The sequence below is a fragment of the Pseudophryne corroboree genome, chromosome 4 (genome assembly GCF_028390025.1).
Source record: "Pseudophryne corroboree isolate aPseCor3 chromosome 4, aPseCor3.hap2, whole genome shotgun sequence".
Lineage (NCBI taxonomy): Eukaryota > Metazoa > Chordata > Amphibia > Anura > Myobatrachidae > Pseudophryne > Pseudophryne corroboree.
In genome coordinates, this window is record NC_086447.1 from 554,319,913 (window position 1) to 554,464,091 (window position 144,179).

Genomic DNA, 144,179 nt, shown 5'->3' on the forward strand with positions numbered 1-144,179 from the left:
GTCTTCACATCAACATATTGGAACTAAGGGCCATATACAACGCCCTACGTCAAGCGGAGACCTTTCTTCGCGACCAACCGGTTCTGATCCAGTCAGACAACGTCACCGCAGTAGCTCATGTAAACCGCCAAGGCGGCACAAGGAGCAGAGTGGCGATGGCGAAAGCCACCAGAATTCTTCGCTGGGCGGAGAATCATGTAAGAGCACTGTCAACAGTGTTCATTCCGGAAGTGAACAACTGGGAAGCAGACTTCCTCACCAGACATACGTCCTGGAGAGTGGAGACTTCATCAGGAAGTCTTCGCACAGATTGCAGTTCGGTGGGGACTGCCACAGATAGACAGGATGGCGTCCCGCCTCAACAAAAAGCTGCAAAGTTATTGCGCCTGGTCAAGAGACCCTCAGGCAGTAGCGGTAGACACCCTAGTGACACCGTGGGTGTACCAGTCAGTCTATGTATTTCCTTCTCTTCCTCTCATACCCAAGGGTTGAGAATAATAGGAAAAAGGAGGAGTGAGAACAATCCTCATTGTTCCAGATTGGCCACGAAGGATCTGGTATCCGGATCTCCAGGGAATGCTTACAGAAAATCCGTGGCCTCTTCCTCTAAGGCAGGGCCTGTTGCAACAGGGCCCATGTCTGTTCCAAGACTTACCGCGGCTGCGTTTGACGGCATGGCGGTTGAACGCCGGATCCTAGCGGAAAAAGGCATTCCGGATGAGGTCATTCCTACGCTGATAAAGGCTAGGAAGGACGTGACATCTTAACATTATCACCGTATATGACGAAAATATGTTTCTTGGTGTGAGGCCAGGAATGCTCCTACGGAAGAATTCCATCTGGGCCGTTTCCTTCACTTCCTACAAACTGGAGTGAATTTGGGCATAAAACTTAGGCTCCATTAAGGTTCAGATTTCGGCCCTATCCATTTTCTTTCAAAAAGAGTTGGCTTCTCTACGAGAAGTTCAGACGTTTGTAAAAGGAGTGCTGCGTATTCAGCCTCCTTTTGTGCCACCGGTGGCACCTTGGGATCTTAACGTGGTGTTAAGTTTCCTAAAGTCACACTGGTTTGAACCACTTAAAACGGCGGAGTTAAAATATCTCACGTGGAAGGTGGTCATGTTATTAGCCTTGGCTTCGGCTAGACGTGTGTCAGAATTAGCGGCTTTGTCACATAAAAGCCCCTATCTGGTTTTCCATAGGGATAGAGCAGAATTGCGGACCCGTTCGCAATTTCTGCCGAAAGTAGTATCATCTTTTTATATGAACCAACCTATTGTGGTGCCTGTGGCTACACGTGACTTGGAGGATTCCGAGTTACTTGATGTGGTCAGGGCTTTGAAAATTTACGTGTCTAGAACGGCTAGAGTCAGGAAAACTGAAGCGCTGTTTGTCCTGTATGCATCCAACAAGATTGGTGCCCCTGCTTCAAAGCAAACTATTGCTCGCTGGATTTGTAACACGATTCAGCAAGCGCATTCTACGGCTGGATTGCCGTTACCAAAATCGGTCAAGGGCCATTCCACTAGGAAGGTGGGCTCTTCTTGGGCGGCTGCCCGGGGGGTCTCGGCACTACAGCTGTGTCGAGCTGCTACTTGGTCGGGTTCAAACACTTTTGCAAAATTCTATAGGTTTGATACCCTGGTTGAGGAGGACCTCATATTTGCTCAATCGGTGCTGCAGAGTCATCCGCACTCTCCCGCCCGTTTGGGAGCTTTGGTATAATCCCCATGGTCCTTACGGAGTCCCCAGCATCCTCTAGGACGTTAGAGAAAATAAGATTTTACTTACCGGTAAATCTATTTCTCGTAGTCCGTAGAGGATGCTGGGCGCCCGTCCCAAGTGCGGACTTCTTCTGCAATACTTGTATATAGTTATTGCTTCAATAAGGGTTACGTTATAGTTGCATCGGTCTTGCACTGATGATACAGGTTGAGTATCCCATATCCAAATATTCCGAAATACGGAATATTCCGAAATACGGACTTTTTTGAGTGAGAGTGAAATAGTGAAACCTTTGTTTTTTGATGGCTCACTGTACACACACTTTGTTTAATGCACAAAGTTATTAAAGATATTGAATTAAATGACCTTCCGGCTGTGTGTATAAGGTGTATATGGAACATAAATGAATTGTGTGAATGTACACACACTTTGTTTAATGTACAAAGTTATAAAATATTGGCTAAAATGACCTTCAGGCTGTGTGTATAAGGTGTATATGTAACATAAATGTATTCTGTGCTTAGATTTAGGTCCCATCACCATGATATTTCATTATGGTATGCAATTATTCCAAAATACGGAAAAATCCGATATCCAAAATACCTCTGGTCCCAAGCATTTTGGATAAGGGATACTCAACCTGTATGTTGTTTTCATACTGTTAACTGGGTAGATATCACAAGTTATACGGTGTGATTGGTGTGGCTGGTATGAATCTTGCCCTTGGATTAACAAAATCCTTCCCTTGTACTGTCCATCTCCTCTGGGCACAGTTTCTCTAACTGAGGTCTGGAGGAGGGGCATAGAGGGAGGAGCCAGTGCACACCAGGAACTAAATTCTTTCTTAAAGTGCCCATGTCTCCTGCGGAGCCCGTCTATCCATGGTCCTTACAGAGTCCCCAGCATCCTCTACGGACTACGAGAAATAGATTTACCGGTAAGTAAAATCTTATTATACGCAGCATACAGTACGTATCCCCCCATATCACATTATACGTAGCATACAGTATGTAGCCCCCCACATCACATTATATGCAGCAGACAGTACATAGCCCCCCATATTACATTATACACAGCATACAGTATGTAGCCCCCACATCACATTATACACAATATACAGTACATAGCCCCCCACATCACATTATACGCAGCATACAGTATTTATCTCCCCACATCACATTATACGCAGCATACAGTACGTATCCCCCCATATCACATTATACGCAGCATACAGTACGTATCCCCCCACATCACATTATACGCAGCATACCATACGCAGCCCCCCACATCACAATATACGCAGCATATAGTACGTATCCCCCACATCACATTATACGCAGCATACAGTACATAGCCCCCCACATCACATTATATGCAGCATACAGTACATAGCCCCCCACATCACATTATACGCAGCATACAGTACGTATCCCTCCACATCACATTATACCCAGCATACAGTAAGTATCCCCCCACATCACATTATACGCAGCATACAGTACGTATCCCCCCACATCACATGATACGCAGCATACAGTACGTAGCCCCCCACATCACATTATACGCAGCATACCATACGTAGCCCCCCACATCACATTATATGCAGCATACCATACGTAGCCCCCCACATCACATTATATGCAGCATACAGTACGTATCCCCCCACATCACATTATACGCAGCATACAATACGTATCCCCCCACATCACATTATACGCAGCATACAATACGTATCCCCCCACATCACATTATACACAGCATACAGTACGTAGCCCCCACATCACATTATACACAGCATACAGTACATAGCCCCCCATATTACATTATACACAGCATACAGTACGTAGCCCCCCACATCACATTATACACAGCACACAGTATGTAGCCCCCACATCACATTATACACAGCATACAGTACATATCCCCACATATTACATTATACACAGCATACAGTATGTAGCCCCCACATCACATTATACACAGCATACAGTACATAGCCCCCCAAATCACATTATACACAGCATACAGTATGTAGCCCCCACATCACATTATACACAGCATACAGTACATAGCCCCCCATATTACATTATACACAGCATACAGTACATAGCCCCCCACATCACATTATACACAGCATACAGTATGTAGCGCCCACATCACATTATACACAGCATACAGTACATAGCCCCCCATTTCTCTTATGTCCTAGAGGATGCTGGGGACTCCATAAGGACCATGGGGTATAGACGGGCTCCGCAGGAGATAGGGCACCTAAAAAGAACTTTGACTATGGGTGTGCACTGGCTCCTCCCTCTATGCCCCTCCTCCAGACCTCAGTTAGATCTTGTGCCCAGAGGAGAATGGGTGCACTGCAGAGAGCTCTCCAGAGTTTTCTGTTGAAAAATAATTTTGTTAGGTTTTTTATTTTCAGGGAGTCCTGTTGGCAACAGGCTCCCTGCATTGTGGGACCGAGGAGAGAGAAGCAGAGCTGGCTTGTCAAGTTGGGCACTGCTTCTAAGGCTACTGGACACCATTAGCTCCAGAGGGAGTCGGAACACAGGTCTCACCTGGGGTTCGGCCCGGAGCCGCGCCGCCGTCCTCCTCACAGATGCCGAAGATAGAAGCCAGATGAGAAGGCAGAAGACATGTTAGGCGGCAGAAGACATCAGATCTTCATGAGGTAAGGCGCGCAGCGGTAAGAAGCGCCATTGCTCCCAGTCACACACACAGAGCAGCACTGAAGGGTGCAGGGCGCAGGGGGGGGGGGGGGGGGGCACCCTGTGCAGCAATATTCCTCACTTTTGGGCAAATTCAGATAGATTAGGCTGCGGGGGCAGTAAATCTAAGATCCCCCGCCATTTTAATAGAAAAGTCACTGGGACCGAAGCCCGCCGTCGGGTGGGCGGGGCTTGATCCTCAGCACTAACCAGCGCCATTTTCTCCACACAAGCTGCATGCATGTACGCTGGCTCCCTGGTCTCTCCCCTGCTGAACTTCACAGGCTGGAAAAAAGAGGAGGGGGACACATTAGCGACGCAGTGAGTGGGAATTGGTATATTATATATAAAAAAGCGCTATCTGGTCATATTTTTTCCAGTGTTTTTAAGCGCTGGTGTGTGCTGGCATACTCTCTCTCTGTCTCTCCTAAGGGCCTGGTTGGGGTTTTGTCCCCTTATAGGTTAATCCCTGTGTGTGGGGGGTGTTGGTACGTGTGTGTCGACATGTCGGAGGAGGAAGGCTTCTCCAAGGAGGAGGTGGAGCAAATGAGTGGTGTGTCCCCGTCGGTTGTGCCGACTCCGGATTGGATGGACATGTGGCATATGTTGAATGCAAGTGTGGCATCTTTACATAAAAGGCTTGATAAGGCTGAATTAGGGGGGACATCAGGGGGTCAATCCTCGGATTGGACCGACTCACAGGGCCCGTCGGGGTCTCAAAAGCGTCCCTTAACACAAGACACTACTACCGACACGGATTCTGACTCCAGTGTCGACTACGACGAAGTAAAATTGCACCCTAGGGTGACTAAAACCATTCAGTGTATGATTGTGGCAATAAGGGATGTGTTGCATATTGAGGATGAACCCTCGGTCCCCGACACAAGGGTACACATGTTTAAGGGAAAGAAACAGATTATTAATTTTCCCGCATCTCATGAATTAAATGATTTCTTTGGAAAAGCTTGGGAGACTCCGGAAAAGAGACCGCAGATCCCCAAAAGAATTTATATGGCATACCCCTTCCCTAAGCAGGACAGGGAGATTTGGGAATCATCCCCCACTGAGGACAAGGCCCTGACGCGCTTGTCCAAGAAAGTGGCGCTACCTTCTCCTGACACAGCGGCCCTTAAGGACCCTGCAGATCGCAGGCAAGAAACTACCTTTCTCTAACGTCCTAGTGGATGCTGGGGACTCCGAAAGGACCATGGGGAATAGCGGCTCCGCAGGAGACTGGGCACAAAAGTAAAAAGCTTTAGGACTACCTGGTGTGCACTGGCTCCTCCCCCTATGACCCTCCTCCAAGCCTCAGTTAGATTTTTGTGCCCGAACGAGACGGGTGCAGGCTAAGGGGCTCTCCTGAGCTGCTTAGTGTAAAAGTTTAAAGTAGGTTTTTTATTTTCAGTGAGACCTGCTGGCAACAGGCTCACTGCACCGAGGGACTAAGGGGAGAAGAAGCGAACTCACCTGCGTGCAGAGTGGATTGGGCTTCAAGTTCTTAGGCTACTGGACATTAGCTCCAGAGGGACGATCACAGGCCCAGCCATGGATGGGTCCCAGAGCCGCGCCGCCGGCCCCCTTACAGAGCCAGAAGACTGAAGAGGTCCGGAAAATCGGCGGCAGAAGACGTCTTGTCTTCAATAAGGTAGCGCACAGCACCGCAGCTGTGCGCCATTGCTCTCAGCACACTTCACACTCCGGTCACTGAGGGTGCAGGGCGCTGGGGGGGGCGCCCTGAGACGCAATAAAACACCTTTTTTTGGCAAAAAATACATCACATATAGCTCCTGGGCTATATGGATGCATTTAACCCCTGCCAATTTTTCCATAAAAAAGCGGGAGAAAGGCCGCCGAGAAGGGGGCGGAGCCTATCTCCTCAGCACACTGGCGCCATTTTTTCCTCACAGCTCCGTTGGAGGAAGGCTCCCTGACTCCCCCCTGCAGTCCTGCACTACAGAAACAGGGTAAAACAAGAGAGGGGGGGCACTAAATTGGCATATAAATATATACAGCAGCTATATTAGGGAAAAACACTTATATAAGGTTATCCCTGTATATATATATAGCGCTCTGGTGTGTGCTGGCAAACTCTCCCTCTGTCTCCCCAAAGGGCTAGTGGGGTCCTGTCCTCTATCAGAGCATTCCCTGTGTGTGTGCTGTGTGTCGGTACGTTGTGTCGACATGTATGAGGAGGAAAATGGTGTGGAGGCGGAGCAATTGCCTGTGTTAGTGATGTCACCCCCTAGGGAGTCGACACCTGACTGGATGGTCTAATGGAAAGAATTACGTGATAGTGTCGGCACTTTACAAAAGACTGTTGACGACATGAGACAGCCGGAAAATCAGTTAATACCTGTACAGGCGTCTCAAACACCGTCAGGGGCTATAAAACGCCCGTTACCTCAGGTCGATACAGACACTGACACGGACACTGACTCCAGTGTCGACGGTGAGGAAACAAACGTATTTTCCAGTAGGGCCACACGTTACATGATCACGGCAATGAAGGAGGTTTTGAACATTTCTGATACTACAAGTACCACAAAAAAGGGTATTATGTGGGGTGTGAAAAAACTACCCGTAGTTTTTCCTGAATCAGATGAATTAAATGAGGTGTGTGATGAAGCGTGGGTTTCCCCCGATAAAAAACTGCTAATTTCTAAAAAATTATTGGCATTATACCCTTTCCCGCCAGAGGTTAGGGCGCGTTGGGAAACACCCCCTAGAGTGGATAAGGCGCTCACACGCTTATCAAAACAAGTGGCGTTACCGTCTCCTGATACGGCCGCCCTCAAGGAACCAGCTGATAGGAAGCTGGAAAATATCCTAAAAAGTATATACACACATACTGGTATTATACTGCGACCGGCAATCGCCTCAGCCTGGATGTGCAGTGCTGGGGTGGCTTGGTCGGATTCCCTGACTGAAAATATTGATACCCTGGACAGGGACAATATATTATTGACTATAGAGCATTTAAAGGATGCATTTCTATATATGCGTGATGCACAGAGGGATATTTGCACTCTGGCATCAAGAGTAAGTGCGATGTCCATTTCTGCCAGAAGAGGGTTATGGACGCGACAGTGGTCAGGTGATGCGGATTCCAAACGGCATATGGAAGTATTGCCGTATAAAGGGGAGGAGTTATTTGGGGTCGGTCTATCGGACCTGGTGGCCACGGCAACGGCTGGAAAATCCACCTTTTTACCCCAAGTCACCTCGCAGCAGAAAAAGATACCGTCTTTTCAGGCTCAGTCCTTTCGTCCCCATAAGGGCAAGCGGGCAAAAGGCCACTCATATCTGCCCCGGGGCAGAGGAAGGGGAAAAAGACTGCAGCAGACAGCCTCTTCCCATGAACAGAAGCCCTCCCCCGCTTCTGCCAAGTCCTCAGCATGACGCTGGGGCCTTACAAGCGGACTCAGGCACGGTGGGGGCCCGTCTCAAGAATTTCAGCGCGCAGTGGGCTCACTCGCAAGTGGACCCCTGGATCCTGCAGGTAGTATCTCAGGGGTACAAATTGGAATTCGAGACGTCTCCCCCTCGCCGGTTCCTGAAGTCTGCTTTACCAACGTCTCCCCCCGACAGGGAGGCGGTATTGGAAGCCATTCACAAGCTGTATTCCCAGCAAGTGATAATCAAGGTACCCCTCCTACAACAGGGAAAGGGGTATTATTCCACGCTGTTTGTGGTACCGAAGCCGGACGGCTCGGTGAGACCCATTTTAAATCTGAAATCCTTGAACACTTACATAAAAAGGTTCAAGTTCAAGATGGAGTCACTCAGAGCAGTGATAGCGAACCTGGAAGAAGGGGACTATATGGTGTCTCTGGACATCAAGGATGCTTACCTCCATGTCCCAATTTGCCCTTCTCACCAAGGGTACCTCAGGTTTGTGGTACAGAACTGTCACTATCAGTTTCAGACGCTGCCGTTTGGATTGTCCACGGCACCCAGGGTCTTTACCAAGGTAATGGCCGAAATGATGATTCTTCTTCGAAGAAAAGGCGTCTTAATTATCCCTTACTTGGACGATCTCCTGATAAGGGCAAGGTCCAGAGAACAGTTAGAGGTCGGAGTAGCACTATCTCAAGTAGTACTACGACAGCACGGATGGATTCTAAATATTCCAAAATCGCAGCTGATTCCGACGACACGTCTGCTGTTCCTAGGAATGATTCTGGACACAGTACAGAAAAAGGTGTTTCTCCCGGAAGAGAAAGCCAGGGAACCTCCTAAGACCAGGCCAAGTGTCAGTACAATGCACAAGGGTCCTGGGAAAGATGGTGGCTTCTTACGAAGCGATTCCATTCGGCAGATTCCACGCAAGAACTTTTCAGTGGGATCTGCTGGACAAATGGTCCGGATCGCATCTTCAAATGCATCAGCGGATAACCCTGTCTCCAAGGACAAGGGTGTCTCTCCTGTGGTGGTTACAGAGTGCTCATCTCCTAGAGGGCCGCAGATTCGGCATTCAGGATTGGGTCCTGGTGACCACGGATGCCAGCCTGAGAGGCTGGGGAGCAGTCACACAGGGAAGAAATTTCCAGGGCTTGTGGTCAAGCATGGAAACGTCACTTCACATAAATATCCTGGAACTAAGGGCCATTTACAATGCCCTAAGTCAGGCAAGACCTCTGCTTCAGGGTCAGCCGGTGTTGATCCAGTCGGACAACATCACGGCAGTCGCCCACGTAAACAGACAGGGCGGCACAAGAAGCAGGAGGGCAATGACGGAAGTGGCAAGGATTCTTCGCTGGGCGGAAAATCATGTGATAGCACTGTCAGCAGTGTTCATTCCGGGAGTGGACAACTGGGAAGCAGACTTCCTCAGCAGACACGATCTTCACCCGGGGGAGTGGGGACTTCACCCAGAAGTCTTCCACATGATTGTGAACCGTTGGGAAAAACCAAAGGTGGACATGATGGCGTCCCGCCTCAACAAAAAACTGGACAGATATTGCGCCAGGTCAAGGACCCTCAGGCAATAGCTGTGGAGGCTCTGGTAACACCGTGGGTGTACCAGTCAGTGTATGTGTTCCCTCCTCTTCCTCTCATACCAAAAGTACTGAGAATCATAAGAAGGAGAGGAGTAAAGACTATACTCGTGGCTCCGGATTGGCCAAGAAGGACTTGGTACCCGGAAATTCAAGAGATGCTCACGGAAGACCCGTGGCCTCTACCTCTAAGAAAGGACCTGCTCCAGCAGGGACCATGTCTGTTCCAAGACTTACCGCGACTGCGTTTGACGGCATGGCGGTTGAACGCCGGATCCTGAAGGAAAAAGGCATTCCGGATGAAGTCATCCCTACCCTGATCAAAGCCAGGAAGGATGTAACCGTACAACATTATCACCGTATTTGGCGTAAATATGTTGCGTGGTGCGAGGCCAGGAAGGCCCCTACAGAGTAATTTCAACTGGGTCGATTCCTGCATTTCCTGCAAACAGGACTGTCTATGGGCCTCAAATTAGGATCCATTAAGGTTCAAATTTCGGCCCTGTCAATATTCTTCCAAAAAGAACTAGCTTCTGTTCCTGAAGTTCAGACGTTTGTCAAGGGAGTAGTGCATATACAGCCTCCTTTTGTGCCTCCAGTGGCACCTTGGGATCTCAATGTAGTTTTGGGATTCCTAAAATCTCATTGGTTTGAACCACTCACCACTGTGGACTTAAAATATCTCACATGGAAAGTGGTAATGCTGTTAGCCCTGGCTTCAGCCAGGCGCGTCTCAGAATTGGCGGCTTTATCCTATAAAAGCCCTTACCTAATTTTTCATACGGACAGGGCAGAATTGAGGACTCGTCCTCAATTTCTCCCTAAGGTGGTTTCAGCATTTCACTTAAACCAGCCTATTGTGGTGCCTGCGGCTACTAGGGACTTGGAGGATTCCAAGTTGCTGGACGTAGTCAGGGCCCTGAAAATATATGTTTCCAGGACGGCTGGAGTCAGAAAATCTGACTCGCTGTTTATCCTGTATGCACCCAACAAGCTGGGTGCTCCTGCTTCTAAGCAGACGATTGCTCGTTGGATTTGTAGTACAATTCAGCTTGCACATTCTGTGGCAGGCCTGCCACAGCCAAAATCTGTAAAAGCCCATTCCACACGGAAAGTGGGCTCATCTTGGGCGGCTGCCCGAGGGGTCTCGGCTTTACAACTTTGCCGAGCAGCTACTTGGTCAGGGGCAAACACGTTTGCTAAATTCTACAAATTTGATACCCTGGCTGAGGAGGACCTGGAGTTCTCTCATTCAGTGCTGCAGAGTCATCCGCACTCTCCCGCCCGTTTGGGAGCTTTGGTATAATCCCCATGGTCCTTTCGGAGTCCCCAGCATCCACTAGGATGTTAGAGAAAATAAGAATTTACTTACCGATAATTCTATTTCTCATAGTCCGTAGTGGATGCTGGGCGCCCATCCCAAGTGCGGATTGTCTGCATTACTTGTACATAGTTATTGTTACAAAAATCGGGTTATTGTTGTTGTGAGCCATCTTTTCAGAGGCTCCTTCTGTTATCATGCTGTTAACTGGGTTCAGATCACAAGTTGTACGGTGTGATTGGTGTGGCTGGTATGAGTCTTACCCGGGATTCAAAATCCTTCCTTATTGTGTACGCTCGTCCGGGCACAGTATCCTAACTGAGGCTTGGAGGAGGGTCATAGGGGGAGGAGCCAGTGCACACCAGGTAGTCCTAAAGCTTTTTACTTTTGTGCCCAGTCTCCTGCGGAGCCGCTATTCCCCATGGTCCTTTCGGAGTCCCCAGCATCCACTACGGACTATGAGAAATAGAATTATCGGTAAGTAAATTCTTATTTAAAGTGTATTTATTCTCATACGGGTGCTGTGCTAAGACCGACAATTGCGTCGGCATGGGTGTGTAGCGCAATTGCAGCTTGGACAGATGAGCTGACAGATCAATTTGATAATATGGATAAGGATACTATATTCTTAACTCTAGCCCATATAAAAGACGCAGTCTTATTTATGAGGGATGCTCAAAGGGACATTGGATTGCTAGCTTCTAGGGCCAATGCCATGTCTATCTCAGCGAGAAGATCCTTATGGACTCGCCAATGGACGGGTGATGCGGATTCCAAAAAACATATGGAAGTACTACCCTATAAGGGTGATGTATTGTTTGGGGATGGGCTGACGGACCTGGTTTCCACAGCTACAGCAGGTAAATCAAATTTTTTACCATATATTCCCCAACAGCAAAAGAAAGTAACACCCTATCAGATGCAGTCCTTTCGGTCGCACAAGTCCAGAAGAGGTCGGGGATCCTCTTTCCTCGCCAGAGGTAAGGGCAGAGGCAAAAGAGCACCTGCTTCGGCAGGTGCCCAGGAACAAAAGTCCTCCCCGGCTGCTCCAAAACCCACAGCATGATGCTGGGGCTCCCCTGAGGGAGTCCGCACCGGTGGGGGCACGTCTTCGACTTTTCAGTCAGGCCTGGGTCAGTTCAGACCTGAATCCCTGGGTGTTGGAAATAGTTTCCCAGGGTTACAAATTGGAATTCGAGGAGGTGCCCCCGCGCCGATTTTTCAAATCGGCCCTACCAGCTTCCACATCGGAAAGGGATATAGTGTTAGCTGCAATTCAAACGCTGTGTATACAGCAAGTGATAATCAAGGTGCCCCTGCTCCAGCAGGGAAGAGGTTACTACTCAACCCTATTTGTGGTCCCGAAACCGGACGGTTCGGTCAGACCTAATTTGAATCTGAAATCCCTAAACCTGTACATAAAAAGATTCAAATTCAAAATGGAATCACTCAGTGCGATAATAGCCAACATGGAGGAGGGGGAGTTTATGGTGTCTCTGGACATAAAGGATGCATACCTTCATGTCCCCATATATGGCCCCCATCAGGAATACCTGAGATTTGCTGTACAGGATTGTCATTACCAATTTCAGACGTTGCCGTTTGGACTTTCCACGGCCCCGAGGATTTTCACCAAGATAATGGCGGAAATGATGGTGGTCCTGCGCAAGCATGGAGTCACAATTATCCCATACTTGGACGATCTCCTGATAAAAGCAAGATCAAGGGAAAAATTGCTGAGCAGTGTGGCGCTCTCTCTGAGAGTGCTCCAGCAACACGGTTGGATTCTAAATCTACCGAAGTCACAGTTGATTCCGACAACTCGACTACCGTTCCTAGGTATGATACTGGATACGGAACAAATGAAGGTCTTCCTCCCAATAGAGAAAGCCCAGGACATCCAGAATATGGTCAGAGACCTGATAAAACTGAAAAGGGTGTCAGTTCACCAATGCACTCGAGTTCTGGGAAAAATGGTGGCGGCCTACGAGGCCATTCCCTTCGGAAGGTTCCATGCAAGGACTTTTCAATGGGACCTTCTGGACAAGTGGTCCGGGTCCCATCTGCACTTACACCGCAAAATAACTCTGTCCCCAGGGGCCAGAGTGTCTCTCCTGTGGTGGTTGCAAAGTGCTCACCTGCTGGAGGGTCGCAGGTTCGGAATTCAGGATTGGATCCTGGTTACCACGGACGGGAGCCTCCAAGGATGGGGAGCGGTCACACAGGGAAAAAAATTTCAGGGTCTTTGGTCAGACCAGGAGTCCTGTCTACACATCAATGTGTTGGAACTCAGGGCCATTTACAACGGCCTTCGAAACCTACCGGTTCTGATTCAATCAGACAATGTCTGTTAGGGTCTCCTGCCCTGTGCTGCCACGTCGTCATGGCAACCGGGAGACAAGTGCTAGTGGAGTAACCTGAGCGCAGCTGATACTCCGGTTCGGGTCTTTTGCTGTGCAGTGGTTATAGGCTCTGTGCACGGCAGGGGATCCGGTGCTGGTTTTTGTGCTCACAGTCTGTGAGGTCTGAGTGGGGCGTGGACAGCACCTGCTTTATAAGGCCTCTTTTCAGGGTAAGCAGATGCTGCTGAATCTTTGTTGGTTAGTCAGTTCATGAAAGTTAGCCAGTACTGTGTAGCTTTGTATTTGTTTGTTGCTTACTGCAAATAGGCCTGGGGATTTGGTATTACACTCTGCCAATCCAGACCTAGCAGTAAGACTGGAGTCAGTCGTTTAGCTTGCTGGGGTTCTGTTACTACTCTGTGAACTTAGCAAGTTTGCGGCTGTATTCTAAGACTTGCCTGTCTAATCCTGTCTCACTGTGCTAGGTGTCAGGGGTCAGTTTAGTGGCAGTAAGCTAAAACCTGTGCACTGCAAGTGAGAAATAGGATTGTGGAGACTCTCCTTGTGTCTATCATTCCATCTCTAACCAAGGAGTTTACTGCCACACCCGTTGGTAACCCTTTAGGGTTTTGCTGTTGCCCTTAGCAACAGCATTTCGGGTTCTCTATGTATTAAAACACAACATCTTGCTTTTTCCATCTGTGCAGTTCTAATACAAGGGAGATACCCAGTTCCTTAGCCTCTGGGCTTCTCTGTTCACTTTGTGTGTATTTTGTTACCCTATTACCTTCTGTGTACGTTATGTCATATTCCCCAGTTTGTCTGTGAGTCCATTTGTTTTGCATAACAGTTCAAACACCAGTACATTCCTGCAGACACTGGAGTGCATAACAGTTCTGACACCAGTACTTTCCTGCAGGCACTGGTGTGCATAACATATTCAGCAGCCTAATACTCCTGTTGAAATTTTGTGGGAATATGGAGCATACCCCTCAAAATACGTTGCAACAGGTGGTCGATCAGGTGCAGGTCCTGACTCGACAATTTAATGATTTGTGCATAACATATTCAGCAGCCTGACTGTCCGTCGCTTAAAAGTGTTGATGCTTTTTTTACGGCACTGGGCATGTTGTATGATGACCCTGACAAGACGGCCTCAGCCGAGGCTCAGATTTCGATCCTTAAGCAAGGGCGAAGGCCAGTTGAGGTTTACTGTACGGAGTTTCGGAGGTTGGCCCATGATACCCAGTGGAATGACCCAGCCCTGAGACACCAGTACCGAAGAGGTCTTTCTAACCAGATAAAGGACCAACTGGTACAATATCCCTTGCCTGATAGCTTGGATCAGCTCATGCAGTTATCCATCCGGGTGGATAGACGGCTGAGAGAGCGTAGGCTTGAAAGGGAGACTGAGATTTCCTTCCTTCCCAAGGGAACCTCAGACTCTGAGGAATTTTCTGAGGAGCCTATGCAGATTGGGGCTACCCGCCTCTCCTCGCGTGAGAAGACGCGGAGGAGACAGCAGGGGTTGTGTTTGTACTGTGGGAATAAAGGTCATGTGGTAGTATCATGCCCAGAAAAGCCGGAAAACTTCAGGGCCTGAGGGTGATGGGAAATATCCTGTCAGGCCAGAAGTCAGAATTTCCCAAGAAGACTTTTATCATTCCGGTGACCTTGAAGATCCTCGGTCAAACTGTCAAGACTGAGGCCTTTGTGGACAGTGGGGCCGACGGGGTTTTTATGGACCGCCAATTCGCCCTGAAACACTCTGTTCCCTTAGTACCCTTGGCATCGGAAATTGAGATTTGTGGGTTAAACGGGGAACCATTATCCCAAGGTAAAATTACCTCTTGCACTAGCCAGATTTCTTTGTTTATTGGAGCCACACACTCTGAAAAATTGTCCTTTTATGTGACTGTCTGTACTTTTGCCCCATTGGTGTTGGGGTTACCCTGGTTAAGGGCCCACAATCCTCAATTTGACTGGGTCTCTGGGGAGATTCTTAGTTGGGGTACTGATTGTTTCAGGAGTTGCTTGAGCCTTCCAGTCAGGCTCTCGCAGCTAAGTTTGCCAGGATTGCCAGGGTGTTATGCAGATTTTGCGGACGTGTTCTCCAAAAAAGTTGCAGAGGTACTACCTCCCCATCGCCCCTATGACTGTGCCATTGATTTGTTGCCAAATGCTAAGCTTCCCAAGAGCAGGTTGTACTCCCTGTCACGTCCTGAGACTCAGGCTATGGCAGAGTACATTCAGGAGAACTTGGCTAAGGGATTTATCAGACCTTCACAGTCTCCAGTTGGGTCGGGGTTCTTCTTCGTGGGTAAAAAGGACGGTTCGTTGCGACCCTGCATCGACTTCAGGGAATTGAACCGTATCACGATTAAAAACTCATACCCACTGCCTCTCATTTCGGTCTTGTTTGACCAGCTTCGTACTGCCACCATTTTTTCTAAGATTGACCTACGCGGTGCGTACAATCTAATCCGAATAAGAGAGGGGGATGAATGGAAGACTGCCTTTAATACCCACTCAGGGCATTATGAATATTTGGTGATGCCTTTTGGGCTCTGTAATGCCCCGGCAGTCTTCCAGGATTTCATGAATGATGTGCTCAGGGAATATTTGGATAGATTCTTAGTTGTATACTTAGATGACATCCTAATCTTCTCCCATTCCCTGGAGGAACATCGGAAGCATGTACGCTTAGTCCTCCAGAAACTCAGAGACCACCGGCTTGGGGCGAAGCTGGAGAAGTGCGAATTTGAAGTTCAGCAAATCGCATTTCTAGGATATATTATCTCCCCAGAAGGTTTCCAAATGGAGGGTTCCAAGGTACAGGCAGTCCTGGATTGGGTGCAGCCCACTAGTTTGAAGGCGCTTCAGCGTTTCCTGGGCTTTGCGAATTTTTATAGACGATTTATCGCTGGATTTTCGTCTATAGTGGCGCCCTTGGTGGCACTCACTAAGAAAGGGGCGGATGTTGCTCACTGGTCTTGTGAGGCTAAAGCGGCTTTTGCCCGTCTCAAAAGGGCATTTGTTTCGGCCAAGGTGCTGCGACACCCAGATCCAGAGCGTCCTTTTGTGGTGGAGGTGGATGCCTCTGAGATGGGTATTGGGGCAGTGCTTTCTCAGATGGGAGTGTCTGATAATCGCCTTCATCCCTGTGCTTACTTTTCCCGTAAATTTTCGCCTGCCGAGATGAATTATGACGTGGGTAACCGGGAATTGTTGGCTATTAAGGATGCACTCGAGGAGTGGAGACACTGGCTTGAGGGGGCTAAGTTTGTGGTCTCAATTCTCACTGACCATAAGAATCTGGCATATTTAGAGTCAGCGAAGCGTCTCAATGCCAGGCAGGCACGATGGGCTTTGTTTTTTGCTCGCTTTAATTTTTTGATAACATATCGCCCTGGGTCAAAAAACATCAAGGCTGATGCGCTCTCGCGGAGTTTTGCTCCAATCCAGGAGACCACCGAGGAGCCGTTGCCCATTGTTTCCCCATCATGTATTAAAGTGGGCATTACCCAGGACCTCTTATCATTAGTCCTTAGAGCACAGGAGCAGGCTCCTCCAGACCTTCCGGTAGGTCTTTTGTTTGTGCCTCCTAGGTTAAGACAGCGAGTGTTCCTGGAATTCCATGCCAAGAAGTCGGCAGGTCACCCGGGTATTGCCAGAACTCGGGAGTTGCTATCTAGGGCGGTGTGGTGGCCCTCGGTGGCTAAGGATGTGGATCAGTGGGTTCGGGCATGTGACATCTGTGCCCGAAATAAGACTCCTAGAGGGGTTCCTGTTGGCCCATTACATCCACTCTCTATCCCATCTAAGCCATGGACCCACATTTCAATGGATTTTGTGGTGGACTTGCCCAAATCCTCGGGGATGACAGCCATCTGGGTTGTCGTTGACAGGTTTTCGAAGATGGCGCACTTCGTTCCACTGGTTGGGCTGCCATCAGCCAGACGCCTGTCTGAATTATTTATGCTGCATGTTGTGCGTCTCCACGGGTTGCCACTTGATGTGGTCTCTGACCGCGGATCCCAGTTTGTGGCCAAATTCTGGAGGGCATTTTGTTCCGATCTCCAGATTTCTGTCAGCTTGTCGTCAGGCTACCATCCGCAGTCTAATGGGCAGACTGAAAGGGTGAACCAGTCCTTGGAGCAGTTCCTCAGGTGTTATGTCTCCAAGTGTCAGACTGACTGGGTTGCTCATCTGTCCATGGCGGAGTTTGCCTATAACAACGCGGCTCACTCTGCTACAGGGATCTCTCCCTTCCTTTGTGTGTATGGGCATCATCCTAAGGCCAATTCTTTTGACCCCCTGGACTCCACGCCTGGTGGTTCCTCTGTGGTTTCGGTCCTTAGAGGTATTTGGCGGAAAGTGAAGAAAGCCCTTGTGTCTGTGTCATTAGTGACCAAAAGGGTTTTTGATAAGCGGAAAAGACCCTGCAGCTTCAAATTAGGAGACTTCGTCTGGTTGTCTACCAAGAATTTGAAGTTGAGACAGCCATCTCATAAGTTAGGGCCCCGGTTCATCGGCCCTTATAAGATCACCAGGGTTATCAATCCGGTGGCATTTCAGTTAGATCTGCCCCGTTCTTTGGGTATCAATAAAACATTTCATTGTTCCCTTTTAAAACGGGCGATTAGTAATCCTTCTTCCAGTGGAAGACCTTCCCCTCTTCTGATACGTGGCCAGAGGGAGTTTGTTGTTGAAAGGATTCTTGACTCCAAGGTGGTTCGGGGTCGGCTGTCATTTTTGGTGCACTGGAAGGGGTATGGCCCGGAGGAGCGGTCGTGGGTGCGCAGTTGTGATCTTCATGCCCCCAGACTGATACGCTCTTTCTTCTCGCAGTTCCCCGATAAACCCGGTGGTAGGGGTTCTTTGACCCCTCGTCAGAGGGGGGGTACTGTTAGGGTCTCCTGCCCTGTGCTGCCACGTCGTCATGGCAACCGGGAGACAAGTGCTAGTGGAGTAACCTGAGCGCAGCTGATACTCCGGTTCGGGTCTTTTGCTGTGCAGTGGTTATAGGCTCTGTGCACGGCAGGGGATCCGGTGCTGGTTTTTGTGCTCACAGTCTGTGAGGTCTGAGTGGGGCGTGGACAGCACCTGCTTTATAAGGCCTCTTTTCAGGGTAAGCAGATGCTGCTGAATCTTTGTTGGTTAGTCAGTTCATGAAAGTTAGCCAGTACTGTGTAGCTTTGTATTTGTTTGTTGCTTACTGCAAATAGGCCTGGGGATTTGGTATTACACTCTGCCAATCCAGACCTAGCAGTAAGACTGGAGTCAGTCGTTTAGCTTGCTGGGGTTCTGTTACTACTCTGTGAACTTAGCAAGTTTGCGGCTGTATTCTAAGACTTGCCTGTCTAATCCTGTCTCACTGTGCTAGGTGTCAGGGGTCAGTTTAGTGGCAGTAAGCTAAAACCTGTGCACTGCAAGTGAGAAATAGGATTGTGGAGACTCTCCTTGTGTCTATCATTCCATCTCTAACCAAGGAGTTTACTGCCACACCCGTTGGTAACCCTTTAGGGTTTTGCTGTTGCCCTTAGCAACAGCATTTCGGGTTCTCTATGTATTAAAACACAACATCTTGCTTTTTCCATCTGTGCAGTTCTAATACAAGGGAGATACCCAGTTCCTTAGCCTCTGGGCTTCTCTGTTCACTTTGTGTGTATTTTGTTACCCTATTACCTTCTGTGTACGTTATGTCATATTCCCCAGTTTGTCTGTGAGTCCATTTGTTTTGCATAACAGTTCAAACACCAGTACATTCCTGCAGACACTGGAGTGCATAACAGTTCTGACACCAGTACTTTCCTGCAGGCACTGGTGTGCATAACATATTCAGCAGCCTAATACTCCTGTTGAAATTTTGTGGGAATATGGAGCATACCCCTCAAAATACGTTGCAACAGGTGGTCGATCAGGTGCAGGTCCTGACTCGACAATTTAATGATTTGTGCATAACATATTCAGCAGCCTGACTGTCCGTCGCTTAAAAGTGTTGATGCTTTTTTTACGGCACTGGGCATGTTGTATGATGACCCTGACAAGACGGCCTCAGCCGAGGCTCAGATTTCGATCCTTAAGCAAGGGCGAAGGCCAGTTGAGGTTTACTGTACGGAGTTTCGGAGGTTGGCCCATGATACCCAGTGGAATGACCCAGCCCTGAGACACCAGTACCGAAGAGGTCTTTCTAACCAGATAAAGGACCAACTGGTACAATATCCCTTGCCTGATAGCTTGGATCAGCTCATGCAGTTATCCATCCGGGTGGATAGACGGCTGAGAGAGCGTAGGCTTGAAAGGGAGACTGAGATTTCCTTCCTTCCCAAGGGAACCTCAGACTCTGAGGAATTTTCTGAGGAGCCTATGCAGATTGGGGCTACCCGCCTCTCCTCGCGTGAGAAGACGCGGAGGAGACAGCAGGGGTTGTGTTTGTACTGTGGGAATAAAGGTCATGTGGTAGTATCATGCCCAGAAAAGCCGGAAAACTTCAGGGCCTGAGGGTGATGGGAAATATCCTGTCAGGCCAGAAGTCAGAATTTCCCAAGAAGACTTTTATCATTCCGGTGACCTTGAAGATCCTCGGTCAAACTGTCAAGACTGAGGCCTTTGTGGACAGTGGGGCCGACGGGGTTTTTATGGACCGCCAATTCGCCCTGAAACACTCTGTTCCCTTAGTACCCTTGGCATCGGAAATTGAGATTTGTGGGTTAAACGGGGAACCATTATCCCAAGGTAAAATTACCTCTTGCACTAGCCAGATTTCTTTGTTTATTGGAGCCACACACTCTGAAAAATTGTCCTTTTATGTGACTGTCTGTACTTTTGCCCCATTGGTGTTGGGGTTACCCTGGTTAAGGGCCCACAATCCTCAATTTGACTGGGTCTCTGGGGAGATTCTTAGTTGGGGTACTGATTGTTTCAGGAGTTGCTTGAGCCTTCCAGTCAGGCTCTCGCAGCTAAGTTTGCCAGGATTGCCAGGGTGTTATGCAGATTTTGCGGACGTGTTCTCCCAAAAAGTTGCAGAGGTACTACCTCCCCATCGCCCCTATGACTGTGCCATTGATTTGTTGCCAAATGCTAAGCTTCCCAAGAGCAGGTTGTACTCCCTGTCACGTCCTGAGACTCAGGCTATGGCAGAGTACATTCAGGAGAACTTGGCTAAGGGATTTATCAGACCTTCACAGTCTCCAGTTGGGTCGGGGTTCTTCTTCGTGGGTAAAAAGGACGGTTCGTTGCGACCCTGCATCGACTTCAGGGAATTGAACCGTATCACGATTAAAAACTCATACCCACTGCCTCTCATTTCGGTCTTGTTTGACCAGCTTCGTACTGCCACCATTTTTTCTAAGATTGACCTACGCGGTGCGTACAATCTAATCCGAATAAGAGAGGGGGATGAATGGAAGACTGCCTTTAATACCCACTCAGGGCATTATGAATATTTGGTGATGCCTTTTGGGCTCTGTAATGCCCCGGCAGTCTTCCAGGATTTCATGAATGATGTGCTCAGGGAATATTTGGATAGATTCTTAGTTGTATACTTAGATGACATCCTAATCTTCTCCCATTCCCTGGAGGAACATCGGAAGCATGTACGCTTAGTCCTCCAGAAACTCAGAGACCACCGGCTTGGGGCGAAGCTGGAGAAGTGCGAATTTGAAGTTCAGCAAATCGCATTTCTAGGATATATTATCTCCCCAGAAGGTTTCCAAATGGAGGGTTCCAAGGTACAGGCAGTCCTGGATTGGGTGCAGCCCACTAGTTTGAAGGCGCTTCAGCGTTTCCTGGGCTTTGCGAATTTTTATAGACGATTTATCGCTGGATTTTCGTCTATAGTGGCGCCCTTGGTGGCACTCACTAAGAAAGGGGCGGATGTTGCTCACTGGTCTTGTGAGGCTAAAGCGGCTTTTGCCCGTCTCAAAAGGGCATTTGTTTCGGCCAAGGTGCTGCGACACCCAGATCCAGAGCGTCCTTTTGTGGTGGAGGTGGATGCCTCTGAGATGGGTATTGGGGCAGTGCTTTCTCAGATGGGAGTGTCTGATAATCGCCTTCATCCCTGTGCTTACTTTTCCCGTAAATTTTCGCCTGCCGAGATGAATTATGACGTGGGTAACCGGGAATTGTTGGCTATTAAGGATGCACTCGAGGAGTGGAGACACTGGCTTGAGGGGGCTAAGTTTGTGGTCTCAATTCTCACTGACCATAAGAATCTGGCATATTTAGAGTCAGCGAAGCGTCTCAATGCCAGGCAGGCACGATGGGCTTTGTTTTTTGCTCGCTTTAATTTTTTGATAACATATCGCCCTGGGTCAAAAAACATCAAGGCTGATGCGCTCTCGCGGAGTTTTGCTCCAATCCAGGAGACCACCGAGGAGCCGTTGCCCATTGTTTCCCCATCATGTATTAAAGTGGGCATTACCCAGGACCTCTTATCATTAGTCCTTAGAGCACAGGAGCAGGCTCCTCCAGACCTTCCGGTAGGTCTTTTGTTTGTGCCTCCTAGGTTAAGACAGCGAGTGTTCCTGGAATTCCATGCCAAGAAGTCGGCAGGTCACCCGGGTATTGCCAGAACTCGGGAGTTGCTATCTAGGGCGGTGTGGTGGCCCTCGGTGGCTAAGGATGTGGATCAGTGGGTTCGGGCATGTGACATCTGTGCCCGAAATAAGACTCCTAGAGGGGTTCCTGTTGGCCCATTACATCCACTCTCTATCCCATCTAAGCCATGGACCCACATTTCAATGGATTTTGTGGTGGACTTGCCCAAATCCTCGGGGATGACAGCCATCTGGGTTGTCGTTGACAGGTTTTCGAAGATGGCGCACTTCGTTCCACTGGTTGGGCTGCCATCAGCCAGACGCCTGTCTGAATTATTTATGCTGCATGTTGTGCGTCTCCACGGGTTGCCACTTGATGTGGTCTCTGACCGCGGATCCCAGTTTGTGGCCAAATTCTGGAGGGCATTTTGTTCCGATCTCCAGATTTCTGTCAGCTTGTCGTCAGGCTACCATCCGCAGTCTAATGGGCAGACTGAAAGGGTGAACCAGTCCTTGGAGCAGTTCCTCAGGTGTTATGTCTCCAAGTGTCAGACTGACTGGGTTGCTCATCTGTCCATGGCGGAGTTTGCCTATAACAACGCGGCTCACTCTGCTACAGGGATCTCTCCCTTCCTTTGTGTGTATGGGCATCATCCTAAGGCCAATTCTTTTGACCCCCTGGACTCCACGCCTGGTGGTTCCTCTGTGGTTTCGGTCCTTAGAGGTATTTGGCGGAAAGTGAAGAAAGCCCTTGTGTCTGTGTCATTAGTGACCAAAAGGGTTTTTGATAAGCGGAAAAGACCCTGCAGCTTCAAATTAGGAGACTTCGTCTGGTTGTCTACCAAGAATTTGAAGTTGAGACAGCCATCTCATAAGTTAGGGCCCCGGTTCATCGGCCCTTATAAGATCACCAGGGTTATCAATCCGGTGGCATTTCAGTTAGATCTGCCCCGTTCTTTGGGTATCAATAAAACATTTCATTGTTCCCTTTTAAAACGGGCGATTAGTAATCCTTCTTCCAGTGGAAGACCTTCCCCTCTTCTGATACGTGGCCAGAGGGAGTTTGTTGTTGAAAGGATTCTTGACTCCAAGGTGGTTCGGGGTCGGCTGTCATTTTTGGTGCACTGGAAGGGGTATGGCCCGGAGGAGCGGTCGTGGGTGCGCAGTTGTGATCTTCATGCCCCCAGACTGATACGCTCTTTCTTCTCGCAGTTCCCCGATAAACCCGGTGGTAGGGGTTCTTTGACCCCTCGTCAGAGGGGGGGTACTGTTAGGGTCTCCTGCCCTGTGCTGCCACGTCGTCATGGCAACCGGGAGACAAGTGCTAGTGGAGTAACCTGAGCGCAGCTGATACTCCGGTTCGGGTCTTTTGCTGTGCAGTGGTTATAGGCTCTGTGCACGGCAGGGGATCCGGTGCTGGTTTTTGTGCTCACAGTCTGTGAGGTCTGAGTGGGGCGTGGACAGCACCTGCTTTATAAGGCCTCTTTTCAGGGTAAGCAGATGCTGCTGAATCTTTGTTGGTTAGTCAGTTCATGAAAGTTAGCCAGTACTGTGTAGCTTTGTATTTGTTTGTTGCTTACTGCAAATAGGCCTGGGGATTTGGTATTACACTCTGCCAATCCAGACCTAGCAGTAAGACTGGAGTCAGTCGTTTAGCTTGCTGGGGTTCTGTTACTACTCTGTGAACTTAGCAAGTTTGCGGCTGTATTCTAAGACTTGCCTGTCTAATCCTGTCTCACTGTGCTAGGTGTCAGGGGTCAGTTTAGTGGCAGTAAGCTAAAACCTGTGCACTGCAAGTGAGAAATAGGATTGTGGAGACTCTCCTTGTGTCTATCATTCCATCTCTAACCAAGGAGTTTACTGCCACACCCGTTGGTAACCCTTTAGGGTTTTGCTGTTGCCCTTAGCAACAGCATTTCGGGTTCTCTATGTATTAAAACACAACATCTTGCTTTTTCCATCTGTGCAGTTCTAATACAAGGGAGATACCCAGTTCCTTAGCCTCTGGGCTTCTCTGTTCACTTTGTGTGTATTTTGTTACCCTATTACCTTCTGTGTACGTTATGTCATATTCCCCAGTTTGTCTGTGAGTCCATTTGTTTTGCATAACAGTTCAAACACCAGTACATTCCTGCAGACACTGGAGTGCATAACAGTTCTGACACCAGTACTTTCCTGCAGGCACTGGTGTGCATAACATATTCAGCAGCCTAATACTCCTGTTGAAATTTTGTGGGAATATGGAGCATACCCCTCAAAATACGTTGCAACAGGTGGTCGATCAGGTGCAGGTCCTGACTCGACAATTTAATGATTTGTGCATAACAATGTCACAGCAGTGGCTCATGTGAACTGCCAAGGCGGGACAAGAAGCAGAGTCACGATGGCGGAAGCCACAAGGATTCTTCGCTGGGCGGAAAATCATGTAAGCGCTCTGTCGGCTGTCTTCATTCCGGGAGTGGACAACTGGGAAGCAGACTTCCTCAGCAGACACGATCTCCATCCAGGAGAGTGGGGTCTTCATCAAGAAGTCTTTGCAGACATAACACGTCTTTGGGGAACTCCTCAAATAGACATGATGGCGTCACGCCTCAACAAAAAGCTTCGGAGGTACTGTGCCAGGTCTCGGGACCCTCAGGCAGTGGCAGTAGATGCTCTGATAACACCGTGGCTGTTCAAATCGGTCTACGTGTTTCCTCCTCTTCCTCTCATCACAAAGGTGTTTAGGATCATAAGGCAAAGAAACGTACAGACAATACTCGTTGTCCCAGACTGGCCTCGAAGGGCCTGGTACTCAGATCTACAAGAGATGCTCACAGGAGATCCCTGGCCTCTTCCTCTGAGGGAAGACCTGTTGCAACAGGGGCCCTGTGTATTTCAAGACTTACCGCGGTTACGTTTGACGGCATGGCGGTTGAACGCCGAATCCTAGCGAAAAAGGGGATTCCGGAAGAGGTCATCCCTACTTTAATAAAGGCTAGGAAGGAGGTGACGGTTAAGCATTATCACCGTATCTGGTGAAAGTATGTGTCTTGGTGTGAGACCAAGAATGCACCTACGGAAGATTTTCATCTGGGTCGTTTTCTCCACTTCCTACAGACAGGAGTGGATATGGGCCTGAAATTAGGCTCCATTAAGGTACAGATTTCGGCCCTCTCGATTTTCTTTCAGAAGGAATTGGCTTCTCTTCCAGAAGTCCAGACGTTTGTAAAGGGAGTGCTGCATATCCAGCCCCCTTTTGTGCCTCCAGTGGCACCATGGGACCTGAACGTGGTGTTGCAGTTCCTAAAATCACACTGGTTTGAACCGCTTAACAAGGTTGAGTTGAAATTTCTTACCTGGAAGGTGGTCATGCTGTTGGCCTTGGCGTCAGCAAGGCGAGTGTCTGAATTGGCGGCTTTGTCACACAAGAGCCCCTACTTGATTTTTCATGTGGATCGAGCTGAATTGAGGACACGTCCGCAATTTTTGCCTAAAGTGGTTTCTTCGTTCCATATGAATCAACCTATTGTGGTGCCTGTGGCTACAAGTGACCTGGAGGATTCCAGATCCCTGGATGTAGTCAGGGCCTTAAAGATTTATGTAGCCAGAACGGCTAAAATTAGGAAAACAGAGGCTCTGTTTGTCCTGTATGCTGCTAATAAGATTGGCGCACCTGCTTCGAAGCAGACTATTGCTCGCTGGATCTGTAATACGATTCAGCAGGCTCATTCTACGGCTGGATTGCCGGTACCAAATTCGGTTAAAGCCCATTCCACTAGGAAGGTGGGCTCTTCTTGGGCGGCTGCTCGAGGCGTCTCGGCATTACAGCTTTGCCGAGCGGCGACTTGGTCGGGGTCAAACACTTTTGCTAAATTCTACAAGTTTGATACCCTGGCTGATGAGGACCTAGCGTTTGCTCAGTCGGTGCTGCAGAGTCATACGCACTCTCCCGCCCGAATGGATGCTTTGGTATAAACCCCATGGTCCTTACGGAGTCCCCAGCATCCTCTAGGACGTAAGAGAAAATAAGATTTTAAACCTACCGGCAAATCTATTTCTCCTAGTCCGTAGAGGATGCTGGGCGCCCGTCCCAGTGCGGAAACTCTGCAAGACTTGTATATAGTTGTTTCTTACATAAGGGTTATGTTACAGTTGGAATAGGTCTTGGACCGTTACTGTTGTTTGTTCATACTGTTAACTGGTTATGTATGTTCCAGGTTACATGGTATGATTGGTGTGGGCTGGTATGAATCTTGCCCTTGGATTGATGAAACCTGCCTTGTATTGTCAATCTCCTCTGGGCACAGTTCTCTAACTGAGGTCTGGAGGAGGGGCATAGAGGGAGGAGCCAGTGCACACCCATAGTCAAAGTTCTTTTTAGGTGCCCTATCTCCTGCGGAGCCCGTCTATACCCCATGGTCCTTACGGAGTCCCCAGCATCCTCTACGGACTAAGAGAAATAGATTTACCGGTAGGTTTAAAATCTTATTATTACATTATACACAGCATACAGTATGTAGCCCCCACATCACATTATACACAGCATACAGTACATAGCCCCCCATATTACATTATACACAGCATACAGTACATAGCCCCCCACATCACATTATACACAGCATACAGTATGTAGCCCCCACATCACATTATACACAGCATACAGTACATAGCCCCCCCATATTACCTTATACACAGCATACAGTACATAGCCCCCCACATCACATTATACACAGCATACAGTATGTAGCCCCCACATCACATTATACACAGCATACAGTACATAGCCCCCTATATTACATTATACACAGTGTCGGACTGGGGCATGAAGGGCACACCAGGGAAATGCAATCACAGGGGCCCACTAAGGGGCGTTGCCACATGCTGGAAGGGGTGTGGCCACATGACCAGAGAGGAGTGGCCAGCCATTATAGGCGCCACCTAGCATTGTATATAAATAAAAAGAGCTCTACCTCGCTGCCAACTTCAGGCTTTTGTGTATGTGCCTGGGATACACCAGGTGAGAGCAGTAGTTTATGTGCCTGGGTTACACCAGGGGAGAACAGTAGTATATGTGCCTGGGTTACACCAGGAGAGAACAGTAGTATATGTGCCTGGGTTACACCAGGAGAGAACAGTAGTATCTGTGCCTGGGGCTCACCTGGAGGTAATTCTCTGGGGGCGGAGACTTTGCAGAAGGAGCTGGGTGTGCTGTGAGCAGGTTGTTTGGTGGTGATCTCCAGCTGCTGCTGCTGCAGGTGCAGTTTACAGGGGGTTTCCTTGCTGGCTTCCCCGGGCGGGATGGATCCCCCCGGGGGAGAAAGCTCCCTGTGTATGGACATTAATCAGAGCATTGAATTTGCTGCTATAGCTAACCCTGGAGCCACGGCAATATCGGCAGGTGACCAGCCAGAGGCGGAGGGGACCAGCTGCTCTAATGGTGCTCCAAGGCAATCGGAGCTGCAAGCAGACAACCCCAAACTGAATGAGGGTGCTCCCTCGAGTGAATCAACTCCAGGTAGAGCGGTGGCAGAAACTGCATGCCCGACAATCAGTGAAGCGGGGGTGTCCCGACCATTAGATGCTGGGGAAAATGATCCAGTATCCCCAGGAGGGACTGAGGATGATGAGGAGACAGAGGAGACATACCAGCATTACAGTATAAAAGTACTGCAAAGTGAAGCCCAGCGAATTAACCAAAGAATAGCCCAGAAAAAAAAGAAGCGAAACAAGTGTTTCAAATGGGAGAGGCCAGTTTCGAGAGAAGAGATCCTGTCACTGGCTTCCGCCCTGGAAAGGGTTAAAGCACGGCTAGTGGTACTGCGGATGGAGGAGAGGAACAAAGTTAAAGCTGAAAGTGAAAGCACTGCATCTGCTATATCCAGTGATCAGCTGCCGGAGGGGGCTGCAGTGATGGAAGCCCAGGAGCCTGAGGTCTGTCAGTCGGTCAGAGGTGATTCTGTTGCAGAGTTTGGGGTTGGGGAGGCGTATCCCCATTATCCGGCTGTGCTGCAGGCTGTGGAGGGTGTGCAGTGTGCTGCAGGGGCAATGGTGGCTGACACTGTACCTGTTGCACTGACAGCCAATCTGCATAAACATGTCCCGCATGTAGAAACAGATGTGAGATGTGAAGAAGACGAATTGTCAGATTTCCAATTGAGGATGCAAATAGTCAAAGCTGAACTCCTGCTGAAGGCCAAAGCACAGAACAAAGATAAAGGTACTGTTGCTGGGCCTTCTGCCAGTGCTGCAGGGGTTAATACAAGTTCTGCAGCAGGTGGGGGGAGGGGAGGAGGAGTGTGTGTTCTCTCCTGTGCAGCAGGAACTGAGACAGCAGTGTGTCTGCCCCAGCAAGATACTGTGCAGGGAATGTCGGTTTTGGATAAAAGCACATTATCGGTAGGCCAGCACGAAATGCTTAATATTGTGTATGGTCAGATGGGTGCTCCTAGCTGAGCAAAGGTGGCTGCTGAACTGCTAAATAAGGAAAGAGAAAGAAGGGAAAATGTGACTGTTTCTGGTGAAAGTAAAAATGTGCAACAATGTACAGAAAATGCTGCATCTGATGTGAACAGACAGCCCGTCCCAGGGGTTATGTCTTATGCCACTATGGTACATAGACCCAGTACAAGTTCCAGTATGCCCCAAATGAATGTAGGGTCAGGGCAAGTAGGGAAGAGAAGGAACTTGATTCAGTTTAAGTGGGTTGGTGTAGGCGAGACACCGACTAAAGAAAGTTTTTTACAGATGATTTTCGGTTTAGGTTTCCATGCCTCAGATCTGTACGCCTGCATTCTCCCAGTTAAAACGCCAGATTTTGATTTAAGCTTTATTTCCTATCAGGGACTTCAGGCTTTCTGGGTGAAGTGGCAGGCGTGCAGATCTTCTAAACCATATGATGCATTTAAAGTTGTCTTAGTAACCAAACAGGATAAAGTGAAGGTAACAATCCTTGTCAGAAACGAATCTATCCCACCACAAGATATTCTGTATTGGCTTTCTAGGTTTTGTGATGTGCAGTCTGACTTGATTAAAGTTGGTTTTACCATGGGAGTATGGGGCGGTGCATGGGCTGCCATGGTGAAACTTAGAAACACTGATAGAGGTTTCCTCCACATTCCTTCCGCTGCATACATAGGAAGGGATCGTGTGCAGTGTTTTTATCAAGGACAGCCAAGAACTTGTTTCAGGTGCGGTGATTTTAGACACCTAAGTAGTGATTGCAGTGTGATCAAATGTACCCTATGTGGGAAGGTGGGTCATATCTCCAAAGATTGTAATAAAGTTACCTGCAATTTATGTGGGGAAGAAGGTCACCCTTATAGTCGATGTCCATGGGCCAACCACAATTTGGGAGAACAAGATCCGAGAGATGAGCCTTCCAAAGGGAGAAAGGAAGTGCAGAAGGAAGGTGGCCAGGAGAAAGATAATCAGATAAAGGTTCAGAGGGTGGAAAGTCAGAAGGAAGCCTGTGAGGTGATGGTAACAGAAGGTTCAGTGGGTAGAGAAGTTCCTTTTCAGGAGGTAAGAAGAGGCAATAAAAACAAAAGGAAAGGAGAAGAAATAAAAGTAGTACTTAGCAATCGGTTTGATGCTTTTACTACAGATGAGGAGGAGGTTGGTGAAGTTGTAAGAAATGGTGGTGACCTCTCTTTTGTGCCCAGGGTCAACAGAAGAAAAACAAGAAAAGTGACAAAAAGTTTAATTGAAGTGGAAGTCCCAGGGAAAAAGAGTAAAGAAAAGATTAAAAGAAATTTGAGAGAAGAGGGGGATACAGAGGAGGACAGACAGGAAAGCCTAGAATGGGACCCAGTAGGGACAGATTTGGTAGAGGAGGAAGTGGAGGCCATAGTGGTGGAAGAAACCCAAAATTTGGAGGAGGAGGTTGTATCCTCAGGGTCGGTGGTTGGCCCAAGTAGCACATTAGAAAGTAGTAAAGTGGGTGACCAATGCCAGGTAATTAGATTTGCCCGTAAGCCACCTGATCCGGAGCCTCCTCTAGAGGATGGTTCTAGACAGGATGGGGAGGACGGTGATGGAATGACTTCAGTCATTGAGGAGGGTGATAATATCTCTGTGGAGGTAGTATATCAAGAGTGTGGATCCTCTATGGAGGTTTCAAAGTGTGTGTAAAAGTGAGCAAGGTTCTGCCTCTATAACCAAAGAAACATGGATCCCCAACCCATACGATGCGCCACTATTAATGTGGCTTCCGTAGTTTCCGAACGAGCTCGTTTTATGGCCTTTGATTTTTTCAATACGATTGAGATTGATTTTTTGTTTTTGCAAGAGACCAGAATTAGTAAGTTGGACACTCTACACAAGGCGAAGCGAGAGTGGAGGCGTGGGCCTTCTTACTGGTCTCTTGCGGCCGAGCCGTACGGTGGGGTGGCAGTGCTTTTTACTGGTATGGTAACTGTGCACAAGGTTATAGAATTACAGGCAGGTAGGTGTATGATTTTAGATATCAACCTGAGGGGACATGACCTGAGACTTATTAACATCTATGGATCACAGTCATCATGGGACAGGAAATGTCTCTTCAGGGAGATAAAACCGTTCCTTTTTTCGGCCCAGCAGATTGTCTTTGGAGGTGACTTTAACACCGTCATTAGGCCAAAAGACAGGGGAGGTTCAAGGACAACCCTGGGTCCTGATTCTAATTTTTTAGTTAGCATGGTTAGACAGGCAGGTCTGGTGGATGTGCATGTTCGCCATTTCCCAGACCTCACGGGTTACACCCAGGGGTTAAAGTGGGGGGGAACGAGGTGGAACTGAGTTCCACCACCTGTAATGGTAGGGGGAACTAGTTCCACCATCTCCATTGCCCTGCACAGTAATTCCAACAGAAAAGCCCACCACATCATCTGCGTTAATCGATGATACAGGCGGCACTAGTGTTACTGATGAGCTGCAGCCACCTACTCCTTCCTCAGGTACTGGTGCCTCCGTGGTCCTCCTCCATGAGTTCCACCACCTTACAAGGACCACTTTAAGCCCTGGTTACACCTATTTTAGTGGTAGTCGCAGGTCTAGGATAGATAGGTTTTTTGTTAAGGGAACCTCAAAAACTTTGCCTCCAGAGGTAAAGCTAGTAGAGTTCTCTGATCACGCTTTTCTCTTTGTCACTTTAAATGCATCAAAGACCACTCAGAAAGGACGGGGCCTATGGCGCTTGAACTCTGAGCTCCTAAAGGAAGAAAGTGTTAGACAATCTTTTAGGGAATTCTTTCAATCCCAGGAAACACTTTTGGAGGCAGGTTGGAGTAGATCTGAGTGGTGGGAAGAGGTCAAAAAAAGAATTCGGAGGTTCTTCCGTAGGCTTGTAGCTAAAAAGAACTTGATAAGACAGAATATCTACCAGAGTCTGAGAAGGAAATTAGATTTCTTGATCTCTGAGCGTGGAGATAGTGGGGAAATCTCCCGAGTGAAGGCTCAGATGAGGGAATATCAGTATAACCGACTGGATTCTTTGGTTCTGGAGAGGGATTTTGGAAAATACCACTCGCCTGATCCCTACCAGAGCTGTGGAAAATCAGTTGAGGTGAAGGAGGTGAGGGGTCTTTATGATAGACAGGGTGTCCTTTGTGAGGATAAGCAAGGCATCTTGAATGTTATTAGATCCTATTACTCAGATCTTTTGTCTGAGCAGCCACTTATCAGTGAAAGGATGGAAACATTTCTAAGTGAGACACCTGGACTTTGCAATCCAGATGCCTCTGTTGAAACCTTGGGTAGTGATGTGACAGCAGAGGAAGTTAAGAAGGTGATTGGTCAGTTAAATTTAAAGAAATCTCCAGGCCCAGATGGCTTAACATCTGAGTTTTATATAGTTTTGCAGATCTCTTGATTCCTCGCCTTGTAGAAGTTTTTAATGAGTGCCTGGGTGAGGGAACCCTCCCTCCTTCTATGAGGTTATCTGCTCTCATATTATTATCTAAGGGTAAGGATCCATCCCATATTGAGAACTGGCGCCCCATCACCCTTCTCAATACGGACAGGAAGATTTTGGCAAAAATTATTTTTAATAGGTTGTCAGAATTTTCTGAACAACTGCTTTCTCCGTCTCAGCACTGTACTGTGAAGGGCCGAAGCACCTTTAGTGCTGTCCTTGGCATCCGGGAGGCCATAGAGCGATGCCGTGCTGAGAAATGGGGAAAGTACTTGCTGGCATTGGATCAGTCTAAGGCTTTTGACAGAGTGAACCATAAGTACCTTTGGGCCTTGCTTGAAAGGTATGGATTTCCAGTTCGGGTGGTGAATTGGCTAAAAACAATATACAGTCAGGCCGAAAGCTTCCCGCTTGTCAATGGTTGGGTGGGTCCTACTTTTGAAGTGGGCTCTGGGGTCCGTCAGGGTTGCCCCCTGAGCCCCCTCCTGAATGTATTCGCGATTGATCCCTTCATCAGAAGGGTAGAGAACGGTGCAGTGCGAGGGGTGCAGCTGGGCTTGGAGCTGCCTTTAAAGGTACTGGCCTACGCAGATGATGTCACGGTGGTTTTGTCATCAGTGGCGGAGGCACGTGATATGAAAGATCTCATCTGTGAGCAGGGGCGGATTGGGAACAAAAAGCGGCCCTGGAAAAATTTGTACTAGTGGCCCCACATGGGCAGCACCAGAGGTGTAAGGTCTAGCCATGGGCCATGGCAGCAGCACCCTCCCCCCCAAGACTTTCCAGATAGTGGGCATGTCCAGCATCAAGGGGGAAGTTAAAAAGAAATAAAATTAAATACTATGAGCACATTATATGATACACCTTCACAATTTAATAAACTATATCATTCTTTAGAAATATATATTTTCTTGCTTATTACACCAACCGTATCCCAATCACTATTCACTCAATCTTATATGTCAGCCAAGCAGGCAGACAGAGCATACACTAGATCATCTGCAATCACAGGCTAAGTGGCAAAGTAATTTTCATATATGCAAATTATTTAGCATCTTATTCATTATGTCTATAAAAAGGACCACATGTCCTCAAACAAAACAGGCCCCACGGGTGCGTCGGCCCACCGGGGATCTTCCCTGTGAACCCTATGGCCAATCCGCCTCTGTCTGTGAGTATTCTGAGGCCTCGTGCTCTAGAATAAATCGTGAGAAGTGTGAAGCTTTCTGGATGGGGGAGGAAGGTGAGGAATTTTGCCTTCCGGATGGCCTCCCCCGGGCCAGTCCACAGATAAAGATTCTAGGCATTTGTTTCGATCATGGTGATTATGCCACTCTAAATTGGGAGAATGTTCTGGAAATTGCTGCCAAGAAAGTAGAGAGCTGGAAGAGATGGAAATTCTCTTTCAGGGAAAAGGTTGATTTGTGCAAAACTTACCTGATCCCAATTTTTTTATATGTCAGCTATGTGTGTTTTTTGCCTCAGTCTTTATGGACCAGACTGAATTCTCTGTTCTTCCTCTTATTTTGGGGAAACAGGATGAATTTAATCAAGAGAGGTATCACTTACAAATCGAGGAAAGATGGAGGGTTGGGTATGGTCAATCCTGTTGTCTTTTTTGTAACCATTTTTCTAAAATATAACCTTGGGAGTTTTTTGTTAGAGACTCCCCCTCGATGGGTAAATGGATTTAGTGTTTGGGTGTCTCCTTTCCTTAGACTTTGGTTAGAAGGAGGCCAAGTGAAGAGCCCTCAAATTCGGAGTGGGTATCTTCCGATCTACGTTATCCAGTGCTTGAAAGTGACAAAGCGTTGGGGACTGGAAGTGGGGGAAGTCAAAGACCTGTCCAGGAAGGAGTTGGGGGAGAGGATTTTGCGAACCCACTTTCACGTTTCGCTGTCACTAAAAGATTGCCCGAGCGATGTCACTTCGGCAGGGTTGGCTCTGATTAATTCGGAGAGAATACCGCTGAAGTTCAGAGATATTGCTTGGCTTTCTTTCCATGGGAAGCTTTATGTAAAGGGGAACATGATGTGGAGAAATGCCAATGATCGTGATTGTCCACGGGAGGAATGTCTAGGGGAGGTGGAGACAATGGACCATTTCCTGATCAAGTGCCCCTTTAACATAAAAGTTTATAAGAGGGTTTCAAGAGCTTTACGTATCCCGTGCCTTTCGGGGCTTAGTTACCCTGAGTGGGCTTATGGGGCATTTAAAGGATATGGTAGATTTAATTTGACCACCATTTTTTTAGTCAGTTTAGTAGTTAGATATCACACTTGGAGTGCACGGTGTCTAGTTTCCCTGAGAAAGAAAATCCTGTCCTGTGAAGAGGTGGTGGAGTCAATTCTGAACGAGGTTGGTAAGATGATGGTTCTAGATAAGCAGAGGATGGATGCTGTCGGGTGGTCTCGCTGGTGGGGTCACCTGAAACCCCCTTGAGTGGGTGGCAGAAATCCTTTTCAAGTCTAGCTGGAAACCTTTCTTTTCTTTTCACACCTTGTAGATTTTGGTAAAATGGTTTTTGTGGAATAGGTTTTGCATAGATCTAAAAAGCTTTGCTCAGTTTTACTTTACATAATATGTAAATATTGGGAAGATAGATAAGGATGATAGCTGTGTATATTTCTTTTCTGTTTGAGCTACAATATAGATTTAATTTCTTGTATGTTGCATATCATGCATAATTTATGTTTCGTATTCTCATGAAGATATTTATTTATGTATTATATTGTATATAATGTATATATTTGTTGCAAGTTTTAATAAACAAAACATTGCCTGGGTTACGAGAGCAGTAGTATATGCGCCTGGGTTCCACCAGGGGCAGACCTGTGCTACTGAGCTCCTAGGCCTCTGGAAGTTTTTGGAGCCTGCAGTGTTTCCTGGAAGGTCTCCCAGGGGAGGATGGATCCCCCTGGGGAGGATGATGAAGGCGATCCCCTGGCTTCAGTGTCTGGTGGAGGCCCTAGTGATCTGGGCCTGGCAAAGGCTGTGATGGCAACAGCCCAGTCTGATGTTGATGGGGACAGTGCATCTGTGCAAGGTGGTCTGATGACTTCGGGTCCTGTGAAGGAACAGGATCCCCAATTGGATCCCCCCAAACTGCAGGTTGCTGACTCTCTGAATGCAGTAACTCAGGTAAGAGAAATGACATCTACATTTGCCTGTAGTGAAGTGGGGAATTGTGTGGAAAACATGCAGGATGTTTGTAGCAGCCCAGATGAATCTGAAGAAATGTTTTCTCATTTAAATTTGGATGAGCTAAAGAAAGAAATAAGGAAAATACAAACTAAAATCAGTACTAAAAGGAGAAAAAGGAACTCCTGCCGCACCTGGGAGCGGCCCATTTTGAGAGAGGAGCTGGAGCAGTTAAATGAAATGTTGTTTCAAGCTAAAAGCAGGTGCACTACGCTGCAAGCAGAAGCATTTCTAAATTGCCTGTGCACAGTGGCGTAACTACTGCCCCCGCAGCCCTCGCGGTGGCTTGGGGGCGAGGGGCTGCGGGGGCGCCACTGATTTACAGCAGACTGACATGCGGAACGAGCGTCCACATGTCAGTCTGCAGTCTCCTTCCCTCCGCCGCTTTTTGGAGGGACACAGAGGGCACAGCGCGCCTCCCTGTGTCCCTCCTGCTGCATCATCTCCAGCGGCCGCGGGTCTAATAGGGGAAAGTGCCGTCCGTGAGCTCTAATTGGCTCACGATCCGGCACTTCCCCCTATTAGACCCGCGGCCGCCGGAGGAGGGACACAGGAGAGGTGAGCTGTGCCCTCCGTGTCCAGTGGCGTAACTACTGCCCTTGCAGTCCTCGCGGTGGCTTGGGGGCGAGGGGCTGCGAGGGCGCCACTGATTTACAGCAGACTGACATGCGGACGAGCGTCCGCATGTCAGTCTGCAGTCTCCTTCCCTCCGCCGCTTGTTGGAGGGACACGGAGGGCACACAGCGCGCCTCCCTGTGTCCCTCCTGCTGCATCATCTCCGGCGGCCGCGGGTCTAATAGGGGGAAGTGCCGCCCGTGAGCTCTAATTGGCTCACGAACCGGCACTTCCCCCTATTAGACCCGCGGCCGCCGGAGATGATGCAGCAGGAGGGACACAGGAGAGACGAGCTGTGCCCTCCGTGTCCCTCCAAAAAGCGACGGGGGGGGGGGGGGGGGGTAAATATCTGGCACTGGGGGCATATATGGCAGGGGGGGGGGATATCTGGCACTGGGGCATTTCTGGCACTGGGGGGAATATCTGGCACTGGGGGGGGGGGATATCTGGCACTGGGGCATATATGGCACTGGGGGGAATATCTGGCACTGGGGGCATATATGGCACTGGGGGGGGATATCTGGCACTGGGGGCATATATGGCACGGGGGGGCATATATGGCACTGGGGGGTGGGATATCTGGCACTGGGGCATATATGGCACTGGGGGGAATATCTGGCACTGGGGGGGATATCTGGCACTGGGGCATATATGGCACTGGGGGGAAATATCTGGCACTGGGGGCATATATGGCACTGGGGGGGAATATCTGGCACTGGGGGGGATATCTGGCACTGGGGGCATATATGGCACGGGGGGAATATCTGGCACTGGGGGGGAATATCTGGCACTGGGGGCATATATGGCACAGGGGGAATATCTGGCACTGGGGGGGAATATCTGGCACTGGGGGCATATATGGCACTGGGGGCATATCTGGCACTGGGGGCATATGTGGCACTGGGGGGGAATATCTGGCACTGGGGGCATATGTGGCACTGGGGGGGTATATGTGTACCTGGCACATGGGGGGGGACTATATTTGGCACTGGGGCATGTAAGTACCTGGCACCGTGGGGGAATATCTGGCACTGGGGACATATGTGGCACTGGGAGCACAGCCCTAGCAACAAGGACTACCTCCTAGCAACGAGCATGACACCCAGTGCATGAAACACCTGGCAACGAGCATGACACCCAGTGCATGAAACACCTGGCAACGAGCATGACACCCAGTGCATGAAACACCTGGCAACGAGCATGACACCCAGTGCATGAAACCCCTGGCAACGAGCATGACACCCTGAGCATGAAAACCCCTGGCACCGTGCATGGAACCAAGAGCATGAAACCCCTGGCAACGAGCATGACACCCAGTGCATGAAACCCCTGACAACGAGCAGGTAATTGAAAAGTAATTAGAAGCCTTACTGTAGGACTTAATGTGTAATGGGCATTACGGTGTGTGGCATAATGTATCACGGACATTGCGGTGTGTGTCATAATGTGTCACAGGCATTACGGTGTATGGTATACTATATCGCGGGCATTGTGATATGTGGTATAATGTCTCAGGGTCATTGCAGTGTGTGGCATAATGTATCACGGACATTGCGGTGTGTGTCATAATGTGTCAGGCATTACGGTGTGTGGTATACTATATCACGGGCATTGTGGTATGTGGTATAATGTCTCAGGGTCATTGCAGTGTGGCATAATACATAACGGGCATTGCGATGTGTGGCATAGGGTATAACGGGCAGGGCATTGCGGTATGTGTCACAGGCATTACGGTGTATGGTATACTATATCACGGGCATTGTGGTATAATGTCTCAAGGTCATTGGAGTGTGTGGCATAATGTGTCACAGGCATTGTATGTGCTATAATGTATCGGGCATTGCAGTGTGTGGCATAATGTATCACGGACATTGCGGTGTGTGTCATAATGTGTCACAGACATTGTATGTGCTATAATGTATCAGGGGCATTGCAGTGTGTAGCATAATGTATAACGGGCATTGCGATTCCTGTCATAATGTGTCACAGGCATTACGGTGTGTGGCATAATGTGTTTGGGGCATTACAGTGTGTGCATATTGTGTCGTGCATTATTGTGTGCGGCATAATGTCTAAGGGCCATTGCAGTATGTGGCATAATGTATACTGGGCATTACTATAAGGAGGAAAAATGACAAATAATGTAAGGGGCATGAATCAGGATTATTTTTTTTTCCTGTGGTGGCCAACGTATGGGCGTGCAGGTTGCAAAACTGGGGTATAAGGTAGTCTTTTCCTGCAATACCACGCCCCTTTTATGCGAAACCACGCCCACTCCAACAAAACCACACCCCTTTTTTGGCGCGCGCATATTTATCCCTTTCTTGCTCCCAATTATGGAGTGGAGCATGAAGGGGGGGCGCCGAAGAATTTTTTGGCTTGGGGGAGAAAAATTTCTAGTTACGCCACTGTCCGTGTCCCTCCAAAAAGCGGGGGGGGGGAGATATCTGGCACTGGGGGGAATATCTGGCACTGGGGCATATATGGCACTGGGGGGAATATCTGGCACTGGGGCATATATGGCACTGGGGGGGGGATATCTGGCACTGGGGCATATATGGCACTGGGGGGGAATATCTGGCACTGGGGGAATATCTGGCACTGGGGGGAATATCTGGCACTGGGGCATATATGGCACTGGGGGGAATATCTGGCACTGGGGCATATATGGCACTGGGGGGGAATATCTGGCACTGGGGGCATATATGGCACTGGGGGGGGGAATATCTGGCACTGGGGGGAATATCTGGCACTGGGGCATATATGGCACTGGGGGGAATATCTGGCACTGGGGCATATATGGCACTGGGGGGGAATATCTGGCACTGGGGCATATATGGCACTGGGGGGGAATATCTGGCACTGGGGGCATATATGGCACTGGGGGGGAACATCTGGCACTGGGGGGAATATCTGGCACTGGGGCATATATGGCACTGGGAGGAATATCTGGCACTGGGGCATATATGGCACTGGGGGGGAATATCTGGCACTGGGGGCATATATGGCACTGGGGGGGAATATCTGGCACTGGGGGCATATATGGCACGGGGGGAATATCTGGCACTGGGGGCATATATGGCACTGGGGGGGAATATCTGGCACTGGGGGCATATGTGGCACTGGGGGCATATTTGGCACTGGGGGGGAATATATGGCACTGTGGGCATATGTGGCACTGGGGGGGAATATCTGGCACTGGGGGCATATATGGCACTGGGGGGGAATATCTGGCACTGGGGGGGAATATCTGGCACTGGGGGGGAATATCTGGCACTGGGGGCATATATGGCACTGGGGGCATATATGGCACTGGGGGGGAATATCTGGCACTGGGGGCATATATGGCACTGGGGGGGAATATATGGCACTGGGGGCATATCTGGCACTGGGGGCATATGTGGCACTGGGGGGGGAATATCTGGCACTGGGGGCATATGTGGCACTGGGGGGGTATATGTGTACCTGGCACATGGGGGGGGGCTATATTTGGCACTGGGGCATGTGAGTACCTGGCACCGTGGGGGAATATCTGGCACTGGGGACATATGTGGCACTGGGAGCACAGCCCTAGCAACAAGGACTACCTCCTAGCAACGAGCATGACACCCAGTGCATGAAACACCTGGCAACGAGCATGACACCCAGTGCATGAAACACCTGGCAACGAGCATGACACCCAGTGCATGAAACCCCTGGCAACGAGCATGACACCCTGAGCATGAAAACCCCTGGCACCGTGCATGGAACCAAGAGCATGAAACCCCTGGCAACGAGCATGACACCCAGTGCATGAAACCCCTGACAACGAGCAGGTAATTGAAAAGTAATTAGAAGCCTTACTGTAGGACTTAATGTGTAATGGGCATTACGGTGTGTGGCATAACGTATCATGGACATTGCGGTGTGTGTCATAATGTGTCACAGGCATTACGGTGTATGGTATACTATATCGCGGGCATTGTGATATGTGGTATAATGTCTCAGGGTCATTGCAGTGTGTGGCATAATGTATCATGGACATTGCGGTGTGTGTCATAATGTGTCACAGGCATTACGTTGTGTGGCATAATGTGTCGGGGGCATTACAGTGTGTGCATATTGTGTCATGTGCATTATTGTGTGCGGCATAATGTCTAAGGGCCATTGCAGTATGTGGCATAATGTATACTGGGCATTACTATAAGAAGGAAAAATGACAAATAATGTAAGGGGCATGAATCAGGATTATTTTTCTTTCCTGTGGTGGCCAACGTATGGGCGTGCAGGTTGCAAAACTGGGGTATAAGGTAGTCTTTTCCTGCAATGCCACGCCCCTTTATGCGAAACCACGCCCATTCTAACGAAACCACGCCCCTTTTTGCCGCGCGCGCATATTTATCCCTTTCTTGCTCCCAATTATGGAGCATAAAGGGGGGGGGGGGGGATGGGGGGGCGCCGAAGAATTTTTTGGCTTGGGGGAGAAAAATTTCTAGTTACGCCACTGCCTGTGCAGGACGGTGACCATGTTCCTGGGGAGCCAATGATGGAAGTCAGTATACCAATGGAGACAGGCAACCTGGAAGAGGCAGCAAAAAGCGGTGAAAACCGGAATGCTGAGGAACCCAAAATGGCGGCAGATGCGGTTTGCGGTGCGTTCCACGGTGGAGGGGAGGCGTCTCTCCTGGGGGCAGTGCCGGGCAGTAGCGGGGTGGGGGGCGCAGCAATTGATATGGTAATGGCTAGCACCGGATCCATTTCAGTTGTACCTGCTTCCCAGGGTCTGTCTCCGCCAGTGCCTAACCCGAAGATTACTAGTGATGGTCCAGCGCGGGCTGGTAGTCTGCCTGGAAAGGTAGGCAGTGCTGAGGCTGGTCTCCTCCATATGCCTGTAGCGGCCAGCTCCGGCTTGGTCGTTGCGGAGGCGGTAAGGGGCGTGGCCAGAGACGCACAAGTGGTGATGTCATTGGGTAGCAGAGAGACTGTTAAGCAGCCGGGGTGTATGGAAGCTAAGGCACAAGGACTGCCTGCACTGGACAAACGTGTATTATTAACCCCTGAGAAGTCTGCTGTTACAGAGACTATTTATGGTGATATGATTGCCCCAGCCAGGGTAATGGCAGCTGTCAACCTTATCTGTGCCAATTAGGCTAGGTTATCAGAAGCCACTGCTAGTGCAGTAAATAAAGAAAGGGAGGGGGTCAATGTACAGACTTCTTTATCCCTTCCTCAATTTTCTTCTGGTCCAGTAAAACCCAACCCTGTGTCTTATGCTCGAGCGGTGTCTGAGGCTATAGGTGTTGCGCCTCAGGTGAGAGCAAGTGGGGGTCAGTCAATTAAAAGGAGGAATGTAATACAGTTTAGATGGGTTGGTGATGGGGTTCCCCCTTCTAAATCTGATTTTCTGGACTTAATTTTTTCTTTAGGGTTTGAAGCAGCTGATCTTTATGCCTGCATACACCCGGTGAAGTCCCCGGAATATGACTTAAGTTTTGTGTCATTAAATGGTCTCCAAGCTTTCTGTACAAAATGGGAGCAGAACAGGCTGGACGAGCCTTACATATTTTTTAAAACAAACACAGTCACTAGGCCAGATAAGGTTAAAATCACCATATTAGTGAGGAATGAATCATTACCTACTGCTGATATTGTCTTCTGGCTGTCTAGATATTGTTCTGTGTTGTCTCCACTGATCAAGTTTGACCATACCAAGGGTGTTTGGGGGGGTGCCTACTCTACATTTGTGCATCTTCATTCTAGTGGTGCGGAGACCCAGCATTTGCCCTCGGCTGCCTATATCGGTAGAGACTAGTGATGTGCACCGGAAATTTTTCGGGTTTTGGGTTCGGTTCCGCGGCCGTGTTTTGGGTTCGGACGCGTTTTGGCAAAACCTCACCGAATTTTTTTTGTCGGATTCGGTTGTGTTTTGGATTCGGGTGTTTTTAAAAAAAAAACCCTAAAAAACAGCTTAAATCATAGAATTTGGGGGTCATTTTGATCCCATAGTATTATTAACCTCAATAACCATAATTTACACTCATTTCCAGTCTATTCTGAACACCTCACACCTCACAATATTATTTTTAGTCCTAAAATTTGCACCGAGGTAGCTGTGTGACTAAGCTAAGCGACCCTAGTGGCCGACACAAACACCTGGCCCATCTAGGAGTGGCACTGCAGTGTCACGCAGGATGGCCCTTCAAAAAAATACTCCCCAAACAGCACATGACGCAAAGAAAAAAAGAGGCGCAATGAGATAGCTGTGTGACTAAGCTAAGCGACCCTAGTGGCCGACACAAACACCTGGCCCATCTAGGAGTGGCACTGCAGTGTCACGCAGGATGGCCCTTCAAAAAAATACTCCCCAAACAGCACATGACGCAAAGAAAAATGAAAGAAAAAAGAGGTGCAAGATGGAATTGTCCTTGGGCCCTCCCACCCACCCTTATGTTGTATAAACAGGACATGCACACTTTAACGAACCCATCATTTCAGCGACAGGGTCTGCCACACGACTGTGACTGAAATGACTGGTTGGTTTGGGCCCCCACCAAAAAAAAAAGCAATCAATCTCTCCTTGCACAAACTGGCTCTACAGAGGCAAGATGTCCACCTCATCATCATCGTCCGATTCATCACCCCTTTCACTGTGTACATCCCCCTCCTCACAGATTATTAATTCGTCCCCACTGGAATCCACCATCTCAGGTCCCCGTGTACTTTCTGGAGGCAATTGCTGCTGGTAAATGTCTCCATAGAGGAATTGATTATAATTCATTTTAATGAACATCATCTTCTCCACATTTTCTGGAAGTAACCTCGTACGCCGATAGCTGACAAGGTGAGCGGCGGCACTAAACACTCTTTCGGAGTACACACTGGAGGGAGGGCAACTTAGGTAGAATAAAGCCAGTTTGTGCAAGGGCCTCCAAATTGCCTCTTTTTCCTGCCAGTATACGTACGGACTGTCTGACGTGCCTACTTGGATGCGGTCACTCATATAATCCTCCACCATTCTTTCAATGGTGAGAGAATCATATGCAGTGACAGTAGACGACATGTCAGTAATCGTTGGCAGGTCCTTCAGTCCGGACCAGATGTCAGCATCAGCAGTCGCTCCAGACTGCCCTGCATCACCGCCAGCGGGTGGGCTCGGAATTCGTAGCCTTTTCCTCGCACCCCCAGTTGCGGGAGAATGTGAAGGAGGAGATGTTGACGGGTCGCGTTCCGCTTGACTTGACAATTTTCTCACCAGCAGGTCTTTGAACCTCTGCAGACTTGTGTCTGCCGGAAAGAGAGATCCAACGTAGGTTTTAAATCTAGGATCGAGCACGGTGGCCAAAATGTAGTGCTCTGATTTCAACAGATTGACCACACGTGAATCCTGGTTAAGCGAATGAAGGGCTCCATCCACAAGTCCCACATGCCTAGCGGAATCGCTCTGTTTTAGCTCCTCCTTCAATGCCTCCAGCTTCTTCTGCAAAAGCCTGATGAGGGGAATGACCTGACTCAGGCTGGCAGTGTCTGAACTGACTTCACGTGTGGCAAGTTCAAAAGGTTGCAGAACCTTGCACAACGTTGAAATCATTCTCCACTGCGCTTGAGACAGGTGCATTCCACCTCCTTTGCCTATATCGTGGTCAGATGTATAGGCTTGAATGGCCTTTTGCTGCTCCTCCATCCTCTGAAGCATATAGAGGGTTGAATTCCACCTCGTTACCACCTCTTGCTTCAGATGATGGCAGGGCAGGTTCAGGCGTTTTTGGTGGTGCTCTAGTCTTCTGTACGCGGTGCCTGTACGCCGAAAGTGGCCCGCAATTCTTCTGGCCACGGACAGCATCTCTTGCACGCCCCTGTCGTTTTTTAAATAATTCTGCACCACCAAATTCAAGGTATGTGCAAAACATGGGACGTGCTGGAATTTGCCCAGATGTAATGCACGCACAATATTGCTGGCGTTGTCCGATGCCACAAATCCCCAGGAGAGTCCAATTGGGGTAAGCCATTCTGCGATGATCTTCCTCAGTTGCCGTAAGAGGTTTTCAGCTGTGTGCGTATTCTGGAAAGCGGTGATACAAAGCGTAGCCTGCCTAGGAACGAGTTGGCGTTTGCGAGATGCTGCTACTGGTGCCGCCGCTGCTGTTCTTGCAGCGGGAGGCAATACATCTACCCAGTGGGCTGTCACAGTCATGTAGTCCTGAGTCTGCCCTGCTCCACTTGTCCACATGTCCGTGGTTAAGTGGACATTGGGTACAACTGCATTTTTTAGGACACTGGTGACTCTTTTTCTGACGTCCGTGTACATTCTCGGTATCGCCTGCCTAGAGAAGTGGAACCTAGATGGTATTTGGTAACGGGGGCACACTACCTCAAGCAATTGTCTATTTCCCTGTGAACTAACGGCGGATACCGGACGCACGTCTAACACCAACATAGTTGTCAAGGCCTCAGTTATCCGCTTTGCAACAGGATGACTGCTGTGATATTTCATCTTCCTCGCAAAGGACTGTTGGACAGTCAATTGCTTACTGGAAGTAGTACAAGTGGTCTTCCGACTTCCCCTCTGGGATGACGATCGACTCCCAGCAGCAACAACAGCAGCGCCAGCAGCAGTAGGCGTTACACTCAAGGATGCATCGGAGGAATCCCAGGCAGGAGAGGACTCGTCAGACTTGCCAATGACATCGCCTGCAGGACTATTGGCTTTCCTGGGTAAGGAGGAAATTGACACTGAGGGAGTTGGTGGTGTGGTTTGCGCGAGCTTGGTTACAAGAGGAAGGGATTTACTGGTCAGTGGACTGCTTCCGCTGTCGCCCAAAGTTTTTGAACTTGTCACTGACTTATTATGAATGCGCTGCAGGTGATGTATAAGGGAGGATGTTCCGAGGTGGTTAACGTCCTTACCCCTACTTATTACAGCTTGACAAAGGCAACACACGGCTTGACACCAGTTGTCCGCATTTCTCTTGAAATAATTCCACACTGAAGAGCTGACTTTTTGGGTATTTTGACCAGGCATGTCAATGGCCATATTCCTCCCACGGACAACAGGTGTCTCCCCGGGTGCCTGACTTAAACAAACCACCTCACCATCACAATCCTCCTTGTCAATTTCCTCCCCAGCGCCAGCAACACCCATATCCTCATCCTGGTGTACTTCAACACTGACATCTTCAATTTGACTATCAGGAACTGGACTGCGGGTGCTCCTTCCAGCACTTGCAGGGGGCGTACAAATGGTGGAAGGCGCAAGCTCTTTCCGTCCAGTGTTGGGTAGGTCAGGCATCGCAACCGACACAATTGGACTCTCCTTTGGGATTTCGAAGAACGCACAGTTCTTTGCTGTGCTTTTGAACATAGGCCAGGGCCTCAGCCGTTCCTTGCCACTCCGTGTCGTAAATGGCATATTGGCAAGTTTACGCTTCTCCTCAGACGCTTTTAATTTTGATTTTTGGGTCATTTTACTGATCTTTTGTGTTTTGGATTTTACATGCTCTGTACTATGACATTGGGCATCGGCCTTGGCAGACGACGTTGATGGCATTTCATCGTCTTGGCCATGACTAGTGGCAGCAGCTTCAGCACGAGGTGGAAGTGGATCTTGATATTTCCCTATTTTTTTAACCTCCACATTTTTGTTCTCCATATTTTAATGCGCACAACTAAAAGCCACCACAGGTATACAATGTAGATGGATGGATAGTATAGTATTATATTACTTATGGACGACGAGTGCACTGATGACACAGAGGTAGGTACAGCCGTGGCCTACCGTACTGCTTATATATATAATATACTGTATAACGGACCTGGTGGACACTGTCAGCAGACTGCTAAACTAGTATGAAGAAAAAAAACCCACCACAGGTATACAATGTAGATGGATGGATAGTATAGTATTATATTACTTATGGACGACGAGTGCACTGACGACACAGAGGTAGGTACAGCCGTGGCCTACCGTACTGCTTATATATATATAATAATAAGAATTTACTTACCGATAATTCTATTTCTCGTAGTCCGTAGTGGATGCTGGGAACTCCGTAAGGACCATGGGGAATAGCGGCTCCGCAGGAGACTGGGCACAAAAGTAAAGCTTTAGGACTACCTGGTGTGCACTGGCTCCTTCCCCTATGACCCTCCTCCAAGCCTCAGTTAGGATACTGTGCCCGGACGAGCGTACACAATAAGGAAGGATTTTGAATCCCGGGTAAGACTCATACCAGCCACACCAATCACACCGTACAACTTGTGATCTTAACCCAGTTAACAGCATGATAACAGAGGAGCCTCTGGAAAGATGGCTCACAACAACAATAACCCGATTTAGTTAACAATAACTATGTACAAGTATTGCAGACAATCCGCACTTGGGATGGGCGCCCAGCATCCACTACGGACTACGAGAAATAGAATTATCGGTAAGTAAATTCTTATTTTCTCTGACGTCCTAGTGGATGCTGGGAACTCCGTAAGGACCATGGGGATTATACCAAAGCTCCCAAACGGGCGGGAGAGTGCGGATGACTCTGCAGCACCGAATGAGAGAACTCCAGGTCCTCCTCAGCCAGGGTATCAAATTTGTAGAATTTAGCAAACGTGTTTGCCCCTGACCAAGTAGCTGCTCGGCAAAGTTGTAAAGCCGAGACCCCTCGGGCAGCCGCCCAAGATGAGCCCCCTTCCTTGTGGAATGGGCTTTTACAGATTTTGGCTGTGGCAGGCCTGCCACAGAATGTGCAAGCTGAATTGTACTTGAAACGCTGAAACCACCTTAGGGAGAAATTGTGGACGAGTCCTCAATTCTGCCCTGTCCGTATGAAAAATCAGGTAAGGGCTTTTATAAGATAAAGCTGCCAATTCTGACACGCGCCTGGCCGAAGCCAGGGCCAACAGCATGACCACTTTCCATGTGAGATATTTCAAATCCACAGATTTAAGCGGTTCAAACCAATGTGATTTTAGGAACCCCAAAACTACATTGAGATCCCAAGGTGCCACTGGAGGCACAAAAGGAGGCTGTATATGCAGCACCCCCTTGACAACGTCTGAACTTCAGGAACTGAAGCCAGTTCTTTCTGGAAGAAAATCGACAGGGCCGAAATCTGAACCTTAATGGATCCTAATTTTAGGCCCATAGACACTCCTGTTTGCAGGAAATGCAGGAATCGACCCAGTTGAAATTCCTCCATTGGGGCCTTCCTGGCCTCGCACCACGCAACATATTTCCGCCAAATGCTTTGCGGTCACATCCTTCCTGGCTTTGATCAGGGTAGGAATGACTCTTCCGGAATGCCTTTTTCCTTCAGGATCCGGCGTTCAACCGCCATGCCGTCAAACGCAGCCGCGGTAAGTCTTGGAACAGACAGGGTCCTTGCTGGAGCAGGTCCCTTCTTAGAGGTAGAGGCCACGGGTCCTCTGTGAGCATCTCTTGAAGTTCTGGGTACCAAGTCCTTCTTGGCCAATCCGGAGCCACGAGTATAGTTCTTACTCCTCTCCGTCTTATAATTCTCAGTACCTTGGGTATGAGAGGCAGAGGAGGGAAACACATACACTGACTGGTGTTACCAGAGCGTCCACAGCTATTGCCTGAGGGTCCCTTGACCTGGCGCAATACCTGTCCAATTTTTTGTTGAGGCGGGATGCCATCATGTCCACCTTTGGTTTTTTCCAACGGTTTACAATCATGTGGAAGACTTCTGGGTGAAGTCCCCACTCTCCCGGGTGGAGGTCGTGCCTGCTGAGGAAGTCTGCTTCCCAGTTGTCCACTCCCGGAATGAACACTGCTGACAGTGCTATCACATGATTTTCCGCCCAGCGAAGAATCCTTGCAGCTTCTGCCATTGCCCTCCTGCTTCTTGTGCCGCCCTGTCTGTTCACGTGGGCGACTGCCGTGATGTTGTCCGACTGGATCAGCACCGGCTGACCTTGAAGCAGAGGTCTTGCTTGGCTTAGGGCATTGTAAATGGCCCTCAGCTCCAGGATATTTATGTGAAGTGATGTCTCCAGGCTTGACCACAAGCCCTGGAAATTTCTTCCCTGTGTGACTGCTCCCCAGCCTCGCAGGCTGGCATCCGTGGTCACCAGGACCCAGTCCTGAATGCCGAATCTGCGGCCCTCTAGAAGATGAGCACTCTGCAACCACCACAGGAGAGACACCCTTGTCTTTGGTGACAGGGTTATCCGCTGATGCATCTGAAGATGCGATCCGGACCATTTGTCCAGCAGGTCCCACTGGAAAGTTCTTGCGTGGAATCTGCCGAAAGGGATTGCTTCGTAGGAAGCCACCATTTTTCCCAGGACCCTTGTGCATTGATGCACTGACACTTGGCCTGGTTTTAGGAGGTTTCTGACTAGTTCGGATAACTCCCTGGCTTTCTCCTCCAGGAGAAACACCTTTTTCTGGACTGTGTCCAGGATCATCCCTAGGAATAGAATACGTGTCGTCGGGATCAGCTGCGATTTTGGAATATTGAGAATCCAACCGTGCTGCCGCAACACTACTTGAGATAGTGCTACCCCGACTACCAATTGTTCCCTGGATCTTGCCCTTATCAGGAGATTGTCCAAGTACGGGATAACTAAAACTCCCTTCCTTCGAAGGAGTATCATCATTTCGGACATTACCTTGGTAAAGACCCGGGGTGCCGTGGACAAACCAAACGGCAGCGTCTGAAACTGATAGTGACAGTTCTGTACCACAAACCTGAAGTATCCTTGGTGAGAAGGGTAAATTGGGACATGGAGGTAAGCCTCCTTGATGTCCAAAGACACCATATAATCCCCTTCTTCCAAGTTCGCAATCACCGCTCTGAGTGACTCCATCTTGAATTTGAACCTGTGTATGTAAGTGTTCAAGGATTTCAGATTTAAAATAGGTCTCACCGAGCCGTCCGGCTTCGGTACCACAACAGCGTGGAATAATACCCCTGTCCCTGTTGCAGGAGGGGTATCTTGATTATCACCTGCTGGGAATACAGCTTGTGAATGGCTTCCAATACCGCCTCCCTGTCAGAGGGAGACGTCGGTAAAGCAGACTTTAGGGGAGTGCCTGAGTCCGCTTGTAAAGCCCCAGCGTCATGCTGAGGACTTGGCAGAAAACGGGAGAGGGCTTCTGTTCCTGGGAACTGGCTGTTTGCTGCAGCCTTTTTCCTCTCCCTCTGCCACGGGGCAGAAATGAGGAGCCTTTTGCCCGCTTGCCCTTATGGGGCCGAAAGGACTGCGCCTGATAATACGGCGTCTTCTTATGTTGAGAGGCTACCTGGGGTAAAAATGTGGATTTCCCAGCAGTTGCCGTGGCCACCAGGTCTGATAGACCCACCCCAAACAACGCCTCCCCTTTGTAAGGCAATACTTCCATATGCCTTTTGGAATCAGCAGCACCTGACCACTGCCTCGTCCATAACCCTCTTCTGGCAGAAATGGACAGCGCACTTACTCTTGATGCCAGTCGGCAAATATCCCTCTGTGCATCCCGCATATATAGAAATGCATCTTTCAAATGCTCTATAGTCAGTAATATACTGTCCCTATCCAGGGTATCAATATTGTCAGTCAGGGAATCCGACCAAGCCACCCCAGCACTGCACATCCAGGCTGTAGCGATTGCTGGTCGCAGTATAACACCCGTGTGAGTGTATATACATTTTAGGATATTCTCCTGCTTTCTGTCAGCAGGTTCCTTAAGGGCGGCCCTATCAGGAGACGGTAGTGCCACCTGTTTTGACAAACGTGTGAGCGCTTTATCCACCTTAGGGGGTGTTTCCCAACGTGCCCTATCCTCTGGCGGGAAGGGGTATGATGCTAATAACCTTTTAGGAATTATCAGTTTTTTATCGGGGGAAACCCACGCTTCATCACACACTTCATTTAATTTCTCAGATGCAGGAAAAACTACAGGCAGTTTTTTCTCACCAAACATAATACCCTTTTTAGTGGTACTTGTATTATCAGAAATATGTAAAACATTTTTCATAGCATCAATCATGTAACGTGTGGCCCTACTGGAAGTCACATTCGTCTCTTCATCGTCGACACTGGAGTCAGTATCCGTGTCGGCGTCTGTATCTGCCATCTGAGGTAACGGGCGTTTTAGAGCCCCTGATGGCTTTTGAGACGCCTAGACAGGCACGAGCTGAGTAGCCGGCTGTCTCATGTCATCAACCGTCTTTTGTAAAGAGCTGACACTGTCACGTAATTCCTTCCATAAGCTCAGCCACTCAGGTGTCGACTCCCTAGGGGGTGACATCTCCATTACAGGCAATTGCTCCGCCTCCACACCATTTTCCTCCTCATACATGTCGACACAATCGTACCGACACACAGCATACACACAGGGAATGCTCTGATAGAGGACAGGACCCCACTAGCCCTTTGGGGAGACAGAGGGAGAGTATGCCAGCACACACCAGAGCGCTATATATATACAGGGATAACCTTATAGAAGTGTTTTTCCCCTTATAGCTGCTGTTTTATTTATACTGCGCCTATTAGTGCCCCCCTCTCTTGTTTTACCCTTTTCTGTAGTGCAGGACTGCAGGGGAGAGTCAGGGAGACGTCCTTCCAGCGAAGCTGTGAGGGAAAATGGCGCCAGTGTGCTGAGGAGATAGGCTCCGCCCCCTTCTCGGCTGACTTTTCTCCCGCTTTTTGCTGTATTCTGGCAGGGGTTAAAATACATCCATATAGCCCTGGGGGTTATATGTGATGTATTTTCGCCAGCCAAGGTGTTTCTATTGCTGCTCAGGGCGCCCCGCCCCCCAGCGCCCTGCACCCTCAGTGACCGGAGTGTGAAGTGTGCCTGAGGAGCAATGGCGCACAGCTGCAGTGCTGTGCGCTACCTTGGTGAAGACTGATGTCTTCTGCCGCCGATTTTCCGGACCTCTTCTTGCTTCTGGCTCTGTAAGGGGGCCGGCGGCGCGGCTCTGGGACCGGACTCCGAGGCTGGGCCTGTGTTCGGTCCCTCTGGAGCTAATGGTGTCCAGTAGCCAAGAAGCCCAAGCTGGCTGCAAGCAGGCAGGTTCGCTTCTTTTCCCCTTAGTCCCTCGATGCAGTGAGCCTGTTGCCAGCAGGTCTCACTGAAAATAAAAAACCTAAAACTAAACTTTTACTAAGAAACTCAGGAGAGCCTCCTAGAATGCACCCTTCTCGGCCGGGCACAAAAATCTAACTGAGGCTTGGAGGAGGGTCATAGGGGGAGGAGCCAGTGCACACCAGGTAGTCCTAAAGCTTTACTTTTGTGCCCAGTCTCCTGCGGAGCCGCTATTCCCCATGGTCCTTACGGAGTTCCCAGCATCCACTAGGACGTCAGAGAAATACTGTATAACGGACCTGGTGGACACTGTCAGCAGACTGCTAAACTAGTATGAAGAAAAAAAAAAGCCACCACAGGTATACAAAGTAGATGGATGGATAGTATAGTATTATATTACTTATGGACGACGAGTGCACTGACGACACAGAGGTAGGTACAGCCGTGGCCTACCGTACTGCTTATATATATATATAATATACTGTATAACGGACCTGGTGGACACTGTCAGCAGACTGCTAAACTAGTATGAAGAAAAAAAAAGCCACCACAGGTATACAATGTAGATGGATGGATAGTATAGTATTATATTACTTATGGACGACGAGTGCACTGACGACACAGAGGTAGGTACAGCCGTGGCCTACCGTACTGCTTATATATATAATATACTGTATAACGGACCTGGTGGACACTGTCAGCAGACTGCTAAACTAGTATGAAGAAAAAAAAAGCCACCACAGGTATACAATGTAGATAGATGGATAGTATAGTATTATATTACTTATGGACGACGAGTGCACTGACGACACAGAGGTAGGTACAGCCGTGGCCTACCGTACTGCTTATATATATAATATACTGTATAACGGACCTGGTGGACACTGTCAGCAGACTGCTAAACTAGTATGAAGGAAAAAAAACCACCACAGGTATACAATGTAGATGGATGGATAGTATAGTATTATATTACTTATGGACGACGAGTGCACTGACGACACGGAGGTAGGTACAGCCGTGGCCTACCGTACTGCTTATATATATAATATACTGTATAACGGACCTGGTGGACACTGTCAGCAGACTGCTAAACTAGTATGAAGAAGAAAAAAAACACCACAGGTATACAATGTAGATGGATGGATAGTATAGTATTATATTACTTATGGACGACGAGTGCACTGACGACACAGAGGTAGGTACAGCCGTGGCCTACCGTACTGCTTATATATATAATATACTGTATAACGGACCTGGTGGACACTGTCAGCAGACTGCTAAACTAGTATGAAGAAAAAAAAAGCCACCACAGGTATACAATGTAGATGGATGGATAGTATAGTATTATATTACTTACGGACGAGGAGTGCACTGACGACACAGAGGTAGGTACAGCCGTGGCCTACCGTACTGCTTATATATATAATATACTGTATAACGGACCTGGTGGACACTGTCAGCAGACTGCTAAACTAGTATGAAGAAAAAAAAAGCCACCACAGGTATACAATGTAGATGGATGGATAGTATAGTATTATATTACTTATGGACGACGAGTGCACTGACGACACAGAGGTAGGTACAGCCGTGGCCTACCGTACTGCTTATATATATAATATACTGTATAACGGACCTGGTGGACACTGTCAGCAGACTGCTAAACTAGTATGAAGAAAAAAAAAGCCACCACAGGTATACAATGTAGATGGATGGATAGTATAGTATTATATTACTTACGGACGAGGAGTGCACTGACGACACAGAGGTAGGTACAGCCGTGGCCTACCGTACTGCTTATATATATAATATACTGTATAACGGACCTGGTGGACACTGTCAGCAGACTGCTAAACTAGTATGAAGAAAAAAAAAGCCACCACAGGTATACAATGTAGATGGATGGATAGTATAGTATTATATTACTTATGGACGACGAGTGCACTGACGACACAGAGGTAGGTACAGCCGTGGCCTACCGTACTGCTTATATATATATATAATATACTGTATAATATAATAACGGACCTGGTGGACACTGTCAGCAGACTGCTAAACTAGTATGAAGAAAAAAAAAGCCACCACAGGTATACAATGTAGATGGATGGATAGTATAGTATTATATTATGGACGAGGAGTGCACTGACGACACAGAGGTAGGTACAGCCGTGGCCTACCGTACTGCTAGATATATATAAAATAAATATAATATACTGTATAATAAATAATAACGGACCTGGTGGACACTGTCAGCAGACTGCTAAACTAGTATGAAGAAAAAAAAAGCCACCACAGACAGGAGTGTTTTTCAGGCAGACAAACGTATACTGGACTGGTGGTCACTGTCAGCAAAACTGTGCACTGTACTCCTGCTATAACTGCTCCCCAGTCCCCACAATTAGGCAGTGTGAGCAGTGCACTCAGCACAGATATATCATGCAGCAGTGCAGCACACTGAGTGAGCACAGATATGGTGGAGCGTTTTTTTCAGGCAGAGAAACAAACAAAGGATTAAACTCACTGGTGGTATAATCAAAACCCTGCACTGTACTCCCTAACAGCTGCTCCCCGTCCCCAATCCTCCCCACAATTATAAGTAAGTCACTCAGTCTTTATACTCAGTCTTTTTCTACTATAACGGAGAGGACGCCAGCCACGTCCTCTCCCTATCAATCTCAATGCACGTGTGAAAATGGCGGCGACGCGCGGCTCCTTATATAGAATCCGAATCTCGCGAGAATCCGACAGCGGGATGATGACGTTCGGGCGCGCTCGGGTTAACCGAGCAAGGCGGGAGGATCCGAGTCGCTTGGACCCGTGAAAAAAAAGGTGAAGTTCGGGCGGGTTCGGATCCCGAGGATCCGAACCCGCTCATCACTAGTAGAGACAGGCTTCAATGTTTCTACCCGGGGCAGCCAAGGACCTGCCACAAGTGCAGGGACTTTAGGCATCTTAGTGGAGATTGCACAGTTGTTAAGTGTGCTTTATGCAATCAGACAGGCCATGTTTCAAAGGAATGTGTAAAGGTCAAGTGCAACCTTTGTGGCACTGAAGGGCACCCCTACAGCAGATGCCCAAATGCATCACACAATGTAAATGTGACGGTAGATAAGACTGTAAATGATATTGGTGACAATAGCATGCTGGAGGCAATTTTGCACCAGGAAATGTTACAGCAATTGGAGGAGAGGGCTAGTAAGTCACAGAAACAAGTGGGAGGTGGAAGCAAGATGCAGCCAGAGTCTAGTGAAGTGCCCTTTCAGACTGTGAAGAATGGAGGAAAGAAGAAGGCAAAGACAAAGAACATAGATGTTATTTGTGCAAATAAGTTCAATGTCTTGGCTTCTTCTGAGGATGAGGGGGAGGGTGAAGGTGAGATTGTGATGGTAGGTGGAAAGGAGCTTATCTTTGTCCCCAGTAAACCCAGACCTAAAAATGTGAAGAAGAGCTCCAGCTTACTAGTAAGTGATGTGTCTGTGCGGGTGGAGTCTAAGGATAAGAGGGGGAGGAATGGTAGAAATACTAAGAAGGCTAAGCGAGAGTCCACTCAAAATGATCTAGAGTGGGATCCAGCTGGGACGGAGCTTAGCCAGGCATTGGAATCCTTGTTGGATGAGCAGGCTAAAGGTAGACAGGGTGAAGAAGGGAACGAGAGCCAGATGGTGGTGGAGGAAACTCCTAGTCAAAAACTTGGATGCCAGGGGGGCGTGGCTACGATGGGCATGGAGTAGCACGTACTGTGCTGAGCTCTCCTGCCTGAACATCCTTTTATATATCCGGACGGCTTCCCCCCGGGGTTCGTGGGTGCCCTGGACTTGCCTTGCCTTGTGGTGGACCCATCAGAGTGTGTCTGTCTCTGGTCTGCTTTCCTGCCTGTGTGACTGGCCGCCGTGATGGACTCGGCCTGGGCTCTGCTGCGCTACGTGGGACGCGGTGTCCGTGGCGGCGGGGATCGGAGCGCTGCCTCGGGCTCCCGGGGAGTGATCTGCGGCGGTGTGCGCCCTCTCTTCTGCTGCCGCTTGGTCCCGCTGCCTGAGTGCGGTCTCCCCTGCTCCGGCCGCGGCTGCCCGCGCTGCTTCCGGTCAGCGGCCGGGAGAAGAGAGACGCGCACGGACTGCACCCCCTGACCTCCTGCTAGGCTGGGCGTGCCCCCCCCCGCTTCTCCCTGTGTCGGTTACCTCCTGCCTGCTACTGTTGCCGGAGGGGCCACGCTGCTGCTGCTGCTGCCACTGCTGCCTTGAAACAATAAAGCTCCACAACTCAGGCCCCATATAAAGTACCTCCCAGGTGCTTTCAGTGAGAACTACTGCTGGGGCTGGCGGCTGTCCATGAGTCGGAGGTGCTCCACTGTGGGGTGTCACTCATATTGGGCTGTACGGAGGCCCCCCCCGTCTCTTCTCCCCCCTCCAGAGCTGCATGTGGGGCTTGGGAGACAGTGAATTAAGCTCTCACCCCAGTCATTATCTGCTCAATACTCCCGGCTCACAGCTCCCCCTGCTGCATATTTACTACCTGAAATATAGGGCTGTGACTTTTTCTGTTTTCATTATATATATCCGGCTGGAGGCTGCTGGCCCACCATTGTGTGATTCCTGATTTGTTGATATAGCACTGACTGGAAGACTGTCTACTTGTCTTATCATAACTCTCTCGTATAGTGCTGCAGTTCCCCTTGGAGGTGAATATAAAGATTATTATGGGGAAAACTTCTCAGGCTGCGGCCAAGCTTGAAAAATACGCCAGGAATCCTCCTGCACAAAATAAGAGAATGGGGGGGTCACAGAATGGCTCCTCTCCTCCGTCTCCGGCTACAAGTGCTGGCTTCAACCCCCCTGAAGCTACAGAGGATGCTCTCCAAAGGGTACTGGATGCAGTTAATGCCAGCGAAGGCAGGCTGGCCGACAAGATCACTCAAGTACAATCGGATCTCTCTTTAATCCATCAGGATCTACAACGCATTAGAGAGAGAGTGGGGGAGGCGGAAACCCGTATTTCTACTGTTGAGGACACTGTGGCTCCGCTTGGCCGACGCACCACTGCTCTTGAATCCCAGATGACGGAGGTGCAGAAAAAGTTGACCGATTTGGAGGAGCGTCTGAGACGGAATAACATTCAGTTTGTGGGCCTGCCTGAGAAGGAAGAGGGTGATACACCTGAGCGGTTTTTGGAGAAGTGGCTCCTAGATTTCTTTGGGACGGATGCTTTTACGTCACACTATGCGGTGGAACGAGCACATAGAATCCCTATGCGGCCACTACCGCCTGGTGCTCCTCCCCGAACACTTATAGCTAAATTCCTACACTTCAAGGATCGGGACATGGTTCTAACCCTGGCACGCAACAAGGGCCCACTCAAGTGGAATGGTACCCGGATCTCGGTGTTTCCTGATTTTGCGGTCGACATCCAGAAGGAGAGATCCCAATTCCTTCCAATCAAGAGACGTCTTCGAGATCTCAATCTCCCTTATGCTATGCTCTTTCCCTCGAAGTTGCGGGTGGTCGCGGGAGGAGAGACAAAATTCTTTCTGACCCCGCGGGAGGCGGCGACATGGCTTGACCGTCAGTTCCCGGCCGGGCGCGCTCTGGCAAATGACTGAGTGTCACGATTACCCACGGAACGAGCTGCGGTATATGTCCTCACATACTTTGTGCCTACAGTTATTCTATTAATGTTTGTTGACTTTTTCCTTTCAGGTGGCCTTTACTGGTAGTATATTGAATGTTGCACTTGCTGTTGGGTCCCTGATGGGTCGGGGGGCTGGGTGCTGCCTTGACCCTGGGGGGTTAGGTTATGGTAGGGGAGCAATGCCTGCCCTTGGCCACTGTATTTTTTTTGTCCTCTTTACTAGTTGTTTAGTTATTGGGAGGTTATTTTGGGGGTAGGTATGCCACAGTTCGGGCCGGTATACAGGGTGGGGGGTTGTATGGGGGGGAAGGGTGGATTTGATGGGTTGATGTTTTTTATGCATTGCTGTTGCGACATATTTAGCGACATTTTTTGTGGGCAGTTACTTTCCTGTCTATTTGGGATACCTTCCCTGTTTTGGACACACTTAACACTTAGCGCTACTATGTATTATGGCATCACTTAGTCTAAAAATGTTATCCTGGAATGTGCGGGGCATTAATGATAAAATTAAAAGGGCCCTGGTGCTTCGAAAGATTAGGCAGTACTCCGCAGATGTTATTTGTCTTATGGAGACGCACCTGGAGGGAGCCAAAGTTCTATCACTTAAAAAGCCATGGATAGGGTGGTCGTACCACTCCACTCATACCTCCCATTCCAGAGGCGTCTCCATCATGATCCGTAGATCTGTCCCGTTTGTTGTGGGCCAGGTACAGGTGGACCGGTGGGGAAGATATATTTTTCTTAACTGTCAGATAAATTCCATGTCTTTATTGTTGTTGGCTATTTATATTCCTCCACCATACTCCCCGGAGGTTCTACGCAAAGCTGCCGATTTTATGTCCCTTTACCCCAACATTCCCGCTGTTTGCATTGGGGATTTTAATAATGTCATGGATCCTGGAGTGGATAGATTTAGCACCAATGTCACTGTGCCTCGTCCACGCCCGGGTAACTTCGCTCGGTTAGTGGAGGGTATGGGCCTGGTGGACGTCTGGAGAGCACGGCATCCGGCTGCTCGCCAGTTCTCCTGCTTCTCTCCTACTTACTCCTCCTTTTCTAGGATTGATATAGCCCTGGTCTCCCCCTGTATGATTCCCAAAATTGATGATGTCCAATATGCAACTAGAGGTATCTCTGACCACTCTCCAATACTGTTGAATCTGGATACTGGGGGTTCCCGTGGGCAGTTGTTTTGGAAATTTAACTCATTCTGGCTTTCACAGATGGGCACTGGAGCGGAGCTTGAGCTTGCATGGCGGGAGTTCCTGGAGCTAAACGGGGGTACTGTTGGCCCAGCAATCCTCTGGGACGCATTTAAAGCATTTATACGAGGTTCATTAATTAGAAGGGTTGCTACTTTAAAAAATGGCTACAAGCTCCAGGAAATGGAACTTGAAGCGTCCTGCAGGTCCCTAGAAATCCAATATTTGCAAGATGGATTGGTTGCCTCCAAGGACGCATGGTTGCTTGCGCAGTCCAAATGGAGAAACTGTCTGTCTGATAAAGCCAAATACCGGTTACTGTATGCCCAACACTCTTATTATGCTACGGGCGATAGACCAGGTACTTATTTAGCACATTTAGCGGCGGCAGATAAATTCTCCAATACTGTCCTTGCGATAGGCGGGGACGATGGTGTAACTTATGTAAAAACCCCGGAAATAGCGGACCAATTTGTTGCTTATTATAAGAGTCTGTATAGTACGAGATTATCGGCGGATTTAACCGAAATAAATGAGTATCTTGCTGATATACCATTGCCCTCGCTCTCTAATGTGGCAGCTGAATTCCTTGATTCCCCTTTGTCATTGACGGAAATTGAAATAGCCATAAAGTCATTTCCTGGAGGCAAGGCACCAGGGCTAGATGGACTTCCCATTGAGCTATATAAGAAACATATTGACTTTTATGGCCCTAAGTTGCTCACTCTGTTCAATGACCTGTTGGAATTGGGGTCGCTGCCGGATTCTATGACTGAGGCTTTGATAATAGTGCTACTAAAGCCGGATAAGAACCCAGAGCGGGTAGATTCATATAGACCTATCTCGCTACTTACAACTGATGTCAAGGTCTTAGCAAAGATCCTGGCAATTAGACTGAACTCCGTTATTACCCAAATTATACACACAGATCAGACCGGTTTTGTGCCGGGGCGGTCCACTCTAACTAACCTTAGGCGCTTGTTCACGCACCTACAGGGCCCTCGCGGGGACGCCGACACTTCTGTTGTGGTGTCCCTTGACGCTGCTAAAGCTTTTGATTCAGTGGAGTGGGCATTCTTGTGGGGGTCTATGGCCCGCTTCGGCATTGGACCACGCTTTATACGGTGGGTCAAGTTACTTTACTCTGGCCCATCAGCTAGGGTCTCGATAAATGGATTAATTTCATCTGCATTTCCCTTAGCCAGGGGTACACGGCAGGGCTGTCCACTATCCCCTATCCTCTTTGCTTTGGCAGTGGAACCCTTGTCGTGCTTGGTGCGTTCTGACTTGCGGGTGGGGGGGTTTCGGGTGGGCTCCGCCACGGACAAGATTGCTTTATACGCGGATGATATTCTGCTGTTTATATCAGACTAATGCAATACCATGCCACATGTGTTGCGTGTTATTGACACCTATGGCGGATACTCTGGCCTGTCCATCAATTGGGATAAGTCCTGCATATTGCCCTTTCGGGGTACTTGTCCGGGTGTCCCGCCCGTGGCCCTCCCTCTACGTTGGGTGGACTCATTCAAGTACTTAGGAATCTGGGTCACAAATAATCCTTCTCAATACTTTTCCCTAAACATAAAACCTCTTATAGATTATTTGCATTCCCGTATTGCGATATGGGGGACTCTACCTCTAACTATAACGGGTAGAATTAATTTAGTGAAAATGGTGGCCCTGCCTAAGTTGCTGTATGTACTGCAGCACTCCCCTGTCTATCTCCCATTAAAAACCTTTCGGAAAATAGTGTTCTGTCCTCTATCGTATGGTCTAAACGCAGGGTCAGAATAAAATTAGACACGCTCCCGTGACTCTGGGGGCCTGGGCCTCCCTAAATTCAGATTGTATTATCTAGCGGCACAAATGGTGCATATTAGTAAGTGGTTACATGATCCTGCTAGAGATGAATTGATCTCCCGAATTCTCTATGTAACAGATCGTAATTGCACCCCATTACAACTACTATTGAGTAACAATGTAGCAATACTTGACCTTCCCGTTGTCAAACAAGCAATTATGGTATGGAGACAGACGCATAGACTGCTGCGGGGAGAGGGTTGGGATCCAGAGACGCCTCTGGCCTACGCACATTCTCTTAACGAGCTTGCATCGTTACAGATGATGGAGGTCTGGTGCCGCCGGGGAGTGCAGTCTCTTGGGCAATTGTATCATATGGGTATCTTTAAGTCGTTCCAACAATTGCAGGAGGATTATAATATCCCATCCTTCTACTTTTATCGATATCTACAACTCCGCCGTGCTTGTCAAGTTCAGTTTGCAAACGCTCCGCTGCTGCTTCGGGACACTCCAGTTAGGGAACTATTTGTTAATTTTCAAAACTGTACCATTTCCATATTTTACTCTGCTTTACTACGTGCATATCATGATGAGACCCTACTTTCTCTTAAATCTAAATGGGAATGCGATCTGGGGCCCATATCTAATGACACTTGGGAGGATGCGCTGGGTGCCTCTAGGGTGGCGACCACAGCGGTCCGGTACCAGCAGGTGCATCTTTTTGTTTTACATAGAGTCTATATTACTCCTGAAAGATTGATGCAATTCGGAGGAAGGGTGGATTCTAGATGTCCCAAGTGTGCTATGGATGGAGGTACATTCTGGCACATGATATGGTCCTGTAGGATAGTTAATGCATTTTGGCAGGAAGTACTCAGGATTATGGTCTCCACTGGGATACCTGCTGATGTGCTGACCCCTCTTGTGTGTGTGCTGGCGGTGGTGGATGAGGAGTTGCTGGATGCCCCCTTCAGGCGTTATGTTATCAACCTGTGTGCTCTTGCACAGGTTTCTATAGCCCGGGCGTGGATGGCACCTGATGGCCCAGATATCGACTCATGGATTGCCTTAGTGAATACTACAGTGGCACATGAAAGATTTGTCTATGTGTCCAGGAAAGCAATTATTAAATATTATGCAATATGGGATAGGTGGCTATCATCGCCATATGCTAAGAGTGCCCGCATTGCTATGCCTGCGGTTCTGAGTTTAACTTCACCATAATCATCCCGGGGTTGTAGGAGGAGGCTAGGGGTTGGTACTGCTTGCACAATTTTGTTATATACTATATACCACACATAAGACACTACCTCATATGTTTGATGACGTCGATTGCTTACTTATATATATGTGTGTGCGATATTATATATGCTGCTTGATTTTGTTGCTGACAGCAATGCTATAGTTTTAGGAAATAAGTATGTATTGTGTTATGTACAAAAAAGGAAAACGGTTTCAATAAAAAGTGTTGAATTTAAAAAAAAAAAAAACTTGGATGCCAGGGATTTTCTTCACTGGACCCCCTTAAGGGGATTGATGGTGGGGGTGACCCAGGTGTAGTCCCAAAGCCTCCTGATCCGGATCCTCCCCCAGAAAAGGTTGGGTGTGGGGTTGAAACTGATACCAGGGAGGTTCCTGGAACAGTGGGACCTAAGAGCCCACAAGATGGGGTTGTGGCTTCTGATTCTGGTGGTGGGTGTGGGGTGGAAGAAAGTGCTGGGGAAGAGGTTGTTGTGGAGGATGATGATGTAATTCCCTTTGGTTTGTCTTGTAAGAGGGTAGGGTCCTCCGATGAGGACTGTGAGAAAGAAGTAAAGAGAAAGAAAATGGGTCCTACTTCTATAATCCAAGAACCATGGATCCCCAACCTATACGATGTGCCACCATTAATGTGGCTTCCGTGCTTTCCGAACAAGCTCGATTTATGACCTTTGATTTTTTCGATGCAGTTGATGTCTATTTTTTATTTTTGCAAGAGACCAGGGTAGGCGATTTGGCCACACTCCATCGGGCCAAATCTCAGTGGAGGAGGGGGCCTTCTTTCTGGTCTCTTGCGGCTGAGCTGTACGGTGGGTTGGCAGTTCTTTTTACTGGTATGGTAACTGTGCACAGGATTATAGAGTTGCAGGTAGGTAGGTGCATGGTTCTGGATGTCAACTTGAGAGGACATGACCTGAGGCTGATTAATATCTATGGGCCCCAGTCAAAGTGGGACAGGAAATGTCTTTTCAGGGAGATAAAGCCGTTTCTTTTTACAGCCCAGCAGATTGTTTTTGGAGGTGATTTTAACACCATCATTAGGCCTAAAGACAGAGGAGACACCAGAGCAACCCTGGGCTATGATTCCAACTTTTTAATTAGTATGATTAGAGAGGCTGGTCTGGTGGATGTGCATGTTCGCCATTTCCCAGACCTCACAGGTTTCACCTATCATTGTGGTAGTCGTAGATCTAGGATAGACAGGATTTTTGTTAAGGAGTCCTCGAAAACTTTGCCTCCAGAGACAAAGCCAGTAGAGTTCAACGATCACGTTTTTCTGAGTGCTACTTTAAATGCCTCAGAAACCCCTCAGAAAGGGCGGGGCCTTTGGCGTTTGAACTCCGAGCTCCTAAAGGAGGAGAGGGTCAGACAGTCCTTTAGAGACTTTCTTCAATTACAAGAGACACTTCTGGAGGCTGGCTGAAGTAGGTCTGAGTGATGGGAGGAGTGTAAAAAGAGGACCCGGAAATTTTTTCAATGGCTGGTAGCCAGGAAAAGCTTGTCAAAAAGGTGCATCTACCAGAGCTTGAGAAGGAAACTTGATCTCTTGATTTCTGAGCGTGGAGATAGTGGGGAAATCTCTCGAGTGAAGGCTCAGATGAAGGAATACCAGTACAATCGTCTGTCTTCATTCATTCTGGAGAGGGATTACGGTAAATACCACTCACCGGATCCCTACCAGAGTTGCAGAAGATCAGTCGATCTGAGGGAGGTCCGGGGCCTGTATGATGAACAGGGTACTCTTCGTGAGGATAAGGAAGGTATCTTGGGAGTCATTAGGTCCTACTACTCCAACCTCTTATCTGAGCAGCCACTTATCAGAGAGAGGATGGAGCGTTTTCTGAGGGAAACACCTGGGCTTGAAGGGCTTGATCCCTCTTTTGACTCTTTGGGTAGTAATGTAACAGTGGAGGAAGTCAAGAATGCCATAGACAGTCTGTCTATGAAGAAGTCTCCAGGCCCAGATGGATTACCATCGGAATTTTATAAAGTGTTTTCTGACATCTTGGCTCCTCATCTTGTAGAGGTATTTAATGAAAGCCTGGGTGAGGGGTTGCTCCCTCCCTCTATGAGATCTTCTGCTCTTATATTGTTGTCCAAAGGTAAGGACCCAGCCCATATTGAAAATTGGCGCCCCATCGCTCTTCTCAATACTGACAGAAAGATTCTGGCAAAGGTACTCTTCAATCGGTTGATGGAAGTTTCCGGACTGTTGCTTTTCCCATCTCAGCATTGCACCGTGAAGGGCCGTAGCACCTTTAGTGCTGTCCTTGGCGTCCGGGAGGCCGTGGAACGATGTTGTGCTGAAAAGTGGGGGAAGTATTTGCTGGCATTGGATCAGTGCAAAGCTTTTGACCGTGTGAATCATCAGTATTTGTGGACTGTATTGGAAAGGTATGGTCTTCCTGTGCGGGTGGTAGATTGGCTGCGTGTTATTTATAATCAGGCCGAGAGCTTCCCACTGGTTAATGGCTGGGTAGGCCCTGCTTTCACTGTTGATTCGGGTGTCCGTCAGGGATGTCCTCTGAGCCCCCTTTTATATGTGTTTGCAATTGATCCTTTTGTGAGGAGGATTGAGAGTGGCACTGTAGAGGGGGTGCAGCTGGGCCCTGAGTCTCCATTGAGGGTGGTGGCCTATGCAGATGATGTCACTCTTGTCCTGTCATCTGTGGCAGAGGCACGTGACGTGGAACATCTTATCTGTGAGTACTCTGAAGCTTCGTGTTCCAGAGTCAACCAGGACAAGTGTGAAGCTTTCTGGATGGGAGAGGAAGGTGATGAGTTTGCCCTTCCGGACAGCCTCCCCCGGGCCAGCCCAGAGATCAAAATTTTAGGTATACGATTTGGCTGTGGTGATTATGCCACTCAAAATTGGGAGAAAAGGCTTGAAGATGCTACCAAGAAGGTACAGTCTTGGAGAAAGTGGCAGCTTTCTTACAGGCAGAGGATTGACTTGTGCAAAACTTACCTGATCCCTTTGTTTCTCTATGTCCGCTACGTGTGCTTTTTGCCAGAATCCTTGTGGACCAGGATGAATTCTTTATTCTTCCTATTATTATGGGGGAATAGAATGAATCCAGTCAAGAGGAGGATTACTTACATGTCGAGGGAACAGGGTGGCCTAAGTATGGTCAATCCTGTGGTGTTTTTTGCTTCTACCTTTATAAAACATAACCTTGGGAGTTTATTTTTAGATTCCCCCCCTCGATGGGTAGAGAGCTTTTGGGCCTGGGTGTTTCCCTTCCTTGAGCTCTGGTTTGATGGTGGTCAAGTGAAAAATTTTCGGGTCCGGCATGGCTACCTCCCGATCTATGTCATCTTGTGCTTGAAGATGACAAGGCGTTGGGGGCTGGAAGAGGGTGAAGTTAAAAACCTCTCCAGAAGGGAGTTGGAGAGAAGAATTTTGCGAACTCACTTCTTTGTTCCGCTGTCGCTAAGGGACTGCCCGAGTAATGTTTGCTCAGATGGGTTATCTCTGATCAATTCTCAGAGGATCCCACTGAAGTTCAGGGACATTGCTTGGCTCTCCTTTCATGGGAAGCTTTACGTGAAGGGTAATCTCAAGTTTAAAAGTGCCGGTGATCGTGGCTGCCCGCGTGAGGAATGTCTAGGGGAGGAGGAGACAATAGACCATTTTTTTATTGAGTGTCCTTTCAATGTAAAAGTTTATAAGGGAGTTTCAAGAGCCTTACGCATCCAGTGCCTCTTGGGGCTTAGTTACCCTGAGTGGGCTTATGGGGCATTTAAAGGGCATAGGAGATTTGATTTGACCACTATTTTTATAGTTAGCTTAGCTGTTACACATCACACGTGGAGAGCACGGTGTCAGGTATCCCTTAGACAGAAAGTTCTCCCCCGCGAAGTGGTGGTGGAAAGCATTCTACACAATGTGAAGAGGTTGATGGATATGGATAAGGAGAGGATGGATGCTGTTGGGTGGTCCAGGCTTTGGCGCCACCTAAAGCCTCCTTGAGTGGGTGGCAGACATCTTCTCCTCCATCTTTTGGCTATCTGTTTTTCTCACTCCCTGTAGATTTTGGACTTGGTTTTTTGTTTAAAATGGTTTACATGCAGCTAAAAGCCCTTTACTTTCTCTCTACTTGAATTTAATGTAAGTGGTTTGTAGTGCTGTGGTTACATTTGTATGTTGTGTATAGTTGTGTGTTGTCTAGTATAGGCTGTTAGGCTTAACAAATTGTTAAGCCATGGAAATTATATATGTAAGATTCTGTTGATTTACATTTATGATATGTTATTTTCAGCCATAACTGTGTTTTGGCTTGGTTTTATGCTTTATTTATTTATTTATTTATTTATTTATTTATTTATTGCATGTTGCAAGTTCTCTAATAAAAGAATCAACCAGGGGCAGACCTGTGCTACTGAGCTCCTAGGCCTCTGGAAGCTTTTGGATCCTGCAGTGTTTCCTGGAAGGTCTCCCAGAGGAGGATGGATCCCCCTGGGGAGGATGATGAAGGCGATCCCCTGGCTTCAGGGTCTGGTGGAGGCCCTAGTGATCTGGGCCTGGCAAAGGCTGTGATGGCAACAGCCCAGTCTGATGTTGATGGGGACAGTGCATCTGTGCAAGGTGGTCTGATGACTTCGGGTCCTGTGAAGGAACAGGATCCCCAATTGGATTCCCCCAAACTGCAGGTTGCTGACTCTCTGAGTGAAGTAACTCGGGTAAGAGAAATGACATCTACATTTGCCTGTAGTGAAGTGGGGAATTGTGTGGAAAACATGCAGGATGTTTGTAGCAGCCCAGATGAATCTGAGCCCTCTGAAGAAATGTTTTCTCATTTAAATTTGGATGAGCTAAAGAAAGAAATAAGGAAAATACAAACTAAAATCAGTACTAAAAGGAGAAAAAGGAACTCCTGCCGCACCTGGGAGCGGCCCATTTTGAGAGAGGAGCTGGAGCAGTTAAATGAAATGTTGTTTCAAGCTAAAAGCAGGTGCACTACTCTGCAATCAGAAGCATTTCTGCAGAAACAGAAAGAACAGAGGAAAGCTAAATTGCCTGTGCAGGACGGTGACCATGTTCCTGGGGAGCCAATGATGGAAGTCAGTATACCAATGGAGACAGGCAACCTGGAAGAGGCAGCAAAAAGCGGTGAAAACCGGAATGCTGAGGAACCCAAAATGGCGGCAGATGCGGTTTGCGGTGCGTTCCACGGTGGAGGGGAGGCGTCTCTCCTGGGGGCAGTGCCGGGCGGTAGCGGGGTGGGGGGAGCAGCAGTTGATATGGTAACGGCTAGCACCGGATCCATTTCAGTTGTAGCTGCTTCCCAGGGTCTGTCTCCGCCGGTGCCTAACCCGAAGGCTGCGAGTGAGGGTCCAGCGTGGGCTGGTAGTCTGCCTGGAAAGGTAGGCAGTGCTGAGGCTGGTCTCATCCATATGCCTGTAGCGGCCAGCTCCGGCTTGGTCGTTGCGGAGGCGGTAAGGGGCGTGGCCAAAGACGCACAAGTGGTGATGTCATTAGGTAGCAGAGAGACTGTTAAGCAGCCGGGGTGTATGGAAGCTAAGGCACAAGGACTGCCTACACTGGACAAACGTGTATTAACCCCTGAGAAGTCTGCTGTTACAGAGACTATTTATGGTGATATGATTGCCCCAGCCAGGGTAATGGCAGCTGTCAACCTTATCTGTGCCAATCAGGCTAGGTTATCAGAAGCCACTGCTAGTACAGTAAATAAAGAAAGGGAGGGGGTCAATGTACAGACTTCTTTATCCCTTCCTCAATTTTCTTCTGGTCCAGTAAAACCCAACCCTGTGTCTTATGCTCGAGCGGTGTCTGAGGCTATAGGTGTTGCGCTTCAGGTGAGAGCAAGTGGGGGTCAGTCAATTAAAAGGAGGAATGTAATACAGTTTAGATGGGTTGGTGATGGGGTTCCCCCTTCTAAATCTGATTTTCTGGACTTAATTTTTTCTTTAGGGTTTGAAGCAGCTGATCTTTATACCTGCATACACCCGGTGAAGTCCCCGGAATATGACTTAAGTTTTGTGTCATTAAATGGTCTCCAAGCTTTCTGTACAAAATGGGAGCAGAACAGGCTGGACGAGCCTTACATATTTTTTAAAACAAACACAGTCACTAGCCCGGTTAAGGTTAAAATCACCATATTAGTGAGGAATGAATCATTACCTACTGCTGATATTGTCTTCTGGCTGTCTAGATATTGTTCTGTGTTGTCTCCACTGATCAAGTTTGACCATACCAAGGGTGTTTGGGGGGGTGCCTACTCTACATTTGTGTGTCTTCATTCTAGTGGTGCGGAGACCCAGCATTTGCCCTCGGCTGCCTATATCGGTAGAGACAAGCTTCAATGTTTCTACCCGGGGCAGCCGAGGACCTGCCACAAGTGCGGGGACTTTAGGCATCTTAGTGGAGATTGCACAGTTGTTAAGTGTGCTTTATGCAATCAGACAGGCCATGTTTCAAAGGAATGTGTAAAGGTCAAGTGCAACCTTTGTGGCACTGAAGGGCACCCCTACAGCAGATGCCCAAATGCATCACACAATGTAAATGTGACGGTAGATAAGACTGTAAATGATATTGGTGGCAATAGCATGTTGGAGGCAATTTTGCACCAGGAAATGTTACAGCAATTGGAGGAGAGGGCTAGTATGTCACAGAAACATGTGGGAGGTGGAAGCAAGATGCAGCCAGAGTCTAGTGAAGTGCCCTTTCAGACTGTGAAGAATGGAGGAAAGAAGAAGGCAAAGACAAAGAACATAGATGTTATTTGTGCAAATAAGTTCAATGTCTTGGCTTCTTATGAGGGGGAGGGTGAAGGTGAGATTGTGATGGTAGGTGGCAAGGAGCTTATCTTTGTCCCCTGTAAACCCAGACCTAAAAATGTGAAGAAGAGCTCCAGCTTACTAGTAAGTGATGTGTCTGTGCGGGTGGATTCTAAGGATAAGAGGGGGAGGAATGGTAGAAATACTAAGAAGGCTAAGCGAGAGTCCACTCAAAATGATCTAGAGTGGGATCCAGCTGGGACGGAGCTTAGCCAGGCATTGGAATCCTTGTTGGATGAGCAGGCTAAAGGTAGACAGGGTGAAGAAGGGAACGAGAGCCAGATGGTGGTGGAGGAAACTCCTAGTCAAAAACTTGGATGCAGGGATTTTCTTCACTGGACCCCCTTAAGGGGATTGATGGTGGGGGTGACCCAGGTGTAGTCCCAAAGCCTCCTGATCCGGATCCTCCCCCAGAAAAGGTTGGGTGTGGGGTTGAAACTGATACCAGGGAGGTTCCTGGAACAGTGGGACCTAAGAGCCCACATGATGGGGTTGTGGCTTCTGATTCTGGTGGTGGGTGTGGGGTGGAAGAAAGTGCTGGGGAAGAGGTTGTTGTGGAGGATGATGATGTAATTCCCTTTGGTTTGTCTTGTAAGAGGGTAGGGTCCTCCAATGAGGACTGTGAGAAAGAAGTAAAGAGAAAGTAAATGGGTCCTAGTTCTATAATCCAAGAACCATGGATCCCCAACCTATACGATGTGCCACCATTAATGTGGCTTAGGTGCTTTCCGAACAAGCTCGATTTATGGCCTTTGATTTTTTCGATGCGGTTGATGTCGATTTTTTATTTTTGCAAGAGACCAGGGTAGGCGATTTGGCCACACTCCATCGGGCCAAATGTCAGTGGAGGAGGGGGCCTTCTTTCTGGTCTCTTGCGGCTGAGCTGTACGGTGGGTTGGCAGTTCTTTTTACTGGTATGGTAACTGTGCACAGGATTATAGAGTTGCAGGTAGGTAGGTACATGGTTCTGGATGTCAACTTGAGAGGACATGACCTGAGGCTGATTAATATCTATGGGCCCCAGTCAAAGTGGGACAGGAAATGTCTTTTCAGGGAGATAAAGCCATTTCTTTTTACAGCCCAGCAGATTGTTTTTGGAGGTAATTTTAACACCATCATTAGGCCTAAAGACAGAGGAGACACCAGAGCAACCCTGGGCTATGATTCCAACTTTTTAGTTAGTATGATTAGAGAGGCTGGTCTGGTGGATGTGCATGTTCGCCATTTCCCAGACCTCACAGGTTTCACCTATTATTGTGGTAGTCGTAGATCTAGGATAGACAGGATTTTTGTTAAGGAGTCCTCGAAAACTTTGCCTCCAGAGACAAAGCCAGTAGAGTTCTCCGATCACGTTTTTCTGAGTGTTACTTTAAATGCCTCAGAAACCCCTCAGAAAGGGCGGGGCCTTTGGCGTTTGAACTCCGAGCTCCTAAAGGAGGAGAGGGTCAGACAGTCCTTTAGAGACTTTCTTCAATTACAAGAGACACTTCTGGAGGCTGGCTGGAGTAGGTCTGAGTGGTGGGAGGAGTGTACAAAGAGGACCCGGAAATTTTTCCAATGGCTGGTAGCCAGGAAAAGCTTGTTAAAAAGGTGCATCTACCAGAGCTTGAGAAGGAAACTTGATCTCTTGATTTCTGAGCGTGGAGATTGTGGGGAAATCTCTCGAGTGAAGGCTCAGATGAAGGAATACCAGAACAATCGTCTGTATTCATTGATTCTGGAGAGGGATTACGGTAAATACCAATCACTGGATCCCTACCAGAGTTGCAGAAGATCAGTCGATCTAACGGAGGTCCGGGGCCTGTATGATGAACAGGGTACTCTTCGTGAGGATAAGGAAGGTATCTTGGGAGTCATTAGGTCCTACTACTCCAACCTCTTATCTGAGCAGCCACTTATCAGAGAGAGAGGATGGAGCGTTTTCTGAGGGAAACACCTGGGCTTGAAGGGCTTGATCCCTCTTTTGACTCTTTGGGTAGTGATGTAACAGTGGAGGAAGTCAAGAATGCCATAGACAGTATGTCTATGAAGAAATCTCCAGGCCCAGATGGATTACCATCGGAATTTTATAAAGTGTTTTCTGACATCTTGGCTCCTCATCTTGTAGAGGTATTTAATGAAAGCCTGGGTGAGGGGTTGCTCCCTCCCTCTATGAGATCTTCTGCTCTTATATTGTTGTCCAAAGGTAAGGACCCAGCCCATATTGAAAATTGGCGCCCCATCGCTCTTCTCAATACTGACAGAAAGATTCTGGCAAAGGTACTCTTCAATCGGTTGATGGAAGTTTCCGGACTGTTGCTTTCCCCATCTCAGCATTGCACAGTGCAGGGCTGTAGCACCTTTAGTGCTGTCCTTGGCGTCCGGGAGGCCGTGGAACGATGTCGCTAAGGGACTGCCCGAGTAATGTTTGCTCAGATGGGTTATCTCTGATCAATTCTCAGAGGATCCCACTGAAGTTCAGGGACATTGCTTGGCTCTCCTTTCATGGGAAGCTTTACGTGAAGGGTAATCTCAAGTTTAAAAGTGCCGGTGATCGTGGCTGCCCGCGTGAGGAATGTCTAGGGGAGGAGGAGACAATAAACCATTTTTTTCTTGAGTGTCCTTTCAATGTAAAAGTTTATAAGGGAGTTTCAAGAGCCTTACGCATCCCGTGCCTCTCGGGGCTTAGTTACCCTGAGTGGGCTTATGGGGCATTTAAAGGGTATAGGAGATTTGATTTGACCACTATTTTTATAGTTAGCTTAGCTGTTAGACATCACACGTGGAGAGCACGGTGTCAGGTATCCCTTAGACAGAAAGTTATCCCCTGCGAAGTGGTGGTGGAAAGCATTCTACACGAGGTGAAGAGGTTGATGGATATGGATAAGGAGAGGATGGATGCTGTTGGGTGGTCCAGGCTTTGGCGCCACCTAAATCCTCCTTGAGTGGGTGGCAGACATCTTCTCCTCCATCTTTTGGCTATCTATTTTTCTCACTCCCTGTAGATTTTGGACTTAGTTTTTTTGTTTAAAATGGTTTACATGCAGCTAAAAGCCCTTTACTTTCTCTCTACTTGAATTTAATGTAAGTGGTTTGTAGTGCTGTGGTTACATTTGTATGTTGTGTATAGTTGTGTGTTGTCTAGTATAGGCTGTTAGGCTTAACAAATTGTTAAGCCATGGAAATTATATATGTAAGATTCTGTTGATTTACATTTATGATATGTTATTTTCAGCCATAATTGTGTTTTGGCTTGGTTTTATGCTTTATTTATTTATTTATTTATTGTATGTTGCAAGTTTTCTAATAAAAGAATCAACCAGGAGAGAACAGTGGTATATGTGCCTGGGTTACGAGAGCAGTAGTATATGCGCCTGGGTTCCACCAGGGGCAGACCTGTGCTACTGAGCTCCTAGGCCTCTGGAAGTTTTTGGAGCCTGCAGTGTTTCTTGGAAGGTCTCCCAGGGGAGGATGGATCCACCTGGGGAGGATGATGAAGGCGATCCCCGGCTTCAGGGTCTGGTGGAGGCCCTAGTGATCTGGGCCTGGCAAAGGCTGTGATGGCAACAGCCCAGTCTGATGTTGATGGGGACAGTGCATCTGTGCAAGGTGGTCTGATGACTTCGGGTCCTGTGAAGGAAAAGGATCCCCAATTGGATCCCCCCAAACTGCAGGTTGCTGACTCTCTGAGTGAAGTAACTCAGGTAAGAGAAATGACATCTACATTTGCCTGTAGTGAAGTGGGGAATTGTGTGGAAAACATGCAGGATGTTTGTAGTAGCCCAGATGAATCTGAGCCCTCTGAAGAAATGTTTTCTCATTTAAATTTGGATGAGCTAAAGAAAGAAATAAGGAAAATACAAACTAAAATCAGTACTAAAAGGAGAAAAAGGAACCCCTGCCGCACCTGGGAGCGGCCCATTTTGAGAGAGGAGCTGGAGCAGTTAAATGAAATGTTGTTTCAAGCCAAAAGCAGGTACAATACTCTGCAAGCAGAAGCATTTCTGCAGAAACAGAAAGAACAGAGGAAAGCTAAATTGCCTGTGCAGGACGGTGACCATGTTCCTGGGGAGCCAATGATGGAAGTCAGTATACCAATGGAGACAGGCAACCTGGAAGAGGCAGCAAAAAGCGGTGAAAACCGGAATGCTGAGGAACCCAAAATGGCGGCAGATGCGGTTTGCGGTGCGTTCCACGGTGGAGGGGAGGCGTCTCTCCTGGGGGCAGTGCCGGGCGGTAGCGGGGTGGGGGGCGCAGCAGTTGATATGGTAACGGCTAGCACCGGATCCATTTCAGTTGTAGCTGCTTCCCAGGGTCTGTCTCCGCCGGTGCCTAACCCGAAGGCTGCGAGTGAGGGTCCAGCGCGGGCTGGTAGTCTGCCTGGAAAGGTAGGCAGTGCTGAGGCTGGTCTCCTCCATATGCCTGTAGCGGCCAGCTCCGGCTTGGTCGTTGCGGAGGCGGTAAGGGGCGTGGCCAAAGACGCACAAGTGGTGATGTCATTGGGTAGCAGAGAGACTGTTAAGCAGCCGGGGTGTATGGAAGCTAAGGCACAAGGACTGCCTGCACTGGACAAACGTGTATTAACCCCTGAGAAGTCTGCTGTTACAGAGACTATTTATGGTGATATGATTGCCCCAGCCAGGGTAATGGCAGCTGTCAACCTTATCTGTGCCAATCAGGCTAGGTTATCAGAAGCCACTGCTAGTGCAGTAAATAAAGAAAGGGAGGGGGTCAATGTACAGACTTCTTTATCCCTTCCTCAATTTTCTTCTGGTCCAGTAAAACCCAACCCTGTGTCTTATGCTCGAGCGGTGTCTGAGGCTATAGGTGTTGCGCCTCAGGTGAGAGCAAGTGGGGGTCAGTCAATTAAAAGGAGGAATGTAATACAGTTTAGATGGGTTGGTGATGGGGTTCCCCTTCTAAATCTGATTTTCTGGACTTACTTTTTTCTTTAGGGTTTGAAGCAGCTGGTCTTTATGCCTGCATACACCCGGTGAAGTCCCTGGAATATGACTTAAGTTTTGTGTCATTAAATGGTCTCCAAGCTTTCTGTACAAAATGGGAGCAGAACAGGCTGGAAGAGCCTTACATATTTTTCAAAACAAACACAGTCACTAGCCCGGTTAAGGTTAAAATCACCATATTAGTGAGGAATGAATCATTACCTACTGCTGATATTGTCTTCTGGCTGTCTAGATATTGTTCTGTGTTGTCTCCACTGATCAAGTTTGACCATACCAAGGGTGTTTGGGGGGGTGCCTACTCTACATTTGTGCGTCTTCATTATAGTGGTGCGGAGACCCAGCATTTGCCCTCGGCTGCCTATATCGGTAGAGACAGGCTTCAATGTTTCTACCCGGGGCAGCCGAGGACCTGCCACAAGAGCGGGGACTTTAGGCATCTTAGTGGAGATTGCACAGTTGTTAAGTGTGCTTTATGCAATCAGACAGGCCATGTTTCAAAGGAATGTGTAAAGGTCAAGTGCAACCTTTGTGGCACTGAAGGGCACCCCTACAGCAGATGCCCAAATGCATCACACAATGTAAATGTGACGGTAGCTAAGACTGTAAATGATATTGGTGACAATAGCATGTTGGAGGCAATTTTGCACCAGGAAATGTTACAGCAATTGGAGGAGAGGTCTAGTAAGTCACAGAAACAGGTGGGAGGTGGAAACAAGATGCAGCCAGAGTCTAGTGAAGTGCCCTTTCAGACTGTGAAGAATGGAGGAAAGAAGAAGGCAAAGACAAAGAACATAGATGTTATTTGTGCAAATTAGTTCAATGTCTTGGCTTCTTCTGAGGATGAGGGGGAGGGTGAAGGTGAGATTGTGATGGTAGGTGGCAAGGAGCTTATCTTTGTCCCCAGTAAACCCAGACCTAAAAATGTGAAGAAGAGCTCCAGCTTACTAGTAAATGATGTGGCTGTGCGGGTGGAGTCTAAGGATAAGAGGGGAAGGAATGGTAGAAATACTAAGAAGGCTAAGCGAGAGTCCACTCAAAATGATCTAGAGTGGGATCCAGCTGGGACGGAGCTTAGCCAGGCATTGGAATCCTTGTTGGATGAGCAGGCTAAAGGTAGACAGGGTGAAGAAGGGAACGAGAGCCAGATGGTGGTGGAGGAAACTCCTAGTCAAAAACTTGGATGCCAGGGATTTTCTTCACTGGACCCCCTTAAGGGGATTGATGGTGGGGGTGACCCAGGTGTAGTCCCAAAGCCTCCTGATCCGGATCCTCCCCCAGAAAAGGTTGGGTGTGGGGTTGAAACTGATACCAGGGAGGTTCCTGGAACAGTGGGACATAAGAGCCCACATGATGGGGTTGTGGCTTCTGATTCTGGTGGTGGGTGTGGGGTGGAAGAAAGTGCTGGGGAAGAGGTTGTTGTGGAGGATGATGATGTAATTCCCTTTGGTTTGTCTTGTAAGAGGGTAGGGTCCTCCGATGAGGACTGTGAGAAAGAAGTAAAGAGAAAGTAAATGGGTCCTACTTCTATAATCCAAGAACCATGGATCCCCAACCTATACAATGTGCCACCATTAATGTGGCTTCCGTGCTTTCCGAACAAGCTCGATTTATGGCCTTTGATTTTTTCGATGCGGTTGATGTCGATTTTTTATTTTTGCAAGAGACCAGGGTAGGCGATTTGGCCACACTCCATCGGGCCAAATCTCAGTGGAGGAGGGGGCCTTCTTTCTGGTCTCTTGCGGCTGAGCTGTACGGTGGGTTGGCAGTTTTTTTTACTGGTATGGTAACTGTGCACAGGATTATAGAGTTGCAGGTAGGTAGGTACATGGTTCTGGATGTCAACTTGAGAGGACATGACCTGAGGCTGATTAATATCTATGGGCCCCAGTCAAAGTGGGACAGGAAATGTCTTTTCAGGGAGATAAAGCCGTTTCTTTTTACAGCCTTTTTACAGATTGTTTTTGGAGGTGATTTTAACACCATCATTAAGCCTAAAGACAGAGGAGACACCAGAGCAACCCTGGGCTATGATTCCAACTTTTTAGTTAGTATGATTAGAAAGGCTGGTCTGGTGGATGTGCATGTTCGCCATTTCCCAGACCTCACAGGTTTTACCTATCATTGTGGTAGTCGTAGATCTAGGATAGACAGGATTTTTGTTAAGGAGTCCTCGAAAACTTTGCCTCCAGAGACAAAGCCAGTAGAGTTCTCCGATCACGTTTTTCTGACTGTTACTTTAAATGCCTCAGAAACCCCTCAGAAAGGGCGGGGCCTTTGGCGTTTGAACTCCGAGCTCCTAAAGGAGGAGAGGGTCAGACAGTCCTTTAGAGACTTTCTTCAATTACAAGAGACACTTCTGGAGGCTGGCTGGAGTAGGTCTGAGTGGTGGGAGGAGTGTAAAAAGAGGACCCGGAAATTTTTCCAATGGCTGGTAGCCAGGAAAAGCTTGTCAAAAAGGTGCATCTACCAGAGCTTGAGAAGGAAACTTGATCTCTTGATTTCTGAGCGTGGAGATTGTGGGGAAATCTCTCGAGTGAAGGCTCAGATGAAGGAATACCAGTACAATCGTCTGTCTTCATTGATTCCTGAGAGGGATTACGGTAAATACCACTCACCGGATCCCTACCAGAGTTGCAGAAGATCAGTCGATCTGAGGGAGGTCCGGGGCCTGTATGATGAACATGGTACTCTTCGTGAGGATAAGGAAGGTATCTTGGGAGTCATTAGGTCCTACTACTCCAACCTCTTATCTGAGCAGCCACTTATCAGAGAGAGGATGGAGCGTTTTCTGAGGGAAACACCTGGGCTTGAAGGGCTTGATCCCTCTTTTGACTCTTTGGGTAGTGATGTAACAGTGGAGGAAGTCAAGAATGCCATAGACAGTCTGTATATGAAGAAGTCTCCAGGCCCAGATGGATTACCATCGGAATTTTATAAAGTGTTTTCTGACATCTTGGCTCCTCATCTTGTAGAGGTATTTAATGAAAGCCTGGGTGAGGGGTTGCTCCCTCCCTCTATGAGATCTTCTGCTCTTATATTGTTGTCCAAAGGTAAGGACCCAGCCCGTATTGAAAATTGGCGCCCCATCGCTTTTCTCAATACGGACAGAAAGATTCTGGCAAAGGTACTCTTCAATCGGTTGATAGAAGTTTCCGGACTGTTGCTTTCCCCATCTCAGCATTGCACCGTGAAGGGCCGTAGCACCTTTAGTGCTGTCCTTGGCGTCCAGGAGGCCGTGGAACGATGTCGTGCTGAAAAGTGGGGGAAGTATTTGCTGGCATTGGATCAGTCCAAAGCTTTTGACCGTGTGAATCATTAGTATTTGTGGACTGTATTGGAAAGGTATGGTCTTCCTGTGCGGGTGGTAGATTGGCTGCGTGTTATTTATAATCAGGCCGAGAGCTTCCCACTTGTTAATGGCTGGGTAGGCCATGCTTTCACTGTTGATTCGGGTATCCGTCAGGGATGTCCTCTGAGCCCCCTTTTATATGTGTTTGCAATTGATCCTTTTGTGAGGAGGATTGAGAGTGGCACTGTAGAGGGGGTGCAGCTGGGCCCTGAGTCTCCATTGAGGGTGGTGGCCTATGCAGATGATGTCACTCTTGTCCTGTCATCTGTGGCAGAGGCATGTGACGTTGAACATCTTATCTGTGAGTACTCTGAAGCTTCGTGTTCCAGAGTCAACCAGGACAAGTGTGAAGCTTTCTGGATGGGAGAGGAAGGTGATGAGTTTGCCCTTCCAGACAGCCTCCCCCGGGCCAGCCCAGAGATCAAAATTTTAGGTATACGATTTGGCCGTGGTGATTATGCCACTCAAAATTGGGAGAAAAGGCTTGAAGATGCTACCAAGAAGGTACAGTCTTGGAGAAAGTGGCAGCTTTCTTACAGGCAGAGGATTGACTTGTGCAAAACTTACCTGATCCCTTTGTTTCTCTATGTCAGCTACGTGTGCTTTTTGCCAGAATCCTTGTGGACCAGGATGAATTCTTTATTCTTCCTATTATTATGGGGGAATAGAATGAATCCAGTCAAGAGGAGGATTACTTACATGTCGAGGGAACAGGGTGGCCTAAGTATGGTCAACCCTGTGGTGTTTTTTGCTTCTACCTTTATAAAACATAACCTTGGGAGTTTATTTTTAGATTCCCCCCCTCGATGGGTAGAGAGCTTTTGGGCCTGGGTGTTTCCCTTCCTTGAGCTCTGGTTTGATGGTGGTCAAGTGAAAAATTTTCGGGTCCGGCATGGCTACCTCCCGATCTACGTCATCTTGTGCTTGAAGATGACAAGGCGTTGGGGGCTGGAAGAGGGTGAAGTTAAAAACTTCTCCAGAAGGGAGTTGGAGAGAAGTTGCGAACTCACTTCTTTGTTCCGCTGTCGCTAAGGGACTGCCCGAGTAATGTTTGCTCAGATGGGTTATCTCTGATCAATTCTCAGAGGATCTCACTGAACTTCAGGGACATTGCTTGGCTCTCCTTTCATGGGAAGCTTTACGTGAAGGGTAATCTCAAGTTTAAAAGTGCCGGTGATCGTGGCTGCCCGCGTGAGGAATGTCTAGGGGAGGAGGAGACAATAGACCATTTTTTTCTTGAGTGTCCTTTCAATGTAAAAGTTTATAAGGGAGTTTCAAGAGCCTTACGCATCCCGTGCCTCTCGGGGCTTAGTTACCCTGAGTGGGCTTATGGGGCATTTAAAGGGTATAGGAGATTTGATTTGACCACTATTTTTATAGTTAGCTTAGCTGTTAGACATCACACGTGGAGAGCACGGTGTCAGGTATCCCTTAGACAGAAAGTTCTCCCCTGCGAAGTGGTGGTGGAAAGCATTCTACACGAGGTGAAGAGGTTGATGGATATGGATAAGGAGAGGATGGATGCTGTTGGGTGGTCCAGGCTTTGGCGCCACCTAAAGCCTCCTTGAGTGGGTGGCACACATCTTCTCCTCCATCTTTTGGCTATCTATTTTTCTCACTCCCTGTAGATTTTGGACTTGGTTTTTTTGTTTAAAATGGTTTACATGCAGCTAAAAGCCCTTTACTTTCTCTCTACTTGAATTTAATGTAAGTGGTTTGTAGTGCTGTGGTTACATTTGTATGTTGTGTATAGTTGTGTGTTGTCTAGTATAGGCTGTTAGGCTTAACAAATTGTTAAGCCATGGAAATTATATATGTAAGATTCTGTTGATTTACATTTATGATATGTTATTTTCAGCCATAATTGTGTTTTGGCTTGGTTTTATGCTTTATTTATTTATTTATTTATTGTATGTTGCAAGTTTTCTAATAAAAGAATCAACCAGGAGAGAACAGTAGTGTATGTGCCTGGATTACATAAGGAGAGAACAGTAGTGTATGCGAGTGGGTTACACCTGGAGAGAGCAGTACTATATGTGCCTGGGTTACATTGAGAGAGAGCAGTAGTATATGTGCCTGGGTTACACCTGGAGAGAATAGTAGTATATGCGCATGGGTTATACCGGGAGAGAACAGTAGTATACATGCCTTGGTTACACCAGTAGAGTGCCAGATACACATAATGACCCCAGTAGTGCCAGATACACAGATGCCCCCAGTAGTGCAGTGCCAGATACACAGATGCCCCCAGTAGTGCCATGCCAGATACACAGATGCCCCCCAGCAGTGCCAGATACACGGATGCCGCCAGCAGTGCCAGATACACGGATGCCCCCAGCAGTGCCAGATACACGGATGCCCACAGTAGTGCCAGATACACAGATGCCCCCGGTAGTGCTAGGTACACAGTAGTGCTAGATACACAGATGCCCCCAGTAGTGCCATGCCAGATACATGGATGCCCCAGCAGTGCCAGTCTGCCAGATACACGGATGCCCTCAGCAGTGCCAGATACCAGGATTCCCCCAGCAGTACCAGATACAAGGATTCCCCCAGCAGTACCAGATACAAGGATTCCTCCAGCAGTGCCAAATACACAGATAATGCCCCACAGTGCTGCTTACTGCCGCCACGCCTGTGTCTGAGGCCTCTGACTCTGCCTCACACAGTCACCGCCGCCGCCTGGGCTCTGCTGACTGCTGCTTTATCTGAGGGCCGGGGAGAAGAGCGCAGCGCACGCCTCTCCTCCCCTCAGCGGCGGAACTTGTGAGTGGTGGGCCCAGGTGCAAAAATATGCTTTGGGCCCCCCTCCTCTGCCCCACCCCACGTTAATATGCCACTTGGCAGTGGGTGACAGAGCAATGTAGGGAGTGAAGGGGAAAGGCATAGGGTGACAGGGCAAGGTAGAGGGTGACAGGGAGAGTCAGAGGGTGACAGGGAAAGACAGAGGGTGACAGGGAAAGACAGAGGGTGACAGGGAAAGACAGAGGGTGACAGGGAACGGCAAAGAGTGATGGGGAGAGGCAAAGGGTAATGGGCAGAGGGTGAAAGGGCGAGGTAGAGAGTGATGGGGTGAGGCTGTGGGGGACAAGGAGATGGTGACAGGGAGAGACAATTGGTGACAGCCGTGGGTAACAGGGAGAGGTAGAGTGATTTGAAGAAGCTGTAGGGTACAAGGAGTGGCAGAGGTTGATGTGGAGTGGGTGACAGGGAGAGGCAGTGGGTGACAGGCAGAGGTAGAAAGTGATGGGGAGAGGCTGTGGGGGATGAGGAGAGGGCAATGGGTAGAGGCAGAGGGTGACAGAGAGTAGGTTAAAGGGAGAGGCTATGGGTAACGGGGAAAGAGAAAGAGGGTGACAGGGACAGCCAGAGGCAGAGTGTGGCAGGCAGTGGAGACAAATATAATTAAACTTACTTACCACCTACTGTACCACTGTAGAACATCAGCATGTGGAGGGCAGCTCCTCGTTGGGGTTTCACACCGTGGAGTGAGATCGTGATGTTCGATCTTCACCGCCGGCAGCAAAAGAGGAGGTAGTCTAATAGAGAGGAAGGAAGAGTCAGGAAGGGTTGATGGGAGGAGGATGGAAAAAAGAGCCAGGGCCCTAGTACATAATATATTTGCAGCTCAATTTAATTTAATTTAATCTTAGATTCTTAGCCCCTGGCCCGGCAGTGCTTATGTGTCCACGCTGCAGCATAACACACAAATTTAGATCTTGTGTATAACAGACTGATTTGCCTCATGCCACGTGCCAGTGTGTAATATGCTGCAGCGTGGACACATAAGCACAGCCAGGTCAGGGGTGGATATGGGCTGGCTGAGCTGTATAAAAATCTAAGCTTAAATTAAATTCAATTAAATTGAGCTGCAGCAGCTCTGTGTCTTTTTTCCCCCCTACCTGGGAGCCGGGTGTAGTATGGTATGCCAGCGGCTGGTCTCCCGGCGACCAGCATACAGGCGCCGGGAGCCCGGCCGCCAGCTTACCGACAGCATGGGTAGCACAAATGAGCCCCTTGCGGGCTCGCCACGCTGCAGGCACGGTGGCGCGCATAGCTATTTATTCTCCCTCCAGGAGGGTCGTGGACCCCCAAGAGGGAGAAAAAGTGTCGGTATGCCGGCTGTCGGGATTCCGGCGCCGATATACTGTGCGCTGGGATCCCGACAGCCGGCAAATTGAAGACCACCCTGGCAGCCATAGGCGTGGACTGCATATTTTATATAAGACCACACACGAAAGCACCCACTAATCTCACCCTGCTGCGGGCACTGGGGCATAAAAGTTCCTGAATGAAGGTGCATGAGAGCAAGAGTTGTCCACGACATGCCAGCCACCAGCTGGGGATGGTGCAGCACACATAGCAGGGGCACACAGCCCCCCATAGCAAGGGCACACAGTCCTTCCCCCGCCCACACACACATGGGCACACAGCCCCCAGGCCACAGCAGTGGCACACAGGCCCCCCCCCCACACACACACACACAAACGCACTTGGGCACACAGCCCCCACAGCAGTGGCACACAGTTTCCCCCCACACACACACGGATACACAGCCCCCACAGCAGTGTCACACAGTCCCCCCCACACACGCACATGGGCACACAGCCCCCAGGCCACAGCAGTGGCACACAGTTCCCCCCCCCCCCACACACACACACACGGGCACACAGCCCCCACAGCAGAGGCACACAGTCCTACCCCTCCCACATATGGGCACACAGCCCCCACAGCAGTGGCACACAGTCCTCCCACACATGGGTACACGGCCCCCACAGTAGTGGCACACAGTGCCCCCCCCCCCCTCCCACACACACGGGCACACAGCCCCCACAGCAGTGGCACACAGTCCTCCCCCCACATGGGCACACAGCCCCCACACATACACAGCCCCCCCCTTCAGCATTGGCACACAACTGAAGCCCACGTGGGAGGAGGGGGACAGGGCAGCAGCTCACTTACATCCATGGAGGACTGGCACAGCAGCTATCTTCAGCGGTGCTGGCAGCGTTAGACACGTGGATACCAGGGGGCGGCTGCTGCGGAGGGAAATGGCTGTGAATGTCACTGCTCCTCCTTCCTTTCCTCCCGGAAACAGAGCGGTGGGAGGGGAAATGTAGGAAAGGGGAGGAGCTAAGAGGAGAGGGGAGAGCAGCCCCTCCTCCCCTCTCCAGCCGACTCAGAGCATGAACTGCTGCACTTCGCTGAGCTGCTGATAACGGACAGCAGCATCAGCTTAGCAGCGCAGCGTTACTGAGTGTGGCACTGGCGTCAGGACGCGCAGCTGATGGCGGCGGCATCTAAACTCACCGCCGCTCCTCCGTCCGACTCTTGTAAGCCCCGCCCTCACATAAAAGAGGGTGTGGCTAATACTCGGCAGGGCCTACCGGTGAGTTCACCGGCTCCCTGGTGGCCCAGTCCGAGCCTGATTATACACAGCATACAGTACATAGCCCCCCACATCACATTATACACAGCATACAGTATGTAGCCCCCACATCACATTATACACAGCATACACTACATAGCCCCCCATATTACATTATACACAGCATACAGTACATAGCCCCCCACATCACATTATACACAGCATACAGTATATAGCCCCCACATCACATTATACACAGCATACAGTACATAGTCCCCCATATTACATTATACACAGCATACAGTATGTAGCCCCCACATCACATTATACACAGCATACAGTACATAGCCCCCCATATTACATTATACACAGCATACAGTATGTAGCCCCCACATCACATTATACACAGCATACAGTATGTAGCCCCCACATCACATTATACACAGCATACAGTACATAGCCTTCCATATTACATTATACACAGCATACAGTATGTAGCCCCCACATCACATTATACACAGCATACAGTATATAGCCCCCCATATTACATTATACACAGCATACAGTACATAGCCCCCCACATCACATTATACACAGCATACAGTATGTAGTCCCCACATCACATTATACACAGCATACAGTACGTATCCCCCCATATCACATTATACGCAGCATACAGTACATAGTGTCAAAGTCAGAAAAATATCACGCTACACACTGCCATATTTGCACCTCATGCGAGTGCCTGTTGCACGTTCATGAGCCCTGCCGTGCGTGCGCATACTCGCTGTTGCGTGCACCCGCGGGCGCACAGTGTGCGCATTTACGGTAAAGTTTATGTGCGTCTGGCGGGCGACTCGTTCGTAACATATTTTAACTATATAATGTATTTTGTAGATTATGGTCCCTTTGATAGAATCTGAAAGTTTAGTTAAGGTAGCATGTTCATAGACAGAGAGATCCCTCTTTGTTTGATACGAAGGGTCAGACAAGGGTTATACAGTGGTGTTTAGTATCCATCGGAAGAGTATTTAATTAGCAATATTCCGGTGTTGGTTTGAAGCTGATTAATCGCTCGTGCGAATAGTTATGGACATAAGAAGTTTATGTACTTTTACTATTATTTGCACTTACTTATCCATGCGGCGGGAAACCTAGTTTCCCACCCACCTGAGCAGTTGGAAATAGTCACAGCCCACCTGTATGAATCAACCTATGACCTTTTGTTATAATGCGAAGACGAATTCCTGTGTCCAATGAACAATGAGATTGTAGGGACCATTGAATTGTATTGTGTGTGGGGCATAAATAGACAAGCCGATCATATCCAGCTCTCACTCTTCAACGGTTCTCATTGCTGATAATCGGGAGCTGGATATCCAGAGGCGCATGCGATTGTTTCCCTTGAGCGTAAGTTTTCTCCGCAATCATATTGTCTTTATTGGTATTGACAATGCTAAATTCCTTTGTCGTATAAACAACCCTTATGAAGCTAAGAACACTGTACGCTGTTTACTTAAGAAATACCGTAATGATACGCTATTTGCGTAACGATCGCTCAGCCGTAGGCGAGACGCTCAAGCGTCACGTTCGCTCACGGCCCAGTGATCACAGGACACGTTATTGGTTATGTCTAGGGGAAAGATTCGCTGTAACGTAGCATACGCTAGAGACCACGAGGAGGTCACCAGCGGTGCAGACGCTCACAACACTATACCTTTATGTTAAACCTTATACCGATGAAACACACAGAATACCTTAATGTGAATACAGGGTGTAAATGCAACCTTGTGTAACCTGACTATCTACAAAGCTGTTTGAGCGTCACCGACGCTCAAGTGAACACTTAACACTATAGTAAATACACAGATACTGGTTTAGGTTTCCAAGGCCTATTAACTGTATTATGTCTAATATACTTGTAAAAGGGGATAACAGTACATATGATACACTACAATATAACAGAGACTTCCTAACCACAGAACTAAACAATAAATACAAAAAGACAATACTACACTGACCTAAATGCAATACGATACAATACTATAATACTATAAGGTATTTAAGAGAAAAAGAGGAGAGAGAGAGATAGAGAGAGAGAGAGAGAGATTGGCTCGCAGAAAGACAATGATTATGGAGAGAACTTACGCACAAAGGGTATGATCGCCAGCGCCTCGATATCCAGCTCCCGATTATCAGCAGATAACCGTTGATGAGAGAGTGAGTGCTGGATGTGGTCGGCCTGCCTATTTATGCTCCACACACAATGTAATCTCCTGGTCCTACAATCCCATTGTCCATTGGCCGAAGGAATTCGGCCCTGCATCATAACAAAAGGTCATAGGGTGATTCATACAGGTGGGCTGTGACGATTTCCAACAGCTCAGGTGGGTGGGAAACTGGGTTTCCCGCCGCATACCTGAGTATGTGCAAATCATAGAAATGGACATAAACTTCTTATGTCCATAACTATTCGCACGAGCGATTAATACGCTCCAAACCAACACCGGAATATTGCTAATTAAATACTCTTCCGATGGGTACCAAACACTGCAGTATGATTCCTGTTAAACCCTTCGTACGATGCAAAGAGGGATTCCTCAGCTCTGGGACATTATACTTTAACCAAACTTACAGAAACTATCAAAGGGATCATGATCTATAAACTACATTAATTGTGAACATTTGTAACTAATGAGTCGCACGCTACGATCACATAAACTCTACCGTAAATGCGCATACTGCGCGTGCGAGTGCACGCTATTGCGGGTATGCGCTTCCACGGGAGAGCGTACGCATGCGCAGCACGGACCAGTGTGCGGTGCAAATATGGCAACGTGCATTGAGACATTTTTCTGACTTTGACAGTCCACCCTTTGGCAGTCAATAATAACTGCCACAAAACATTTAAGGAGAAAAATGTAAGTCAGGGGTTAATTGATTTCCATGGTTGGGTAGGGGAGGAGAGAGGAGAAGGTGTGAAGAGGGTATGACCTAGTGAGAAAGCAGGAGCATGTGTGTATGAGTCCATGTTTGGAGGGTCATGTATCATCGTGCCGTACGTGTGGTAGATCAAGCTTCGAGGTATTGCGAAGTATACATTTGAATTCCTTCTTATCCTGTGGTACAGGTCTGTGGATGGGCTGTCAAACTTTACCGAGCTCATTTCGGCTGTAGTTGTAACAAAATGGGGATGCACATTTTAGTTGATGATACATGAATTGGGGGAGGTATGTGGTTGCTGATATCTGTGCCTGAATTCCCTATCGTCTATGTGTGTCATTACCTGAGGGTTGTAGAGATGAAGATAGAGAACACTTATGAAAAAATGCAATGGTATTCTATGTCAGGGAAATGTACATTCGTCGATTGAGGTCTTGATTGGTGTCGGTTGATTGGAGTCTTCTTCTTTGTGCTTTTGCTCATAAATCGTGAGTAAAGCAAACAACGTCCATGGATTTACAAAAAATGTTGGGCTATCGTGATTTTAAAGTTCCTAGGGAAACTGGGGTACCCATGGCATTGTCCTTTAAAATCTTGTATATCAGGTCGACTGCTCTTCTTCTTTCCATCTTTCCGTTGTCGGCCCCTTGGCTCATCAAATCCTTCGTCTACGTGGGTCTTTGTACCTCGGAGGAAAACATAGAAATGGGTGAAAGACGGACCGTATACTCATTACATCATTACGTCATGGTTTCTAGCATTGGGTCATAAATCAAATCCAGGTTAATTACAGTTTCCTCACTCCTTAAGCTCATCACTTTCGTACTTTGCTTGCACCTCATCAAAGCCTGCCCGCATCTAAATATCAATCCAAACGATATAACGACACCCAAAATACATAGGAGAAACTTTCCAACATCCATTATGACTCCTTGAGCCCAGTCTCCTAAACCGGAGAACCAATTTCGCGGGTTCAACCATGACACCCAACCAGTCAGCTCATTACCTACAGCAGCAAGGGTGAGATTGTGTTTTCGACGAAATTCCCACTTTAATTGCAGAATATCGTCCATCTTTTGGTCTATGACCTCTACCGGATCCTCGGTGCTATTTGTGATATACGTGCAACACTTTATGCCGTACTGTGTTGCCAATGTAACACAATATCCGCCTGTTACTGCTGTAAGATAATTAAGAATCATCCTATGCTGAACTAGTTCTGTTTTATAAGCTTGAAGTTCTCTTCCAGTGTATCTAAACGTGTCATCATACATTTCAGTGATATTATCTAACAAATTGGCGAGTGCGGAAATGTATCTATAATTCATCACACCTCGAGCGGTGCGAGTGAAATCTAACGCTACCAGAACCTGAATCCCGGTGGATTCATGGATAAGATCAGAGGCCGGATGCTCTAACCTTTCTGACAGTTGTCTTTTAACAAGGTGCTCGTAGTGAGTGTGAGTATAAGGAGTTTGGGCACCACGGTGTATGTCCTTCATTTTGTCATGTGTAACAGTCATTACTTCAGGCAATACTTTTCCAATATAACACAATCCTTCAGAGTTTGGGGCAAGCCACTTGTACGCCTTTCTCCCGCATATGAAATATGCATCATCGGGGAGAACATAGGGGACGGAGAAGGACATGACCATGTTACAAACCTTCCAGGTGAAATCTCCTGACCCTAATTCTTCCATCTGTCTAATGCACGTATCAGTTTGTACGATATGTGCACAGTATCCTGGTGATACCTCTCCAACTCTAGTAATCCTATTTCCTAAGGTATATCGATACCGGAAAGATTTTCCTCTACTGGCTATGTGGCGTACGAGCTCTGTATCTGTAGGCATTCTATCTGCTCTGTGTGAAAAGGTCATGGTAAGGTTGCTCCATGACACTTCCCAATTTCCCGGTTTTCTGGGATTGGAGATGTTAAAACATATGAGGGACCTATCCACATGGTATTGGTGGAGCTTCAAACTAGGAGGGCTGGAGATGTTAAACCTCCGGTCCACCGGTCTCCCACCACTTAGCTCAAGTACCTCCCCTAACGTTAAAGGAAATGGTACTAGCCCTGATTTACTGTGACCCTGAGGTACTTGAGAGCATACCCAACAATCTGTTTGGTTTAACACGTTACCCACTAAGGAGTGATAGTCACTCAATGGATGCCGGTCTATATGGATATTAAAACTAGATTGACATTTCTTTATGCATCCATCTTCAACCAGATTATCACAGAGCCTACAGATACAATTTTCCTCAGCTAACAATCCATCACAATTTCTTCTATCGGATCGTTTTCTGATACTCGCCTTTGCTTGTTGGCTTGGTTGATCTTGGAAAACTACACCTCCATCATCATAATCGGAACCCATTCCAGAACCTCTTTCGACCTCTATGGTACTCTCGCCGGAACAGACTGCTCTGGTCAACATCATGGTTAACATCAAAATCCGGACCACAGTCTCTTGGGGCAAGTCCATCTTTGAGGAGGAAATAGAGAAGAATGAGAAGGGGGAAAAAGAAATTTTAAGGGAGAGGGGATGGGAAGTGGAGAAAACAATAAAAGGGAGAGGGGAGTCGACAGCTGCTTTCGGTCTTCAAGGCTCAGGTGCCGCCTCAGTCCTCCTGGAACAGACACTCTAGTGATACAACCTCTACCGTCTGTTCCTTATCACGGGACTTCTCTGGATCAGCAACCTTCTTGCAGTGGGATGAATGGACCCAAGTCTCTCTCTCAGCAACCTTCAATGCTGTGGTGCTAGTCAATAAGACCTGGTATGGTCCTTCCCATCTATCAATAAGACAACCTGAGCGTAGAAAATTTCGTATCATTACATAATCCCCAGGTTCAATGTCATGACAATTACTATCTGGTAAATCAGGAATCACCAACTTCAGATTATCATTTTGATTCTTCAACTGCTTACTCATATTAATTAAGTACTTTACAGTTACTTCATTGTTACATTTCAAATCATCCTGAGGGTTAATCATGACATGCGGTTGTCGACCAAACAGAATTTCAAAAGGAGACAGATTAAGAGGGGACCTGGGAGTGGTTCTGATACTATACAAAACAATGGGTAAAGCTTCTGGCCACGTCAATCCTGTCTCTGCCATTACTTTACTCAATTTATTTTTAATAGTGCTGTTCACTCTTTCGACCTTCGCGCTCGCCTGTGGACGGTACGGAGTGTGCAGCTTACTATCAATTCCCATCAACTTACACATTCCTTGAAAGACATCACCTGTAAAATGGGTACCCCTATCACTTTCAATGATTCTAGGGATACCATATCTACATACAAATTCCTGCACAATTTTCTTAGCTGTAAACATAGCGGTATTTGTAGCTGTTGGAAAAGCTTCGACCCAATTCGAGAAAACATCTATACAAACAAGTACATATTTCAAATTTCTACATGGGGGTAATTGAATGAAGTCAATTTGTATTACTTGGAAAGGGCCGCCGGCAGGTGGGATATGGGATGGTTCTGTTGGTATTGCTTTTCCAATATTCTTTCTCAGACAGGTAAGGCATGACATTGCTCTTTTACTAGCATGAGAGGAGAATCCTGGGGCGCACCAGTATGCTCTTACCAATTTGCACATCCCCTCCTTGCCTAGATGAGTCAGCCCGTGAGCTGCTTCAGCCAGACACGGAAGGTATGCCCTGGGGGCCACTGGTTTACCATGTCCATCCGTCCAGAGCCCTGAGGACTCCTGGCCATATCCCTTTGCCTTCCAGACTGCTCTCTCCTGAGTGGAACACAAATTCTGCATTTCACACAACTTTCGTGTGTTGATGGTATTAAATACCATCAGTTGTGTGGTGTCTGTCCGTATGGGGGTAGCAGCTGCAAGCTTTGCAGCTTCGTCTGCTCGGCTGTTACCAAGGGATACTGGGTCTTGACTATATGTATGTGCTTTACATTTGATAACAGCCACTCTGTCGGGTTCCTGTATCGCTGTTAGAAGCCTTTTTATGTGAGCTGCATGCGCTATCGGTGTACCAGCTGCCGTCATGAAATTTCTGAGACGCCATAGCGCTCCGAAATCATGGACTACCCCGAACGCGTATCTAGAATCGGTGTAGATATTGGCAGACTTACCCTTAGCCAATTCACATGCTCTGGTTAGGGCGACCAGTTCAGCAACCTGGGCTGAGTGAGGTGGGCCTAGCGGTTCCGCTTCTATGGTGTCTTGGTCATCTACGACTGCGTATCCAGTACACAAGTCTCCCGAGTCTGACTGTCTGTGACAACTACCGTCCGTGTAGAACGTGAGTTCTGCATCTTCTAGTGGATTGTCACTGATGTCAGGCCTTGCGGTAAAATTTTGGGTCAAATATTCCATACAATCATGTGTATCTTCCTTTGCATTAAATCCTCCTTCCCCATCACTCTCACCTCCCACCCTTTGTGCCTGTCCAGGCACACCTGGGAGAAATGTTGCAGGGTTTAATGCGCTGCATCTCCTTATGGTGATGTTTACTGGGGCCATTAGTGCCAATTCCCATCTCGTAAACCTTGCTGATGAGACATGTCTGGTTTGGGCAGAATTCAATAAGGCCGATACCGCATGTGGTGTATGGATTGTGAGGTTGTGGCCTAGCACGACATCTTCGCTTTTCGTCACTAGCAATGCTATCGCCGCAACGCTACGCAAGCATGTGGGGAGGGATCGCGCTACCGTGTCTAGCTGAGCGCTGTAGTATGCAATTGGCCTGCTGGCATCACCGTGTTTTTGTGTTAGTACACCTGCTGCGCACCCAGCACTTTCTGTTCCGTATAGTTCAAAGGGTTTCCCATAGTCTGGCATACCTAGTGCTGGTGCCTGCGTTAGGCACTGTTTGAGTCTCTCAAATGCTGTTTCAGATTCGTCTGTATGCGAAATCCGATCAGGTTTGTTTGAAGAGACCATTTCCTGCAAAGGTAGCGCCAATATGGAAAACCCTGGGATCCAATTACGGCAATACCCACACATTCCTAAAAACGTCCTGATTTGTTGCTGGGTTTGTGGCAGTGTCATGTCTCTAATGGCTTGGATTCTATCAGCGGTCAGGTGTCTCAGTCCTTGTGTTAGACAGTGTCCCAAGTATTTTACCTTAGCTTGGCATAATTGCAACTTGTCTTTGGAGACCTTGTGACCTGTGTCTGAAAGATGAAACAGGAGCTGTTTCGTATCCTTCAGGGATGCCTCCAATGAATCAGAACACAGTAGTAGATCATCCACGTACTGTATCAACACTGATCCACTTTCCGGTTGGAAAGACTGTAAACAATCATGCAAAGCCTGAGAAAATATACTTGGACTATCTATGAAACCTTGGGGTAACCGAGTCCACGTGTATTGGACTCCTCTGTATGTGAATGCAAACAAATATTGGCTGTCAGGGTGCAGAGGTACCGAAAAGAAAGCGGAGCAGAGGTCAATAACAGTGAAAAATTTGGCAGTGGGAGGAATTTGCATTAGGATGACAGCTGGATTAGGCACTACGGGGAACTGACTCTCAACTATTTTGTTAATCCCCCTTAGATCCTGCACTAGCCTGTAACCCCTCCCCCCACTCTTTTTAACAGGGAAGATGGGACTATTTGCTGTGCTGGACGTTCTTACTAGAATGCCCTGTTGTAGCAAGCGCTCTATTACCGGGAAAACTCCTAACTCCACCTCTGGCTTCAGAGGATACTGTGGGATTTTTGGAGCTATCCTACCATCTTTTACTTGTACTACTACTGGAGCTACATTTGCCATTAATCCAGTGTCCTGTCCATCTTTTGTCCAAAGCGACTCTGGTATCTGAGATGTCATCTCTTCTATTTGGGATGGATTCCTATTTGTCATAATGGAATGTGACATTAATTTTGATGGGGAGTCTAACATGTCTCGTACTTCCTGAGCGTGATTCTCAGGGATGTCCAAGAATACACCTTCAGGAGTACAATAAATGACGCAACCCATTTTACATAGTAAGTCTCTTCCCAGGAGATTAGTTGGTGCAGATGCAGCCAGCAAAAAGGAATGCTTGGTATGCAAAGGCCCTATTGTAATCTCGGCTGGTTTGCTAACAGGGTAGTGCTGGACTACTCCTGTTACTCCCATGGCTGGAACTGTCCTACCAGTGGTTCTCATGCCCACTGTCGAATTGATCACTGACTTGGCCGCCCCTGTGTCTACAAGAAAGTTTAAAGTTTTACCGGCTACATTGATTGCAATCTCTGGTTCGCTTCCAAGACTGGCAATCAATTTAACTGGTTGCAGATTACAGGTATGGCCACACCCCTATTGGGTATGCTGACCTCCCTGAATCCCGCTGGCAGCAACTACTTGTGAGGGAGTTAGCTGGGAACTACCAGAGGCATGCCAATCTCTGTTTGGGGGATATCTTTTTGTTTCCCCTGTATGTGGCTCGAAACTCCGCCTCTGTGGACCCTGCTCCCAATGTCGTGTGTGGTGTTGTTGTCTAGGGGGTTGAAAAGATCTTTGTACATTTCTTACTCTACAGTCTCGTGCAAAATGTCCTGGTTTGTTACAAGAAAAACATGTTATTACACTTGCCTTACCCACAGGATTCGGTGGTACATACGCAGGCTGCCTTGTGGTCAGCGCCTGTATACTTACGGACATCAACTTATCACTTTGCGACTCCCTGTGCCTAGTGATATTTCTGTCGTGATCAATAGCAGCCTCTCTCAAGGTGGACACTGACAGACCTCGCCAACATGGCTGCGTGGTCTGTACCCTAGCTTTTAATGTTTCTTTCAAACCATCCATCAGTACAGATACTGCTACTTCTCGATGGTTTGGGTTGGTCTTTATGTCTTCTATACCAGTGTACTTTGCCATTTCTAATAGTGCCCGGTGAAAATATTCTATTGCCGTTTCGGACTCCTTTTGCTTAATGGAAAATATTTTATTCCATTTAACAACGGCTGGGAAATACTCTTTTAGCTGTAAATTTATCCTTTTTACATTATCCTTATTGTACACGTCTGTAAGCGGTACATCTTTATCCAATGCACAATCAGCTAAAAACTGAGTTGCATCAACATTGGAAGGTAAACAAGCTCTTAGCAGTATCTGCCAATCCTTGTTGTTGGGTTCTACCGTGTTACCTAAATCCCTGATGTATTTTTGGCTAGCAACTAAATCCTTCCTGGGGTCAGGAAATTCGGACACTATTGTTCTTAATTCCATTCTGGAAAATGGAGTGTACATGGCAATGTTCCTTATGGGAGTGGCTCCAGACACATCTGTTTTTCCATTGGGAACTGCTATTACCCTTACAGGAGCAATTCTAACAGCCTCTTCCTGTGTAGATTCTACAGCTTGTTGTGGTACAATTGTTTCAGTGTAGTGCATGGTGCCGTACTTACCCGTTGACACGACCTCACCTATCCCTCCGCTAGGGGCTTTCACTAATCTCGTGGGTGTCGCTGTGCCTACTGTGGTCTCTGCTATGGTGGCTGCAAGAGAGAGAGCTGAAATTGTTGCTGAATCGTCTTCTTGATCACACTCCTGAGGAAGGTTCAAAACAGGGTACATCTTGCACGGGTTAATACTTGCATGAGTTATTTGGTTAACATCATTAACATTTACAGTGTTACTAAGAGTTTGTGTTTTACAACCCAGTGCGTTTCTCTCCGCAATCAACTTCTCTCCTGCAATGTATGGTGGAGGAGGAGCTGTGGCAATCAACTTCCTGACTGCCCCAGATCCCGCCGCCAGAGCCAAACCTCTCTGTATCTCACCTTCCTGGTGCCATAACTGTAAATAATCATGATGCTGAATTCGTCTCTTTGCTGATTTTACGAGACATATCCTCCTCCTTAAATTTTGTAACACCTCTGGACTGAAGCTACCTATTCTTGGGAACTTGTCCCTGTCTTGTACAGTCATTCTCTCCCATTCATCACATAAAGATTCGGTGTGAATTCCATATTTTTCACACATTACATATCGTGCCGACCCAACTGGTCGGTTCACAGAATCAACCTGAACCAGGGTTGATCGCCCCCTACCTGAGCAACTGGCCCCCATAGTCTGTAGGTGTTGCTTAGTCCTCCTTGGATTTTCTGTATCAAGGTTTTCAGCAAGCCTTTACAGACAACCAAATTACTCCACAGTAGGCCGGCGGTGGCGGTTTACCGAGTACCCCACTCACTCGCCCACCTCGACCAATACGACCTGTAAACACCGTTATGATGCCAGCGTACTCGATACAGGGCCCCTATGGAACCTTCAGTTTACTGGAACATATGAGGGTTACCCGCAGGACACTTACTCTTTCCAGTAAAGTTGGGGTTGTTAGATAGTTCCTGAGTGACCAGCGAACTTCCCTTCCAAAAATAAAAAATTACACAAATCACGTCAGAGTGTACAAATAGCGTTTGTGACCACTTTACTCTAATGGTATTTAGGTCAGATTACTAACTACTGCACACAATTACGTGTGGTCCAATCGTTCAGTACACGAGCACTACTTGTCATGTACTGAAAGACCAATGGAATCGATGTTTCCGGCCGCGATTCCTTCAGCAAGAGCTTATGGCCTATATGGGTTCTGCACCAACACCCCAGGCGTTGTGCCACTGGACTTTTATAGCGGACCTTTTACCTTACGACCTCCTGGTCTTGTTCCTTATGACCTCCTGGTCTTGTTACCTTATGGTCCGCTATACTCTAATGCTCAAATATTATTTAACCAGGGATGCCTCCCTGGCCACCGTATATGTCACTTACACGTATGTTCCTTAACGAGTACCCGACTTTCCTTTTGGTTCCACCTTTAAAATTGTATAAACTTTTGTATACAAAACACACTCACTCAACACATGTACACTTTTGTTTCTATATCTATTTCTGCGCAGAAATTGTCTTCAGGCCAAAAGTGTTACCAATTAGGAGCAGGATCTGTTAAACTAAATTTCAGATTTTCTAAAAACAGATTTGCGTTATTTACCGCTTCGCGTTATCTACCGCTGTGCGTTACTTATCGCTTTTGCGCTAATTATCGCTTTGCGCTAATTATCGCTTTGCGCTAATTCAACTTTTCGTGACTTGGGCTACGTGGGCGTAACCAGACGCTACGTTGCGTAATGAACGCTGCGTGCGTCTGCCTTTTGGATTGCGTACGCTAGTCTTTGTTAGCGACACGTGTACGCAATGCAAAGGATCCACCGTAACACAATATATTTATTTATCAATGTAGATGATCCCTGATCATCTACCGCAATCCACACTGACTGCCTTGTATCTCAGACAAACCGTGTGTTTGTTCTATACTTTAACTATTACCTCTACTTTTAAATAACAGCAAATCTCTTTTTAGCACTTTCTATCAACTATAAAAAAATTGGCAAACAGGAATAGTGATATACGAAATTTGAAAAAGAAATGCAGATAAATGTATGCGTACGCAAGACAAAAGAAAAATAAACAGTTTTAAAAGACACAAGCGTTTTGTTCTTACTTCCGGTTACCGGGTTCCTTCAGCACTCTTTGTCTAAGCGAAGCAGACGCTTATCCCGTCAGCAACTGCGAGATAACCTCCCACCCTTTTGCTGGGGGATAATGTCTGCTGATCTACCTAGTGCAGATGTGAAAAGGACCGGACGAGCCCGCAATTGACAATGCTAAATTCCTTTGTCGTATAAACAACCCTTATGAAGCTAAGAACACTGTACGCTGTTTACTTAAGAAATACCGTAATGATACGCTATTTGCGTAACGATCGCTCAGCCGTAGGCGAGACGCTCAAGCGTCACGTTCGCTCACGGCCCAGTGATCACAGGACACGTTATTGGTTATGTCTAGGGGAAAGATTCGCTGTAACGTAGCATACGCTAGAGACCACGAGGAGGTCACCAGCGGTGCAGACGCTCACAACACTATACCTTTATGTTAAACCTTATACCGATGAAACACACAGAATACCTTAATGTGAATACAGGGTGTAAATGCAACCTTGTGTAACCTGACTATCTACAAAGCTGTTTGAGCGTCACCGACGCTCAAGTGAACACTTAACACTATAGTAAATACACAGATACTGGTTTAGGTTTCCAAGGCCTATTAACTGTATTATGTCTAATATACTTGTAAAAGGGGATAACAGTACATATGATACACTACAATATAACAGAGACTTCCTAACCACAGAACTAAACAATAAATACAAAAAGACAATACTACACTGACCTAAATGCAATACGATACAATACTATAATACTATAAGGTATTTAAGAGAAAAAGAGGAGAGAGAGAGATAGAGAGAGAGAGAGAGAGATTGGCTCGCAGAAAGACAATGATTATGGAGAGAACTTACGCACAAAGGGTATGATCGCCAGCGCCTCGATATCCAGCTCCCGATTATCAGCAGATAACCGTTGATGAGAGAGTGAGTGCTGGATGTGGTCGGCCTGCCTATTTATGCTCCACACACAATGTAATCTCCTGGTCCTACAATCCCATTGTCCATTGGCCGAAGGAATTCGGCCCTGCATCATAACAAAAGGTCATAGGGTGATTCATACAGGTGGGCTGTGACGATTTCCAACAGCTCAGGTGGGTGGGAAACTGGGTTTCCCGCCGCATACCTGAGTATGTGCAAATCATAGAAATGGACATAAACTTCTTATGTCCATAACTATTCGCACGAGCGATTAATACGCTCCAAACCAACACCGGAATATTGCTAATTAAATACTCTTCCGATGGGTACCAAACACTGCAGTATGATTCCTGTTAAACCCTTCGTACGATGCAAAGAGGGATTCCTCAGCTCTGGGACATTATACTTTAACCAAACTTACAGAAACTATCAAAGGGATCATGATCTATAAACTACATTAATTGTGAACATTTGTAACTAATGAGTCGCACGCTACGATCACATAAACTCTACCGTAAATGCGCATACTGCGCGTGCGAGTGCACGCTATTGCGGGTATGCGCTTCCACGGGAGAGCGTACGCATGCGCAGCACGGACCAGTGTGCGGTGCAAATATGGCAACGTGCATTGAGACATTTTTCTGACTTTGACAGTATTGTGGGCCATATCTCTCTCTCTCTCTCTCTCTCTCTTCTCCTCTTTCTCTCATTTTCCCTTAAACGTACTTGTATTGTATTGTATTTCCTGTGTAGTTATCTGATTAGTTAGTCTATGTTATATTGGTAGTGTATGACTTGTATGGTATTATTCTTTTGCAAGTATAACATTCATATAAGGCGTTAGACCCTAAGCCCGGTATTTGTGTATTTCTTATAGTGTTAAGTATTCTCAGAGCGTCGGAGACGCTCGAACAGCTTTAAGTTAATAAGGTTACATTGTGTTGCATCTACACCCCACCATTACACAAAGGATTTTCTGTATAATACATTGTTCATGGTTTACATGTAAAGGTTTAACGTTGTGAGCGTCTGCGCCGCTGGTGATCTCCTCGTGGTCCCGAGCGTCCGCTACGCTATAGCGAACCATAAAGTTAGTCGGCAGCCAATAGCGGGCCTGCCTGTGATCTCTTGGCCGTGAGCGAACGTAACGCGTGAGCGTCTCGACTACGGCTAAGCGATTGTTACGCAACGTGCGTACCCTTACGGTACTCCAGACGTCAATAGCGTACAGTGTTCTTAGGCCTCTTAAAGGGTTTTAAGTAAGATAAATATTTAGCTTTATCAATTGGCGGCTCGTCCGTCCTTCACATATCTATACTAGGTAATTTCAGCAGACATTATCCATCAGCAAAGGGCGGGAGATCATATTCCTCGTAGTGCTGTCTGGATAAGCGTCTGCTTCGCTTAGTAAAGGGTGCTGAGGGAATCCGGAACAGGAGGTAAGAACAAAACGCTAGTGTCTTTTAAAACTTTATTTTCTGTCTTGCGTACGTACACACGCATATCTGCATTTCTTTTTATTCGTGTATTTTCATATATCACTCTCCTGTTTGCCATTTTATAATTGATAAACGTGCTAAGAGAGATTTGTCGCTATTTCATAGTTTAAGTATAAAAGTAATACATTAAGGGATAAATGGCAAAGCACGCACGCAGCTCTACCTAAAGATACAAGGAGAGATTGGTGTGGTGTTCGGTAGATGATCGAGGATCATCTACATTGATAAACGTGTAAAATTGTGTTACGGTGGATATTTGCTTTGTGTACACGTGTCTCTAACAAAGGGCGAGACTCGCGTACGCAACTCAAAGGCCGACGCACGCAGCGTATATTACGCAACGGAGCGTCCGGGTACGCCCACGTAACTCAAATCACACGCTAGTGTTATTGTAACAGGCGAAAAGGTGGCAACGCGATAAATAGTGCAAATCTATTTTAGTGTCCGAAATTTAGACTAACAGATCCTTCTCCAAATTTACAACACATCTGGTCTAAAGGAAAGAAAATTTCTGCGCAGAAATAGAAATAGAAATAGAAACAAAAGTGTACATGTGGTGAGTGAGTGTTTGCATATATAAGTTTATACAATTTTTTGAGGTTGAACCACAAGAAGTCGAGTTCTCGCTGGGTACATACATGTAAGTGACGTGCATGGTGGCTAGGGAGGCATCCCTTGTTAAACATAAAATCTGAGCATTAGAGTATAGCAGACCAGGAGGTCATACTGTAGCACAGACCAGGAGGTCCAGAACAGACCAGGAGGTCCAGGTACAGCAGACAAGGAAGTCCGCTATAAATAGAGAAAAGAGCACAACCCAGGGGGTTGGTGCAGAACCCATATAGGCCAATAAAGCTCATGCTGAAGGAATTCGCAGCCGTAATTTTCGATTCCACTGGTCGCTCTGCACATAAGATTAGTTGCTTATGTGCAGACTGATTGTACCGCACGTAATTGTGTGCATTAGTTAATCTGACCAGTACCATTTGTGTACGAAACGGGTCATAAACACTATTTGTACATTCTGACGTGATTTGTGTAATTTTTTCTTTTCTAAAGGGAAGTTCGCTGGTCACTCAGGAATTATCCAACAACCAACAGTTACTGGAAAGGGTTAATGCTCTGCGGATCACACTCACATGTTCCAGTAAACAAAGGTTCATAGGGGCCCTGGGTCGAGTACGCCAGCACTAGGGCAGTGTGTAGGTCGTATTGGTCGGCGTGGGCGAGTGAGTGGGGTACTCGGTAAACCGCCACCGTCAGCCTATCTTGAACATTTTGGTTTTTGTAAGGGTTCGCTGAAGACCCTGATTGAAGGTCAGAGGTGGTGAAAGCAACACCTACATGTATGGGGGCCAATTGTTCAGGTAGGGGGCGATCAACCTCGGTTCGGGTTGATTCAGTAAACCGACCAATCGGCTCTGCAAGGTACGTAATGTGTGAAAAATACGGTTCACACACAGAGGTTTTATGTGATGAATGGGAGAGAATGACGGTACATGACGGGGAGAAGTTCCCAAGAGTAGGCAGCTTTAGCCCAGAAGTGTTACAAAATCTAAGGAGGAGGATATGTCTCATTAAATCAACAAAGAGACGAATCAAACATTATGATTATTTGCAGTTATGGCAACAGGAGGGTGAAATACAGAGAGGATTGGCTCAGGCGGCGGGATCTAATCCTATCAGGAAACTGATAGCCACGGCCCCGCCGCCACCATACATATCAGGAGAGAAATTGGTTGCGGAGAATGACGCATTAGGGTGTAACAAACAAACACTTAGCAACTGTGTAAATGTTAATAAGTTAACCAATGCAAGTATTAACCCGTGCAGGTTGTACCCTGTTTTGAACTTTCCCCAGGAGTGTGATCAAGAGGACGAATCGGCAACAATATCGGCGCTCTCTCTAGCAGCCACCATATCAGAAACAACAGTAGGCACGGCCCAACCCTTAAGATTAGTAACAAAGGCCCCTAGCGGAGGGACAGGTGAGGTCGTATCTACGGGTAAGTACGGCACCATACACTATGCTGAAACCATTTCACCACAGGCTGTAGAATCTACACAGAATGATGTTGCTATACTAAATCCTGTTAGGGTAATAGCAGTGCCAAATGGGAAAACTGACACGTCAGGAGTCACTCCTGTTAGGAACATTGCCATGTACAGCCCATTTTCCCGAATGGAATTAAGAACCATAGTGTCTGAATTCCCTGACCCTAGGAAAGACTTAGTTGCTAGCCAGAAATACATCAGAGACCTAGGGAACACTTTAGAGCCCAATAACAAAGACTGGCAGGTATTGCTGAGGGCTTGTTTACCCTCCAATGTCGACTCGGCTCAATTTTTAGCTGACTGTGGATTGGATCAGGATGTACCTCTTACAGATGTGTACAACAAAGACAATGTAAAAAGGATAAGTTTACAGTTAAAGGAGTATTTTCCAGCTGTAGTTAAATGGAACAAGATTTTCTCCATTAAACAAAAAGAGTCAGAAACTGCTGCAGAATATTTTCACAGGGCATTACTAGATATGGCAAAATACACAGGCATAGAGGACATTAAAACAAACATAAACCATCGAGAAGTAGCAGTATCTGTACTAATGGATGGTTTAAAAGAGGCATTAAAGACAAGGGTACAGACCACGCAACCATGTTGGCGAGGTCTGTCGGTGGCTACTTTGAGAGAGGCAGCTGTGGATCACGATCGGAATATCACCAGACACAGGGAATTACAAGGTGATAAGTTAATGGCCGTAAGTATACAGGCCCTGACCACAAGGCAGCCTTTGTATAAATCACCAAACCCTGTGGGTAAGTCGAATGTGGTAACCTGTTATTCCTGTCATAGAGAGGGACACTTTGCACGAGACTGTAAATCGAGAAACATACAAAAGTCTTATCAACCCCCTAGACAACGACACGACACACGACATTGGGAGCAGGGTCCGCAGAAACGGAGTTATGAGCCACATGCAGGGAAAACAAAAAGATACCCCCCGAACAGAGACTGGCAAGCCTCTGGTAGTTCCCATTTAACCCCTTCACAAGTAGTTGCTGCCAGCGGGATTCAGGGAGGTCACCATACCCAATAGGGGTGTGGCCATACCTGTAATCTGCAGCCAGTAAAATTGATTGCAAGTCTTGGAAGTGAACCCGAAATTGCAATTAATGTAGCTGGTAAATCATTAAACTTTCTTGTAGATACGGGGGCGGCCAAATCAGTGATAAATTCGACAGTGGGCATGAGAACCACTGGTAAGACAATTCCAGCCATGGGAGTAACGGGAGTAGTCCAGCACTACCCTGTTAGCAAACCAGCCGAGATTACAATAGGGCCTTTACATACCAAGCATTCCTTTTTGCTAGCTGCATCGGCACCGACAAATCTCCTGGGAAGAGACTTATTGTGTAAAATGGGGTGCGTCATTTATTGTACTCCTGAAGGTGTATTCTTGGACATACCTGAGAATCACGCTCAGGAAGTGCGAGACATGTTAGACTCCCCATCAAAATTAATGTCACATACCATTATGACAAATAGGACTCCATCCCAAGTAGAAGAAATGACATCCCAGATACCAGAGTCACTGTGGACTAAAGACGGACAAGACACTGGATTGATGGCAAACGTAGCTCCAGTAGTTGTGCAAGTAAAAGATGGTAGGATAGCTCCAAAAATCCCACAATACCCTCTGAAGCCAGAGGTGGAGTTAGGAGTATACCCAGTAATAGAGCGCTTGCTACAACAGGGCATTCTGGTAAGAACATCCAGCACAGCCAACAGGCCCATCTTCCCTGTTAAAAAGAGTGGGGGGAGGGGTTACAGGCTAGTGCAGGATCTAAGGGGGATTAACAAAATAGTTGAGAGTCAGTTCCCCGTAGTGCCAAATCCAGCTGTCATCCTTATGCAAATCCCTCCCACTGCGAAATTTTTCACTGTTATTGACCTCTGCTCCGCTTTCTTTTCGGTACCTCTGCACCCTGACAGCCAATATTTGTTTGCATTTACATACAGAGGAGTCCAATACACATGGACTCGATTACCACAAGGTTTCATAGACAGTCCAAGTATATTTTCCCAGGCTTTGCATGATTGTTTACAGTCTTTTCAACCAGAGAGTGGATCAGTATTGATACAGTATGTGGATGATTTACTACTGTGTTCAGATTCATTGGAAGCGTCCCTGAAAGATACGAAACAGCTCCTGTTTCATCTTTCAGACACAGGACACAAGGTTTCCAAAGACAAGTTGCAATTATGCCAAACTAAAGTAAAATATTTGGGACACTGTCTAACACAAGGACTGAGACACCTGACCGCTGATAGAATTCAAGCAATTAGAGACATAACTCTGCCACAAACCCAGCAACAGATCAGAACGTTTTTAGGAATGTGTGGGTATTGCCGTAACTGGATCCCAGGATTTTCCATTCTAGCATTACCTTTGCAGGAGATCGGATTTCGCACACAGACGAGTCCGAGATGGCATTTGAGAGACTTAAACAGTGCCTAACGCAGGCACCAGCATTAGGTATGCCAGACTATGGGAAACCCTTTGAGCTGTACGGAACAGAAAGTGCTGGTTGCGCAGCAGGCGTCCTAACCCAAAAGCACGGTGATGCCAGCAGGCCGGTAGCATACTACAGCGCTCAGCTAGATACGGTAGCGCGATCCCTCCCCACATGCTTGCGAAGCATTGCTGCGATAGCATTGCTAGTAACGAAAAGCGAAGATGTAGTGCTAGGTCACAACCTCACAATTCATACACCACATGCAGTGTTAGCCTTACTAAATTCTGCCCAAATTAGACACGTCTCATCAGCGCGGTTTACAAGATGGGAATTGGCACTAATGGCCCCCGTAAACATCACCATAAGGAGATGCAGTGCATTAAATCCTGCAACATATCTCCCAGGTGTGCCCTGACAGGCACAAAGGGTGGAGGATGAGAGTGGTGGGGAAGGAGAATTTAATACAAAGGAGGACACACATGATTGTATGGAATATTTGACCCAAAATTTTACCGCAAGGCCTGACATCAGTGACAACCCACTGGAAGATGTAGATCTTACCTTCTACACGGATGGTAGTTGTCACAGACAGTCGGACTCGGGAGACGCAGTCGTAGATGACCAAGGCACCATAGAAGCAGAACCGCTAGGCCCACCTCACTCAGCCCAGGTTGCTGAACTGGTCGCCCTAACCAGAGCATGTCAATTGGCTAAGGGCAAATCAGCCAATATCTACACTGACTCTAGATACGCATTCGGGGTAGTCCATGATTTCGGAGCCCTATGGCGCCTCAGAAATTTCATGACGGCAGCTGGTACACCGGTAGCGCATGCAGCTCACATAAAAAGGCTTCTAACAGCGATACAGGAACCCAACAGAGTGGCTGTTATCAAGTGTAAAGCACACACATATAGCCAGGACCCAGTATCGCTTGGTAACAGCCGAGCAGACGAAGCTGCTAAGTTAGCAGCTGGTACCCCCAGACAGACAGACACCACACAACTGATGGTATTTAATACCATCAACACACAGAAGCTGTGTGAAATGCAAAATTTGTGTTCCACACAGGAAAAGGCAGTCTGGAAGGCAAAGGGATATGGCCAGGAGTCCTCAGGACTCTGGACGGATGGACAAAGTAAACCAGTGGCCCCCAGAGCATATCTTCCATGTTTAGCTGAGGCAGCACACGGGCTGACTCATCTGGGCAAGGAGGGAATGTGCAAGTTGGTAAGAGCATATTGGTGCGCCCCAGGATTTTCATCTCATGCAGGTAAGAGAGCAATGTCATGCCTTACCTGCTTGAGAAAGAATATCGGAAAGGCAATACCAACAGAACCATCTCATATCCCACCTACAGGCGGCCCTTTCCAGGTAATACAGATTGACTTTATACAATTACCCCCTTGTCGAAATTTGAAATATGTACTTGTTTGTATAGATGTATTCTCAAATTGGGTCGAAGCATTTCCGGCGGCCACAAATACCGCTATGTTCACTGCTAAGAAAATTGTGCAGGAATTTGTATGTAGATATGGTATCCCTAGAATTATCGAAAGTGATAGGGGTACCCATTTTACAGGTGATGTCTTTCAAGGAATGTGTAAGTTGATGGGAATTGATAGCAAGCTGCACACTCCATACCGTCCACAGGCGAGTGCAAAGGTGGAAAGAGTGAACAGCACTATTAAAAATAAACTGAGCAAAGTTATGGCAGAAACAGGATTGACATGGCCAGAAGCTTTACCCATTGTACTATACAGCATCAGAACCACTCCCAGGTCCCCTCTTAATCTGTCTCCCTTTGAAATCTTGTTTGGTCGACAACCGCATGTTATGATTAACCCTCAGGATGATTTGAAGTGTAACAATGAAGTGACTGTAAAGTACCTGATTAACATGAGTAAACAGCTAAGGAATCAAAATGATAATTTGAAGTTAGTGATTCCTGATTTACCAGATAGTAATTGTCATGACATTGAACCTGGGGATTATGTAATGATACGGAATTTTCTACGCTCAGGTTGCCTTATTGACAGATGGGAAGGACCATACCAAGTCTTATTGACTAGCACTACAGCATTGAAGGTTGCCGAGAGAGAGACTTGGGTTCATTCGTCCCATTGTAAGAAGGTTGCTGATCCAGAGAGGTCCCGTGATAAGGAACAGACGGTAGAGGAAGTTGTATCACTGGAGTGTCTGTTCCAGGAGGACTGAGGCGGCACCTGAGCATTGAAAATCACAAGATCAAAAGCAGTTGTCGATTCCCTGTTCCCTTTTATTGTTTTTCTCCACTTCCCATCCCCTCTCCCTCAAATTATTTTTTCCCCCTTCTCATTCTTCTTCGTTTCCTCCTATAAGATGGACTTGCCCCAAGAGACTGTGATCCGGATTTTCCTGTTGACCATGATGTTGACCAGAGCAGTCTGTTCCGGCGAGAGTACCATGGAGGTCGAGAAAGGTTCTGGAATGGGTTCTGATGACAAAGATGGAGGCGTAGTTTTCCAAGAACAACTTAACCAACAAGTAAAGGCGAGTATCAGAAAACGATCCGATAGCATTGACAATAGAAGGAATTGTGAAGGATTGTTAGCTGAAGAAAACTGTATCTGTAGGCTCTGTGACAATGTAGTTGAGGATGGGTGCATCAAGAAATGCCAATCCAGTTTTAATATCCACATGGACCGGCACCCCTTGAGTGACAATCACTCCTTAGTGGGTAGTGTGTTAAATCAAACAGATTGTTGGGTATGCTCTCAAGTACCTCAAGGTCATAGCAAATCAGGACTAGTACCATTTCCTTTAACGGTAGGGGAGGTACTTGAGCTAAAGGGTGGGAGACCGGTGGACAGGAGGTTTAATATCTCCAGTCCTCCTAGTTTGAAGCTCCACCAATATCATGTGGATAGATCCCTAATATGTTTTAACATTTCCAATCCCCGAAAGCCGGGAAATTGGGAAGTGTCATGGAGTAACCAAACCATGACCTTTTCATATAGAGCAGATAGAATGCCGACAGATACAGAGCTTATACGCCACATAGCCAGTAGAGAAAAATCTTTCCGATATAGGTATACCCTAGGAAGTAGGATTACGAGAGTTGGAGAGGTATCACCAGGATACTGTGCACATATCGTACAAACTGATACGTGTACCAGACAGATGGGAGAATTAGGGTTAGGAGATTTCACATGGAAGATGTGTAATATGGTTATGTCCTACTCCGTCCCATATGTTCTCCCCGATGATGCATATTTCATATGCGGGAGGAAGGCGTATAAGTGGCTTGCCCCAAACTCTGAAGGATTGTGTTATATTGGAAAAGTACTGCCTGAAGTAATGACTGTATCACATGCCAAAATGAAAGATATACACCGTGGTGCCCAAGCTCCTTATACTCACACCCACTATGAGCACGTAGTTAAAAGGCAACTGACAGAAAGGACAGAGCATTTGGCCTCTGACATGATCCATGAATCCACCGGGATTCAGGTCCTACTTGCGTTAGATTTCACTCGCACCGCTAGAGGAGTGCTGAACTATAGATATATCTCTGCGCTTGCAAATTTGTTAGACAATATCACAGAAATGTATGATGACACGTTTAGGTATACTGGAAGAGAACTTCAAGCTTATAAAATAGAACTGGTTCAGCATAGAATGGTTCTTAATTATCTCACAGCAGTAACAGGTGGATATTGTGTCACACTGGCAACGCAGTACGGCGTGAAATGCTGCACATATATAACGAATAGTACCGAGGATCCGGTCGAGGTCATAGACCAAAAGATGGACGATATTCTCCAATTAAAGTGGGAATTTCGCAGGAGACACAATCTCACCCTTGCTGCTGTGGGTAATGAGCTGACTGGTTGGGTGTCATGGTTGAACCCGCGAAATTGGTTCTCTGGTTTAGGAGAATGGGCTGAAGGAGTCATAATGGATGTAGGGAAGTTTCTCCTATGTATCTTAGGTGTTGTCATAACGATTGGCTTGATATTTAGATGCGGTCAGGCTTTAATGAAGTGCAAACGTAGTACCAGGGTAATGAGTCTAAGGAGTGAGGAAATTGTAATTCCAATGGATTTGATTTATGACCCAACTGTAGAAACAATGATGTGATGAAAATGCGATTATACGGTCCGTTTCTTTCACCTGTTTTTCCGGTTTTTCCAAGGTAAAAAGACCCACTTTTGATGAGGAATTTGATGACCCTGTATACAGACAACTGATGGATTAAAGAAGAAGTTTTGACAACCTTATACACAGATATTTGATGAACTATGCCATAGACCCCCAGTTTCCCTAGAAATTTTAAAATTACGCTAGCCCAACACTTTTGTAAGTCTATGGACATTGACAAAGTTTTTTGCCCACACCTTTTGGCAAAAGCCCAAAGAAGACTGCATTCAACAGACACCGAACAAGACTTCAACCGACAAATGTTCATTAACCTGACATAGAATACCACTGCATTTACCATAATTGTGTCTTATCTTCATCTCTACAACCTTCAGGTAATTACACACATAGTCGATAGGGAATACCCGCACAGATATCAGCAATCACATATTCCCCCATTCATGTATCATCAACTAAAATGTGCTCCCCCATTTTGTTACAACCACAGCCGAAAAGAGCTCGGTAAAGTTTGACAGCCCATCCACAGACCCGTACCACGGGATAAGAAGGAATTCGAATGTATACTTCGCAATACCTCGAAGCTTGATTTAAAACACGTACGGCACGATGATACATGACCCCCCCAAACATGGATTCATACACACATGCTTCTGCTATCTCAATAGGTCATACCCTTTTCCTACCTTCTCCTCTCCTCCCCTACCCAATCATAGAAATGTATTTACACTTGACATATATTTTTCTCTTTTTGAAATGTTTTAGGAAGTGGCAGTTATTGTTGACTGCCAAAGGGTGGACTGTCAAAGTCAGAAAAATATCACGCTACACACTGCCATATTTGCACCTCATGCGAGTGCCTGTTGCACGTTCATGAGCCCTGCCGTGCGTGCGCATACTCGCTGTTGCATGCACCCGCGGGCGCACAGTGTGCGCATTTACGGTAAAGTTTATGTGCGTCTGGCGGGCGACTCGTTCGTAACATATTTTAACTATATAATGTATTTTGTAGATTATGGTCCCTTTGATAGAATCTGAAAGTTTAGTTAAGGTAGCATGTTCATAGACAGAGAGATCCCTCTTTGTTTGATACGAAGGGTCAGACAAGGGTTATACAGTGGTGGTTAGTATCCATCGGAAGAGTATTTAATTAGCAATATTCCGGTGTTGGTTTGAAGCAGATTAATCGCTCGTGCGAATAGTTATGGACATAAGAAGTTTATGTACTTTTACTATTATGTCACGATCCGGGTATCTGGACGCCATTTCTTACCCATCAGATGCCTCCTAAGGCTGGCTCAGCGCTCCAGGACCGGATTCCATCTGTTATCCTGATGTGTACATTCCTGTATCCTCTCCTGTCACTCTGGGACGCTGTCACAGTAAACGCCATATTACACCTGGCATGGCGTCTCCCGCGGCCTCCGCCGCCGTCCCTGAACTTCTGCATGCAGAGTGTCTGAGTGGCGATTACGTCAGCCGCGGCCTCCGCTGTGTCCGCGTGGTTGGATGTGCATCTGTCAGCCTGGCGCCTCCTGTCTCCGGTGGCCGGCGCCGCCATTACTGTTTTCATTACCACATGGATTACAAACCAAACTTCCCTCCAAGTGTCTGCATGGGCGCAGCCATCTTGGATTCTGTCAGCTGATCATTTCCACCAATCTGTTCTCAGTATTGATAATCTGCATAATTGCCTAGCCAATCCCTTCCTTGCTGCAGGTATAAATACACTGTGCCTGAGCAAGGAAGGCGTCAGTGCTTTGGTTGTCAAACCTAGTTCCTGTTTGTCTCTCTCCTGTGATTGTCTTCCAGGTTCCAGCTCCTGTCTCAAGACTTCCACCATAGAGACCCGCACCAGCATTCCACCTGCGGTGTAGCCTGACTCTCCAATCCATTGTGGATTCATCTGTTTCCAGCTACAACATTACCTGCTTCCAGCTCAGCTTCCAGCAGAGTACAGCTTCCCTTAAAGGGCCGGTGTCCTTTCTACACTTTACCACTCTCCACCGGTATTATTATTTCTCCGCTCTCAAGTTCTACATTTCAGTTCATATTTCATCGCTCCCAAGTTCATTTATTATTTAACTGGTTCCAGCCAGTATCCACTCCGTGCTAACAACAGTCTGGTTCCAGCCAGTATCCACAGCAGCTGTTTTATCTTCAGCAACCCAGCTTTTCCTGGAACACCAGCTGGCACAATCCTGGGTTATCTCCATTGCTACAGTCGGGCCTGGTAAGGACTTTCCATCTAGAAGATCATAAGAACTATCTCACACTACCAGTGCCCTGTGGCTCCTGCCATCCTGTAGTACCCAGGAACTGTATTTATTCTTTGCTGACTTTTACGTTTTCTTTTACTGCTGCTGTGTTGCGGAGTTGTCATAATAAACATCATTGACTTTTATCCAAGTTGTCGTGGTCACGCCTTCGGGCAGTTATTATTCATGTTACTTACATGTCCAGGGGTCTGATACAACCTCCCAGGTTCCGGTACATCTCAGCCCCTACAACTGAGGCTGCCTCCCGTCAGCTCAGGCCCTCAGTTGTGACAGTAAGCACTGACCAAATGAATCCAGCCGGAGACCAGGATCAAGCGGCCAGGCCGATGCAAGAACTGGCAGCCCGACTAGAACATCAGGAGGCTGCACAGGGCCACATCATCCGCTGTCTCCAGGATCTCTCTACTCGGCTGGATGGGATTCAGACAACTCTCCGTGGATCAGGCGCGTCTGGTGCGTCAACCACAGTGACTCCAGCTATAACCCCACCCACCTTACCCATTTCTGCTCCACGTCTTCATCTTCCAACGCCAGCAAAATTTGACGGATCTCCAAGATTCTGCAGGGGATTTCTCAACCAGTGTGAGATTCAGTTTGAGCTACAACCTGGCAATTTTCCCAGTGACCGTACAAAAATTGCCTACATTATTTCTCTTCTCAGTGGCTCAGCCCTTGATTGGGCATCACCGTTATGGGAGAGGTCCGACACCCTGCTATCTTCCTACACTGCCTTCGTGTCAACATTCAGGCGCATCTTCGACGAGCCAGGCCGGGTAACCTCAGCTTCATCCGAGATTCTCCGTTTACGCCAGGGGTCACGTACTGTAGGACAATATCTGATACAGTTCCAGATCCTGGCATCCGAACTGGCATGGAACGACGAGGCCCTGTATGCTGCATTCTGGCATGGCTTATCTGAGCGTATTAAAGATGAGTTAGCTACCAGAGACTTACCTTCTAAGTTAGATGAGCTAATCTCACTCTGCACGAAAGTTGATTTACGTTTCAGAGAGAGAGCAACTGAGCGTGGAAGATCATCTGCTCCAAAATCTTCTGCTCCTCCTCCTCGTCAACTGTCACCATCTAAAGATGAGCCCATGCAACTTGGCCGTTCCCGTTTAACTCCTGCTGAGCGCCGAAGACGTCTCTCCGAGTTTCTCTGTCTCTATTGTGCAGCTCCGTCTCACACCATTAATGCCTGTCCCAAACGTCCGGGAAACTCCAAATCCTAGCTCGCCAAGGAGAGGGCCGGCTAGGAGTAATGATCTCCTCTCCATCTCCTCAAGATTGTAATCTCCCAGTCTCGCTTCAAGTTGCTCAACGTTATCGGAACGTCATTGCCCTCCTTGATTCCGGAGCAGCTGGGAACTTTATTACCGAAGCCTATGTTAAACGGTGGTCCCTACCCACCGAGAGACTTCCTTCGTCCATTTCTTTAACTGCCGTGGATGGCAGCAAAATTTTTGATGCAGTTATTTCTTTAAGGACTCTACCAGTTCGTCTGAGAGTGGGAGTTCTTCATTCCGAACTTATTTCTTTTTTAGTGATTCCAAGAGCCACACATCCTGTGGTCCTGGGCCTTCCATGGCTCCGTCTTCACAATCCTACAATTGATTGGACGACTACGCAAATCCTGGCATGGGGTTCCTCCTGTGCTGAGACATGTTTGTTTAAAGTATTGCCTGTCTGTTCTTCCTCCCCCAGGTCGTCTGATGTTCCACCTCCTCCATATCAAGATTTCACGGATGTGTTCAGTAAAGCTTCTGCTGATATCCTTCCTCCTCATAGAGAATGGGACTGTCCGATTGATCTCGTTCCAGGGAAGGTTCCACCTCGAGGCCGAACTTATCCGTTGTCTCTGCCTGAGACGCATTCTATGGAGGAATATATTAAAGAGAACCTAGCAAAGGGGTTCATTCGACCTTCTTCTTCTCCAGCCGGCGCAGGCTTCTTTTTTGTAAAAAAGAAAGATGGTAGTCTGCGGCCGTGCATCGACTACAGAGGTTTGAACGACATTACCATCAAGAACCGTTATCCTTTACCCCTGATTACTGAGCTCTTTGACAGAGTTAGCGGAGCTACCATCTTTACAAAGCTGGACTTGCGAGGTGCATACAATCTCATCCGGATCCGTGAGGGTGACGAGTGGAAGACCGCCTTTAACACCCGTGACGGACATTATGAGTACCTCGTCATGCCCTTCGGATTGAGCAATGCTCCAGCTGTCTTCCAGCATTTTGTCAATGAGATCTTCAGAGACATTCTATACCGTCATGTCGTGGTCTATCTAGACGATATCCTCATTTTTGCCAACGATTTAGAGGAACATCGTTTTTGGGTTAAAGAGGTTCTGTCCCGTCTCCGTGTCAATCATCTCTATTGCAAATTAGAAAAATGCGTCTTTGAAGTCAAGTCCATTCCGTTTCTAGGGTACATTGTGTCCGGTTCCGGACTAGAGATGGATCCTGAGAAACTACAAGCAATCCAAAATTGGCCGGTACCCTTAACCCTCAAAGGGGTCCAGAGGTTCTTAGGGTTCGCCAACTATTACCGAAAGTTTATACGAGACTTTTCCACCATTGTGGCGCCTATTACTGCTTTCACTAAGAAGGGTGCTAACCCGTCCAAGTGGTCTGAAGAAGCCATGCAAGCATTTCATCTTTTAAAACAAAGGTTCATCTCTGCGCCTGTTCTGAAACAGCCTGACATCGACTCTCCTTTCATCTTAGAGGTGGATGCCTCCTCCGTTGGAGTAGGAGCGGTGTTATCTCAGAGGGCTAAAGATGGCCATTTACACCCTTGCAGTTTCTTTTCCCGGAAGTTCTCCCCAGCTGAGCGCAACTATGCCATTGGCGACCAGGAGTTGCTAGCCATCAAGCTCGCTCTAGAAGAGTGGAGGTATCTGTTGGAGGGAGCTTCTCATTCAATCACCATACTTACAGACCACAAGAACCTTTTATACCTGAAGGGCGCACAATGTCTCAACCCTCGTCAGGCCAGATGGGCACTTTTCTTTTCCAGGTTCAACTTTAAACTCCAGTTCTGTCCGGGCTCTCAGAATCGCAAGGCCGATGCCCTTTCCCGCTCATGGGAGCAAGAAAATGAGTCAGAGTCTTCAGACAAGCATCCTATTATAAATCCGTTGGCATTCTCCACGGTAGGGATGGACTCTACGCCCCCATCAGGGAAAAGTTTTGTGAAGCCGATGCTAAGGAAGAAGCTCATGCATTGGGCCCATGCTTCCCGTTTTGCCGGACATACAGGTATCCAAAAAACCCTGGAGTTTATCTCTAGGTCCTATTGGTGGCCAACTCTGAAAAAGAACGTCTTGGAGTTTATTGCATCTTGCCCAAAGTGTGCCCAACATAAAGTATCCCGCCAGTCGCCTGCGGGGCAACTGGTTCCACTATCCGTTCCCCGTCGACCATGGACCCACTTGTCGATGGATTTCATTACAGACTTACCCATGTGCAACAAGTTCAATACCATCTGGGTGGTAGTTGACCGGTTCACCAAGATGGCACACTTCATTCCTCTCACCGGTCTTCCGTCAGCTTCCAAGTTGGCTCAAGTATTCATACAAGAGATCTTCCGACTCCACGGTCTTCCTGAAGAAATTATCTCAGATCGAGGAGTTCAATTCACAGCCAAATTCTGGCGAAGTTTATGTCAAGTCCTCCAAGTCAAGCTAAAGTTTTCCACGGCTTACCATCCTCAGACCAATGGTCAAACCGAGAGGGTGAATCAGGACTTGGAGGCCTTCCTCCGCATCTATGTGTCCTCCTCTCAAGATGACTGGGTTCAATTACTTCCCTGGGCCGAGTTCTGTCATAACAACCAGTATCATTCTTCATCTGCTTCAACACCATTCTTCACTAACTTTGGATTCCACCCTAAAGTCCCTGAGTTCCAACCGCTTCCAGCAACTTCTGTCCCCGCAGTGGATATCACCTTGCATCAGTTTGCCAATATCTGGAAGAGCGTACGATCAGCTCTGCTCAAGGCATCGTTCAGGTACAAGAAGTTTGCGGATAAGAAGCGTCGAGCAGTTCCTGCTCTCAAGGTGGGTGATCGGGTATGGTTATCCACGAAGAATTTGAGGTTAAGAGTTCCCAGTATGAAGTTTGCACCTCGCTATATCGGTCCTTTCAAGATTGAACAAGTCATCAATCCTGTTGCTTACAGACTCCAGTTGCCTCCCTTCTTAAAAATACCCAGGACATTCCATGTTTCCCTGTTGAAACCGCTGATCTTGAATCGGTTTCATTCCTCACTTCCTCCAACTCCGAAAGTCCAAACTCAACGAGGCGTTGAGTATGAAGTGGCCAAGATCCTGGACTCACGTCACCGTTACGGTCAACTACAATATCTTATTGACTGGAAAGGTTATGGTCCTGAGGAACGTTCATGGACCAATGCTTCTGATGTCCATGCTCCTGCCTTGGTCCGGAGATTCCATTCCAAGTTTCCTCAAAAGCCAAAGAAGTGTCCTGGGGCCACTCCTAAAGGGGGGGGTGCTGTCACGATCCGGGTATCTGGACGCCATTTCTTACCCATCAGATGCCTCCTAAGGCTGGCTCAGCGCTCCAGGACCGGATTCCATCTGTTATCCTGATGTGTACATTCCTGTATCCTCTCCTGTCACTCTGGGACGCTGTCACAGTAAACGCCATATTACACCTGGCATGGCGTCTCCCGCGGCCTCCGCCGCCGTCCCTGAACTTCTGCATGCAGAGTGTCTGAGTGGCGATTACGTCAGCCGCGGCCTCCGCTGTGTCCGCGTGGTTGGATGTGCATCTGTCAGCCTGGCGCCTCCTGTCTCCGGTGGCCGGCGCCGCCATTACTGTTTTCATTACCACATGGATTACAAACCAAACTTCCCTCCAAGTGTCTGCATGGGCGCAGCCATCTTGGATTCTGTCAGCTGATCATTTCCACCAATCTGTTCTCAGTATTGATAATCTGCATAATTGCCTAGCCAATCCCTTCCTTGCTGCAGGTATAAATACACTGTGCCTGAGCAAGGAAGGCGTCAGTGCTTTGGTTGTCAAACCTAGTTCCTGTTTGTCTCTCTCCTGTGATTGTCTTCCAGGTTCCAGCTCCTGTCTCAAGACTTCCACCATAGAGACCCGCACCAGCATTCCACCTGCGGTGTAGCCTGACTCTCCAATCCATTGTGGATTCATCTGTTTCCAGCTACAACATTACCTGCTTCCAGCTCAGCTTCCAGCAGAGTACAGCTTCCCTTAAAGGGCCGGTGTCCTTTCTACACTTTACCACTCTCCACCGGTATTATTATTTCTCCGCTCTCAAGTTCTACATTTCAGTTCATATTTCATCGCTCCCAAGTTCATTTATTATTTAACTGGTTCCAGCCAGTATCCACTCCGTGCTAACAACAGTCTGGTTCCAGCCAGTATCCACAGCAGCTGTTTTATCTTCAGCAACCCAGCTTTTCCTGGAACACCAGCTGGCACAATCCTGGGTTATCTCCATTGCTACAGTCGGGCCTGGTAAGGACTTTCCATCTAGAAGATCATAAGAACTATCTCACACTACCAGTGCCCTGTGGCTCCTGCCATCCTGTAGTACCCAGGAACTGTATTTATTCTTTGCTGACTTTTACGTTTTCTTTTACTGCTGCTGTGTTGCGGAGTTGTCATAATAAACATCATTGACTTTTATCCAAGTTGTCGTGGTCACGCCTTCGGGCAGTTATTATTCATGTTACTTACATGTCCAGGGGTCTGATACAACCTCCCAGGTTCCGGTACATCTCAGCCCCTACAACTGAGGCTGCCTCCCGTCAGCTCAGGCCCTCAGTTGTGACATATTATTTGCACTTACTTATCCATGCGGCGGGAAACCTAGTTTCCCACCCACCTGAGCAGTTGGAAATAGTCACAGCCCACCTGTATAAATCAACCTATGACCTTTTGTTATAATGCGAAGACGAATTCCTGTGTCCAATGAACAATGAGATTGTAGGGACCATTGAATTGTATTGTGTGTGGGGCATAAACAGACAAGCCGATCATATCCAGCTCTCACTCTTCAACGGTTCTCATTGCTGATAATCGGGAGCTGGATATCCAGAGGCGCATGCGATTGTTTCCCTTGAGCGTAAGTTTTCTCCGCAATCATATTGTCTTTATTGGTATTGTGGGCCATATCTCTCTCTCTCTCTCTCTCTCTCTCTCTCTTCTCCTCTTTCTCTCATTTTCCCTTAAACGTACTTGTATTGTATTGTATTTCCTGTGTAGTTATCTGGTTAGTTAGTCTATGTTATATTGGTAGTGTATGACTTGTATGGTATTATTCTTTTGCAAGTATAACATTCATATAAGGCGTTAGACCCTAAGCCCGGTATTTGTGTATTTCTTATAGTGTTAAGTATTCTCAGAGCGTCGGAGACGCTCGAACAGCTTTAAGTTAATAAGGTTACATTGTGTTGCATCTACACCCCACCATTACACAAAGGATTTTCTGTATAATACATTGTTCATGGTTTACATGTAAAGGTTTAACGTTGTGAGCGTCTGCGCCGCTGGTGATCTCCTCGTGGTCCCGAGCGTCCGCTACGCTATAGCGAACCATAACGTTAGTCGACAGCCAATAGCGGGCCTGCCTGTGATCTCTTGGCCGTGAGCGAACGTAACGCGTGAGCGTCTCGACTACGGCTAAGCGATTGTTACGCAACGTGCGTACCCTTACGGTACTCCAGACGTCAATAGCGTACAGTGTTCTTAGGCCTCTTAAAGGGTTTTAAGTAAGATAAATATTTAGCTTTATCAATAGCCCCCCACATCACATTATACGCAGCATACAGTATGTAGCCCCCACATCACATTATACACAGCATACAGTACGTATCCCCCCACATCACATTATACGCAGCATATAGTACGTATCCCCCATATCACATTATACGCAGCATACAGTACGTATCCCCCATATCACATTATACGCAGCATACAGTACATAGCCCTCCACATCACATTATACACAGCATACAGTATGTAGCCCCCACATCACATTATACACAGCATACAGTACATAGCCCCCCATATTACATTATACACAGCATACAGTATGTAGCCCCCACATCACATTATACACAGCATACAGTACATAGCCCCCCATATTACATTATACACAGCATACAGTATGTAGCCCCCACATCACATTATACACAGCATACAGTATGTAGCCCCCACATCACATTATACACAGCATACAGTACATAGCCCCCCATATTACATTATACACAGCATACAGTATGTAGCCCCCACATCACATTATACACAGCATACAGTACATAGCCCCCCATATTACATTATACACAGCATACAGTATGTAGCCCCCACATCACATTATACACAGCATACAGTATGTAGCCCCCACATCACATTATACACAGAATACAGTACATAGCCCCCCATATTACATTATACACAGCATACAGTATGTAGCCCCCACATCACATTATACACAGCATACAGTATATAGCCCCCCATATTACATTATACACAGCATACAGTACATAGCCCCCCACATCACATTATACACAGCATACAGTATGTAGCCCCCACATCACATTATACACAGCATACAGTACATAGACCCCCATATTACATTATACACAGCATACAGTATGTAGCCCCACATCACATTATACACAGCATACAGTATGTAGCCCCCACATCACATTATACACAGCATACAGTATGTAGCCCCCACATCACATTATACACAGCATACAGTACATAGCCCCCCATATTACATTATACACAGCATACAGTATGTAGCCCCCACATCACATTATACACAGCATACAGTATGTAGCCCCCACATCACATTATACACAGAATACAGTACATAGCCCCCATATTACATTATACACAGCATACAGTATGTAGCCCCCACATCACATTATACACAGCATACAGTATATAGCCCCCCATATTACATTATACACAGCATACAGTACATAGCCCCCCACATCACATTATACACAGCATACAGTATGTAGCCCCCACATCACATTATACACAGCATACAGTACATAGCCCCCCATATTACATTATACACAGCATACAGTATGTAGCCCCCACATCACAGTATACACAGCATACAGTACATAGCCCCCCATATTACATTATACACAGCATACAGTACATAGCCCCCCACATCACATTATACACAGCATACAGTATGTAGCCCCCACATCACATTATACACAGCATACAGTACATAGCCCCCCATTTCTCTTACGTCCTAGAGGATGCTGGGGACTCCGTAAGGACCATGGGGTATAGACGGGCTCCGCAGGAGATAGGGCACCTAAAAAGAACTTTGACTATGGGTGTGCACTGGCTCCTCCCTCTATGCCCCTCCTCCAGACCTCAGTTAGATCTTGTGCCCAGAGGAGAATGGGTGCACTGCAGAGAGCTCTCCAGAGTTTTCTGTTGAAAACTAATTTTGTTAGGTTTTTTATTTTCAGGGAGTCCCTGCATCGTGGGACCGAGGAGAGAGAAGCAGAGCTGGCTTGTCAAGTTGGGCACTGCTTCTAAGGCTACTGGACACCATTAGCTCCAGAGGGAGTCGGAACACAGGTCTCACCTGGGGTTCGTCCCGGAGCCGCGCCGCCGTCCTCCTCACAGATGCCGAAGATAGAAGCTGGATGAGAAGGCAGAAGACATCATATCTTCATGAGGTAAGGCGCGCAGCGGTAAGCTGCGTGCCATTGCTCCCAGTCACACACACAGAGCAGCACTGAAGGGTGCAGGGCGCAGGGGGGCGGGGGGCGCCCTGGGCAGCAATATTCCTCACTTTTGGGCACATTCAGATAGATTAGGCTGCGGAGGCAGTAAATCTAAGATCCCCCGCCATTTTAATAGAAGAGTCACTGGGACCGAAGCCCGCCGTCGGGTGGGCGGGGCTTGATCGTCAGCACTAACCAGCGCCATTTTCTCCACAGAAGCTGCATGCATGAACGCTGGCTCCCTGGTCTCTACCTTGCTGAACTTCACAGGCTGGAAAAAAGAGGAGGGGGGCACATTAGCGATGCAGTGAGTGGGAATTGGTATATTATATATAAAAAAGCGCTATCTGGTCATATTTTTTCCAGTGTTTTTAAGCGCTGGTGTGTGCTGGCATACTCTCTCTCTGTCTCTCCTTAGGGCCTGGTTGGGGTTTTGTCCCCTTATAGGTTAATCCCTGTGTGTGTGGGGTGTCGGTACGTGTGTGTCGACATGTCGGAGGCGGAAGGCTTCTCCAAGGAGGAGGTGGAGCAAATGAGTGGTGTGTCCCCGTCGGTTGTGCCGACTCCGGATTGGATGGACATGTGGCATATGTTGAATGCAAGTGTGGCATCTTTACATAAAAGGCTTGATAAGGCTGAATTAGGGGGGACATCAGGGGGTCAATCCTCGGATTGGACCAATTAGGGGGGACATCAGGGGGTCAATCCTTGGATTGGACCGACTCACAGGGCCCGTCGGGGTCTCAAAAGCGTCCCTTAACACAAGACACTACTACCGACACGGATTCTGACTCCAGTGTCGACTACGACGAAGTAAAATTGCACCCTAGGGTGACTAAAACCATTCAGTGTATGATTGTGGCAATAAGGGATGTGTTGCATATTGAGGATGAACCCTCGGTCCCCGACACAAGGGTACACATGTTTAAGGGAAAGAAACAGATTATTAATTTTCCCGCATCTCATGAATTAAATGATTTCTTTGGAAAAGCTTGGGAGACTCCGGAAAAGAGACCGCAGATCCCCAAAAGAATTTATATGGCATACCCCTTCCCTAAGCAGGACAGGGAGATTTGGGAATCATCCCCCACTGAGGACAAGGCCCTGACGCGCTTGTCCAAGAAAGTGGCGCTACCTTCTCCTGACACAGCGGCCCTTAAGGACCCTGCAGATCGCAGGCAAGAAACTACCTTAAAGTGTATTTATTCTCATACGGGTGCTGTGCTAAGAGCGACAATTGCGTCGGCATGGGTGTGTAGCGCAATTGCAGCTTGGACAGATGAGCTGACAGATCAATTTGATAATATGGATAAGGATACTATATTCTTAACACTAGCCCATATAAAAGACGCAGTCTTATTTATGAGGGATGCTCAAAGGGACATTGGATTGCTAGCTTCTAGGGCCAATGCCATGTCTATCTCAGCGAGAAGATCCTTATGGACTCGCCAATGGACGGGTGATGCGGATTCCAAAAAACATATGGAAGTACTACCCTATAAGGGTGATGTATTGTTTGGGGATGGGCTGACGGACCTGGTTTCCACAGCTACAGCAGGTAAATCAAATTTTTTACCATATATTCCCCAACAGCAAAAGAAAGTAACACCCTATCAGATGCAGTCCTTTCGGTCGCACAAGTCCAGAAGAGGTCGGGGATCCTCTTTCCTCGCCAGAGGTAAGGCAGAGGCAAAAGAGCACCTGCTTCGGCAGGTGCCCAGGAACAAAAGTCCTCCCCGGCTGCTCCAAAATCCACAGCATGATGCTGGGGCTCCCCTGAGGGAGTCCGCACCGGTGGGGGCACGTCTTCGACTTTTCAGTCAGGCCTGGGTCAGTTCAGACCTGAATCCCTGGGTGTTGGAAATAGTTTCCCAGGATTACAAATTGGAATTCGAGGAGGTGCCCCCGCGCCGATTTTTCAAATCGGCCCTACCAGCTTCCACATCGGAAAGGGATATAGTGTTAGCTGCAATTCAAACGCTGTGTATACAGCAAGTGATAATCAAGGTTCCCCTGCACCAGCAGGGAAGAGGTTACTACTCAACCCTATTTGTGGTCCTGAAACCGGACGGTTCGGTCAGACCTAATTTGAATCTGAAATCCCTAAACTTGTACATAAAAAGATTCAAATTCAAAATGGAATCACTCAGTGCGATAATAGCCAACATGGAGGAGGGGAGTTTATGGTGTCTCTGGACATAAAGGATGCGTACCTTCATGTCCCCATATATGCCCCCCATCAGGAATACCTGAGATTCGCTGTACAGGATTGTCTTTACCAATTTCAGATGTTGCCGTTTGGACTTTCCACAGCCCCGAGGATTTTCACCAAGATAATGGCGGAAATGATGGTGGTCCTGCGCAAGCATGGAGTCACAATTATCCCATACTTGGACGATCTCCTGATAAAAGCGAGATCAAGGGAGAAATTGCTGAGCAGTGTGGCGCTCTCTCTGAGAGTGCTCCAGCAACACGGTTGGATTCTAAATCTACCGAAGTCACAGTTGATTCCGACAACTCGACTACCGTTCCTAGGTATGATACTGGATACGGAACAAATGAAGGTCTTCCTCCCAATAGAGAGAGCCCAGGACATCCAGAATATGGTCAGAGACCTGCTAAAACCGAAAAGGATGTCAGTTCACCAATGCACTCGAGTTCTGGGAAAAATGGTGGCGGCCTACGAGGCCATTCCCTTCGGAAGGTTGCACGCAAGGAACTTTCAATGGGACCTTCTGGACAAGTGGTCCGGGTCCCATCTGCACTTACATCAGAAATTACTCTGTCCCCAGGGGCCAGAGTGTCTCTCCTGTGGTGGTTGCAAAGTGCTCACCTGCTGGAGGGTCGCAGGTTCGGAATTCAGGATTGGATCCTGGTTACCACGGCCGCGAGCCTCCGAGGATGGGGAGCGGTCACACAGGGAAAAAAATTTCAGGGTCTTTGGTCAGACCAGGAGTCCTGTCTACACATCAATGTGATGGAACTCAGGGCCATTTACAACGGCCTTCGACAAGCGGAGAGTCTTCTTCGAAACCTACCGGTTCTGATTCAATCAGACAATGTCACAGCAGTGGCTCATGTGAACTGCCAAGGTGGGACAAGAAGCAGAGTCGCGATGGCGGAAGCCACAAGGATTCTTCGCTGGGCGGAAAATCATGTAAGCGCTCTGTCGGCTGTCTTCATTCCGGGAATGGACAACTGGGAAGCAGACTTCCTCAGCAGACACGATCTCCATCCAGGAGAGTGGGGTCTTCATCAAGAAGTCTTTGCAGACATAACACGTCTTTGGGGAACTCCTCAAATAGACATGATGGCGTCACGCCTCAACAAAAAGCTTCGGAGGTACTGTGCAAGGTCTCGGGACCCTCAGGCAGTGGCAGTAGATACTCTGATAACGCCGTGGCTGTTCAAATCGGTCTACGTGTTTCCTCCTCTTCCTCTCATCACAAAGGTGTTGAGGATCATAAGGCAAAGAAACGTACAGACAATACTCGTTGTCCCAGACTGGCCTCGAAGGGCCTGGTACTCAGATCTACAAGAGATGTTCACAGGAGATCCCTGGCCTCTTCCTCTGAGGGAAGACCTGTTGCAACAGGGGCCCTGTGTATTTCAAGACTTACCGCGGTTACGTTTGACGGCATGGCGGTTGAACGCCGAATCCTAGCGAAAAAGGGGATTCCGGAAGAGGTCATCCCTACTTTAATAAAGGCTAGGAAGGAGGTGACGGTTAAGCATTATCACCGTATCTGGTGAAAGTATGTGTCTTGGTGTGAGACCAAGAATGCACCTACGGAAGATTTTCATCTGGGTCGTTTTCTCCACTTCCTACAGACAGGAGTGGATATGGGCCTGAAATTAGGCTCTGTTAAGGTACAGATTTCGGCCCTCTCGATTTTCTTTCAGAAGGAATTGGCTTCTCTTCCAGAAGTCCAGACGTTTGTAAAGGGAGTGCTGCATATCCAGCCCCCTTTTGTGCCTCCAGTGGCACCATGGGACCTGAACGTGGTGTTGCAGTTCCTAAAATCACACTGGTTTGAACCGCTTAACAAGGTTGAGTTGAAATTTCTCACCTGGAAGGTGGTCATGCTGTTGGCCTTGGCGTCAGCAAGGCGAGTGTCTGAATTGGCGGCTTTGTCACACAAGAACCCCTACTTGATTTTTCATGTGGATCGAGCTGAATTGAGGACACGTCCGCAATTTTTGCCTAAAGTGGTTTCTTCGTTCCATATGAATCAACCTATTATGGTGCCTGTGGCTACAAGTGACCTGGAGGATTCCAGATCCCTAGATGTAGTCAGGGCCTTAAAGATTTATGTAGCCAGAACGGCTAAAATTAGGAAAACAGAGGCTCTGTTTGTCCTGTATGCTGCTAATAAGATTGGCGCACCTGCTTCGAAGCAGACTATTGCTCGCTGGATCTGTAATACGATTCAGCAGGCTCATTCTACGGCTGGATTGCCGGTACCAAATTCGGTTAAAGCCCATTCCACTAGGAAGGTGGGCTCTTCTTGGGCAGCTGCTCGAGGCGTCTCGGCATTACAGCTTTGCCGAGCGGCGACTTGGTCGGGGTCAAACACTTTTGCTAAATTCTACAAGTTTGATACCCTGGCTGATGAGGACCTAGCGTTTGCTCAGTCGGTGCTGCAGAGTCATACGCACTCTACCGCCCGAATGGATGCTTTGGTATAAACCCCATGGTCCTTACGGAGTCCCCAGCATCCTCTAGGACGTAAGAGAAAATAAGATTTTAAACCTACCGGCAAATCTATTTCTCCTAGTCCGTAGAGAATGCTGGGCGCCCGTCCCAGTGCGGAAACTCTGCAAGACTTGTATATAGTTGTTTCTTACATAAGGGTTATGTTACAGTTGGAATAGGTCTTGGACCGTTACTGTTGTTTGTTCATACTGTTAACTGGTTATGTATGTTCCAGGTTACATGGTATGATTGGTGTGGGCTGGTATGAATCTTGCCCTTGGATTGCTGAAACCTGCCTTGTATTGTCCATCTCCTCTGGGCACAGTTCTCTAACTGAGGTCTGGAGGAGGGGCATAGAGGGAGGAGCCAGTGCACACCCATAGTCAAAGTTCTTTTTAGGTGCCCTATCTCCTGCGGAGCCCGTCTATACCCCATGGTCCTCACCGAGTCCCCAGCATCCTCTACGGACTAGGAGAAATAGATTTACTGGTAGGTTTAAAATCTTATTATTACATTATACACAGCATACAGTATGTAGCCCCCACATCACATTATACACAGCATACAGTACATAGCCCCCCATATTACATTATACACAGCATACAGTACATAGCCCCCCACATCACATTATACACAGCATACAGTATGTAGCCCCCACATCACATTGGGGGTCATTCCGAGTTGTTCGCTCGGTATTTTTTTGTCGCAACAGAGCGATTAGTCGCTAATGCGCATGCGCAATGCCCGCAGTGCGACTGCGCCAAGTAAATTTGCTATGCAGTTAGGTATTTTACTCACGGCATTACAAGGTTTTTTCTTCGTTCTGGTGATCGGAATGTGATTGACAGGAAGTGGGTGTTTCTGGGCGGAAACAGGCCGTTTTATGGGTGTGTGCGAAAAAACGCTACCGTTTCTGGGAAAAACGCGGGAGTGGCTGGAGAAACGGAGGAGTGTCTGGGCGAACGCTGGGTGTGTTTGTGACGTCAAACCAGGAACGACAAGCACTGAACTGATCGCAGATGCCGAGTAAGTCTGTAGCTACTCAGAAACTGCTAAGAAGTGTCTATTCGCAATTCTGCTAATCTTTCGTTCGCAATTTTAATATGCTAAGATTCACTCCCAGTAGGCGGCGGCTTAGCGTGTGCAAAGCTGCTAAAAGCAGCTTGCGAGCGAACAACTCGGAATGACCCCCATTATACACAGCATACAGTACATAGCCCCCATATTACCTTATACACAGCATACAGTACATAGCCCCCCACATCACATTATACACAGCATACAGTATGTAGCCCCCACATTACATTATACACAGCATACAGTACATAGCCCCCCATATTACATTATACACAGCATACAGTATGTAGCCCCCACATCACATTATACACAGCATACAGTACATAGCCCCCCATATTACATTATACACAGCATACAGTACATAGCCCCCCACATCACATTATACACAGCATACAGTATGTAGCCCCCACATCACATTATACACAGCATACAGTACATAGCCCCCCATATTACATTATACACAGCATACAGTACATAGCCCCCCACATCACATTATACACAGCATACAGTATCTATCCCCCACATCACATTATACACAGCATACAGTACATAGCCCCCCATATTACATTATACACAGCATACAGTATGTAGCCCCCACATCACATTATACACAGCATACAGTACATAGCCCCCCACATCACATTATACACAGCATACAGTACATAGCCCCCCACATCACATTATATACAGCATACAGTATGTAGCCCCCACATCATATTATACACAGCATACAGTACATAGCCCCCCATATTACATTATACACAGCATACAGTACATAGCCCCCCACATCACATTATACACAGCATACAGTATGTAGCCCCCACATCACATTATATACAGTACATAGCCCCCCATATTACATTATAAACAGCATACAGTATGTAGCCCCCACATCACATTATACACAGCATAAAGTACATGGCCCCCCATATTACATTATACACAGCATACAGTATGTAGCCCCCACATCACATTATACACAGCATACAGTACATAGCCCCCCATATTACATTATACACAGCATACAGTATGTAGCCCCCACATCACATTTTACACAGCATACAGTACATAGCCCCCCATATTACATTATACACAGCATACAGTACATAGCCCCCCACATCACATTATACACAGCATACAGTATGTAGCCCCCACATCACATTATACACAGCATACAGTACGTAGCCCCCCATATTACATTATACACAGCATACAGTACATAGCCCCCCCACATCACATTATACACAGCATACAGTATGTAGCCCCCACATCACATTATACACAGCATACAGTACGTAGCCCCCCATATTACATTATACACAGCATACAGTATGTAGCCCCCACATCACATTATACACAGCATACAGTACATAGCCCCCCATATTACATTATACACAGCATACAGTACATAGCCCCCCACATCACATTATACACAGCATACAGTATGTAGCCCCCACATCACATTATACACAGCATACAGTACATAGCCCCCCATATTACATTATACACAGCATACAGTATGTAGCCCCCACATCACATTATACACAGCATACAGTACATAGCCCCCCATATTACATTATACACAGCATACAGTACATAGCCCCCCATATCACATTATATACAGCATACAGTATGTAGCCCCCACATCACATTATACACAGCATACAGTACATAGCCCCCCATATTACATTATACACAGCATACAGTACATAGCCCCCCACATCACATTATACACAGCATACAGTATGTAGCCCCCACATCACATTATACACAGCATACAGTACATAGCCCCCCATATTCAGGGCCGTAACCACGTGTGTGCAGAGTGGGCATTGCACACAGCGCACTTGTGAGGGAGGCGCAATGTGCGCTGACCCCCGAATTTGCTGCCCTGTTGTGTATTAAGGTGGCAGCACTGGCGAGTCCCCCAATGGGCAGACGTGTGTTCCGCTGCGGGTGCGGGCACACCTGTCTGTGAGGTTAGCTGAGGGGGAGCGGCAGGCTGCAGCAGCTCCGGAGCAGGTGAGCACTCTGGCTGGCCTGTGTCTGCTGTTTGTGTAACAGCGCGGGCAGAGCTTCTAACAGCGGCAGCGCAGACTGTAAAGGAAAGGGGGCGGGCTGCAGGGGTGGAAATGCTGCCGGACTCCGGAGTCTCACACCACCCACCAAGCAGACTTGCCTACCCTCGGGAGGCTCCCGTATTTTGGCAGAGTGCCGAGCAACCCCCGGATTCCCACTGCACGTGGCTCCCCTCACTGCCCCCCCCCCCCCTTACCGGACTTAAAGGAGGAGAAGCCAGCAGGACGGAGGGATCGAATGCTATATGTGGCCCCCGCCCCCAGTAGCACGTCAGTCACCATTCCAGAGGCCTGCAGTTTGGAGGAATTTGTGGAGCTCCTCCAGTCACCAGTCTCCCCAGCATCGACTCAGAGTTGCCAGCACCACAATCAGTGACAGGCAGTAGAGTCACTGTGGTCCCATCAGCCCAAATTTCGGAAGACCCGCGAATCGTGGCATTTTGGGGGCGGAGCCTAATCGAATGGTGTTTTGTCCTGACCTGGACGCAGCTGATCCCCTGCTTGGTGAGTGGGGAGGTGTGTGTGTGTGTATTATATATGTATGTGTGTATGGTATATTGAGATGTGTGTGTGTGTGTGTGTGTGTCTCTGTCTCCCACCCAGATTCCCCTCTCCTGCTCTCTCTCTCTTCACATGTCTAAACGCCCCCCCCCCCCCCTCCATCCATAACACCCTAACCCCCTGGTCCCCACCCAGATTCCTCTCTTCTGCTGGCTCTCTCTCCTCACAGCTCCAACCCCCTCCTCCATCCGCGGCATCCCCGCCCCCCTGTCCCCCACCAAGATTCCCTTCTCCGGCTCTCTCTCTCTTCACAGCTCTAACCCCCCCCCCCGCCCTTTTTGTATCCGTAGCACCCCCGACCAGTGCCGTAACTAGGTGTGTGCTAGCGGTGCGTTGCACACAGCTCATGTGCACTGGGGGCACACCCGCTAGCACACACAGGAAGCGGGCAAGCAGGGTATTAGTATTTACCCTGTAGGCGCTGCCATCCCCCGTCGCTGTCAGACAAATTTGGAAACAGCAGTGCCACGCTGCGCTGCGCTCCCAGCGTTTCAAGCCGGGGATGCGTATGGCATTCTGGGAGCAGCAGCGGGAGAACGGAGAAGAGGAGCAGCCAGCAGCTCACTGCAGCAGCACATCTCGGCGTTGGGAGTGGCTACAAACGCTGCGGCGCTGCATCCCCCCCTTCCTGACTGCGCCCCTGAGAGAACTGCTGTGCGACCTTGCACTCGGCAGTGTCGCTCACATGGCCTGCCAGAGGAAAAGTCCAGCACAGGAGCAGAGGCAGCATGGGATGAGTCACAGAGTGGGGTGGGGAAGGGGTGGTTACAGCTGGAAGTTGGGTTACACACACTTTGCTCAGCGTCTCCACAGTCCACACTGATGTCCCTCACTGTTCATTACACCCACTCTCTGCTCCCCTCACTACTCCCTACTCACACCCTCACTGAACCCTACACACTCTCTGTTACCCTCACTCACCCACCAACATTGCTCCCTACTCATACAGTATGTAGCCCCCACATCACATTATACACAGCATAGAGTATATAGCCCCCCATATTACATTATACACAGCATACAGTACATAGCCCCCCACATTACATTATACACAGCATACAGTATGTAGCCCCCACATCACATTATACACAGCATACAGTACATAGCCCCCCATATTACATTATACACAGCATACAGTACATAGCCCCCACATCACATTATACACAGCATACAGTATGTAGCCCCCACATCACATTATACACAGCATACAGTACATAGCCCCCCGTATTACTTTATACACAGCATACAGTACATAGCCCCCCATATCACATTATACACAGCATACAGTATGTAGCCCCCACATCACATTATACACAGCATACAGTACATAGCCCCCATATTACATTATACACAGCATACAGTATGTAGCCCCCACATCACATTATACACAGCATACAGTACATAGCCCCCCATATTACATTATACACAGCATACAGTACATGCCCCCCCCATCACATTATACACAGCATACAGTATGTAGCCCCCACATCACATTATACACAGCATACAGTACATAGCCCCCCATATTACATTATACACAGCATACAGTACATAGCCCCCCACATCACATTATACACAGCATAGAGTACATAGCCCCCCATATTACATTATACACAGCATACAGTACATAGCCCCCCACCATCACATTATACACAGCATACAGTATGTAGCCCCCACATCACATTATACACAGCATACAGTACATAGCCCCCATATTACATTATACACAGCATACAGTACATAGCCCCCCCATATTACATTATACACAGCATACAGTATGTAGCCCCCACATCACATTATACACAGCATACAGTACATAGCCCCCCATATTACATTATACACAGCATACAGTACATTGCCCCCCACATCACATTATACACAGCATACAGTACATAGCCCCCATATTACATTATACACAGCATACAGTATGTAGCCCCCAGATCACATTATACACAGCATACAGTACATAGCTCCCCATATTACATTATACACAGCATACATTACATAGCCCCCCATATTACATTATACACGGCATACAGTATGTAGCCCCCACATCACATTATACACAGCATATAGTACATAGCCCCCCATATTACATTATAAACAGCATACAGTACATAGCCCCCCACATCACATTATACACAGCATACAGTATTTAGCCCCCACATCACATTATACACAGCATACAGTACATAGCCCCCCATATTACATTATACACAGCATACAGTACACAGCCCCCCAAATCACATTATACACAGCATACAGTATGTAGCCCCCACATCACATTATACACAGCATACAGTACATAGCCCCCCATATTACATTATACACAGCATACAGTATGTAGCCCCCACATCACATTATACACAGCATACAGTACATAGCCCCCCATATTACATTATACACAGTATACAGTACATAGCCCCCCACATCACATTATACACAGCATACAGTACATAGCCCCCCATATTACATTATACACAGCATACAGTACATAGCCCCCCACCTCACATTATACACAGGATACAGTATGTAGCCCCCACATCACATTTTACACAGCATACAGTACATAGCCCCCCATATTAGATTATACACGGCATACAGTATGTAGCCCCCACATCACATTATACACAGCATACAGTACATAGCCCCCCATATTACATTATACACAGCATACAGTACATAGCCCCCCACATCACATTATACACAGCATACAGTATGTAGCCCCCACATCACATTATACACAGCATACAGTATGTAGCCCCCCACATCACATTATAAACAGCATACAGTACGTAGCCCCCCATATTACATTATACACAGCATACAGTACATAGCCCCCCACATCACATTATACACAGCATACAGTATGTAGCCCCCACATCACATTAAACACAGTACATAGCCCCCCCATATTACATTATACACAGCATACAGTATGTAGCCCCCACATCACATTATACACAGCATACAGTACATAGCCCCCCATATTACATTATACACAGCATACAGTACATAGCCCCCCACATCACATTATACACAGCATACAGTATGTAGCCCCCACATCACATTATACACAGCATACAGTACATAGCCCCCATATTACATTATACACAGCATACAGTACATAGCCCCCCACATCACATTATACACAGCATACAGTATGTAGCCCCCACATCACATTATACACAGCATACAGTACATAGCCCCCCCATATTACATTATACACAGCATACAGTACATAGCCCCCCACATCACATTATACACAGCATACAGTATGTAGCCCCCACATCACATTATACACAGCATACAGTACATAGCCCCCCATATTACATTATACACAGCATACAGTATGTAGCCCCCACATCACATTATACACAGCATACAGTACATAGCCCCCCATATTACATTATACACAGCATACAGTACACAGCCCCCCACATCACATTATACACAGCATACAGTATGTAGCCCCCACATCACATTATACACAGCATACAGTACATAGCCCCCCATATTACATTATACACAGCATACAGTATGTAGCCCCCACATCACATTATACACAGCATACAGTACATAGCCCCCCCATATTACATTATACACAGCATACAATACATAGCCCCCCACATCACATTATACACAGCATACAGTATGTAGCCCCCACATCACATTAAACACAGCATACAGTACATAGCCCCCCATATTACATTATACACAGCATACAGTATGTAGCCCCCACATCACATTATACACAGCATACAGTACATAGCCCCCCATATTACATTATACACAGCATACAGTACATAGCCCCCCACATCACATTATACACAGAATACAGTATGTAGCCCCCACATCACATTATATACAGTACATAGCCCCCATATTACATTATACACAGCATACAGTACATAGCCCCCCATATTACATTATACACAGCATACAGTATGTAGCCCCCACATCACATTATACACAGCATACAGTACGTAGCCCCCCATATTACATTATACACAGCATACAGTACATAGCCCCCCACATCACATTATACACAGCATACAGTACATAGCCCCCCATATTACACTATACACAGCATACAGTATGTAGCCCCCAGATCACATTATACACAGCATACAGTACATAGCCTCCCATATTACATGATACACAGCATACAGTACATAGCCCCCCGCATCACATTATACACAGCATACAGTATGTAGCCCCCACATCACATTATACCCAGCATACAGTACATAGCCCCCCATATTACATTATACACAGCATACAGTATGTAGCCCCCACATCACATTAGGCAGGCAGAGATCCGCATAGGCTCGAAGCCACATAAACTTCCTGAATTCCTGAATTTTTCTGACATGTGTTGAGGATAGGCAGGGCTAGCCTTAGTGATTGACAGTGTTGGTCAGGTGACAGATGGGTGCCTATTAGGGATAGGTAGGAGGAGTTTGCACAGGGGTATATAGTTCAGGGTTTTGGCAGCCATCTTCCTCTTGCCAGTTTTTCTTGGATGAGGGTCAGGCATAATGTCAGCATTTTGTCAGCTATTTCCCCTCTTTTAAATACTGCATATACTACTGCTCCCTCCCTTTATATTACAGTCAGTGTACGCTTTAGGTGTTATCCACACTGTTTTGCTGCAGCATGCCCCGTCCCAGAAGATCAGCGCCCCCCCCCCCCCCCCGCCGCCTGGCTGAGGCCTCCCGACCGCTCGCGGCGGCGGGCTATCGCCGGCTGCGGGTGCGCGCGGTCCCCCCCTCCGCTTCGCTGCCCGCCGGAGACAGGGTCCTGCTCTCCTCGGGCGGCGGTGCTTCCCCAGTGTCGGCCATTCCCGGAGTACGCCTCTCCACACGCCGCGATTGGCGGATCACGTGACCCGGCGGGTGGGTGCCGCGAATCAGCGGTGAGGAGGGGAATGACGGGGCTTTCACCGGCCAGCTCCCCTGCAGGTGCCTGGCTGGTGCAGGATGTAGTGTCTCTGCCTTCTGGTCCAGGGACAACGGGGGGTGCGGGGCCTGCGTTTGAGCATGCGCAGGCTCTGTTTCCCCCCACCGTTTCCATAGGTGCCAATATCGTGGGGGGCAGCGGGGTGTCGGGCGTCAGCGGGCAGACATCTGGGATTTACCCCGGGGCGCTCCCGGTGTCACAGATACTGCTGCCGCCTGTGAGTGGCCTGTGGCCCAGCGAGCAGACGCCGTCTGTTGGCCAGCTCCTGGTGCACCAGATGGGGTCAGGACCAAGTTCCTTGGCCGCTCCATTCGGGTACCGGGGCGGCACGTATACGGCTTCGCCCGCGGGTTTCCTTCCGGCGGCTTCGGTGTCAGTGGCCTGGTCGGGGTCATTGCAGCTCCCGGTCATGACTTCCGGGGCGGCACCCGCATTCCGTGGGGTTCCTGCCCCCTTTTCGTCCACTTATTTGCCGGCGGCGTTTACGCACGCGCAGGGATCGGTGACCTCATGGCCCACGCCGAGTGGTCCGGGTTTTGCGCAATGGGGGGTTCTTACTCCAGTGGTTTTACCCCAGGGGCCCTCGGCCAGACGCCTTACTGGGCGTCGCCGTTTTCACAGGCTCCGTCCACTTGGCACGCTGGTTTTACTTCCACGGGCACGGTGCCTCCAGCGTCTGGCGCTGCGTTTGAAATGACGGGCGTCGCGACACCGGGCTTGCCCGCACTCGGTTCGCGGCCCCCGCTTGCGGCTCCCCCTCCCCCGCTACCTCCGGTTCCCCCCCCGGAGGTGGCTGCTTTTGTGCCTCCCCTCCCCCCCCCCTTCTGTTTCCCCAACAGGTGCAGGTACGGCGAGGGGGGTCTCTCCCCCGGCCGGATTGTCGGGGGCCACAATGACAGCAGCATCCAGCGAGGCACAGACAGGAGCGGCGAAGCAGGCTGAACATGTGGAGACGGGGGGATCTCGGGTCCCTGAAGAGGTTCCATCCGGCCCCGCCATCGCAGCAGTGGACGCGGTGGGTCCTCCGGGAACGGGTGAGACAGTTAATCCTTCTTCTGATAGCTCTTCTTCCAGCTCCTCTTCTGATACTAGGTCTTCCGGGTCCCCCAGGCGCCCGCGTAAGTTAGCTAGGCTCATTGCGCATCGCTTGCACAAGAAAGAGAGGAAGGCTAAGGGCGCAGCTGCGGCAGCCACGCCTGACCCTCCGCGTTTTACGGAAATGGTGCACTGCGCTAACACTGCGGTCACCAGGGGTTTACGTAAACGGATGAGGGAGAAGATTAAGAGAGGTAAATACGTCGACATGTTCACCCTTACGGATGACATGCGGAAGGCTTTCGATAAGGCCAAGAAGGTTGGTGGCATTGGCGAGAATGCATTTCGCAATTTTCACCAGTGGCTCCGGGGGTTTTTAGTGTTCACGGCGTGCTACGCCGAGACGAGGCCTAAGGAATATCACAACACGGTCAAGTATTTGTACCTGGTGCATGAAATGTACTTGACATCCAAGGGTTACGCGTGGAGGGATTACGATGAGAAATTCCGTCGCAACCAAGACGGTAACCCGACACTACCCTTGGGTTTCAAGGACGTGGAAGTTTGGTTAGAGGTCACTCATCAGAATAGGCCCCTTTATGAAGCCCAGGGCGGTAAGCCGGGTTTAAATGTCCGGCCGAGCCCGCCCACGGGGCATAAAGGGAAATGCTTTGCCTTCAACGAGGGCAAGTGTTCCCGGGGGGCTAACTGCCGTTTTCACCACTCCTGCAAGGCGTGCGGCGGGGGGCACCCGGCCAAAGATTGCCAGTCCCCTTCCGGGTCCAGGCCCTCTGATGCTGCCGAGGTGCCCGGAAGTGGAAAGTAAGGCGTTTTCCCCCATCAACGTCCCCGAATTGGCTAAATGGTTGGGCAGTTACCCCGACGTCACTTCGGGGTTGTTTTTGTTGGAAGGTTTTCGTAGCGGTTTCAGGCTTCCCATCCCGGATTCGGTCCTCGTGGTCTCCAGGCGCAATTTAAAATCCGCACGGGATTTCCCCTCCGTGGTCGCCCGTAAGGTTCGGGCGGAAATCGATTTGGGGCGCATGTGCGGCCCTTTCCCGTCCCCTCTCCTGCCCCGGCTGTGCATTTCACCGTTAGGGGTGGTCCCCAAGAAAGCTCAGGGTAAATTCCGCCTCATCCAGCATTTGTCACACCCCCGTGGCGGCTCGGTCAACGACTCCATCCCGGAGGAAGCTTGCAGGGTGCGATATCAATCGTTTGATGAGGCCCTGCGGTTAGTCCAAAGGGCGGGTCCCGGCGCTCTCATGGCCAAGCTGGACATTGTGTCCGCTTTCCGCCTCCTGCCCATCCACCCCGACTCCCTGCGTTTCCTTGGTTTCAGGTTAAGGGGTGGGTATTATGTAGACAGGTGCTTGCCCATAGGGTGTTCCATTTCTTGTGCCTATTTTGAGAAATTCAGCTCATTTTTGCATTGGTGCATAGTGTCGGCCTCCGGCCACCCGGGGGTCGCCCACTACCTAGACGATTTTCTCTTTGTGGGTCCAAGGGTGGGGTCGGCGTGCGGGTATGTACTGGGTTTAGCTCAGAGTTTATTCGGTCGCCTGGGCGTTCCCGTGGCCTCGGATAAGACCGAGGGGCCCACGGCATGCCTCAGTTACTTGGGCATTGAAATCGATTCGGAAGCCGCCTGTTGCCGGCTTCCGGCTGATAAGGTGCTCAAATTGTTGGGTCTCATAGAGCAGTGCCTCCTCTCGCGCAGGGTCAGACTACAACGGGTTCAGTCGTTGCTCGGGTCATTTAATTTTGCGTGCAGGATCATACCCATGGGCCGGGTTTTCTGCCGTAAACTTGAGAGATCCATAGCGGGGGTACGGAAACCTCACCATACGGTTTATATTTCGCGCGAGGTCAGGGATGACTTGAGAACCTGGTCCACTTTCTTGGTTTCTTTTAACCGGGAGGTGTTGTGGCCAGCGAAACACTGTTCCAACGCTGCGTTACAACTTTTCACCGACGCTGCTGGTGGTTCGGGCTTTGGGGCTTTTTTCAGAACACAGTGGTGCGCCGCGCCTTGGCCCACAGCATGGGTGACCCGAGGGTTTACAAAGAACTTGCTCCTGCTGGAGTTATTCCCCTTGATAGTGGCGGTTGAGTTGTGGGCACCCAGCTTGTCGGATCGGAGTATTGTATTTCGCTGCGACAATCTGGGCGTCGTGCACGCCGTTAATAACCAGCGCTCGTCCTCTCCTGAGGCTCTGCGCTTGTTGCGTTATCTTGTGCTCAAGTGCTTGAGGCATAACATTCATTTCACGGCTGCGCATGTCCCAGGGGTTGACAACAGAATTGCTGACGCACTGTCGCGTTTTGAGTTCGACAAGTTTAGGGAGCTGGTACCTGATGCGGAGGTTGGGGGTCTATTGGTGCCGCCCTTCCTGTGGAGAATCGTTGACTAAGGCCCTCCCCGGTGAGTGGGTCTTGCCCCTGCGGGCGGGATACCGTTTGGGTTTGGGCAACCGGTATTCAGTTGGCTAGGCTTGCGCCTAGTATAAGGATCCGTTAAGTATTGTTGTTATTGCGCCTGTTGCGCGAACCCGGAAACGTGTTTTACTCGTCGGTTTTTGAACGGCTAGCGTTCAGAAATGGAGGGTGTGAAGTGAATTTTTAAATTTTCCTCCGAGGGGACCGAATTACAATTGGCATTCACACACGGTTCACGGGAGGTTTTTTGAGTTTTCTCCTTCACTCGGGTTCCTACTTGCATGTTTAAGTTAATTTGTTTTGATCTTTATAATGTCTGACGGTAAGGAATTTTCTTTTTGCAGCTACTTTGGACATCTCGGATCAGATTTGGCTCATTGGCCATTCTTTTATTTTTTGGGCGGAGAGGCATCCAATGGCAGGACGAACGGGCGAACTATTTGGGGACAAGGTAGTTAGATGGTTAGGAGTTAGAGGTTTACATTGGATGGGTTTACTTCGCTTGCTGTTTCGCCATGAGCAGAGGTGGGGGCGGCCCGGCTGGGTTGTCATTCACCTCGGGGGGAATGATATGGGGAGGGTCAAAGGCATTAATCTCATCTTGAGTATCAAAGCGGACTTAGTGGCGTTACGGGCATCTTGGCCACGGGTGATAGTGGTGTGGTCCGACATAGTGCCCCGTTTCCATTGGCGGGGTGCCATTCGTTTCTCCGCTATAGAAAAAGCTAGGAAAAAAGTTAATTCCGCAGTGTCAGTATACGTGCAGGCAATAGGAGGTTTAGTGGTTAGGCATCCGCTTTTGGTGCTGCACAATGTGCAGTTTTATAGGGAAGATGGTATTCACCTTTCCCCTGCGGGTATTGGTGTGTTCTTGGACAGTATTTTTAGAGTACTGTCCGGTTGAATCGCTTCTCCTGTTTGTTGGTGGATGGCGGTCTGCGGTTTTTGTTAAAATGCTTGTTGTGGCGGAAAGTCGCTACCAGCCAGCGGTCAAATAGTTACATAAGTGGTCACTGTGGGGCACCCCCTTTTGAATGAACAGCGAGTATGCCCTCCCCTTGCGGGTGGACTACGGATGTTCCCGTGCGGGTTCGTCCACGGCTCTACTAAAGTAAGGGGGGTGAGCCTGCGCAGTGCAGGTTATGTTAAGGAGGCGGTTGTGAGGTCCCTCCTATTTTATGGTTTATTATTGTTGACTGGTGCTGGTGAGTTGGTAGCGCCTTTTTCTTGCCATCCTCCAATATTCTTAGTTTAAACGACAGGTCACCAAACAATAAATATCTTTTTGACCTTTTAAATCTAGCAGTTGGTGTCCGTGTGTTTATTTCTTAGTGATAAGCTAGCTAGTTATAAATGTTAAGTTCGTCGGAATAAAGTCATGGGTGATTTAGGCAGGCAGAGATCCGCATAGGCTCGAAGCCACATAAACTCCCTGAATTTTTCTGACATGTGTTGAGGATAGGCAGGGCTAGCCTTAGTGATTGACAGTGTTGGTCAGGTGACAGATGGGTGCCTATTAGGGATAGGTAGGAGGAGTTTGCACAGGGGTATATAGTTCAGGGTTTTGGCAGCCATCTTCCTCTTGCCAGTTTTTCTTGGATGCCCTCCCACCCTCCCTATAAGGTTGCTTGAGGCTCGCTTTTCGGGCCTCTAATTCCATTTCTCAGCAGGCTTTGATAGCCAGATGGGCGGAAAGTCGCTACCAGCCAGTGGTCAAATACAGTGGCGTAACTAGAAATTTTTCTCCCCCAAGCCAAAAAATTCTTCGGCGCCCCCCCCCCCCTTCATGCTCCATAATTGGGAGCAAGAAAGGGCTTCGGCGCGCGCGTCAAAAAAGGGGCGTGGTTTTGTTGGAGTGGGCGTGGTTTCGCATAAAGGGGCGTGGCATTGCAGGAAAAGACTACCTTATACCCCAGTTTTGCAACCTGCACGCCCATACGTTGGCCACCACAGGAAAGAAAAATAATCCTGATTCATGCCCCTTCCATTATTTGTCATTTTTCCTCCTTATAGTAATGCCCAGTATACATTATGCCACATACTGCAATGGCCCTTAGACATTATGCCGCACACAATAATGCACGACACAATATGCACACACTGTAATGCCCCCGACACATTATGCCACACACCGTAATGTCTGTGACACATTATGCCACACACCGTAATGCCTGTGACACATTATGACAGGAATCGCAATGCCCGTTATACATTATGCTACACACTGCAATGCCCCTGATACATTATAGCACATACAATGTCTGTGACACATTATGACACACACCGCAATGTCCGTGATACATTATGCCACACACTGCAATGCCCGATACATTATAGCACATACAATGCCTGTGACACATTATGCCACACACTGCAATGACCTTGAGACATTATACCACAATGCCCGTGATATAGTATACCATACACCGTAATGCCTGTGACACATACCGCAATGCCCTGCCCGTTATACCCTATGCTACACATCGCAATGCCCGTTATGTATTATGCCACACTGCAATGACCCTGAGACATTATACCACATACCACAATGCCCGTGATATAGTATACCACACACCGTAATGCCTGACACATTATGACACACACCGCAATGTCCGTGATACATTATGCCACACACTGCAATGACCCTGAGACATTATACCACATATCACAATGCCCGCTATATAGTATACCATACACCGTAATGCCTGACACATTATGACACACACCGCAATGTCCGTGATACATTATGCCACACACCGTAATGCCCATTACACATTAAGTCCTACAGTAAGGCTTCTAATTACTTTTCAATTACCTGCTCGTTGTCAGGGGTTTCATGCACTGGGTGTCATGCTCGTTGCCAGGGGTTTCATGCTCTTGGTTCCATGCACGGTGCCAGGGGTTTTCATGCTCAGGGTGTCATGCTCGTTGCCAGGGGTTTCATGCACTGGGTGTCATGCTCGTTGCCAGGTGTTTCATGCACTGGGTGTCATGCTCGTTGCCAGGTGTTTCATGCACTGGGTGTCATGCTCGTTGCTAGGAGGTAGTCCTTGTTGCTAGGGCTGTGCTCCCAGTGCCACATATGTCCCCAGTGCCAGATATTCCCCCACGGTGCCAGGTACTTACATGCCCCAGTGCCAAATATAGTCGTCGTCCCCCATGTGCCAGGTACACATATACCCCCCCAGTGCCACATATGCCCCCAGTGCCAGATATTCCCCCCCAGTGCCACATATGCCCCCAGTGCCAGATATGCCCCCAGTGCCATATATTCCCCCCAGTGCCAAATATGCCCCCAGTGCCATATATGCCCTCAGTGCCAGATATTCCCCCCCAGTGCCAGATATTCCCCCCGTGCCATATATGCCCCCAGTGCCAGATATCCCCCCCAGTGCCATATATGCCCCCAGTGCCAGATATTCCCCCCCAGTGCCATATATGCCCCCAGTGCCAGATATTCCCCCCCAGTGCCATATATGCCCCAGTGCCAGATATCCCCCCCCCCAGTGCCAGATATTCCCCCCAGTGCCAGATATTCCCCCCAGTGCCATATATGCCCCAGTGCCAGATATCCCCCCCCCCAGTGCCAGATATTCCCCCCAGTGCCATATACAGGTTGAGTATCCCATATCCAAATATTCCGAAATACGGAATATTCCGAAATATGGACTTTTTTGAATGAGAGTGAGATAGTGAAACTTTTGTTTTTTGATGACTCATTGTACACAAACTTTGTTTAATACACAAAGTTATTAAAAATATTGTATTAAATGACCTTTAGGCTGTGTGTATAAGGTGTATATGAAACATAAATGAATTGTGTGAATGTAGACACACTTTGTTTAATGCACAAAGTTATAAAAAATATTGGCTAAAATTGCCTTCAGGCTGTGTGTATAAGGTGTATATGAAATATAAATGCATTCTGTGCTTAGATTTAGGTCCCATCACCATGATATCTTATTATGGTATGCAATTATTCCAAAATACGGAAAAATCCGATATCCAAAATACACCTGGTCCCAAGCATTTTGGATAAGGGATACTCAACCTGTATGCCCCAGTGCCAGATATCCCCCCCCCCCCAGTGCCATATATGCCCCCAGTGCCAGATATTCCCCCCCCAGTGCCATATATGCCCCCAGTGCCAGATATTCCCCCCCAGTGCCATATATGCCCCAGTGCCAGATATCCCCCCCCCAGTGCCAGATATGCCCCCAGTGCCAGATATTCCCCCCCCAGTGCCAGAAATGCCCCAGTGCCAGATATTCCTCCCTCCCCCCCCCCTGTGCCATATATGCCCCCAGTGCCAGATATTCCTCCCTCCCCCCCCCCCTGTGCCATATATGCCCCCAGTGCCAGATATTATCCCCCCCTCCCCCGCCGTCGCTTTTTGGAGGGACACGGAGGGCACAGCTCGTCTCTCCTGTATCCCTCCTGCTGCATCATCTCCGGCGGCCGCGGGTCTAATAGGGGGAAGTGCCGGTTCGTGAGCCAATTAGAGCTCACGGACGGCACTTCCCCCTATTAGACCCGCGGCCGCCGGAGATGATGCAGCAGGAGGGACACAGGGAGGCGCGCTGTGCCCTCCGTGTCCCTCCAAAAAGCGGCGGAGGGAAGGAGACTGCAGACTGACATGCGTACGCTCGTCCGCATGTCAGTCTGCTGTAAATCAGTGGCGCCCCCGCAGCCCCTCGCCCCCAAGCCACCGCGAGGACTGCGGGGGCAGTAGTTACGCCACTGGTCAAATAGTTACATAAGTGGTCACTGTGGGGCACCCCCTTTTGAATGAACAGCGAGTATGCCCTCCCCTTGCGGGTGGACTACGGATGTTCCCGTGCGGGTTCGTCCATGGCTCTGCTAAAGTAAGGGGGGTGAGCCTGCGCAGTGCAGGTTATGTTAAGGAGGCGGTTGTGAGGCCCCTCCTATTTTATGGTTTATTATAGTTGACTGATGCTGGTGAGTTGGTAGCGCCTTTTTCTTGCCATCCTCCAATATTCTTAGTTTAAACGACAGGTCACCAAACAATAAATATCTGTTTGACCTTTTAAATCTAGCAGTTGGTGTCCGTGTGTTTATTTCTTAGTGATAAGCTAGCTAGTTATAAATGTTAAGTTCGTCGGAATAAAGTCATGGGTGATTTATACACAGCATATAGTACATAGCCCCCCATATTACATTATACACAGCATACAGTACATAGCCCCCCACATCACATTATACACAGCATACAGTATGTAGCCCCCACATCACATTATACACAGCATACAGTACATAGCCCCCCATATTACATTATACACAGCATACAGTATATAGCCCCCCAAATCACATTATACACAGCATACAGTATGTAGCCCCCACATCACATTGTACACAGCATACAGTACATAGCCCCCCATATTACATTATACACAGCATACAGTACACAGCCCCCCATATTACATTATACACAGTATACAGTACATAGCCCCCCACATCACATTATACACAGCATATAGTACATAGCCCCCATATTACATTATACACAGCATACAGTACATAGCCCCCCACCTCACATTATACACAGCATACAGTATGTAGCCCCCACATCACATTTTACACAGCATACAGTACATAGCCCCCCATATTAGATTATACACGGCATACAGTATGTAGCCCCCACATAACATTATACACAGCATACAGTACATAGCCCCCCATATTACATTATACACAGCATACAGTACATAGCCCCCCACAACACATTATACACAGCATACAGTATGTAGCCCCCACATCACATTATAAACAGCATACAGTATGTAGCCCCCACATCACATTATACACAGCATACAGTACGTAGCCCCCCATATTACATTATACACAGCATACAGTACATAGCCCCCCACATCACATTATACACAGCATACAGTATGTAGCCCTCACATCACATTAAACACAGTACATAGCCCCCCATATTACATTATACACAGCATACAGTATGTAGCCCCCACATCACATTATACACAGCATACAGTACATAGCCCCCCATATTACATTATACACAGCATACAGTACATAGCCCCCCACATCACATTATACACAGCATACAGTATGTAGCCCCCACATCACATTATACACAGCATACAGTACATAGCCCCCCATATTACATTATACACAGCATACAGTATGTAGCCCCCACATCACATTATACACAGCATACAGTACATAGCCCCCCATATTACATTATACACAGCATACAGTACATAGCCCACCACATCACATTATACACAGCATACAGTATGTAGCCCCACATCACATTATACACAGCATACAGTACATAGCCCCCCCATATTACATTATACACAGCATACAGTACATAGCCCCCCCATATTACATTATACACAGCATACAGTATGTAGCCCCCACATCACATTATACACAGCATACAGTACATAGCCCCCCCATATTACATAATACACAGCATACAGTACATAGCCCCCCACATCACATTATACACAGCATACAGTATGTAGCCCCCACATCACATTAAACACAGCATACAGTACATAGCCCCCCATATTACATTATACACAGCATACAGTACATAGTCCCCCACATCACATTATACACAGCATACAGTATGTAGCCCCCCATATTACATTATACACAGCATACAGTACATAGCCCCCCACATCACATTATACACAGCATACAGTATGTAGCCCCCACATCACATTATACACAGCATACAGTACATAGCCCCCCATATTACATTATACACAGCATACAGTACATAGCCCCCCACAACACATTATACACAGCATACAGTATGTAGCCCCCACATCACATTATACACAGCATACAGTATGTAGCCCCCACATCACATTATACACAGCATACAGTATGTAGCCCCCACATCACATTATACACAGCATACAGTACGTAGCCCCCATATTACATTATACACAGCATACAGTACATAGCCCCCCATATCACATTATACACAGCATACAGTATGTAGCCCTCACATCACATTATACACAGCATACAGTACATAGCCCCCCATATTACATTATACACAGCATACAGTATGTAGCCCCCACATCACATTATACACAGCATACAGTACATAGCCCCCACATCACATTATACACAGCATACAGTACGTAGCCCCCCATATTACATTATACACAGCATACAGTACATAGCCCCCCACATCACATTATACACAGCATACAGTATGTAGCCCCCACATCACATTATACACAGTATACAGTACATAGCCCCCCATATTACATTATACACAGCATACAGTATGTAGCCCCCACATCACATTATACACAGCATACAGTACATAGCCCCCCATATTACATTATACACAGCATACAGTATGTAGCCCCCACATCACATTATACACAGCATACAGTACATAGCCCCCCATTTTACATTATACACAGCATACAGTAAATAGCCCCCCACATCACATTATACACAGCATACGGTATGTAGCCCCCACATCACATTATACACAGCATACAGTACATAGCCCCCCATATTACATTATACACAGCATACAGTATGTAGCCCCCACATCACATTATACACAGCATACAGTACATAGCCCCCCATATTACATTATACACAGCATACAGTACATAGCCCCCCACATCACATTACACACAGCATACAGTATGTAGCCCCCACATCACATTATACACAGCATACAGTACATAGCCCCCCTTATTACATTATACACAGCATACAGTACATAGCCTCCCACATCACATTATACACAGCATACAGTATGTAGCCCCCACATCACATTATACACAGCATACAGTACATAGCCCCCCATATTACATTATACACAGCATACAGTATGTAGCCCCCACATCACATTATACACAGCATACAGTACATAGCCCCCATATTACATTATACACAGCATACAGTACATAGCCCCCCACATCACGTTATACACAGCATACAGTATGTAGCCCCCACATCACATTATACACAGCATACAGTATGTAGCCCCCACATCACATTATACACAGCATACAGTACATAGCCCCCCATATTACATTATACACAGCATACAGTATGTAGTCCCCACATCACATTATACACAGCATACAGTACATAGCCCCCCATATTACATTATACACAGCATACAGTATGTAGCCCCCACGCCCACATTATACACAGCATACAGTACATAGCCCCCCATATTACATTATACACAGCATACAGTACATAGCCCCCCACATCACATTATACACAGCATACAGTATGTAGCCCACACATCACATTATACACAGCATACAGTACATAGCCCCCCCATATTACATTATACACAGCATACAGTACATAGCCCCCCACATCACATTATACACAGCATACAGTATGTAGCCCCCACATCACATTATACACAGCATACAGTACATAGCCCCCCCATATTACATTATACACAGCATACAGTATGTAGCCCCCCACACCCACATTACGCCCAGTACATTACATTAAACACAGCAGACACAGATCCCCTCCCCCACATCACATTATACACAGCATACAGTACACAGCCCCCACCCCCACAGTACACAGATCCCCATCACATTATTCATAGCATACAGTACATAGCCCCCACGCCCACATTACACCCAGTACATTGGTTGTGTCTATGTTGCCTTCGTGCTCAGGACCTGGAAGTGACAAAACGAGAGGGCAGGAGAGAACTTCCACCCTTACAGCACCTAAATGTTTTCTTCGTTCTCCGTTCGTTTGGGGTAATTTTTTTTTTCTATGCAGCATTGGACCCTTGCGGGCTCGCTTCGCTAGCCACGCTTTGGGGGTTAACCCAGGGGGTTATGGGAAAGGTCTTCTCCACGAAGGTATACTAGACGCTACCCCAGTACATTACATTAAACACAGCAGACACAGATCCCCTCCCCCACATCACATTATTTATAGCATACAGTACACAGCCCCCCTACCCCCCCCCCCCAAAGTACACCCAGTACCACACTAATGTGAATTATACACAGGTCTCCTTCCATCCCCTCCCCTCCCCCCCCTCCCCTTCCCTCATTGGACCCATTACTAGATTACAGTACATCAGATTATATTACACACAGCCTCCATTCCCCCAAGATAACCCCAGGACCCACCTGGTTACCTTGATCCTTCCTGTAAAGGCTGACACCGGGACAGTGTGGGAGGCAGCACAGTGAGAGGTGAGGAGCAGGAAGAGGAAGCTACTGCTGCTGGGCTGATCCACACACTGGCGGTGCAGCCCTGAGAGTGGTGGGAGGGGCCAGCCATGGAGAAGTAGAGGCCTGCTGCAGTGTGCATGACGGCCGCCGCTACACACAACCCTGCGGTGGCCAGCTTGGTATGAAGTTTCCCGTGCTGGCCCCGCCCCCAGGCCTCTCCGGACTCACGCATGTGCAGTCCACATTTTCATTCAGGGACTTTAAAAACCGGGAGGGCTGTCAAGGATTCCGGGGCACCGGGAGTCTCATCTAAAAATCGTGAGCCTCCCGCTGTAGGCAAGCCTGGTGTGCTCTCTCCCTGTATTGTGCTGTACGTAGTGTGTGCTCCCTTCTTGTACTGTGCTGTGTGTAGTGTGTGCTCCCTCCCTGTACTGTGCTGTATGTAGTGTGTGCTCCTCCTCCCTGTACTGTGCTGTGTGTAGTGTGTGCTCCCTCCCTGTACTGTGCTGTATGTAGTGTGTGCTCCCTCCCTGTACTGTGCTGTATGTAGTGTGTGCTCCCTCCCTGTACTGTGCTGTATGTAGTGTGTGCTCCCTCCCTGTACTGTGCTGTGTGTAGTGTGTGCTCCCTCCCTGTACTGTGCTGTATGTAGTGTGTGCTCCTCCTCCCTGTACTGTGCTGTGTTTAGTGTGTGCTCCCTTCCTGTACTGTGCTGTATGTAGTGTGTGCTCCCTCCCTGTACTGTGCTGTGTGTAGTGTGTGCTCCCTCCCTGTACTGTGCTGTATGTAGTGTGTGCTCCCTCCCTGTACTGTGCTGTATGTAGTGTGTGCTGCTCCTCCTCCCTGTACTGTGCTGTGTGTAGTGTGTGCTCCCTCCCTGTACTGTGCTGTATGTAGTGTGTGCTCCCTCCCTGTACTGTGCTGTGTGTAGTGTGTGCTCCCTCCCTGTACTGTATGTAGTGTGTGCTCCTCCTCCCCGTACTGTGCTATATGCAGTGTGTGCTCCTTCCCTGTACTGTGCTGTATGTAGTGTGCGCTCCCTCCCTGTATAGTGCTGTATGTAGTGTGTGCTCCCTCCCTGTACTGTGCTGTATGTAGTGTGTGCTCCTCCTCCCTGTACTGTGCTGTGTGTAGTGTGTGCTCCCTCCCTGTACTGTGCTGTATGTAGTGTGTGCTCCTCCTCCCTGTACTGTGCAGTGTGTAGTGTGTGCTCCCTCCCTGTACTGTGCTGTATGTAGTGTGTGCTCCCTCCCTGTACTGTGCTGTGTGTAGTGTGTGCTTCCTCCCTGTACTGTGCTGTATGTAGTGTGTGCTCCTCCTCCCTGTACTGTGCAGTGTATAGTGTGTGCTCCCTCCCTGTACTGTGCTGTATGTAGTGTGTGCTCCCTCCCTCTACTGTGCTGTATGTAGTGTGTGCTCCCTCCCTGTACTATGCTGTATGTAGTGTGTGCTCCTCCTCCCTGTACTGTGCTGTATGCAGTGTATGCTCCCCCTCCCTGTACTGTGCTGTATGTAGTGTGTGTTCCCTCCCTGTACTGTGCTGTATGTAGTGTGTGATCCCTCCCTGTACTGTGCTGTATGTAGTGTGTGCTCCCTCCCTGTACTGTGCTGTGTGTAGTGTGTGCTCCCTCCCTGTACTGTGCTGTATGTAGTGTGTGCTCCCTCCCTGTACTGCGCTGTATGTAGTGTGTGCTCCTCCTCCCTGGATCTGTGCTGTATGTAGTGTGTGCTCCCTCCCTGTACTGTGCTGTATGTAGTGTGTACTCCTCCTCCCTGGATCTGTGATGTGTGTAGTGTGTGCTCCCTCCCTGTACTGTGCTGTATGTAGTGTGTGCTCCTCCCTGTACTGTGCTGTATGTAGTGTGTGCTCCCTCCCTGTACTGTACTGTATGTAGTGTGTGCTCCTTCCCTGTACTGTGCTGTATGTAGTGTGTGCTCCCTCCCTGAATCTGTGCTGTATGTAGTGTGTGCTCCCTCCCTGTACTGTGCTGTGTGTAGTGTGTGCTCCCTCCCTGTACTGTGCTGTGTGTAGTGTGTGTGCTCCTCCTCCCTGTACTGTGCTGTGTGAAGTGTGTGCTCCCTCCCTGTACTGTGCTGTATGTAGTGTGTGCTCCTCCTCCTTGTACTGTGTAGTGTGTACTCCCTCCCTGTACTGTGCTGTATGTAGTGTGTGCTCCTCCTTCCTGTACTGTGCTGTATGCAGTGTGTGCTCCCTCCCTGTACTGTGCTGTATGTAGTGTGTGCTCCCTCCCTGTACTGTGCTGTATGTAGTGTGTACTCCTCCTCCCTGTACTGTGCTGTGTGTCCCTGTACTGTGCTGTGTGTAGTGTGTGCTCCCTCCCTGTACTGTGCTGTGTGTAGTGTGTGCTCCCTCCCTGTACTGTGCTGTATGTAGTGTGTGCTCCTCCTCCCTGTACTGTGCTGTATGCAGTGTGTGCTCCCTCCCTGTACTGTATGTAGTGTGTGCTCCCTCTCTGTATTGTGCTGTATGTAGTGTGTGCTCCCACCCTGTACTGTGCTGTATGTAGTGTGTACTCCTCCTCCCTGTACTGTGCTGTGTGTAGTGTGTGCTCCCTCCCTGTACTGTGCTGTATGTAGTGCGTGCTCCTCCCTGTACTGTGCTGTATGCAGTGTGTGCTCCCTCCCTGTACTGTGCTGTATGTAGTGTGTGCTCCCTCCCTGTATTGTGCTGTATGTAGTGTGTGCTCCCTCCCTGTACTGCGCTGTATGTAGTGTGTGCTCCCTCCCTGTATTGTGCTGTATGTAGTGTGTGCTCCCTTCCTGTACTGTGCTGTATGTAGTGTGTGCTCCCTTCCTGTACTGTGCTGTATGTAGTGTGTGCTCCCTCCCTGTATTGTGCTGTATGTAGTGTGTGCTCCCTCCCTGTATTGTGCTGTATGTA